The sequence below is a fragment of the Magnolia sinica genome, chromosome 18 (genome assembly GCF_029962835.1).
Source record: "Magnolia sinica isolate HGM2019 chromosome 18, MsV1, whole genome shotgun sequence".
In the NCBI taxonomy this organism is placed as follows: Eukaryota; Viridiplantae; Streptophyta; class Magnoliopsida; order Magnoliales; family Magnoliaceae; genus Magnolia; species Magnolia sinica.
In genome coordinates, this window is record NC_080590.1 from 4,445,418 (window position 1) to 4,588,950 (window position 143,533).

The 143,533-nt window shown below is 40.9% G+C and overlaps 7 protein-coding genes and 1 long non-coding RNA gene across 14 annotated transcripts; all 8 read left to right on the forward strand.

The window, feature by feature from the left end:
* The first annotated feature begins 3,712 nt into the window (after positions 1-3,712).
* LOC131233881 (beta-galactosidase 11-like) lies at positions 3,713-78,594 on the forward strand. Of its 6 annotated transcripts, none has more exons than XR_009165391.1 (6): positions 3,718-4,479; positions 4,749-4,854; positions 4,966-5,050; positions 5,590-5,708; positions 5,820-5,990; positions 6,299-6,431. XR_009165391.1 is itself a non-coding variant. In XM_058230714.1 (5 exons), exons 1-5 carry the CDS (start codon positions 4,373-4,375, stop codon positions 6,467-6,469), a joined length of 588 nt encoding a protein of 195 aa, XP_058086697.1. In that variant the 5' UTR covers positions 3,713-4,372; the 3' UTR covers positions 6,470-6,648. The 6 variants fall into 6 exon arrangements, 1 of the variants encoding a protein (XP_058086697.1); XR_009165393.1 differs by lacking the exons at positions 3,718-4,479; positions 4,749-4,854; positions 4,966-5,050; ... (1 more) ...; positions 5,820-5,990; positions 6,299-6,431 and adding exons at positions 75,205-75,862; positions 75,989-76,083; positions 76,349-76,633; ... (1 more) ...; positions 77,403-77,570; positions 77,880-78,594; XM_058230714.1 differs by lacking the exon at positions 5,820-5,990 and having other exon boundaries at positions 3,713-4,479; positions 6,299-6,648.
* On the forward strand, positions 19,628-22,556 carry LOC131233709 (uncharacterized). Its single transcript, XM_058230495.1, has 2 exons — positions 19,628-21,841; positions 22,384-22,556. The coding sequence occupies exon 1, from the start codon at positions 19,628-19,630 to the stop codon at positions 21,806-21,808; it is 2,181 nt and encodes a 726-aa protein (XP_058086478.1). The 3' UTR covers positions 21,809-21,841; positions 22,384-22,556.
* On the forward strand, positions 37,264-39,522 carry LOC131233710 (uncharacterized). Its single transcript, XM_058230496.1, has one exon. It carries the CDS (start codon positions 37,264-37,266, stop codon positions 39,520-39,522), a length of 2,259 nt encoding a protein of 752 aa, XP_058086479.1.
* Positions 78,595-83,467: 4,873 nt separating the features above from the next.
* On the forward strand, positions 83,468-85,778 carry LOC131233712 (uncharacterized). Its single transcript, XM_058230497.1, has 2 exons — positions 83,468-83,855; positions 84,039-85,778. Exons 1-2 carry the CDS (start codon positions 83,517-83,519, stop codon positions 85,776-85,778), a joined length of 2,079 nt encoding a protein of 692 aa, XP_058086480.1. The 5' UTR covers positions 83,468-83,516.
* A 15,537-nt stretch (positions 85,779-101,315) lies between these two features.
* Positions 101,316-103,577, forward strand: LOC131233713 (uncharacterized). The gene has a single exon (XM_058230498.1). It carries the CDS (start codon positions 101,316-101,318, stop codon positions 103,575-103,577), a length of 2,262 nt encoding a protein of 753 aa, XP_058086481.1.
* A 3,214-nt stretch (positions 103,578-106,791) lies between these two features.
* Positions 106,792-109,353, forward strand: LOC131233884 (uncharacterized). The gene is made up of 2 exons (XR_009165397.1): positions 106,792-106,913; positions 108,957-109,353. It is a non-coding gene; the product is annotated as an uncharacterized LOC131233884 (long non-coding RNA).
* A 6,498-nt stretch (positions 109,354-115,851) lies between these two features.
* LOC131233714 (uncharacterized) lies at positions 115,852-118,140 on the forward strand. Its single transcript, XM_058230500.1, has one exon. The coding sequence runs from the start codon at positions 115,852-115,854 to the stop codon at positions 118,138-118,140; it is 2,289 nt and encodes a 762-aa protein (XP_058086483.1).
* An 18,987-nt stretch (positions 118,141-137,127) lies between these two features.
* LOC131233882 (beta-galactosidase 11-like) lies at positions 137,128-138,630 on the forward strand. 2 transcript variants are annotated; one of them, XR_009165396.1, is made up of 2 exons: positions 137,128-137,606; positions 137,714-137,852. XR_009165396.1 is itself a non-coding variant. In XM_058230715.1 (2 exons), exons 1-2 carry the CDS (start codon positions 137,439-137,441, stop codon positions 138,518-138,520), a joined length of 504 nt encoding a protein of 167 aa, XP_058086698.1. In that variant the 5' UTR covers positions 137,207-137,438; the 3' UTR covers positions 138,521-138,630. The 2 variants fall into 2 exon arrangements, 1 of the variants encoding a protein (XP_058086698.1); XM_058230715.1 differs by lacking the exon at positions 137,714-137,852 and adding an exon at positions 138,185-138,630 and having other exon boundaries at positions 137,207-137,606.
* Positions 138,631-143,533: the final 4,903 nt, after the last annotated feature.

A 143,533-nucleotide genomic window follows, 5' to 3' on the forward strand; every position in this document is an offset into this window, starting at 1 on the left:
TATGTTTGGTTTTCTTCCTTTCCATATTTCGTATGGAGAAGTCTTGCTTTTCTTAGATGGAATTCGGTTTAAAACATGACATGCAACTAACAGTGCTTCTCCCCATAGGTTTAATGGCAACTGTGCTTGTATTAGCATTGAGTTGACCATTTCTACTAAAGTGCAAAGTGCGTCATCTAGCGCCACTACAGCCACACTGCCTCACTGCCCACGCCCACGCCCTCGCCCTTGCCCAGGCCCACGCCCGTGCTCGTGCCCGAGCGCCCGTGCGAGGGTGCGTGTGTTCCAGTGCTTTGCACTGGAACACGCAACCCGTGTTTCATCTCCTCCAAAAAGCTCCAAGTAAGAATACCCTTTTCAACATCTCATATAAACCACAAAACTATTCTTTGCATTTCCGATGTGGGACAAAGCACACACACCGCACTTTTTAATTCAAAAAATGCAAAAATTATTTTGGCGGGAAAATCCCGAAATTTTGAAAAAATTTGAATTTTCATTTTTATTATTTTTAAAACCACTGTTTTTCAACATGCCGTCTATGCCATTAGCTCGAATCTATGCTTTTGACCACATGCAACGCATCGAGCTGGGCCGGGTTTGGGTCGATATTTACATTTATGTGTGGATTGAGAGTACACTTGCCTTAATGGTTTTATTCCATAAGATTACACACATTGTCTTTTTTGCTCAAATTTTCAAACTAGAGACGCATCTCTTCAGGTGGTTGCACCAGTTGAGTTTAAACCTAGTGGATCTAACCCATTTGAAATGGTATTGTTTTAAGCACTTAATCATGATCTTTAAATAGACCTTATATCAATTCGGTTTTTCATTCGAAACAAATAAATTTCTCTCTATGTTCTTCCAAAACAGTATTTGGCTTCTTGTTTTTCTTGCAACTGAGTTTGTTGTCGAGTCAACTCACTTCATACTATGTTCTACATGCTACTTTGAGCTCATGTACGGTGAGTGCACCATTATGACTGGATTATATATAGTCATTGTATCATTGATTCCTGTTGCACTTGGGACATAGTCCAAGAAGGGTAAACTTAATTTCAAGTCGAGTGACTCAGTCACACCTTTGATGAAATCAATAAATTCTTCTTGCATTAATTAATTTTCTATTTTTGAATTTTTATCTATTGCTTTCGGCATCTATTTCCAACATTCATGAGGCAACTCATGTTCCCGCTAAAGGGAAAACACAAATATTAGCTTAATCCAAAACTTTTGTGATCTCCAACAAGTTTTCATGGTGTGGTCCACTCGAGCTTTGGAAGTGGGTTTTATGTCCTAAAATGAGCTAGTGAAACGGATGGATAAATAAGATGCAACACATTCATCACGGTGGGCCCATAGAGCTTTGGATTCTTGCAGCCTACAAACTGCGGTCCCAAAAACCTTCGCATGCATGCGAGCCACTGGCTTGATGAACATAGCCCATGACGAGGTTGAGTGTAGCGCCAGTCATTTTTGTTCTGGAAAGTACTTTTAAATGGTGAATTTTAACCATCTCTTCTGTTTTGCGCTTGCCCACCTGGTAGAAAGCTTTGAGTCCACTTACATTTGCTAAGTCCAGCGTGTGAATGGGCACTTGGCAGGGCTCTGTACATGACAAAGGGAAGGGCATGTTGACGTTGAGCACCATCTTCCTCAGGGAATAATTATTCTAAATCGATGGAACATTATGTGGATTCCTCATAGAGATGCCTCAAATCAACGAAGAAAATAAGAAAATAGAATAATTTTAGAAATTGATAATAAATTGGTTGATGATTAAAAGGAGCTTATAATACTCTTATACAATGACGTGAAACTTAGGACCGAAGTTTCGGAATTAAACTACAACAAAAGGTTTTATAACTCGTGACTCATTATAAATAGTAAACTTCCTATCACTACCAAAAAGGAGAAAATACTACGGACTAAAGAGTCTTTTACTACGAATATAAACCGTAGCTAAATTGCTTTGGCTTTCACCAGCAACTAGAAGCTACAATCTCGCCACACCGTGTTTAGATTTTGACAGTCCGTAAGGGGACCTATGGGGCCCATCGCAATGTACGTCTTTTATCTAAGCCGTCCATCCATTTTGACAGCTCATTTTAGGGTATTAGCATTAAAAAAAGGAGTTAGATAAAAGGCTCAAGTAGACCGAACGGTAGGAAACAGTGGAGATTAAGTGCCTACCGTTATTTGTGGTGTGGTCCACTTGATCCTTTGATTTGCCTCCTTTTTGGTATGATGCACTGAAAGTATCTTTTAAAATAAATGGATGGTGTGGATAAACCACATACATCATGGTAGGCCCCACGGAGCGCCCAACGGGACTGTCCGTCTCTAACTCCTTCCTGATATGTGTTACCAAATCCGCACCCGAAAAAGAGCTCCCGCGCCCAGATAAGAAAACTGTTGCTCCTCTTCTTTCCTGCACAAGGAAGCTAGAACGGAAGCCCTAGCCCACCTGCCTCGTGAGATCATCGACCCCACGAACCGTACCTCAAGCGTGTAGTGGATCTCTCCATAAAGCACAAATTTCTCCCTGAAGATCTACATGTCCTCGTTTTCATTATATATTTGTCGTCCATCTATTCGATCGATTTTTATTTCTTCAGATTTTGTGTATTACTGTAGGTTATAAAACGAGTTGCAAATGATTGAATCTGTAAATTGTACATCAATCATTTTTTTATTTTTGGTTATGTTATTCTTTGGCACCTTACGTGCTTGATCAAATGCCAAACGGCCCAAACTTGCTGTATTGTGGAGAACCCTACTGTATTCCCCTGAGCGGGGTTTTTCTGTACATGGCGTAAAGCCCTACTGTATTGCTGAGCTCACTCATCATTCATGACAACAATTTTGTAAAGCCCTTTTGATTGGTGATGCTTCTTTCTTTGCTTTTGATCCCATGTGATTTTCAAAAAAAAAAGTCTTTCTGGTTATCCTTGCCAACTGTCTCTGGATATGTCTATGAAACTATAAATTATATAGCGAAGTGGCAAAGAAACAAGTACATTGGTGTCTCTCTGGTTGGGAAGATATCGGTAATGATGGGATTTGGAAAAGTGGGATCCAAAGTTGCTAGACATGCCAAAGGCCTGGGATGCATGTTGTGGCAAATGATCCATATGCCCCAGCTAATAAAGCAAGGGCTATTGGTGCAAAGCTAGTGTCCTTTGACGAGGCCACAACTGCCATAAGTGGTTTGCAATTTCTTTGAAAGATCTTTGGTGGTTATTAAATTGTTATTGGGAAAGGTTAACAATTACTCAAATTTTATTAAATCCAATGATGTTGTGAATTACTTGAATGGAAATCTGCCTTTGTGAAAGTTGTAAAATTAGAAGCTAAGTATTATGTACTTTTAACCAAGTCTGGAAAACTTGACACGGGACTTTGTCGAGTAAGAAAATAATTACACACATGCAGGCATGCTTACAAATCCGCATGGTAAAATTATAAAAGGAGGATGGGTTAGCTGCCCACAGTTTGTGATCAACAAATTGGAAAGATTGGAATGGTAATTTCTGTGGCAATTCTAAATTCTTTTCTCATTTATTATTGAACTAAACTCCCTAATAACTATTATTGCTTTCTTTCTCATTTTAGTTATATATATATATATATATATATATATATATATATATATATATTTATTTATTTATTTATTTATTTTAGGCTTAAATTCAATTTGGTTCTGTTTTGTGCAGCATTTCAAAAAGTAGATGTTTTTTTTTTTTTTTGGTAAATGTTCGTCATTCTGTTTGCAAGGCATGTGTCACCTGATGAGTGGATAACTTGTTTTTTTTGGATAAGGACACATGGAGTCGTGGGATCATATGATGGACATTTGGGATCCCAAATAGCACACAGCCTAAGTGTGTGTTGCATTTGTGCTTGACATCGAATATTTTGAAATGGGATTATTTTTTGAAGACCCAAAAAAGGGATTTCCTTTTCCATCTTAGACTCTATGGCAACTGGTTACCATCCAGATGCCTCTTTTTTAAGGTTTTGGGAATTTACAAGTCAACAAGAACTTCCATATAAGCGGGATGAATAGCATTCTTTGGACTCTTAGCTTCTTGTACATGCGTGGGCTTAGCAAACCTTGATATAGAACGTGTAAAGTTAGAATGTTCACCTACAATCCATTGGATTTTGATCCGATTCATGTTGAGGGATCTGTTTTGCTTTCGGATTGATTCCAGTAATCATCATTAGAAACTATTGTAGTTTCAGGTATAATTCATGCAGTGGTCAGTCTACTATCTTCACCTTCTTTCATACAAGGTACAAACAATCAGAGGGTTTTATGGCCTAAAAATGTTTTTTATTTTTTTTGTCTATTTTCTGTGTGTTTATGTGTGTGAAGATCAACTCATGCAATGGAAGGAACTGTGGAGATACTTTTGTTGGCCCGAATCGGCCAAACAAGCCTGTGTTATGGACTGAGAACTGGACTGCTCAGTAAGTGTACTTCTAAGGATGAACTTAAAATAATTAATGGATTGGATTTATTCTAATAGGATAAACAAAAATGAATTAAAAACAACATTGTTATTGTCACAAGAATAAAGATTGTTAAGGATGTCTTAATGGATAATTGTCACCTACGAAATTCATAACGAGGTTGTTTTTAAATTCAGGAAGGTTCTCGCTTTTTTTTTTTCTTTTTCTTTTTTATATGGCCTGGCTTTGAAAGAGACTAATTGCATTGACTGCTTTGGTTACTGTAGGTACAGAGTATTTGGTGACCCACCATCTCAGAGATCAGCTGAAGATCTTGCATTCTCAGTTGCTCGCTTCTTCTCTAAGAATGGCATGCTCGTAAACTACTCCATGGTATGCCTTGGGGTCAAGTTCTGTAACAATTGCTTCACCATTCATTTAATTGATTGAAAGAGAGAAATCACTTCAGCCTGAAGAAGTTTATCGTTCTGCTTATATTGGCAGTATCATGGTGGAACGAACTTTGGCAGAATAGCTTCCTCGTTTATAACAACTCGCTGTTACAATGAAGCTCCTCTCGACGAATATGGTTAGAAAACTGGAAACCTTATATATTTTAAGTAATTTGGAGATTTGATAGGAAATGTTGACAGTCATTACTAACTCAAGATGTTTAGTTCGGAATTAGAATTAGGAGACCCTATAAAGGGTGGAACCAATTCATTAATCAGTTTTATTTTTTCTTTGATGATATTAATTAACCAATGTGACAATCACTACCATTTATAAGAATTTATAGTATGGAGATGTTGGGAAGATTAGAAGTAGAAAAATGTGAAAGCCAAGTTTAGAATCTTGCATATCTTTTGACATGGATTGAACATGTGGCATTAATTTTAAGGAACTCCTTGACCAGCGGCAAATACAAAGAAGGCATTACAAGCAATAATGTCCCTATCAGCAAGTACAGATGGCTATGAAATGACCTGTTTTTTCTTATCTTTTTGTGGAGATAATGCCTTGTTAGATTTCTTAAGTACAATTATTTTCCTTAAGAGATTGGTCTAAAATAGTTGGAAATTTTCCTCTCCTTATTGCATTTGCTTCAATTTATTTATTCTTATTCAGGTTTTCAGAAGGAACCCAAGTGTCGTCACCTCAGGGACTTGCACTCTGCTCTGAGACTTTGCGGGAAGGCTTTGCTTTGGGGGCTTCCCACTGTTTACACAATGGGGAAGGACATAGAGGTGAAAATACTGCAATTAATTTTATGTTTCTGAAGAATGTCATAAATATGTGTAAATATCCTAGCATGGTTATTGGAATTATGGTAGACAGTAAGAAGTTTTCCGTTGCAGGCCCATGTTTATGAGAAGCCAGGAACTAGTGTGTGAGCTGCCTTCCTCACCAACAATGATACTAGAGAAGCTGCAACTGCAACCTTCAGAGGTGTTGAATTTTATATACACCCTAATTCGATCAGTATTCTCACTGATTGCAAGACTGTGGTGGTCTTCAACACTCAAAGGGTAATTTGCAATCTCTACCACTTGTTTTCTCAAACACTGTTAAACAACATTACAGAAAAACTTGTCAGATTTAGGAAAACGCTGGAATTAGTGGGTATACAATAGCCCATTGCCTACTAATTGGCTGACATATTCTATTAATTTCATAAAATGCCCTCATTCATTTATGCTTGCCGAAATGTTTTTACTAGAGACCTCAAATGGGTCTTTTACCATGTCCAGCACTTGAATTATTAGCATACAAGCTATAACTATGGCATATTGTCTCAATTTAACAAATGGTAACCCTGTTGGTTGTATCCAAACAGGTTACTTCACAACACAATGCAAGGGGCTATCATCTAGTGAAGGAATCTCACAAGGATAAGGAGTGGAAAATGCATCCAGGGAAGATCCCAACAATCAGCGACACTTGTATTAGATCAACGGCCCTATTAGAACTCATGAACTTGACTAAGGATAGAACAGATTACCTCTAGTATATTTTAAGAGCTTTGCTTAACGTTAGATGTATTTTGGATATTGTATTTGTATCTGGACTGAATCTTGTCAGTACAATGGAAGCTTTGCTCTTTCCTTTCTCCATTTGGAAATTGTATCTGTATTTGCAAAACTATGTGTTTTGGATCAGAGCAGTTTCATGATTATTGCTTATTTACTTCTGAATTTGAGCTAATCGTATAGTGTCTGTTATCTAAGTAACCAATGTGTTTCTGGTTGTTTCTTTTGCTTTGTTTCCTAGCTATTTTGTAGCAGCAGGAGATCTCTTGGCTTTTGGATGTTTGCCTTCTTATGTGCTTCAACCTGCTTTTCAACATGACCTGGACAGACAGGAGAGGCCTAGCTAATCCGAGCTAACTGTGTCAGCTGTTGCAAGCCCAATGACACCAAACATTGGTTTTTCGTGTGTGTTTCCTTGTAGTACCCTTTGTCTATATGCTAATGCTACGTAACAGTTTGATATAGTAGGGTGCATCTGTAGCTTGTTTTGAAAATTTTAAATGGACAGGTAACTTTTTTGTTGGTATTGTGCTTATATGAATGTATTAAAATGAACGATTGTATTTAATTGAATGAATGAATGATAATGCACAGGTTTATGAATGGATTAAAATGAATGATTTAACCTCAGTTGTTGAGAACTAACATTAAAAGTAGGACTGTACACGAGCCAAGTCAGCTCGAAAAGCTCGCTCGGCTTGGCTCGATCTAGGCCGACTTGACTCGAGTCGAATGACGATTCGGGTGAGCCAAGCTTCATATGACCTAGCTCGTTTTGAAAACAAGCCAAGTTCGAACATGGTAGAGTTTGACACGACTCGACTTGAACCTGGCTCGGCTCGACTTGAATATATATTATATTATATTATATATTATTATATTTAAAAATTTAAAAAAAAAAAAAAAAAACTTAAACCATACTCTACCCGTCCGTCCCTTTTTTACCATTTCCCTTCCTTACCTAACTTGCCGCGCTCAAGCTCCTGTCTCTCTCTCTCTCTCTACCACTTGCCCGATCTTGAATTAGTGTCTGCCCGACTTGTCTCAGCAATATGGCCTACACTCACTCGAGCGCTCCTCTCTCTCTCTCTCTCTCTCTCTCTCTCTCTCACAGCACAAAAAACAATGTACCATCTATGGCTCTATCTAATATATATAAATATATAATTGAATATTTAATTTGGGGGTTGGATTGGGTTGTTGGGTTGAGTCTGATGCGGGTTGGGTGCTGGGTTGGGTTAGGTTGGGAGCGGACTTGACTCGACTCGGGGTACGCTCACCTCAACTCGATCCACTAGCTCGTCTTGAGATTGACTCGAAAGGTTTGGCAAACATGCCAAGCTCCAACGGTAAGCTCAAGGCCGAGCTCGAACTCGAGGAGAGCACGAACGAGCCAAGCCAAGCTTGACCCACCTCGACTCGAATCAGCTCGACGTACAGCCCTAGTTAAAAGTTGAATTTAGCCTAAGTTTTATAAGTAATAACAAGGGATTTCTTTGGCTTTTAAGATTTTTTATTAAAAAAATAGATACGGCTCTTGTCCGTAGCTATTTCTATCTTGTTATGGATCTACTCCCTATTGGCTAGGAATTCGTACACTAAGATTTTAGCTACGGAACAAGCCGTAGCTATTGATATGCTTCACGACGGATTTAGTTCATAGCTATTTCTTTGAAAGATAGCTACGGACTTGCTATGGATAAAACCGTAGCTATAGATAGTTGAGGATTAGCCCTAGCTTTTTCTCCTTTTTTGGTAGTGTAGACAGTTGTGATTCCTACTAGGCATCACGGTTTTCCACCAAAAAAAGTAAGTGTCCTATTTGGCTCAAGCACATGCTATTCTCCTAATTATTCTAAGCACTTTTCATATTGGACGCAACTTCTAAAGCCCAGCAGACGAAGAGTTATAATCAAACTAAAACTTAATATAAATAGTAAAAACGAAAATAAAGTCGAAATTCGACGTTTGATATGATGGAATCTTGCAAATTAGGCGTGTGCAACCTGGCATAGTGGATTTGGGTGGCTAAAGTAGCTCGTTGTACCGTAAAATAATATATGGCACCTTGGATAACTTTTTCCGGTTTGTGAGATACGCCTGTTTTAAGGTTCTAATGGTCCGGGTCACTTTTGCCTCCGGTCAGGCCTTTTCTAGTCCATCTTAGCCATGAAATTATACACGTTCCACTCTACCTCACTACAAGTGTAATCTTAGCAACATCTTTAAACATCGTCGGTCAACATCTTAAAACATTTGTGGAAATTTTCCAATTCCAATCGGGTGGGCCAAACTGTATCAATAAGGAGTGTTCCTTGCCCCGACACGTAGCAGATAAGGCAGTCGATCCAGACTGTCAATTTAGTAGGGTACATTGAACAGAGAGTTGGAGCCATCAGTTTGCGAGGGCAGGATATCATCCATAACATGGGCCATCAATACAGGACCCATGACATGGACGATCTGGACACACCGCCCATTGGACCAACACTAAAGCCTACTCTTTTAGACCCTGAAGTGCTGCATTGATCCATGCATTAGGTTTTCATTGCATGGCGCCAGGAGAGAAGCTGGCCCAACCAGACCGTTCAGCCGGATGTTCCAATCGATGGACGATCAGTGGGTGAAGGAAAGTCGCAGTTAGCATGAATGCGTGTGGAAAAAAAACTTGAAGTCACGATCAACCTAAATGCACGTGGAAAATTGTACCTGAAGTCACTGTCGACATGAATGCCTGTGGAAAAAACGCCCCTTTTGCACCTTTTGTACCGTTTTCCGTCTAGACCACGAATTTAAGTTAATCCTTTTGGACCATTTCCTCAAGCAGAAATACCTGCTTATTTCCAAATAGCTTGAAATTGTAATATGTAGGTATTTACAAAGCATTTATAATAAATTTGAAAAATCAAACCGTTAATAAGTTGCACTTGTGTTTTGTTTCTGGCCTTTGAATAAAAGTATCTTTCAAAAAAAAAAAAAAAAACAAAAAAGAGAGTGCTAGCAAGGTCTATTGGCTACCCGTGGCTGAGAAAGAGAATAAAGAAAGAGAGAAGTTAGGAATATCGGGAGATCGAGAGGAAGAGAGATGAGATGGAAAGATACAGTTTTTTCAACATGCCTATTTACTGAATCAGTAGAAACTAACTGGTGTAATTTTTTTAGTTGTAAATACTTAGTACCTAAAAAGAGTTCTGGGCGTAATTAGCTTATATGCTATTCCGTTTTGGTTTTTAAGTAGTAATCTGTCTACGGGTAAACAGATTGTGTGCTGGGCTAATATGTAATTGTTTACCATGAATAAAGTAAGTATTTATACCATAGGGCTTGAGCAGTGAATATTTCAAAATCTGCAAATCACATAAGAAAGACTTTATTCTTTTAGAGCCCTAAGAGAGCATTAGGGCCTGTTTGGGAGCATGGATTTGAAACCCACTAGATTTGAAATCCTCTTATTGTGTTTGGCACCATAGTGTGAGAATCAACTTTAATCCAAAAGTAGCTATCCATAGTATATTTGTAGGGATTTGAATATGTAATTTTTGACACAATGGTTGTAATAAGCCCGCTGAAATATATACTTTGCCAAAAAATGATGAAATTCCAAGTCTCAGATGGGCCACAAGCACAAGATCACATCCGAGTGACCAACCAACGATTTTTAACCGTTGATTTACATTGACAATTTTTGGACGGTGTTGAGCATCACATTAAAGTAATTATAGCGATGCAATTAATAATCTAATTATTTTAGGATATCATTTAGGGGTGCACATCGAACCGGTAGAACCGTGGAACCGGACCGGAACCAACCAAACGGTCGGGTTCTATAGTGTACCGGTTCCGGTTCCAAAAATTAAAGAATCGTTTAGTTTGGTTCGGTTCCGGTTTAGGGGTATGTAGAACCGAATCGAACCGTGGATCCGAACTGTGAATCCGAATCATGGAACCAAACTTGGAACCGAACTATGGAATCGAACTTGGAACCATGAGTTTAAAATATATTTTAGCTGTATATTTGACTCATGATTTATGGTTTACAATGCACCCTTTGATTGTTTTCATAAATATATTTTTTCATGCCATATATAATATCTAAACCATTCATCAAATGGATCACAACATGAATGGACATGGGCTAAATTATAAAATAGAACATGCAATTGGGCTGGATTATAAAAAGCCCAAAACCGTGGAACCGATTTGGAACCGAACTGGTTTTCACGGTCCGGTTCTGGTTCGGTTCTAGGGTGCTAATGGTCCGGTTCCGATTCTGAAAATCCTAGAACCGTAAGGAACAGTTCGGTTCCGGTTTCACCCCAGAACCGGACCGGACCGAATTGAACCATGTGCACCCCTAATATCATTAGTGGGCCATGCGTCCAATAGATTAATAGTCTAGTGATACACATGTTATACAAATTCTTATGGATCCATCCCCCGAACGAACTGGACATGATAATTTTTCATCATCTGGCTCGAGCAAGAATCAAATGAATAAAATGGATCCATATAAAATATATATGTCATCCATACATATATGACTCCATGTAAGAGAAGATTTGCCGGATTCCATTTTCCACATTAAATCACTTTGTTCTCTTTGTATTTGCTTGGTGTTATTGGATTGTTATCATAGATTCATCTCTGTGTGCTTCCGCAGTCCCCCACACCATTCAACAAAGCCTATGTGGAACCTACCATGATGATTATACGTAAGTTGCATTCCTCTTTTTTTCTCTTTTTTTTTTGACATTAATTGCATGTAGCCTAGGATGAAGGGATTCTCGCAATTGTAAGCTCTGTGGGCCAATTGCCATAAGTGTTATATGCAGTCTATTCATTTCACTAGCTCATTTTAGGGCTTGAGCTCAAACATGCTCATTTTAGGGCATGAGTAGAGGTGTACGCGAGTCGAGTTGGGCACAGCTCGTCTCAGCTCGGCTACTTATTGACACCAGCTCGAACTCGGCTCAGCTCGGTCATCGAGCTTGACTAGCTAGCTCTTCTCGGTTTAGTCAGCAGCTCGGGCCAGTTTGAGCCAAAATTGAGTTGAGTTCTCCTGTGCAGCATTTTCACAAACACATGGACTGCACCTTCAAAATCCCATTGTATGTAAAACAACAGCAATGATTTTACAGGTATTTCATCAAACACCTTCTAAGCAACATAAAAATAAAAATAAAAAGGTAATTGTTTCATATACATACCTTCCATGCCACTGGCCACACTTTGTTGAGTCATTTTAATAAACACATGGTGAGCAACATCAATATCAAAGTAACCGAGTCACCGAACTGGTTTGATCCGAGTTCGATTTGAGTTGGGTTCGATCCGAGTTGAGTCGAGCTCGGACAAGATTGAACTCGGTTCGAAATTTTTTCGAGCTAAAAAAATCAGCTCAACTCGGCTCAAACTTAGTTCCGAACTGAGTCAAATCGAGCTTTTTCGAATCGAGTCGAGCAAGCTAACTGAGTTAACTCGATTCATGTACAACCCTATGCATGAGCTCCAACACAAGGCATATGAGACTGCAACCATTGAAACCTTCCTAGCCTCACTATCATGTTTATATTCCATTTAACCCGTTCATTGTTGTATTATAATAAATTTTAAATTTTAAATATGTTTCAAAATTCAATTTTATTTTTATTTATTTATTTATTATTATTATTTTTTTGCTTATTTTGTTTGATTTGGAAAAATAATTGTCTTTTAATGATTCTCCTTATCTCATATTAAAAATGATCAAGGAAAAATTCAAGTGTATAAAGGGAGACTTTTGTATAAGGCTTGAGCCCATTTCAAAAGCATGTGAATTTAGTCCCATGAGAGGGCTATACCATTAGCTTCAACCTATACTTTCGACCATATGCACGCATGTCCAGCCAGGCTAGGCCTGGTCTATATGTATGTTTATGTGTGGATTGAGAGTACACTTGCTTTAATGTTTTTGTTCCGCAAGTTCATTCACATTGTCATTTTTGTACGAATTTTCAAATTAGAGACATGTCTCTTTAGATGGTCACATCAGTTGGGTTTATACTCAGCATATCTAACCCATTTGAAATGGTGTTTTAAGCACTTAATTGTAATATTTAAATAGACCTTATCTCATTCTGGTTTTTCATTCGAAATAAACACATGTTATGCTGCCTTATGTTAAGACATCAACTTCGTTGAAAATAAGAAAAGTATGGATGGATCGCTCCCCATTGATGATCTTCTCTTTCTATTTATTTTTCTATTTACGTGTAGCCACATTCTTCCTTTCCCTACATGGACTGCAGTTGCAAGGGATTCCTGCAGCTGTAAGCTCGGTGGGCCTATTGCCTGTATGTGTTATATTCACTTTGCTCATCCCCTTCGCCAGCTCATTTTAAGACATGAGGTAGATCTGTGATCATGTGGACTACAAATAGGAAACTATGAGTATAAACACATGTACGGATTTTGAATTGTTTCGATCTGATTTTTCAGGCATGAGCCGGCTCACTGACACCTCTATTTGCATGCATACGAGCAGCTAGCTGGGTTTGATGAACATAGCCCGTGAAGAGTTTGCTCTTATCCTCGGGATGTGAGGGATAATTAAAAGAGTGCCGCTAGTCATTTTCGTCTAGGGCAGTACTTAATGGCGGATTTCAACCGTCCTTCCTGTTTTGTGTGGCCCACCCAATCCGCATCCCTGGTCGGTCAATCCACCTAACGAGTTTCGTGTTTAAATTTTGTGGAAAATTTCCAACTCTAATCATGCGGGGCCCACTGTATTAGCAAGGAGTTTTCCTCGCTCTGAGACGTAGCGGATAAGGCAGTGGATCCAGTTTGTCAATTATGTAGGGCACATTGAATGGATGAATAGATGATTGGAGTCATCAGTCTGCAAGGAGAGGATCATCCATGGGCCATCAACATAGGATCCACGAGATGGACGATCTTGATACACCGTCTTGACTGTTAGACCATGCCGCGGTGCATTTAACCATGCATTAGGCTATCGTTGCATGGTGCCAGCAGAGAATCTGGCCCATCCAGACCGTTCATCTAGAAGTTCTAACGGATGAGATGATCAATCGGTGAAGGAAAGTCAAGTCAACATGAATGAGTGTGGAAAAAAAAAAGACCCTTACCAGACAAGATGGTAGTCTCCCGTGGAAGTTCCTCGCAACAAGACGTTAGTCTACATTGTGAGTTCCCTGCAACAAGACATTAGTCTACAGACAATCTGGACGGTTGTAAGCCATTCATTGTAGATGGATTACAGCCCAAATTTCCCACTCATGGAATGATCTTGACCGTTTGATTTGTAGGTTAGACCATTGATCTCTTTAGCCATCCAGTTAGGACGTGGAATGTTGTGGCAGGGGCTCTGTGGGGCCCTCCATGATGTATGTGTTTTATCTACACCGTCCATCCATTTTAACATCTAGTTTTAAGGCATGAAACCCAAAAAGAGACAGATCCAAGCTCAATCGGGCCACATCACAGGAAACAGTAGGGATTAAACACTTACCGTTGAAAACTGCTTGGGCCACAGAAGTTTTTGATCAAGATTGATATTTGTGTTTTCCCTTCATCCAGGTCTATGTGAACTTATGAACACGTTGGATGGAAAATAAATATCACGGTGGGCCCTAGTATAGTTTCATTGGTGGCCTCATAATCACCCCTGCTTCCTATGGTGTGGCCTCCTTGAGCCTTGGATTTGGCTTCTTTTTTACCTAATAGCTGAAAAACGATCTTTTAAAATGGATAGACGGCGTGGATAAAACACATGCATCACGGTTAGCCTCACAGAGCCCCTACCAGAACCGAAAGAGTCCTGACAGGGGTAGGGTGGAATTAGCGGCGTCGACACGGTTGACGCTAAGGGCCAGTTTGGGTATTCGCGGTAAGGTGTATAAGGGTGGATGGGATCCCTAATCTCTGATAAGACGAACGGAAGCGTGTTTGGATGCCGTCTGTCTCACCGCGATTTAAGGTCTGACTGGTGCGATGGAGTCGGTGGGATATCGAAATCCCTCGAGCCGCACCCCCTCTCCTTCCCAATACGTCATCGAGAGCCAGCGTGATGGGTTTCAGCCTATCTTCTCGCCTGCTGCAAAGGGGAGCGTATTGGATACTGAATGGTTCAGTAGCCAAAACGCTACTGAAGTGATGTGGCAAAACGCCATTGCTGGATGCCAAGCGGCTGTTTCCTGCCAAAAGACATTCCAAGAAGTTTTTGGCGCTGGGAATCAGGTGGGGCCTACCATGATGTTTGTGAGAAATCCTACCCGTCCATCTGTTTTTTGAGTTCAAGTCAGACTTGAAGCCAAAAATGAACAGTTTCTAAAGCTCAGGTGGGTCAAAAAAGTGATACATGAACTTTCACAGTTGACATATTCGTGGGCCACAGAAGTTTTGAGTCATGCTAATATTTTTTATTTCAGTTCAACCTAGTAGGAATGAAGTTATTAACGGTATGGATGGATTATAAACATTACTGTCAAACCCAGGTAAATTTTAACTGTAGGAATTTCTGGATACGGTTCATTTTTTGCATCATGTCCTTAAATGAACTAAAAAAACGGATGGAAGGGGAAGATTTCTCACAAACATCAGCCTGGGTTCCCAGCGCAGGAAGAAATCTGCGTCCAGAAAAAAAAAATGCAATAAGTAAACTCTGTAGGGTCCACCATAATTATATATTTTATTTGATCTGTCCATCCATTTTATAAGATAATTTTAGGGCCTTAGCTCAAAACCTAAGTATATAAAAAGTTAAAATCGACCACACCTAAGGAAACAGTGTGAATTGAATTTATACCGTTGAAAATTTTTTGGGGGCCACAAAGTTTTGGATCAAGATTATATTTGTTTTTAACCTTCATCCATGTTTTTTGATCCTTTGAATAGTTTGGATGAAAAATAAACATTACTGTGGGGCTGGAAAGGTTTCAACGGTGGAAATCATTATTCCCACAGTTTCCTGTGGTATGGTCCACTTGAGATTTTTACAAGCTTCAATTTTGGACTCAACGCTTAAAATTAGATGGAAAAACAGATGGAAGGTGTGGATAAATCACATAAATTCACAGTGGGCCCAACTGAATTTTCTAGGAATGACCATCCCATTTCATGGCCGAGTGGTGCACGGCGGAAAGGGTGAAAGATCCGTTAACGGATCTGACGGAGTAGCATTTATACCAAGGAACATGCCGTTTGCATCTAACCAATGGCGTTTTGCCACATCACTTCAGTAGCGTTTTGGCTACTGAAGCTTTCAGTATCCAATCCGCTCCCGCTGCAAAGACCTGCGTCGGTCTTCCTCGTAATTGCAGGAAATGGGTGGAAATGGCGGGATTGCGTGGGTTATTTAACCCCCGTAGCAGGATTCGTCGTAGATGGAGGAGGAACTTACCCTGGGCAATCAGCCATCCTTGCAATCGGAAGGTTGGTTTTCGGAGTCCCTGTCCCCATTATGTTTTTTGTGGTTAGCATGCTTGAGGGACAGATTGTCATCCAAGCCCCGACCATGAAGCCTGCTTCATTGAGCGACGGTTGGAGGTTTAAGTCCTTTGAGAAGCTCTCTCAGGACAGCCAAATTCATAGCATTTCAATGGAAGGGCCACGGATGGATTCATCAGTGTCTCTCCAGAGTAAAGAAGAAGAAGCAGATTCCTCAACAAAAAAACTTCTACCTGATCTTATTTGATATGAGTAGAAATCGATCCATGTCATGAGAGGTTTTTTAAAAAATGTTTTTATTTATTTATTTTTTTTAAAGCATCGATACCTCGTTTTATGTTAGGAGACTGTTTGGATGCTCCATGATTTGCAATGGACTGGATGTGGTTCCAGTTTCCCACCCAGCCCAAACGCAAGTGGGTTTAGTTCTGCTGAAACTGCACAAACAGTTGCAATTTCTGGGGACTTCCAATTGAGTAGTTAGACGTGCATTTTCTTCTGTTTTCCTTGCTTTGTTTACGATTTGTAATTCATCGTTTCTTAAAACTCACTTATATACATGATTGTGTCTAAGGGATGCCCTTTGGATAAAAAAAAAGAAAGAAAGTGGCAGTGATCTGTTTTCTTTTCAATCTTAATTTGTTATTGTCATTTGTTCGGTTATGTTAGGTTCTGTCTAATGGTTATTACATTATGTTTTACAATTTCGGTTGGCCTTCTCATGTATTTTTTATATTTACACCCCTTGTAAATGTGAAAATGGCTTTCTGATAAGTGATATTTCCTACTCTTCTTGGATGTCTGTTATTGCAGGAAATGGCAGAAGAATGTAGTTTAACTTGAAGATCAATTCACTGCTTCTAGGTCAGGGTGAAACACGACTAGCAGGTAGGTCGTTTGGTTACTGGATGATTTTTAGATGTGTTTTTTTTTTTTTTTCCTGTGATGCTTGGGGTTATTTGATGAGTTTTAGAAGTATAACTCTGTTTTGCAATGAAAACAGCTTGTGTAAGTTTGTTGGTTGGACCTTCTTTTGATGGTTGCTTGATGTATAAGAAGAAGTATGTTAGTCACAAAAGAAAATGTTCTCTCTCTCTCTCTCTCTCTCTCTCTCTCTCTCTCTCCCTCCCTTTACAAGTGGTCTATGGGAAAAATCTCCTCCAAAAAAAAAAAAACTACATAGGTATTTGTCAACCTTAAGGCTGTGTTTGGAAGAACTATTAAATTGAATTGCGATAACTAGTTCCAATGCTGAATTGTAAGTCTTAATGAGGCAGTTCATGTACATGCCCACGTGTGTGGTCTTGGAAAGTAGAGGTTTGAGATCCAATTCATCCATCAGATGGGCATTACTGGATGTCATGGCCCAAGAATCGGGTCTGGTCTAATAGCTGAGAAACGAACTTGGTTGAAGTTTTCTATCCTGTCTACCTGATTCTAACATCATGGTGCACCAGCTGAGTGGACTGGCTTTATTTTTGGGTTACCCATCTGATGGATAGCTTGGATATTGCGCCTGTTTGCTACACTGGATTTATTTTTGGGTGAGAACATCCATGTGTTGAGACCCACCTGATTGACAGCTTGGATATTGTACCTGTTTGCCACACTGAAATATGTGGTGGCATGTAGATGGTATGCTTAGAAATCACAGAAACTAAAAAAAAAAAAAAACTATTCTTTTCCACAGTTTCCTCAGATGTTGAGTTTTCCTTTCCAAATCTACTTCCTGGATTTATGCACTAATTGAACTAGTTATTGCAATTCAATTGGATAGTGCATCCAAACACAGCCTAACACTAGATGCATATCAGATAAACTCACCTTGATCAATCCAGTCTCGGTCCCACATAAAACAATGTTGTTCGCAGTGAGTAGACTTGTTATCCTGCTGCTTGCTGATAATCTTCCTACTTTCTGATGCTTTCCTCTCAACCATATCTGATTTCAGATAAAACCGTTTCGAAGACTTGATAATAAAACACACATACAAACACAACGAATATAACTGATTCTCTAAAAATGCAACTGATGAATCACCTGAGTTGCGGTTGAGACTTGGGCCCCGCCATGCCTTCTCCATTCCTGTATTCCTTCTCCATTACATGACTGGATGGTGTTCTTGCAAGAATCTCTGCTCCACTTTCTTTTCCTTGCTTTCGTTTTCATTTGGTTTTGGATGGTGTTCTTGCCTTTGCTTTGCATTTTTTTTGTTTTTTAGTTGCTTTTGGGGTATCCTTGCTGGGTTGCATTGCTTTACATTGTTATTATCGTCTTGGAGTAAAAAGGGCATTTGGTGCCTTTGTTATAGTTTTTTCAATTTTGGTATTGTTATAGTTTTTTCAATTTTGGTATGGTGAATTTGATGGTGGATGGGGGTTGTCTCCTTTTTTTTGGTTGAGTGCTCTTGTGGGTCAGGCCTAGGGCACAACTTGGACCTGATTGTGGCAATACGATTTTAACTTGGGTTATATATCGGTTTCATTCTTCAAGACCCTATTAGATTTGAGTCATAACATGACCCAAATATGCATACTTGATTGGCCTCAATATGCAATGTTATAACTAATTGGAACATGATGAATAAGTCATATATGGTTCTAGATCAACGAGCGAAAACTGTGTACGCTGGTGAAAATCACTAAGAAATAAATCCAGATCATCCAATCAAGATTACAGAAGTCTTAGAATCCTAATTTCAATCCAACTATTTAAGAATAATCGAAATTAAAAACAGAAAATTGTGCTGTTTGCATCACGTGCGATGTAAACTGCCACGACACTCTTTTGCAGAACCTATTAGACAAACACATCTCAGCCTTCGATTTTTATTTTATTTTATTTTTTTTGTCTACAAGCCCCGGTGGAACAAACACATCTCAGCCTTCGATTTTTTATGTCTACAAGCAGGGCTGTTGACATAGTTTTATGGTTGTAAGTTGTCATGGCTCTATATATGATGTAGCATACTTTGAATTGTAAAGATGGTGGGCCGGTTTTAATTAATGAAATACATGAAATCAGTTTTTTAGTTCTATTTCAAGGCTGGTGACTTCAATCCAATGGTGCTCTTCTTGTCTCGGAGAGTCCTTGATTGGAATCTTGCAAGGAAAGACTCCATCTTTGACACCACCTCCGCATTAGGGAGCGGGTATAGGAGTTGGTGCTGTTTTTATTTCTGTTATTGATATCATCTGATTAGGATTATACAAGCATCATCTGTTTTATGAAACCATGCCTTTAAAAAAAAAAAAAAAATTTTGGAAGTTTTGAATCTTGTTGCTTCCTTCAGGAAACTTTAGGAAGAACCAAACGGCCTCTTTTTTTGTCTTTTCTGGATTCAAATCATTTGGGACTTGGTATCTGAAAAGGGTCTGAAATTAGCTCCCTCCCTCGCAAACAGGCCTTGAAGATTGCATTTGGATACACAATTATTGAATTGCATTCTAATTGTCAGTCAAACGGTGAAACAGCTAGGTTCTACTTGCTTAGTCATCTATGTTGAAGGCCTGTTGAGGGCCTAGGCTCTAAATTGCAATTATGTTAACAGTAAACCAAGGAAATCAAATGATAGATTACTAGAGGAGGAGATGGAGACTACATGTGCAATCGACAGCAGACGTTTCGGCGAACCGTTACCATGGATCGGTGTATATATAACAGCAGCTTCTCTAGTTTGCTCACTTGCCATGGCGGCTGATATCATTAACGGGATCCGCCATCGAAAGCTCTGGTTTCCATGCAGATTCTTCTCGCTCAACGCCACTTCCTTGACCCTTCTAGCAATCGCGACGAAACTGCCTGTCGATCTTAGCACTCTAATGCCCCGGGCTCTAGATCAGCTCACCAAGCTCAGTGGGACCGTCCTGATTTGCACCGCAATGGCCAACTTCATGCCGTCTTTAGGAACCATGGAAGACTCCCAGGTGATCTTGAACGTTGTCCCATTGGGAATTCTAGTCATCACGATAATTGTCAACGTCTGCATTGAAATGGGTACCGGCGTCATTTATGCCTTTCGTCTGGCACACATCATAATCCTGCTTTTCATGCTAATCATGCTCCTGATTCTTTGTTCCTCTGCTTTAACGGTTTCAACCACGAGTCAGTTGCTAAAACAACAGTATGAGTTGAAACACCATCAAGCTTCAGATGGGCCAGATGTTAAAGTTGAGACATCCACCGTTACGAAATTGAAAAATGATGTGAGGAAATATTGGATGATGGCCCATAGCTCTAGTCCTCAGTATGTTATCAGTCGCTCCTTGATTGGCACCGCTTCGGGAGCTTTCTGTCTCTTGGGTGCTATCGTTCTGACGGAGGCATTCATCGCATCACTAGGTCCAAATTCACCAAGCTTTTGTCAAGATTTGAATCCTGACGAGTTTCGGACTCAATCCGTATCAGATTACGGGTGGTCGATTACGCTTGTCTCATTTTCTCAAGTAATTGCAGTTGGGGTAGGAACTGTAGCCCCTGCTTGTAGATGGTTTGCCACTGTCAATTCGATGGGCTTTCAGATAAAAACATGGAGTGATTTCAAAGGCGAGTTTAAGGTGGAGAGGTACTGGATTCAGAGATTGGTGGATTGGAAAGACAGCCCTTTACATTTCGGCATCAAGAGCAGGAGCTGTCGAAGGTTCGTCTATGGCTTTAGAAATCTAATACTGGATGTCTGTCTACGAATGCAAACTGCAATAGTCTTATTCAGCAAATCTGTTCGATTAGCTTTCATGTTGGTCATGACTGGGCTCAAAATTCTGCTGTCCTGCTTCCTCTCAATCCTACCACGAAGGCAGTTCAAGTCCTCTGGAAGCGTTTTGAATGAGGAAACAGGGTCTTCTTCAAATACAGATCGAGGCCTGAATGATTTCGTATTACATCTCGAGGGTGAGGAAAAATTGGTCCATTTGATCATGAAACAAGGCTGCATCGACACAGAGAAATGGATCCGTAAAGGTAGAAAGAACCAATTAAAACATCTTATGGATCTTTTAAGCAAATCAACAATTTCGGAAGGCTTCAAGGGAGTCTGCGATTTTGATAGCGACGTAGTTCGCCTGGTAGGTTTGGTGGAAAGTCCTAATTGCTGGGCTCTGCCTTTGGTAACCCTTGTGAGTATAGCCATTGCAATTCCTTGCACGGACCGAGAACTGATCGAGCCATTGCTACATGGGGTAAATGAAGGCCTCCGTTGCGTAAGATTCATAGAGAAGAAGCTGGATTTGAAAGGGCTGGTAAACATTAAGGAAGCAGCAGACATCGTCTGGCAAGGTGTTGATCTTAACTGTAAATGGTTCGATGTGGATCTTGCCACATTGATCCCTGAAGAGAAGGATCCCAAGAAAATAATCGAACGCCTTGCAGACATTGGAAAGGATTGTGTTTTGGACTTTGAGAAGACCATGGCGCCTTTGTGTGGAAACAAGAAGAACACTCTCAAGTGGACGGCCAAAGCATTGGCGGGCAATTCTCTGTATAGAATCTGTCAAACCATTCTGGATGACTATGACAACAAATTTAGGAGAGCGGAAGAGCTGTTCGAATGGTTGTGTGTAACGATTTCTGATATATTGGGAGCCTGTCTTACCAATTTACCGCATGCGATATCCATCGAATGCTCTTCCAGTGCCATCGAAGCAAAGGAAGATAGCATTAGGAAAGCAGCTTCTTTTCTTGGCGAAGCTGAAAACATATTGGAAACTCTCGGACACCAAGGGGTTGAAGATCTGGGCATTGATCAATGTGCCTATATCGACGACTGGCGTACCAGCAAACTGAAGAAGAACACATCACGCCTCCCTTCTGCTACTTCCAATGACGATATGTCTAGCGCTACTTCAGGTGAACTGCGTCTATCTATCGAGTAGGGATCAGAGGCTTTTGATTCGAGGAGATAAAAGGTATATCATTATTCATGGCTTCGATCACCAAATTACTGTAGTTAACCATAGGGTCGTTTTGGATGCCGTAAGTCTTATTAGCTGTAAATTGCTTACACGCCAGCTTAGTGGGTGTTACCCTTATCTTATAGCATGATATGTTATATATCCATTCACTTCATCTGTTTTTCTATACCAGTCCCAAAAATTAAGCCTATTCAAATCTCAGGTGGATCACACCTATACCTGGGAATCAAGTCGAGTCGGACAAGTTGGGGCTGAACTGATTCATTCCTGTTTTGAAATATACTGGCCCAAACTCAGTCTGACTTGGTACCAAGTCCAGCATGCCTGACAGTCCGGGTCTGACTTGGAATAATCTAGACTGAGTCTAACCAGGTCACAAGTATCAAGTCGGGTTAGGTGCAATGGGTATCCACGGCTAATCACAACTCACCTGGGTGTACTTGCTAGAATTAAATCCTCTCCATCAACTACATGACATCTCAGATCAACCTCACTGCGATAGCTATTGACGCTATCAAACTATCTTCAGTGTGTAGTAGACGCAGATGATGCGCATGCTGGTGTTCATGTGGAATAGGAGAAGCCAGATGATCTTGCGACTCTTTATTCCTGATTTCATTTGTATTTAATTTATACTGTTATGTTTTGTAAAAACTTGAGACATTGGTTTGTATAAGTTTTCGATTAGCCACTTAAATATTTTGCTATATATATTTGACTTCCCTCTTATACCTGATTGGTTTTTATTTCGCCAAACTGTTCACTCTGATAAAGAAAAAAAATACGTACGTGAAATTTGGGCTATCTTTAAAGGTTAACACTCGAGTTTTTGGAAAATAAGTAGTGTACTCGGGTTTCAGGAATCAGAGTGTTACAAATGTGTATGTGAAATTTGAACTTAAACAAATCCCCTCTAGATTTAGAGAAAGTTTGAGAACACAAAAACTTAAACTTTGTTCCCTTTAAAATTGTTAGGATAGCTATTTGAACTTATTTCGAATCCCCTTAGGGTTAGGAAAAATTGTGAACATAGAAATGTAAAATTTTAGGTTTAGTTATTTGAATTTAGAAACTAAATTTAGATACCATGAGAGAATAAACAAACCAATACGGTGTACACTATTTCAAACAAGAACATTCCTTAAATTAGGCTTCCAAGGAGCATTCTTGAGAATCTAGAATTTGAACTTTTCCCATAATTTTCCTTAGTTAAAATAACATTGTCACAAACACAAAGTGAGTGAAACAAATTTAGGCATCGTGAGAAATTCTTTACCCACCATATTGTACACAAGTACTCCCTAAACTTAAGGAATCATGCCAGAAATTGTAATTTGAATCCCCTAACATATCTCAGTAGTTAGGAACAATATTTCCCACAAATTCCAGTAATTAGAACTAATTAGAGGTGAAAATAGAAAATTCCATGATATTCCCAAATGTATAGAGTAATCGAGACCACAAACTGACGGGATCTTGTTTTAAGCAAAGTCCACATGGTCTGATCCAAATTCTAAACCCTGACAATTACAACGATCTCAATGTCCTAATCAAGTAGAAGATCAATATTCGTCAAGGATTAGGGAAGGATACTGATAAATTTACTGCCATGATTATCCCGAACATTGAAAACAGAAAAGGTTATCATATTCTAGATAGTCGGGGACTAAAAAATAAAAATAAAAATATTTATAAAGAAATTCTTCCTTAGGTATTAGTCGTTACTCGATATCTGAATAAACTTCTAATACTAATAACTACTATAGGAAAATGAAATGTAGATGGATATATATATATATATATATATATATATATATATATATATATATATATATCCTTAGTTTTTAGTAATTACTGAAAGGATTTCTAACCTTTAATGGAACCTATGCAACTTAGTCGACCTATATATATATATATATATATATATATATATTCTTAGTTTTTAGTAATTATTGAAAGGATTTCTAACCTCTAATGGAACCTATGCAACTTAGTCGACCTGTTGGATTAGAAATATAAGTGTGGTAATAAAATTTGGCAATAACTTCTTCAAATTCAGGATATGATGGCACACTTGGACTAACGCAAGATAGAGAATACCATTGGGATAGCCCTGCTATTTGTACCGTTAATAATTAGGTTGATAATTATTGAATCTCGAGGATGAGATTCTTCTTTAAGGGGGGTAGATTGTAACACCCCGTACATTTTCGTACTCGGGTGTTACCATAAATACCTAACTTTTGAGCCATGCACCTACACTTTGGTCGTCAGGAGTAATCTCCCTCCATAGATCGAGCCATATGACTAGCAAATTATAAAATCAATAGTCAAGTTTTCCACCTGGATAGTCTCCAGGACACCTAGGACTATGGATGATCCATTCTGAAGCCAGTCATTGAAATTCATAATCATTTGAGATATAATATTATAGAAGCAGTTGCTAAATTTTCTCTATTGGACTAGAAACTGTTGACTCGTGAAAATTTCAAAAGAAAGAAATCCCCCTCTTTCCTTCATTTTTCACCAGCGATAGACGAAGTCCGCTAGTTTGAATTTGGGCACACCATCAGGTCATGGATCGATGATCCAAACCATCAAATCCGGCTAAAACCATGTTTTTCCCACATGTTGGAAGGCACGCACGCACGTATTTGCAATCATTGACATAAAACCGGCGTGCGTGCGACATTTTCCAAAAACAAAAATTCCATTTCTTAGACGAGTTGACAATCCACGTGTGGTTGTCATGGGCAGTCACAACCCTCTATTTCGAGAGATCCCAACCCTCCATGCATTCTGCATTTTAGGGTGTCCGCAACTATAAAAGAGCGAAAGGAATCTTTTTGTTTTCGTGCTGGTACAATCCTATCCACTCCCGCCTTGAACAACATCTCAAACGCATCCTAGCCCTAGAAACTAGGGCATTCTTAAGCCTCTAGCTTGGAGATCTCACACGAGATCTCCATGTTGCGAGAAATCCACTGGTGGCAGAAAATATCGGGACCCCATCAATAAGCAAGGATGTGGTAGTGTTTGATGGGTCCCACAATGAGAAGTGGACTCACCCAAACCATCCAAAAGATGTGGATCGTCAGACGGGGCCCTAGGATGAAAATCGCCATGGTTGGCTGCTCCAACCGACCGAAAAACCCATTTTGTTGGGTGGATCCTGTTATACTGATTAAAGACATCACTTAGGTGGGCTAGAGTCCTAGAAATCCATCCATGCATTTAAACAAGGATACCATTGTAAAATCTATTTTATGTTTTCGCATCTGATAATCTTTGTCTCATTATTATGATAGTTATTGCGAAATATTCCTTATGGATTGTTCCTGATAAACTATGCTTAATTATCTTGATGCTTCCATAAATCTTGGGGGTTATACCTTACTGTGATAGCCATTGACGCTATCAAACCATATTCGGTATGCAGGAGATGCAAATGATACGCATGCTGGTGTTCATGTGGAATAGGAGAGCCAGATGATCTTGCGACTCTTTATTCCTCATTTCATTCGTATTTAATTTGTACTGTCATGTATTGTAAAAATTTAAAACATTAGTTTGTATAAGTTTTCGGGCAGCCACTTGAATATTTTGTTATATATATTTGGATTTTCTGCTTATATTTGATTTGTTTCTATTTTACCAAATTGTTCACTCTGATAAAGAAAAAAAAATGTGTACGTGAAATTTGGAGGTTAACACTCGGATTGTTGGAAATCGAGTAGTGTACTCGGGTTTCGGGAATCAGGGTGTTACATATTCTTAGTTTGAATACGGAATTACTCTCCTTGGGCCCTTCCATATTCTTGTACAAGCTGATTACTCAACTGTATAATGACAACTATCTCGTCTGGAAGAATAGCTGAGAAGTCGATGCTCTTCCTTGATATCCAGATCCAGATGTTGGACTATTGTTAGATTCAACGCTTTCGGGGCCGCTTGAATTGGCACATGCTTGACTGGAGGTGATGCGATTGGTGTAAAGAGATTGATTTCAACAATTCAAGCACTTCTTCTATTCCTGATTGACAATATTACGCCGGTTAATCAAATACAAGGATCCATCAGGCGTGCCAAAAACTGTTAATACTTGGTACAGCCGGTGCACAGTATAAATTTCTGATAGCCAAGTAGTTTTTTCTTTAGGGTCCCACTGGGCATACCAAAAACTATTGTGTGGTTCTATTTCCGGCTGCACTTATGTGAGCGTGTCATAATTGAAATTGCGGCTCAATTCAAACCGAACAATTATAACCCCAAAGCCAAGATAGACAGACATACAATGCATGACCGAGATCTGATGAGATCGGTCGCCTATTTAGCCGCTCAATGTGTAAATAGGATAGACGATATTCAGAGGGTGGGTTCGTCCTATGATGATGGGTTGCACCTTTGTCTAATGCATCCCCGCTATTATTTTCTAAGAAGTATTTTCAAATATCCAAATATACCACACGGATTTGTATAAATCACACGAAATCTATTCTGATTGGCTCTTAAGAGGAATGCCAATAATGGAGATGAATGGTACTAAAAATAAGCTTGCTCTTTATAGTAGTACGTGATAATATTTGAGTTACAATACTATTGAGAAAATAATAGTGAGCCTCGCATGCCCAAACAACTTGGATGAATTGCATCTTTCTTTGCGAAAGACCCACATCCAAAAAAGGATGAGGGGAGGCCAGATACCTACTTCTGAGTAGAGCAGCAACATTCTCCTTGAAAGTAGTAGCCATTATAGTAATCGTCAGCAATGCACCTCTTCTTGCATTCTTCATCACTCGAGCATGTACCGTGCCATTTGCATTCATCTACGAGTACCGTGTTCAAAAAACTACATTAGTTTTCAGGCTTACAACCATAAATGAAAATTTGTAGGTGGCCACAAAAATGAGGCGGGTCACTCAGATACACATACAATTAGAAAGATTGACCAGTAGTGTTATGTTGAATGTTTGCTTTGGCCATCTCATCTGGCACACCATACATAGGCAAACAAAGAGGAATCACATCATCTGTGACCTACATCTTTACATGGTATATATGCATGGGTTTTGCTCAGTTGTGACATGTGGGGTCAATGTTTTAGTGATCCAGACTATCATTGGTTGTGTCTCATCATGGATGGATCATGCCTTAAAATCTTTTCAATCAGAAGATCTTAACCTTCATTTGTTTGTGTTATGGGGAAATCCAACTCGATGAGTTAAGTCCACTACCTACCTCGGAGCTCAGAGGGGAGACCTCGAATGTGTACGACGGATAAGTGGGGCAGAGTCCACCCTCGGCCAAGGCCGAAGCCCGTCTCGACTCCTAGCCGCTATCCTTGTTTAATAACTCGACGAAAACGTTAATCTGCGCACTAGTCATGGTTCGAGGTTTGGAGTCAAGACCACCTTAGTTTGAGACCCAAGGCCGAGGCCAAGGCTAGATGTGGACATTCTGAATGCTGAACTAAGAAACAACCTTACGTGGATACGACCAGACATCTCGCCTGCAGATGCGCTCCTCTAAGACACGATGCGCTACACAATCCCTGGATTACAGACGAAATCTCCACGATCACAATATCCCACTGATTGAGTGAATCTTGCCGAGATTAACGGACGCAGATCACCCAATACACAGGTATAAATATAAGGGGACCCCATTGTTACAGGTACACAAGATCTCGCACCCTCTCTCCACATTCAACTTAGACCCAGATTCCCTGGCCTGACTTAGGCATCGGAGGGTCCCCCAGCTTAGCCAGGGTCTCCTTTGCTCACCTTTGTGCAGGACCAGGGTTCGTCGAAGGTTCATCGCATAGAGTGGAGGGTGGTCCAGATTTTGACATCAACGGTTTGTATCTAAGGAATGGTCTAAATTGCTGAAACTTGTTTCTCCGAACCAAAGATGGGTGCATATTTGATACTCCATTGGGCATGAAATTATCCTTATAAACAAATGGAAAAAAAAAACCCCAATAAAATAGGTGCCTACAAACCAGTGATTTAGCAGAGGAAGCAATTACCCATATAAACAATAATAATAATAATAATAAATAAATAAAAATAAAATAAAAAACAGTAAAAAAAAGTGACTACAAACCTTTTGGCTGTGATTTAGCGGAGGAAGCAAAGCAGAGAAGAAGAGCAACAATAAATACAAATTTAAAATATTTCATTGCTTTCATGCCTGGTATTGCAAGAGCACCTTCTTCAAGTGGAATTCATTGAAATAAGCCAATCTATTTATAAGAGTTCCTTTCTACACCTAAAATGTAATTTTATAAACAATAACTACACCAGCAATACCGCATTATAAACAATAACTACGCCAGCAATACAAAATCTTTATCCTTCTTTGGCAGTGGTATCATTCTATGAATTTCTTTTTTGTTAGCAAGTTGAACTCGAATCTATAATTTCCATTGGTACATAAATTTGGATTATTGATCCGTGGAGTCCCACTGTGGATGGATCGACCCAGATTATGTCACGCCCCAAACCTGGAGATCGGACTCACAAGAACCCCGATCATCGAATCCGGTGCCGACAGCCTTCGTAGTATCCCATTCTCGGCTCTCAGAGCTTATACGCTAAATTCCGATCCTGTGATCCTATAAGGAGGATTTTTTTTTTTTTTTTGTACATTTATCTCGTAATAAGCATAACCACAAGCATACCCAAACATAAAGGCAACATCATCATCACATATCCACTAATATAAACAGTTGAATACAATGCTGAAAGGGGAAATACATATGTCAAAATAAAATCAAAGCTCTAGAAGTCAGCTACATGCTACAAGTTTCACGCTGCTGCAACCTAACATCACCTGCACGCATCTATCATGCATAAGCTTATAGAAAGCTTAGAGGGTGGTGAAAGTGTGTGCACTAAGTGCCAAGTATGCGATACAATGCCATGAATCATACAATGGAGTAAACGGAAATACTAACAAGATACGATATCAGAGTAAGCGGAATTATACTGGTAAGTCCATGAGTCATACAATATCAAAGTACGCAATACAGATCAACTATACAAATGAGGAGTCAAAGAGAGCCAAATATCAGATGCCGAGGTGCAAATGTAATATGTAAATCCTGCTAATTCCGTCTAGGCCATATAAGTGCAGGACATAGTAACTCAAAATGCTAAGTATTGTGGATGCAATATAATATGCCGTGCGAATGAAATGACCATGCTAGAGTGTGAAGTCGGGATGATAGTACGTAGTATCGTAGGCTACGGGGTCCACCACAAAGGACTCCTATCCAAACCAGTCTCATACCTAAATTTGGATAGTCAGACTTAATGTGGTAAACTCCTGATCTCAGGTTAGTCGGGCGCCCACCCGAAATTCTGGCAATGTGAAGGTACACATAACAAATAGTTACGCATCACCAGCCCGAGTGGATAGTGAATGAATGAATGAATGAATATACAATTCCTGCTCACTAAGTTCACATATCAGTAAGGTTACTCTCTGTGGAATCATCGGAGTCTATTACACTTCAAACCAAATTGCCGTCCCATCGCGGGCAACAATGTGAGTGGAAGAAACCTTACTATCTGCCTGCCAATATCGGGCCCGACTCATCGATAGCGGACCCATTCCTCGAGCTGGTCAGACTCAGCCTAACATTGCCCCCTCCTCTCAGACAGGTAAGGCCATACCCCCTTCCAACCGACCACGACACAGTGGGAGACGCGACCTATCGGTATACGGCCCTCATGCACTGATGCATCCACTCGGTTTAGACGTTGGAGCAACCTCTGGAACCAAGAGGGTTTTGGAACTTTCACCTAAGGATATCTATAGCACCCCATGTAGAACAGATTTTCGGTGTCCCATCTGGCCATCCACGATATGCATGTGGAGGCTACAGCCCTGATGTCGCTAGGGCGTACGGTAATCATAATCACACAATGCGAGATGCATGAGTCACACAGTCCAATCATGCATCGATCTTACGCATACCGTGCGCTCATGTGGGGTAACTCAGCCCATCAGGGAGTCCCATGAACAACCTGCCCCATGACATATGCAACAGTCAACCACATCTCATATCAAACATGCAGATGATGCGTATGGGCATGTATCATGATGCTATGCTGTCACATACTCATAATCGGTATCAATAACCGGCATCAACAATCGGCCTCGACAATCATCCTCGAGAATGTGGACATTTAACCAACATTGCCCCCAAGGGGTGGCCCACAATGAGCCTAACATATAGTGGACCATGGCCTCACAAAGGGCTTGATATACAACACTATGGGCCTCACTCAAGAGCTTAATACACATCACGATGGACCTTTCACATGGGCCTAACGTACATCACAATGGGCTTCATCGCCCAGCCCTCAATTACATCACAATGGGCCTCACCACATAGGCCTCATATACATCACATTGGGCCTTAAATACGGGCTGAATACACATCACAATGGGTCTCGACAATTGGCCTCGGCAATCGAAATCAGCCTCAACAATCGAAATCGGCCTCAACACTCGGAATCGGCATCGACATTCGACCTCGACAATCGGAATAGGCCTATACAATCGGTTTCGACAAATCAGAATCGGCTTCGATACTCGGCCTCGACAATCGGATCGGCCTATACAATCGGCCTCGACAAATCAGAATTGACCTCGATACTCGGCCTCGACAATCAAAATCGATCGATAATAGGAATCGGCGAATCGGTCACGACAATCGAAGTTGATCGATAATCAGAATCGGTAAAATCGGTCATGTCAATTGGAATCGACAATCGGTCACAACAATCGGAATCGGTCGATAATCAGAATCGGTAAATCGGTCACGTAAATCGGAATCTGCAATCGGTCACGACAATCGGAATCGGTCGATAATAAGAATCGGTAAATCAGTCACGTCAATCGGAATCGGCAATCGGTCACGACAATCGATAATCAGAATCGGTAAATCGGTCACGTAAATCGGAATCGATCGATAATCAGAATCGGTAAATCGGTCACAACAATCGGAATCGGCAATCGGTCACGACAATCGAAATCAGTAAATTAGTCACGACAATCAGAATCGATCGATAATCAGAATTGGTAAATCAGTCACGTTAATCGGAGTCTACAATCGGTCACAACAATCGGAATCGGTCGATAATCAGAATCGGTAAATCGGTCACGTCAATCGGAATCGGCAATCGGTCACGACAATCGGAATCGATCGATAATCAGAATTGGTAAATCAGTCATGACAATTGGAATCGATCGATAATCAGAATCGGTAAATCGGTCACGTCAATCGGAGTCGGCAATCGATCACGACAATCGGAATCGGTAAATCGGTCACGTCAATCGAAATCGGCAATCGGTCACAACAATCAGAATCGATCGATAATCAGAATCGGTAAATCGGTCATAACAATAAGAATCGATCGATAATCAGAATTGGTAGATTGGTCACGTCAATCGGAGTCGGCAATCGGTCATGACAATCGGAATCGGTCGATAATCAGAATCGGTAAATCGGTCATGTCAATCGGAATCGGTCGATAATCAGAATCTGTAAATCAGTCACGTCAATCGGAATCGACAATCAGTCACGACTATTGGAATTGATCGATAATCAGAATCGATAAATCGGTCACGACAATCAGAATCGATCGATAATCAGAATTGGTAAATCGGTCACGACAATCAGTATCATTCTATGAATTTCTTTTTTGTTAGCAAGCTGAACTCGAATCTATAATTTCCATTCGTACATAAATTTGGATTATTGATCCGTGGAGTCCCACTGTGGATGGATCGACCCAGATTATCTCCATTATGGGACATTCCTAGCCCTCTCTCATTGGTCTTGCAAATCGAAGGTTAACAACGGTCCAAATTTGCTAAAAAGAGCTCCGATTAGCATCTTCCATTTCAAGTTATATTTTGGCTTGGTCCATCCACATTGAGGGCCATCAGATCAATGGTCTAGATCACTAAACCACGGCCACCTAAGTTTTAAATAAGCACCATCGAGACTATGGGGACCATAATTTTTTTATTTTATTTTAAAAAAAGCCCTACTACAACAGCATTCGGTGCCCATTTTTTAGGCAAATGATCATGCACATCATGTACGTGGAACCCTCTCCAGTACCTGTTTTACCACAGCACGTAAAATCTGTGGGTCCACCAGTTGTATATGTAAAATCTACTCTGTCCATCATCTGCTATCCTCGATTCTAGGCCCTGTTGATAAAAATAAGCCACATCCACAAGTTAGGTGGACCAGAATACAAAGGGAACAATGCAGATACGATGACAACCATAGGGTTATGTGTGTGGTCATCTTGATGTGTATCTTCCATCAGACCCGTTAATCAGATGTAAATTATCACGATGAAGTAAATAAACAAAAATCGGCCTGATTCAAACCTCAGGCAGGCCACATCGCATGAATTTATCAGTTTTAGGAGGTGTTTTTTTTTTTTTTCTCGTTGGTGTGTCCTACAATTGCGTCCTACCCGCCTGTCTCTGGCCGCGAATGGGCAGTTATGTGGGCTGGCCCACCGTGATGTATCTGTTTATCCAAGCTGTTCATCCCTTTTCTCATATCATTCTATGGCATGAACAAAAAAATGAGGTAGATCCAACACTCAAGTGGACCATACCAAATAATAAGCTCGGTTGCATTAAATGCAAGAGTCATCTGTGGTGTAGTCCATTTGAGCGTTGGATCTACCTCATTTTTGTGTTCATGCATTAAAATGCTATAAGAAAATAGGATAGAGGGCATGGATAAACTGATACATCACGGTGGGCCTGCGCACATAGCTGCCCTTTCGGGGTTAGAGACTAGTCGGGTTAGTAAGTGATCTGGACAAAACCTCTAACCAGGTACAGGTGTCTATCTGCGTTGGACGTGACACCAGTTTGCTAGATTACATGATACGTCAGAGGATACATCCATACTCTAGCCATTGGATCAGGTGATTTTGAAGGATCCAATCTGTTTACCGTGAATGATGGATGCTCGGAAAAATTGTGAAGTTAAAATATTTTAATCTTTTAATTATTCAAAAGTTATGTGACCGTTCGTATATATATATATATTTTTAAAGAGTTTCTATTTATTTAATTATTTTTGTCTATTTATCCTCTAAGGCGAGGCCCATCATATAAATAATCCGGATCATTGAAAGTTGACCCAGATTCAAAGCTGAAGTGATGCCATATCCATACCTGTTGATTTTTATATGAAACTCGTATGCACAGGCAATCACATCTACAATCAGCCATAGATGTTAGGCCGCCAATCTAACATTTACAAACACTATCCATCGGCTTTACCATGTCGTTTTTGTTGGGGGCTTTGCATAAAACCTTAGGATCTAGCCTCCTGAAACAAATCAGAATTATGGAATAATAATGAAATGAACTAAATCAAAACATAAACCACACCACACCAAAGATTTTTACGTGAAAAACCCTCAAAGAGGTAAAAACCACGGGACCTCTTCCAGATCAACAATCCACTATAAAGCAGAATGTTACTACCGATCACAAGCACACACCGCTTAGATCAAACCTTCTTCACTCACATAGGAGTGGATAAACAATAAGAGAACAAAAGAAAAATGGAGAGATGAAGCGATGAGATATGGTAGATCACCTCTACAAGTATAGCCTCCCTTCCACAAGCTTCCTCTCTCTCTAACCTTTGATAGCCCTAAGCCATCTTAGAAAACCTTTATGAAACCTTATAATACCCTGGAATACACACCAATCCTGCATACACCTCTTTATATAAGAATAGAAAGAGGTAGAATCCAAATAAGAAACAAAATCCGCAGAACTGTGTCTGCGTAACTCTTCGATGATATCGAAGGTCTCTCGATAACAACCTTCGATATCATCGACGGTCCTTCGATGATATTGAAACAGGACCAAAACTGTCCAGTGACCAGGGGTGAAAATTCTGATAATTATCGATGTCATCGAAGGTCTCTCGATGACAGCCTTCGATATCATCTAAAGTCCATCGATGATATCAAGACAGGACAAAAACTGTCCAGTGACCAGCAGTGAAAAATTCGACATGCATCAATGATGTCGAAACTGGTTCAATTTCATCGAAACCAGCAATGAGGAGAAAATCCTCATCAGTTCTATCATGCAAGCCTAAAAATGAAGTAGATCCAAGGCTTCAGTGGACCACACCATAGGAAGTAGTGTTGAGGGTCAAATATTGCATATTAGACCCCAGTTATTACCTAATTTTACGAACTTGATACCGTTTAATGCTCTATTTCAATCGTGTTTGTGCTGCAAGGTGAATTTAGGAGCTTGGACTGAAAAAAAAGTGCTAAATATATGAATCTGACGCTCTAGAATCACCAAAGCAAGGGACGGACCCTAAGGGACCGAGATTGATAGATTTACACGTAAGAGATCCGAGAAAATCAAGAAACTGAAGCTTAAGTGGCCTAAAAAAGGGTCCAAAATGTGAAATCACAGGGTTCCCGCCATCCGATTGGCTTGAAAATGTATATATGGCCTAAGGACTATAAATTAACCGTACACATAGAATTTAAACCATTGGATCCCTGTGAAAGAGGCCCAGTGGACAGATCAGCCAATAAACTGAATTTTTGGCCCACCTGATCTCTGGATATACTTCAATTTTGGACTCAACGCCTTAAATGATATGAAAGAATGGATGGACGGAGCGGATTTCATATATATATATATATATATATATATATATATATATATATATATATATATATATATATATATATATATATATATATATATATATATATATATATCATGATTAGGCCCACGAGAGAAGCCCATACGGTGGCTTTGGAAGGTAAATGGTGCCAGAGACATGGAGACGCGTCTCCTTCTCCTTCTCCAGCACGGACGACCAGCGGACGCACGTGGTCCGTCCGGTTTTGGCCAGTGGACCCCACTCATTGCTTGGATCACTGATCAGGACCGTAAATTCCGTCTCTATGGGAGGCAAGACCTTCTCCTAGGTGTCTTTTTTGTCTCTTGCAAACCTACACATATTCCAGCCGTTCAAACGTAAGATAGACGGTGATAAGAAGAGTCCATGGGCCACACCAAATTCGAGCCATAACGCGTCATAACTGAACAGTTTTTCAGGAGGATTACAATGGACGGTGTGGATTTTCCAACTGACCTCAATCATGGGTCCCACCAAACACATCATCGCTTCTCTGTTTACGCCAGAACAGAGCTCGCGACTGCCGTCCGTTGGGAGGATGTGTGGCCTACATTCATCATCCTGATGGATGATCCGAACCATCCCACCTACTCAGGAGGAGAAATCGACCAAACCCTGATCCTTTCCATCCATCCATGCACAAGAACAGGAGTGCACAGTCCAGATCTTTCTCCATACGTTGATCAACGCCGTGGCCCACAAAAAACTCAGATCCTCTTCAAATTTGGCATGATATCCTAAATCAACCTCACAGAGCTAATGGACGACTCTAATGAGACGTGAAGTCACTACAAGTGGGCCCCACAGACACCATCGACTCTAATACCCTACATGTGTCCGCTTTCTGCTGCGAAAGAAGGGACAGTCCTCCACCCCAGCCGACCTACATCAGGTATAAAAGGATGAGGGAGGGAGTAGGGAAGGAGGCTAATCAAGGAGGGGACGGGACTTGGAGCAGAGAGAGAGAGTAATATTTATTTTTATTTTGTTTATTTCTAAAGTTTCTTTTTGTGTTTAGCCTAATCATGTCTATTTTAGGCTAAACCTCTTAGCTAGGGCTAAGAGGTAAAGCTTGTAGTGTGATGAAGAGACTTTTATTTGTACCTTTTGTTTAGACTGAACTGATGTTGATTTTAGTTTAATTAAGGGAATGTTTTTAGTTTTTAATGGTCTGTTGTGACTAAAATTACAATGGGTCTGCGATCGCTTTAAGCATGTTCCTTTCTTTTTTATGTTTATGACGTCAGGAAGCCCTGTTGTTCACCATCGTCTCTTGGGCATGGTCGGATGACGGTACCCTTCCTAACCTTCATACATTGTTGATTGATTATTAATTGGTTTAATTATGTTGTTTGCTTTGTCTCCTGGGCATAATTTGGTGATGGAATCCATTCTAATTCATATACCTTTCATCTCTTGAAAACTATATCAAAGGAAGTTCAGTCTTGATTTCCATTGTTACACTCTTCAACTAGATGAAGATGGGATTCTAAGTCCAGTTGAGTTCTTAAAGCAGACATAAGATCTTCTTGATCTCTACAAGTGGATCCTCTGAATCCCTAGTTTCCTTCCCCTAAATTCTTTAAGTTTTAGATAATTATTTCATCATTATTTCTCAAATTACAGTCGATTTAGATTTCATCTTAGTCTAGTTCTAGTTCTACTTAGTTTCAGATTACGTACAGGTTTTAGTCCCTTGAGAATCGACCTCAGTCTCACCGAGTATATTACTATATCACAACCCTATACTTGGGGTGTGAATAAGTAGCATTGGTAGTGACACATACCATTGAAGCCTTCCTAAAGCCTACCATGATAGATAAGTGCCATCCAACCTGTCCATAAGGTCACATAGGCCTGAATGAAGGGAAAACAAATATCAGCTCATCCTAAAACTTCTAAAGCTCCCCAGAAGCTTTCAACGGTAAGAGTTTAATCTTCACTTAAGTTTTGGTTCTATCTAGTTTTTATTTATTTATTTATTTTTTAAGCTTATACAATGAAACCATAGGGGCAAAGTTGATAGACACGCGGGTATTATCCATGCATCACGGTGGCCCCTCATGAGTTTTGGATATGCTTGATTTTTAGACTCTTATCCTGTTGAAGTCTTGCAAAACAGATAGACGAGAGCAGATTTGTCCGGCCCTACAGTATCCGCACACAAGAACATCGGTGTCACAGGCAATCCGTTACTGTTGCTTTTGTAATCTTCTGTTTGTATGGTTACTGGGCTTTCTTTCTTAATATAAATATGAAGCCGGTTCCTTGTGAAGGCATTGTGGAATAAGCATATTCTATTATAAGATGCATGTGGGGCCCACTGCAGATATTGCATTCAATCTTTCACAAGGTCTTCCCACATTGAAAATTGGACGCCCAAAAAAAATACTTCAGTTGTTATCAATTATTTTTTATGGTGTGACCCACTTAATAATTAGAAGACGCGTGGTTTTTGGAACATCCCATCATCGTATTCAGCTCCCTTAATATGTCGATTAGATGAAATGCACACAACAACATGATGAACCCGATGTAGGTATAAGCAGGTGAATACGTGAATAGGCAAGTGAATAACTTTTCGAGGGCAGCTGACTCACTCGTAGAGGAGCCGGCCTCTGTTACTCAAGAATCAAGAAAACTCAAATGAGAGACTAGAATCAACAGATACCAGACGATGACAACAGTGAGAGGAGAAACGGAATGTCCGTATAACGAAACAAGATACAGTGAGCCGATGCCATGGATCGGCTTGTACGTCGCAGCAGCTTCTATAGCCTGCGTTCTTGCCATGAAAGGTGATATCATTTCCGGGTTCCACAATCGAAAACTCTGGATACCATGCAGATTCTTCTCTCTCAACGCCACTTCCTTGATCCTTATATCAATCGCGACAAAGTTGCCTGTTGATCTGAATACTCCAATGCCTCGGATTCAGGATCAGTTCACCAAACTAAGCGGCACCGTCCTGATTTGCACGACGATGGCCAATTTCATGCCGTCTTTAGGAACAATGGAAGATTCCCAGGTGATCTTGAACGTCGTCCCATTGGGAATTCTAGTCATTACGATAATTGTCAATGTCTGCATTGAGATGGTTACCCGTGTAATTTTTGCCTTTAGGCTGGAACACATCACAATCCTGTTTTTCATGATAATCATGCTCCTGATTTTTTGTTCCTCCGCTTTAGTGGTTTCAACCACAAAACAGTTGCTCAGACAACAATACGAGCTGAAATACCAGCAAGCATCGGATGACATGGCTGAGATATCAACGGTTATAATGTTGAGAAACGATGTAAGGAAATGTTGGATGATGGCTCATTGTTGTAGTCCTCAGCATGTTCTGAGTCGCTCTGCAATGTGCACCGCCTCTGGAGCTTTCTGTCTCTTGGGTGCACTTGTTTTAACCTTGGCCTTCACCAGATCATTTTGGATGTCTGAGTGTTCGAATGACGAATCTGATTATAAGTGGTCGACTTTCTTTGTTTCTCTTTGTCAATTATCTGCAGTATGGGTTGCAACTGTAGCCCCTGCTTGGAGATGGTTTAACGTCGTCAATTCGAAATGTCTTGAGATAAAATCATGGGATGAATTCAAAGGCGAGTTTAAGGTTGAGAGTTATTGGATCCAGAGATTGAAGGAATGGAAAGACCGCCCCTTAACTTTTGAAATTGGGAACAGACGATATCGAAAGATCGTCCATGGCTCAAGAAATCTAGTCCTCAATGTCTGTCTATGTCTGCAAATTGCTATAGTTTTAACAAGCAAATCTGTACGACTAGTATCTATACTGTCCGTCAACTTGCTCAAAAAGACGCTATTCTGCTTCCCCTGCATCATACTGCCAAGGTTGTTCAAGACATGCAAAAGTGTTTCAAATGACGAAATGAGGTCTTCTTCTGGTACAGAGATAGACCTGAGAGATTTCGTATTGCATCTCGAGGGTGAAGAAAAATTGGTCCAGTTGATTATGAAACAAGGCTATGTGGACACAGAGAAATGGATCTGCAGAGGTAGAAAGAACCGACTAATGCATCTTACGGATCTTTTAAAGAAATGTACAATTTCAGAAGGCTTCAAGGGAGTGGGCGAATTTGACAGCGATCGAGTTTCCTCAGTAGGTTCACAGGAACCTCCTCCTAACTGCTGGGCTCTGACTTTGGTAACCCTTACGAGCATAGCCATTGCAATTCCTTGCATTGGCCAAGATCTGATGGAATCGCTGATACTAGGGGTAAATGAAGGCCTTCGATATGTGAGACTTGTAGAGAAGAAGCTGGATTTGAATGGGCCAGTAAACATGATCGACGCAGCAGATACAGTCTGGCTAGGTATTGATCTTTACCATCGATGGCTAGATGTGGATCTTGCTGCATTGGCCGGTGAAGATAACGATGCCAAGAAGATAATCGAACACCTTGCAGAGATTGGAAAGAATTGCATTCTGGAGTTTGAAAAGAGCACAGCGACTGTGGGCATAAACACGAAAAGCACTCTGAAGTGGACAGCCAAGGCATTGGCAGGCAATTCTCTGTATAGAATCTGTCAAACTATTCTCGAGGACTACGAAAACAAATTTGAAAGGGTGGAAGAACTGTTAAAATGGTTGTGCATAACAATTTCTGATATATTAGGTGCTTGTCTTACCAACTTACCGCGCGTGATATCCATGGAATGCTTTTCCAGTGCGATCGAAGCAAAGGAAGACAGCATCAGGAAAGCAGCTTCTCTTCTTGGTGAAGCTGAAAACATACTGGATACTCTCGGACACCAAGCGATTCAAGATCTGGGCATTTATCAATTTGCCTACATCGATGACTGGCGTGCGAGCAAGCTGAAGAATAAGAAACCATTGCGCTTCCCTTCCGCTACTTCCAATGATGATATGTCTAGAGCTACTTTAGGTGAAGTACGTTTATCTATTGAGTGCTAGGGATCAGATGCTTTTAATTCAAGGATATAAAGGTAAGTCATTATTTATGGTTTCAATCTAGTTGATCACCAAATCTAGATATGACCCGGCCCATAGATCATATCTAGATCCTTAAATTAATCTCCTTGTATTGGGTTAGAATAAATGCTAAATACAGGAATGTGTGATTATATCGAGTCTCAATTCAAAGCAATATGGTGTTTGGATGCAAAAGCTAATTGCATTGCAAAAATAACTTTAAGCAAAATGGTTTAAAATATTAGCCATGATTCACGGTATTCACAACGACAAAGTAGCATTCAAATTGCAAATAACTTCGTTTAAGTCCACCTTAAGAGTAACAATCAACAGTTGCATATCATCATTTCTCTGTCTCATCTATATCATTATGGCCCAAAATTTAAAAATGTCATAATATTCTTGTGGAAAAATGATGAAACGATGGTTGTCAGGATATTCTCAAAAACACTTGGCCCTGACCGGTATCTTGTTATTGTACTGTGATATTATTCTTTTTTAGCATAACTATGTTTAGAAGTAAATATGTTATTAACGATATAAGTATAATTATTAGCTTTTTTTCTCAACCTCTCCATGAGATTCGCGTATAGATGTATTAGCTGTGGGTTTCACTGAATCTGGATAGATTTTGGATCTGAGCATTCATACGCTACTGTTCATATCGACCAAGCAACTAAAATCATATAAACATTATGTTCTAGATCCCTCCATGAGGTTTGAATATGGATGTCTTAGTTATGGGTTTCACTGGATCTAGATAGACTTCAAATCTGAGCTAGCCTTCACATGCTATTGCCTGTATCAATTGAGCATATAATATTCTATGTTTACGAAATACATATGCTTTATGACTTACCAGGTATCTAAATCACATTACATTAGAAACCTGAGTAAATTTTAATTTTATATCTATAATCACATATATCCATCGTTTAACTCATGCAACCATTAGACGGTCCGACCCTGACACCTAGTGGGCTGCCTGAGGGGGAAATTTTTTTATTCAACATTCACATGAAGACAAATAATCCAGTGGCTGAGCATGAGGAAACCTTTCCATGCACGTAGTTACAAATCACCCAATCCAATTTTAATGGTCCCGATCCGATTTACTAGACCATTGAGAGATCAGGTCAAGATTGGGTCTCACCTTTTGAACATGGTTAAAACTTCGGGCTCAGTCAATTTGAGTTGGGTCCATGTGATGGATCCAGTTAAAGTTGAGTATGGTTAAAATCAGGTCTAGGTAGGAACCAGTTAGTTTTAACAGGAAATTAATATTTAACAGTTTTAATAGTAAATTAATATTTAGTAAAAGAAATAAAGTTTCCTAAGCCACACATATGTAAGAGAGCCCATTTACACGCCATACATATATAAAAGTGGCACCATAATTTAAGAACTCGAAAACTCAATCTAACTCGCTTACAGACCAGGTGTGTGTTAAGTGGCGCTTTAGTTTCTGAACCTGGAAACTCGACTCAACTTGATGTTCATTTAGGTCGGGTCAACTCGAAGGCTCGATCCAACTCAACTCGAAGACACGATATATGAATTAAACTTTCACGATTAGCAAAGGTGTATTTAAATTAATTAAATTTCAAGTATTCAAACATATATAAGAAACAGAGCAGCAAAGTCATGCTTTCCTTGCTGGTTGGGATGTTTGTTTCTTTTTGTGGAGGTCGTCTTCACACACACACAATGATTCACTCAGACCAAGTTCTTGAAATCCTGAAACCTTGATCATGGGTCCTTGTACTCATTGTGGTGAAAAACCAATGGTGTGGTGCCTGAGTGCATGGGTGTGTGTGGGGGTGTGAGTTCATGTAAATTAAAATTAAAATTATTTGAAAAAAAAAAAAAAACCCTGATGGGCTCCTGACAGGTACTTGAACCTATCGCATCTAAGTCTGGGTCTTGAAGAACAAGCAGACCGAAAGGACCTGGGCCTGCCTTCTGAGACATGCTTTCTGCAGTCGGGATCACCTAATTAGCAAGAAGCGTGCCTTTAGCATTTGTAGGTATATCCTATATTGCGGTCAAAGGAACTATAGCTATGACACAAATAAGCTGTTCCCACTATACACATGACACGTACTTTAAATCTGAACCGCCAATTAAAAAAAAATTAAAAAATTCCACTTAATTGGAGAAATCTTTTACTAATGGCCATTTTTTGTTGAATTTGCACCTTTTCCAAGTTTCCAATTTTACAGTCCAATAGCTGTCCACTAATTGACTAGTTAAATCATATTTTCGGTGCATGTTTCGGGCAATAATCCAATCAAAGCGTGTCCCTGTATTTGACGGTTTGGATTTGCGGTACGGGCCTCTATTAAAATGTTACAACTCACCTGTATCCAAGCTACAGCGCATTTAGCAGCATGGCACCATCGAACGAGAAAGGAAATTAGAAAAGAAAAAAAAAACACACGCTCCAGGAGAATAAGGTGGCATGCGTGCATCCGAAGAATCAAATTTGTGGGCCCACTGCGAATGGTTGATGATAATCCCAAAACTACAATGAAGATACAGATGATCAAACTGTCCGATTGATTGCCATCATATGGACGGTGAAAATGAATATAACATGCCTAACTAAATGAACTGCGAAGATGAATATGAAGGGCCCGTATTTAATGTACGAATGTCCACTGATAGGGATTGAGAATGTCCTATCCATCCTACGTTGGATGTACACTAGATGCAATAGGGGGTGCCAAGTTTTGTTAGGCCTCATTGGGAAATTTGTTGCTTTTGTACTCTTCTGCTTGTATGCTTACTGGACTTTCTAAATGTAAATATGAATCAGGTTCCTGTAGAAGCCATTGTGAAATAAGCATACTCCACATAAGCTGTGTGGGGCCCACCACTGAGTGGGTATGGCATCCTTCCATAAGGGTCACCCTACCTTGAAAGTTAGATACCCAAAAAAGAAAGGCCAATTCAATAATTGTGTGAGCCATCACGGAATGTTGTTAATTCTTTTCTATGACGCGGCTCACCTAATAAATAGAGAGGCATGACTGTTAGAGCATCTCATCACCATATTAATCTCCCATGATGTCTGGTTTTAATGCAGGGAGGGACGTGATAAGGTCGATCATCTTCTCATTAGGGGATAATTACTCCAAATCCACGCAGTTCTCTGGACTCCTCACAAAGATTCCTAAAAACGTGACGTACTATAAATAGTAAACTTACTATTTATAGACTCCCATGATTCCTACTAGACTTCATGATGTTTAACGAAAAATAATAAGTATCTAATTTGGTCTAACCACGTTATTCTTCTAGTTTTTCTAAGCCCTATTCATGTTGGGCATGACTCTTACAACTAAAAGGATTAAAAGTTATGACCAAATTAAAGCTTACTATTTATAGTAAAAACAAAAATAAAATGAACCTTTCACTGTCGATCTGATGGAATCTCGCAAATCCGACGTGGGCAACCCGGCTTTGCTTGGTTGGCTGGCTAAAGTAGCTTCTCCTACCCAAAATCATATATGATTCATTGAAAAACTCATTCTGGGTTGCAAGATATGACTGTTTGAAGGTTCTGACGGTTTGGATCATTTTCACTTCCGATCGGGCCTTCTCTGGTCCATCATTGCCATGAAAGTGCCTGTGACCCGCTCCATATCCAGTTTCAATGGAATACCCACAACATAATGAGCCCCACCTACGCATAAGCATGTAAATATATAAATAGCCAAGTGAATAACTTTTCAGAAGGCAGGTGCGTGAATCAATCATACAGGAGCCAGCCTTGATATAAGAATATTACCTCTTACTAAGAAAGACATGAAAAATAAAATGAGAGACTAGTATACAGCGTGGATCAAAGATAGTAGAAATTAGAGGAGAGATGGAAGCATGACACTACGCCAAACACGTGAATTTGACGCGGTTGTTTCGTGGCATGGTCCGTCACAAAAATTTATGGGATATGTGACGGATTTGTGACAGTTTCAGTCCGTCGCAAATAAATGACGGGTCTTCGGAACTATAAATCCGTTGCTTAACTACGAAAAAACCCATGAATTATTTGTCATTATAAAATTTGGCAATAGATATGGTCCGTCGTTGCTCTTAGGAGAAGCGACGACTTCAAATCTGTCGTTGCTTTTTGAATCTGTTGCACTCGATAGCCATTCAAAAAAAATAAATATTCATAAGATTATTTAATAAGAACCCCATTCACCAAAGATTAGCCTGAATAAGAAGCTGAACTAAATATTATTTTGGGTGTGTTTGGATGCTTAGTTGACCCGAATAGAAAGCTTAGTTGACCCGAATAGAAAACTAAACTAAATACATTGTAAATAGCCTAAATTAAAGTGTGGCAGCATTGCCATCTTACCATGAAGACTCTTCCAATGAAAACCTACTCAGAAGCAACAATTGTTTTACAACAACTTGCTCAAAAAAGCACATTCTCATTAGTGAAATGCAAATGTTTTTCAAAATCTAAATTGCATTGATATTGTTTAAGTTCATTTCTTAAGTTTTTTTTTTTTTTTTTTAAAAATCACAAATTATCTGAACTTCTCAAATTTCCATTTCAAACTGTCAGTTTTTTTTTTTTAATCTCATTTTTTTTTTCAAAATTTTTATTTTTTCGAACTTCTCCATTTTCTTTTTACGATGTTTTTTTTCGAACTGGTCAATTCTAATGGAACTTTTTGTTCAAAATACAAAATCTCAATTTCTTTTTCACAGTATAATACTTTCTTTTTTTTTTAAAGTTGTCAAATTTTTCATAATTTTTTTCATCTTTTCAATTTTGTTTTTTAAAATATCATTTTTTAAATCAATTTTTTTTCAAAATTATCAACTTTAATCAAACTTCTTTTTTTTTTTTTTTTTCAAAATCTATATTTTTATTAAATCACATTTTTTTTTTCGAAATCTCAAAATTTCTCAAACATTGTTAAATTTTTTTTTTTTTTTTTTTTTTTTTTTTTTTGGAATCTTCTCAATTTATTTTTTTTTTCAAAATCAATATATATTTTTTTTAAATTCTCAATTTTGATTTTCAAAATGTCAATTATTTAACAAAATCTCAATTTTTTTTGGAACTTCACTTCCTAAAATCTCGATTTGTAATAAAATACCTAGGATGTAGAGTGGCATATTTCATGTGATATTGCAAAGCATTTAAATATCAGTTTTAAAGAAAAAAATTATTAATAATTTCCACTCAATTGATATGAAAACAGAAAAAAAAAAATAATAAATCGATGCAATCAATCAATTGATACAAATATAATCTTAGATACAAATAAATACAATTAAACTATTGAAATTCTATTAAAAACACTTATTAGACTACAATAAAGAACAATTTTCCACCAAATTCTACAAAAACAATACAAGGTGGGAAAAGTGAATTTATGACGGCTCATGGACCATCGAAAAGTAAATAAAATCCGTCTCTAAATGTTTTGTTTTATGGGTGGTATGATGTGAAGTTGCAAAATCTTAATTTGCGACGGACCAATCCGTCGTAAATATCATTCTGCCATAATTTTCAAAAAGCCACGCAATGAAGTCTGTTGTTAAACCAAGCCTTTGTTTGCGACCGATGATATCCGTTGCAAATTTACAGTTTTGAAGTAGTATGAACATGCATGGCTGACGAAAATAGAAACAACAATGGATCAGCTACTACATCACGTCAGCTTCTATAGCATGCTTTCTTGCCATCATAGGCAATGTGGTTTCTAGGTTATGAATCGAAAGGTCTGGTTCCCTCGCGAATTCTTCTCACTTAATGCCACTTGACCCTTGTATTAATTGCAACTTTGTTGCCCATCAATCTGAACACTCCATGTACGTCATGTTCCAGATCAGCACACCAAAATCATCAGCACCATCCTGATTTGCATGATGATGGCCAATTTCATGCCATCTTAGGAATCATAGTCTTCTAGGTGATCTTGAACATTGTCCCTTTGGGAATTTTGGTCATCACAATAATGGTCAATATATGTATTGAGATGGTTAAAGGTGCAATATTCTTTTTTCTGCAAGAATACATCATAGTCTTCTACTATAGTGGTTTTAACTACAAATCAATTATTTGGACAAGTATAGACACCCCACCCCAGGCTGATAAGCTGATTGAGTTTGAATTAATGGATGATCAACCAGACCCTAATTCTAAACCCTAACGCTAGAAGCCTAAACCTTAGAAATCCAATCCTAAGCCATAAAGTCAACCTAGTCAGCCCATTCAACCCAATAAACCCAGTCAATCTAGTCTGCCTAACCCTAAACTCTAAGAACCTAAAAATCCTAGAGCCTTAAGTCGGCAGGACGAGTTAACTCACCCGATCAGCTTATCCAATCCTACAACCTAGTCAACTCACCTAATCAAGTCTAAAACCAAGCTCGAGCCAAAGCCCAGAACCAAGCCTAATCGGAGAAATATATAGGCAAAACTTCAAAACAACAATCCTTATGACAAAAGCTACACACATTTGGAGGAGGCAGTCCTAGTGGAGACCAGCAGTACCCTCGTTGTCGGCCACGTGACACTCCCCTCTTTGGGGCAGCGTCCCTCATGCTTGTGGAACTCTCCTTTTTCATACATTAAGTGTACAGTTGAAGTGTATTTACTCCGATGTCATCTGAGGGTTAAGGATCTTCGGATTCTTAATTATAAACGTTTATATAAAGTTTAACTGACTATAGGATCGTAATAATTGGTTAGTGGCGATTTTGGTCAAATATTACACCTTCTTACCCCAAAACGAAAGCCCTCGAACGACGTAACCAGTGGAAAAAGGAGAGTTGATCTCCTGTTCCTCGAGAAATCTGCCATCCAGTGTCTACAGCAGGCCCTCGCCACAAAAAACGACGGGACCCGCTTATCATATACCCTATTATACTCAATTACAGATTCAATTACACATAACACCAACTCTGCCTCTTAAGTTTTCCACACCTACTCTATTAAGGAGTAAATTTCATCTAATGACAAGAAAAATGCATGATGGCCACTTTTGTCTATATAATAGGATCGTTAGTTACTCATTGGATTTATTTGAGACATTTCCCGTTAAGTGATTTATATGAACCATTAATGTTTCTTTGATGGAGTTTCTCATTAATTATATGGTTCCTGAAATATGCAACCATAAAATTGATTTAAGCGCAATAACCGCACCAAGCATTATTTTTGCCCAAGGTTTTGCCACTTCGGGTTTTTCAACTGAAATGCATCAATCCGCAATAAGTAGCCAATTTGTCTGCGATTCACTACCCCATCTCACCACACCATCCAGCGCATAGTTAGCCTCTCTTGACACAAAGGAAATCATTATATTAACCCAATGCATGAACAAATTAACCTGACTCCACCAATACCACATCCTCCACCTGGATGGGAACCCTTCATTTAGGATATTAACTACAAATGTAGAATCACTCTCCACTTCCATTTTCGTGAACACAGGGTTGACGCATACCTCTAGGCCCTCCACCAGAACTTCAATTTTTGAATGACTATTGGATCCCAAACCATAACCTGAGGAAAACATTAAAAGAAAATTTATGTGTCGATCCTTGCATGTAGCATGCAGCAGCACTGGCCTACCGATAAGGGAAAAGAAAGAAAGGAAATAGAAACACTCAAGGAGAACAAGGTGGCATGTGTGCATACTATCGTTCGGAAGAATCAAATTTGTGGGCCCATTGCAGATGGTGGTGAATAATCCATAAACTTCAATGAAGATATAGATGATCATAACTGTCCCATTGGTACATACATGAACGGTGTAAATGAATAACATGCTTGGCCAAATGGACTGTGAAGATGAATATCAAGGGTCCGTGTTTAATGTACAAATGTCCACTGATTGGGGTTAAGAATGTACAGTGTAGATATTTAAACAAAATAAAAATAAAAATAGAGGAATTGGAGAAAGTCTTCAGTCACCTCGTCAAGAAACATGTTGCGTTTGTGCTCCTGTTTGTATGGATACTTGACTTCCTTAACATAAATATAAAGCCGGTTCGTAGGCATTTTGTAATAAGCATATAGCACAGTAAGATGCGTGTGGGGCCACTGCACTCCACCTTGTAAGTTGGATTCCCCTAAAAACAGGCCAATCTAACAATCGTGTGAGCCAGCAGTTGACTCAGAAGTATTTGGGTGTTATCAATTATTTTCTATAGTATGGCCCACCTATTGTTTGAAGTACTCTGATTTCTGGAGCGTTCTATCATCATGGCAAGCTTCCATAAGATTGGATGGAATATATACACCATGATGAGACCATGCAGGCATAAGCATGTGAATAGGTGAATAGGTGAACAGGCAAGTCAATAACTTTTCAAAGATAGTTGAATCACTTCCAGAGGAGCCGGCGTTAATATATATATATATATATATATATATATATATATATATATATATATTAACGGCTACCAGGAAAACAAGAAAAATCAAATGAGAGACTAGCATCAACAGATACCAGAAGATGGTAGCACTGAGAGAAGAAACGGGTTATGGATGTACGTTCAATGAAACAAAATACAGTGAGCCCGGATCGGCTTGTACGTCACAGCAGCTTCTATAGCTTGCTTTCTTGCCATGATAGGTGATGTTGTTTCCAGGTTCCGAAATCGAAACTCTGGATACCATGCAGATTCTTCTCGCTCAATGCCACTTCCTTGATCCTTATATCAATTGCAACAAAGTTGCCCGTGGATCTGAACACTCTAATGCCTCAGCATCAGGATCAGCTCACAAAACTCAGCGGTACCGTCCTGATTTGCACAACGATGGCCAATTTCATGCCATCTTTAGGAACAATGGAAGACTCCCAGGTGATTTTGAACGTTGTCCCTTTGGGAATTCTAGTTGTTGATGCAAATGTCCGGTTCCTCCTCTTGGACCTTCGTGTACCTGCACAAAAAGGGGACAAAGGAGACCCTGGCTTGAGCAGGGGACCCTCCGATGCCAAAGTCAGGCCTGGATTCTGGGTCTAAGAGTATTGAGGAGTTTTTTAGAGAGAATTTCTTTCGTACCTTTCAGGGTGATCGGGGTCCCTCTTTTATAGCTGCTGGGGCATTTAATCGCACGAGGATTCTCTTCCTGATATTGTGCGCGGGATCTTCTCCTAGTATCCCGGAGATTGGGTCGTGCCCATCTGGAGCCTTCATCCGATCCCGTGAGCTTCGGGGTTGGAGATCTTATCCCAAGATATCCGGGATGAGGCTTGATCTTGCGATGACCGATCTGGTAAGGTGGTCCGCCCGACGCATGCCCGGAGTGCGGATGAGTCGTCCGAACCGACACAACCTTTGTCATCGGAACCGACTCAACCTTTGTCTCGGTTTTGCGAATCATGCCTCGGGTTTGGCACATTCTTAGGCGGCCGAGGCATTAAGTCCGAATCTACGGACTTATATCTTTTGTTCCCAATAGTAAGCCCCCCTACTCCGTGTGTTTCATATGACACTTAGGAGTAGTGAGTTTTGAGTCGGTTCACAACCTAGTCCGAGACAGTAGGTGGTCATTTAATGCGTTCCATGTCGCCTTTGACGGGAGGCGGTTCGGTTCCTGACATCGCATGCGCCGTCAGCCGTCAAATCGCTTATCCCGCCAATGAGGGTTGGACACGTAGCAAGGGCATTATTGTCGTCAGTCGACGAGCGCCACGTGTCGAGTGGGGGAATCGATGCAGGCGTCGAATCATTTCCTCATTAATTACTCCCGCCGTATGACAATCTTATAAATTGGTGGGGGTCCCGCATTTTGAACTTCTATTGCCATTCATACTTTCCATTCCCTTTAGAGCATTCTCAGTCTTTCATCTTCTTCCTTTCCTCTCTCTTAACCGTCAGCGCTTCCTTCCGCCATTTCCGTTTTCCTTTCTTCCTCCGGTGAGTTTCTCCTTCCTCTTTATTAGATAATAATGGCGGATAGGGGTTCTCGAAGTCCCCAGGGGGGAGCTTCCGGAGACGAAGGCGAAGCGCAACGTTTTTGGAATGTTGCGGAATCGCCTTCCTTACTGACGGAGATAGCAGTGGATGCCAACGCTGCTTTTCTATCTGAGAGAGTCACTGAAGTTCCGGCGGAGCGCCCTGCTTCTGTCGTTCCTTCTCGTGGTGGGTCGTCTTTATTAACCCGCCCGGGAAGGCCTAACTTCCCGAGGGGCATGGAGGAAGATGAGGAGGAAGAAGATGAAATGTTGATTGCCGAGGGAACCTCCGATCCAGTTCCTGTCGATGAACCGGCGCATGCCGAGTCTGAAGGAGAAGGATCGGGGGAAGATTTAAGTGGTCCGGTTCCCTCAGTTTTAACTGAGGCGGACTTAGACAGAATCCGAATCGGGTATCATATCCCCGAGTCGGTCATCACCTATCTCCCCCGTCCAAATGACTTGCCGGATCACCCTCCTGCTGGGGCGGTCGCCATTTACCAAGTGTCAATGCAATGTGGCTTGCGTCTGCCCCTTCAGGCCATTGTCCGGGGAGTACTGTCTCGCATTCGGATTGCCCCGGGGCAGATAGTCCCGAATGGGTGGAGGAACTTATTCGGGTGTGCGGTGTTGTGGGCCGAGATGGAACAGCCACCGCTTACAGTCGACGAATTTCTCCACCTGTATCAAGTGCGGGTGAATCCGAACTACCCTGGCTTCTACGTCTTCGCTGCCTGGCGAGGCGGAGGCGGTTCCCTGATCACTGACCCTCCCACTTCCAACAAACATTGGAGAGAGCGTTGGTTTTGGGCATGTGGTCGCTGGGAGATGGATGAGTCCGGGCCCTGCGAGGCCCGTGTTCCTCGGACGTTCCAGAAGGCAGGTGACTTGGGTTTTCTCTCTCTCGCCCCTTTTCATTTTTTGTAATATTCTGAGTCTGAAGGACTTGTGTCTAGCAGATATCCCGAAGAAGCGGCCGAAGCTCGGCTCCAGTGCCTCGGCTCGGATCAAAGAGTTGAGGACGTTGGACCCGGCAGCTAGATCTTGGAAGGAGCTTTTACAGCCGGAGCGCCTTCATCTTGCAGGTCTAGATTCGGAAGTCACAGGTAACTGAAAATGTATCTTCTGAATTTTCTGAATTTCCCCTGACTTACTTCGTTTTTTTTTTTTATAGATCTGCCCGAAGCCCGTCCTAACCTCAGGATTGTTCCCGAGCCGGCTCCCTCAGAAATGACTGGAGCTCGTCCTCCCCTTAGGGCGGTCACGAAGTTGAAGGCTCCTCCGCGGTCAGCTCTTCTGTCGGAGCCTCGGCCGCCTAAGAGGCAAAGGGCGGTGCGGAAGGAGAAAGAGCCGGCGAGTTCTTCTGCCCCTCCCGTCGTCGTAATTCCCGACCCAGAAGAAAGGGCTGAAGAAACGGCGGTTGCTGCCTCGGAACCTCAGGCGGCACCCGACTCGGCAAACGTTGAGACGGACGTTCCGAGACGTGAGGAAGAGACCAGGGCCGCGTCTTCCAGAGGGGAAGGTGAGACGAGGACCGCGTCTTCCAGAGGGGAGGAGACGAACCAGGAAGGGCCGTCTGTCCTGCAGCAAGTGATATCGGGGATGGTTCCCTGGGCCCTAGCCCACGGGGGCGAAAGAGAGTTCGTGAGGCTCTACAACGCCCCGTCATCGCAAATCGTCAGCCATGCAGCAAGGGTGCTTCTTGAACTCGCTCCCTACTTGATTAAGGCCGGCAAGGAGCTATCCTCGACTCATCGGCTGCAGACTCTTCTGTCGGAAGCCGAAGGGCGACGCGAGGAGGCCGAAATTCAGGTCGGCGTCCTGACAGGCGAGGCGTCCCTTGCCCGGAAGGCTGCCGAAGATGCGAAAGCAGAGGCGGCTTCCTCCAGAAGAGCCTTGGAGGATGCGCAAGCAGAGGTTGCTCGGGTACTGGCTCTTCTCTCCGAAGCTGAAGAAGAGAACCGGCGAGTTCTCGCAGTTCATGCTTCGTGCGCAGATGAATTAGCTCGGGCTAAGCTTGAAGCGGCAGAGCATATTCGGCAGGCCGACGAGAAGACTCGGGAGGCTGAGAAGGCCAGGGACCAAGCCGTCCAAGCTTTCCTTGAGTCGGCGGAGTTCGAGGACGAGAGGGACCGCTTGTTCCAAAGCGGATATCTGGAATGCGTCAAGGATATAAAGAAATCTTTTCCTGACCTTGACCTTTCAGAAATCGAGGGTGGAGCAGCCTCGGAATCCGAGAACCCGGACGCCGCTGCTGAAGACACTGCTGCTGGGGACGAGGCCGGTGCATGAGGACAGTTACCAGGGCCCTTTGATTTTTTTATTTTTTATTTTTTTCTTTCTATTCACTTTGATGTATTCATACATTGTATTTGTATGTGTTTTGATGAATGAAGAAAAAAAAATGCTTAGCTTTATTCATTTGACTTGGCTTTAATCTTTCTTAGTTCAGAGTCTTTAAACATTGAGTACCGAGCTAAGGATAGTAGACCTTGAGGTGTTCAGCGTTCCAAGGGTGAGGCAATGGTTGTCCGTTTAGGTCCTCTAGCCGATACGTTCCTGGTCGGATGGTGCCCGAGACGATATAGGGTCCTTCCCAATTGGGTCCCAGCGTACCCGACCCAAACTCCTTGGAGTTGGGAAAAACTTTCCGGAGAACCATATCTCCCATTCGAAACCTTCTAATATTAACTCGGGTATTGTAGAACCGAGCCACTTGTCGTTGCCGCGCCTCCGTGCGCAGCCGTGCCATTTCCCTTTGTTCGTCCAAAAGGTCGAGTCCGAGTGCAAGGAGTTCTTCATTCTCTTCTGCATTGAATGAGGTGATTCGAGCCGAAGGTAATCCGACTTCGACGGGGGTGACGGCTTCCGAGCCATAAGCCAGTGAAAACGGAGTCTCTCCTGTGGCCGTTCGAGCTGTAGTTCGGTAAGCCCAAAGAATTTTCGGGAGCTCTTCGGCCCATGCTCCTTTGGCTCGGCCAAGCTTGGTCCGAAGATGTTGCTTGATAATCTTGTTAACCGCCTCAACTTGTCCGTTGGTTTGAGGGTGATGAGGTGAAGAATAAACGTTTCTGATTTCGAGGTTGTCGCACATCTCGCGAAAGCTCCTATTATCAAATTGCCTTCCATTGTCCGTGACAATGGTACGGGGTACTCCGAATCGGCAGATAATATTTTTCCACACAAACTCGGTGATCTTCTGCTCGGTTATTTTAGCTAATGGCTCCGCCTCGGCCTACTTCGTGAAATAGTCCACTGCTACCACAGCAAACTTGGTCTGACCTTTTCCCATAGGGAGCGGGCCTATGATGTCGACACCCCACTGTGCGAAGGGCCAGGGACCAGTCATCGGCGTCAGTGCCTCGGGGGCTTGCCTAGGAATTGCCGCGAATCGTTGACATTTGTCACATTTTTGGACGAGCTGGCGAGCATCGTGTTGGATAGTGGGCCAGTAATATCCCTGTCGTAGGACCTTATGGGCGAGAGATCGCCCTCCAGAGTGGTTTCCGCAGATTCCTTCGTGGATTTCCCGTAATACATAGTTTGCCTCGCAGGGTTCGAGGCACCGCAGCAACGGGGCGTAGTAACCTTTCTTATAGAGGGTTCCGTTGAGTATGGTGTAACGGGAGGCCCGGATCTTAATTCGTCGAGCCTCGGCGCGATCCTCAGGCAACTTTCCTTCGTCAAGGTATTGGCGGATTGGATCGATCCAGGATGGTTCCGAGTTGATTGTATTGACGGCCTCGCTAATTAGTTCATCTATACTCGGCTTATCGACGTATTCGACAGGGACGGACCTAGGTATTTCATCTTCATCGGCTGAGGCGAGCTTTGCTAACAAATCGGCTTTGCTATTTTCCGTACGAGGGATCCGAGTGACACGACAGAGTTGAAATCCGTTGATAAGTTCTTTCGCTTTCTGCATGTATGCCCTTAACTGGTCTTTCCGTGTCTGGTATACACCGGTAACTTGATTAACAACCAACTGAGAGTCGCTGAAAACACTGAGGTGCGTGACCTCCAAGCTAGTGGCGAGACGGAGGCCGAGTAACAACGCTTCATATTTCGCCGTATTGTTCGACGCTTGGAATCCGAGTCGTAAGGCATACTGTATATAGGTATGATCGGGGGTTTCCAGTACAACCCCAGCTCCACTTGCCTTCGAGTTGGAAGAACCGTCGACAAATAGTTTCCAGGGAATAGGGCAGGTAAGGGTCGGGGGAGCGGTTGTTGTTGAAACTGCAACATCCTTTGGCATATCGTTGACCGGGAGCTCGAATGGTGGAGTTCCTTCGGCGATAAAATCAGCTACTGCTTGCCCTTTGATTGCTGTCTTCGGTCTATATTGAATGTCAAATTCACTCAATTCGATGGCCCATTTCGTGAGTCGGCCGGAAGCTTCTGGTTTCTGCAATACCTGGCGAAGCGGAAGATCGGTCATTACGATAATGGTATGGGCATGGAAGTACGGCCTGAGTCGGCGAGAGGAAGTGATTAAAGCCAAGGCCATTTTTTCCAGGCTTGGGTATCTTGTTTCTGCCGGCAATAATGCTTTGCTGACGTAGTAAACCGGCAGTTGCTTTCCTTCGGATTCTCGTATCAAGGCCGAGCTAACCGCTGCCTCGGACACCGCTAGGTAAAGGAGTAAAGACTCCCCCGATTCGGGCTTTGATAAGAGAGGTGCAGAACCGAGACATGATTTTAATTGTTGGAATGCCGCTTCACACTCTTCCGTCCAGTCCATTGTTTGTCTTCCTTTCAACTGTCTGAAGAAAGGGAGACATTTATCGGTGGCTCTGGACAGGAACCGATTAAGTGCTGCGACTCGTCCAGTCAACCTTTGTATGTCCTTTATGGTTTTAGGGGATTCCATATCAATCAAAGCCTTTATCTTCTCGGGGTTTGCCTCTATTCCTCGACTAACCAAGAAACCGAGGAACTTTCCGGAGCGCATCCCAAATGCGCATTTATTCGGATTCAGCTTCATCCGAAACTTTCGTAGGGTGAGAAACATTTCTTCCAAATCATTCACATGATCTGCCGCGTGTATACTTTTGACGAGCATGTCGTCAATATATACTTCCATGGTTCGGCCTATAAGCCGAGCAAAGATTTTATTAACTAATCTTTGATAGGTTGCGTCGGCATTCTTGAAACCAAATGGCATCACTCGGTAACAATAAAGGCCTTTGTCGGTGACAAAGGTAGTTTTTGATTTATCGGTTTGATGCATTACAATTTGATTATACCCTGAATAAGCATCCATGAAGCTAAGGAGCTCATGTCCGGCGGTACTATCTACTAGCTGGTCTATCCTTGGAAGCGGAAAGCTATCCTTTGGGCAGGCTTTATTTAAGTCGGTATAGTCAAACCCGCCACTTCCCGTTGGATTTCTTTACGAGCACGACATTCGCGACCCACTCTGGATAGTATACTTCTTCTATGAAATTAGCCTGGAGGAGTTTGTCGACTTCTTCCTCAATGATAGCGTATCGTTCAGGGCCGAGCGGTCGCCGCTTCTGTCGAATCGGTCGATACGACGGATCGATGTTGAGTCGGTGAGTTACCACAGAGGGGTCGATCCCGGGCATATCTTCATGACTCCAGGCAAAGACGTCGGCGTACCTACGGAGCAGGGCTGTCAGCTTTTCTTTCAAAGGGGACTGCAGAGACGAGCCAATTCGTACCGTCTTGGATCCGTCTGTCTCGACCAAGGGGACCGAGACAAGATCCTCGACCGGCTGTCCTCGTTCATAATTCTCGCTCCGAGGGTCCAATGATTCGATCGTTAATATGTTGGTCGGACTTTTGTCGGCGGCTCCTTTTACGGCTATCATGTAACATCGCCTCGCATCCTGCTGGTCTCCTTTGACAATTCCGACTCCCGACTCGGTCGGGAATTTCATTGAAAGATGGTATGTGGATACCACGGCCTGGAGGAGACTCAATGAAGGTCGGCCGAGTATTGCGTTGTATACTGAGGGTTGATCGACGACCAAGAAGTCAACCATCATCGTCGTCTGACATGGGGCACTACCAGCAGTGAGTGGTAACGAGACAATCCCTTCAGGCAGTACCTGTCCTCCGGAAAAACCGATCAACGGGGTCCGAACTGGGCGTAGTGTGGACCGTTCGATCCCCATTTTATCGAACGCCTGGGTAAATAACACGTCTGCAGATGACCCCGTATCGACGAGTATCCGAAACACCTTTCGGTTAGCGATAGCCAGGGTGACAATCAATACGTCATCGTGGGGGTGATAGATGCCTCGGGCATCTTCCTCTGTGAAAGAGATGCAATATTTTTCTCTTTTCTTCTCCTTTGGTGGCCGATCTATGATCATGAGCTCGGACTGAGGCTGAGTAAGTTTTCTTGCATGATTCCTTCGTGCATTGTTTGAGTCGCCCCCACCTTGTGGACCGCCGATAATCGTCCGGATTTCTTCCATAGGTTGGCTCTCGGTCGGGCGCGCCTCGGCTGCCCCAGCTTTAACCATATGTTCTCTGAGTCGGCCGTCTTTTATGAGTCGTTCGATCTCTTCTTTTAGGTGACGGCAATCACTTGTGTTATGTCCGTGATCACGGTGATAATGGCAGTATTTATCTTTGTCCCGCCGATTAGGATTACTCCTGAGCTTACTGGGCCAGTTAACAAAGCCTTCGTTTTTTATTTCCATCAATACTTCTTCCCGAGTCTTGTTTAAGGGAGTATATGTGGAAAATTTTCGATCCGGCCGTTTGCCTGACCTTCGCTCATCACGCGCCTGATCATCCTTGCGCTTCCTTCCTCCGGCAGAGTCGGCTTCCTTTTTGGCTGACTCTTTTGTCAAAGTTTTAGTTTCACGCAGGATTCGCGCTTCCTCGGCATTCGCATACTTATTCGACCGTGCCATAAATTCTGCCAGAGTGTCGGGCGGAGTTTTGTCTAGAGAGGCCAGGAATGGCTTATCTCTAACTCCTTGCATGAGCGCATTGAGAGCCGTTTCCTCTGAATGTTTTCGAACCTGAAGGGATTCGAAATTAAAACGCTTGATATAATCTTTCAGTAGCTCTCCCTGCTTTTGAACTACGTTGTTCAGATGTGCAGGGGGCTTCAATTTCTTCTTTCCGCCGATGAAGTTGGTGAGGAAGGCGTCGCTCAGCTCAGCAAATGAACTGACGGACTTTGGTTTCAACTGTTTGAACCACAGTCGAGCTACATCGGTCAATGTAAGAGAAAAGGCCCGACACATTACTGCATTCGAGGCATCGTGGAGCTCCATATAGGTTCTTAAGCATTCGATGTGCTCCGTTGGGTCGGTCTTGCCGGTGAAAGGAGTGATTTGAGGTAATCGAAACCTCTCGGGCAACCGGGCCTTCAGTACCGAGTCCACAAAGGGGGACGCCTTCGCTTCGGACCCGGTTGGATATACATTCCGGCCGTGCTTTATGTCCGCCATCTCTTTCGCCATTTCTTCCCGCACTTCTCTTTTAAATTTTTGAATATCGGCTTTCCAAGGTTCACTGCTCTCTGTCGTGCCTTCCATGGATGGGCGTTTGCGCCTTCTTGGCTCTATCTCGTGCCGAAGATCAGTCGGGGGGAGGGAAGCGTTGGCTGACTGCGCTGGAGATGGTTCTGATCCGCCTTGGGGTTGGCTCGGCCAGAAAGACTGCGGCGCTGAAGGTCGAGGATCAACCGCCGCCGTCGGTACGTGCGCTGTCTCCCCTTGAGGATGCGGGAGTGGCTGCATTTGCTGCTGATACATTCGTTCCAGCATCTGCTTCATCATATTCATATCGGAGCGGATTTCTTGAACCTCCTTGTCCAACCGCCCATCGTCGCGACCCCGCTGATTGTTGCTTGTTCCGGTCGCCCCTCGTCGGCGGTTGTTAGGTGGGTTCTGGGCTGCGAGAACCGCGATTGGACCCGCTAGCCCTGTAATCGCATTCTCATTCAAATCTTCTTCTGGGACCGTCCTTCTAGTCATCACCATTGAAATCAGTATTGAGATACGAGATGGCTTTTTGTACGTTCCCACAGACGGCGCCAAGCTGTTGATGCAAATGTCCGGTTCCTCCTCTTGAACCTTCGTGTACCTGCACAAAAAGGGGACAAAGGAGACCCTGGCTTGAGTAGGGGACCCTCCGATGCCAAAGTCAGGCCTGGATTCTGGGTCTAAGAGTATTGAGGAGTTTTTTAGAGAGAATTTCTTTCGTACCTTTCAGGGTGATCGGGGTCCCTCTTTTATAGCTGCTGGGGCATTTAATCGCACGAGGATTCTCTTCCTGATATTGTGCGCGGGATCTTCTCCTAGTATTCCGGAGATTGGGTCGTGCCCATCTGGAGCCTTCATCCGATCCCGTGAGCTTCGGGGTTGGAGATCTTATCCCAAGATATCCGGGATGAGGCTTGATCTTGCGATGGCCGATCTGGTAAGGTGGTCCGCCCGACGCATGCCCGGAGTGCGGATGAGTCGTCCGAACCGACACAACCTTTGTCGTCGGAACCGAGTCAACCTTTGTCTCGGTTTTGCGAATCATGCCTCGGGTTTGGCACATTCTTAGGCGGCCGAGGCATTAAGTCCGAATCTACGGACTTATATCTTTTGTTCCCAACACTAGTCATCATGACAATCGTCAATATCTGCATTGAGATGGTTACCGGCGTAATTTTCGCCTATCTGCCAGAACACATCATAATCCTGTTTTTCATGCTAATCATGCTCCTGATTTTCTGTTCCTCTGCTTTAGCAGTTTCAAACACAAAGCAGCTGCTCAGACAACAATACGAGCTGAAATACCAGCAAGCATCAGATGATGAGCCGGATGATAGGACCGAGACATCAACAGTTATAAAGTTGAGAAACGATGTGAGGAAATGTTGGATGATGGCCCATTGTTGTAGCCCTCAGCATGTTCTGAGTCGCTCTACAATGTGCACCGCCTCCGGAGCTTTCTGTCTCTTGGGTGTTCTTGTTTTAAGCGTGGCCTTCACCAGATCAATTCAGATGCACTTTTCTTACCGTTACATTCCCTCTGGAAAATCTGATTATAAGTGGTCGACTGTGTTTGTATTTCTTTGTCAATTTTCTGCAGTATGGGTTGGAACAGTAGCTCCTGCTTGGAGATGGTTCAACGTCGTCAATTCGAGGTGCCTTGAGATAAAATCATGGAGTGAATTCAAAGGCGAGTTTAAGGTTGAGAAGTATTGGATACAGAGATTGAGGGAATGGAAAGACCGCCCCTTACCTTCTGACATTGGGAACAGGCGATATCGAAAGATCCTCCGTGGCTCAAGAAATCTAGTCCTCATTGTCGGTCTCTGTCTTCAAATTGCTATAGTTTTAACAAGCAAATCTATACGACTAGTATCTATACTGGCCGTCAGCTTGCTCAAAAAGACGGTATTCCGCTTCCCCTGCATCATTCTACCGAGGTTGTTCAAGACATACAGAAGTGTTTCAAATAACGAAATGAGGTCTTCTTCTGGTACAGAGATAGACCTGAGAGATTTCGTATTGCATCTGGAGGGTGAAGAAAAATTGGTGCAGTTGATTATAAAACAAGGCTACGTGGACACAGAGAAATGGATCTGCAAAGGTAGAAAGAACCGACTAATACATCTTACGGATCTTTTAAAGAAATGTACAATTTCGGAAGGCTTCAAGGGAGTGGGCGAATTTGACAGCGATCGAGTTTCCTCAGTAGGTTCAAAGGAACCTCCTAACTGCTGGGCTCTGACTTTGGTAACCCTTACGAGCATAGCCATTGCAATTCCTTGCATTGGCCAAGATCTGATCGAATCGCTGATACTTGGGGTAAATGAAGGCCTTTCATATGTGAGACTTGTAGAGAAGAAGCTGGATTTGAAAGGGCCAGTAAACATGATCGACCGACGCAGCAGATACAGTCTGGCTAGGTATTGATCTTTACCATCGATGGCTAGATGTTGATCTTGCTGCATTGGCTGGTGAAGATAAGGATGCCAAGAAGATAATCGAACACCTTGCAGAGATTGGAAAGAATTGCATTCTTGAATTTGAAAAGAGCACAGCCACTGTGGGCATAAACACGAAAAGCACTCTGAAGTGGACAGCCAAGGCATTGGCGGGCAATTCTCTGTAAAGAATCTGTCAAACCATTCTGGAAGACTATGAAGACAAATTCGAGACGGTGGAAGAACGGTTAGAATGGTTGTGCGTAGCAATTTCTGATATATTAGGCGCTTGTCTTACCAACTTACCGCGTGTGATATCCATGGAATGCTTTTCCAGTGGGATCGAGGCAAAGGAAGACAGCATCGGGAAAGCAGCTTCTCTTCTTGGTGAAGCTGAAAACATACTGGATACTCTCGGACTGTTGGACGTAGGCCTGTGGGCCCACTGGTGAGCAATCACTGGTGGATACGTCCCATGCTTTTAGGTCTCTTCCGGAGTCTTCTTTTCAGTTAGATTTCAAATTCAACTTTGAATTTGGACATCTACATGGACACCAAGCGATTCAAGATCTGGGCATTTATCAATGTCCTACATCGATGGCTGGCGTGCTATCCGATGTCGATATGTCTAGCGCTATTTCAGGTGAAGTGCGTTTATCTATTGAGTAGGGATCAGATGCTTTTAATTCAAGGAAATAAATGTATGTCATTATTTATGGTTTCAATTAGTTGATCACCAATTCTACATATGACTCCATAGATCATATCTAGATCCTTAAATTAATTTCCTTGTATTGAGTTAGAATTAATAGTAAATACAATAATGTGTGATTATATCGAGTGTCAATTCAAACCAATATGATGTTTGGATGCAACAGCTAATTGCATTGCAAAATTAAGTTTAAGCAAAATGGCAAAAAGTCTTAGCAATGATTCACGGTATTCACAACCACGAAGTAGCATTCAAATTGCAAATAACTTTGTTTTAGTTCAAATTACAAGAAACCATCAACAGTTCCAATAATCCTATGTCCGCCATGTGAGGTGAATGAACTGTGTAGAATTTATATGGAGATGTGTATTATCATTTCTCTGTATCTTTCATATTATTGTCGTCCAATTTTTAATAACATCACAATATTCTTGCCAAAAAGGACGAAACGATAGTTATCTGGATATTTTCAAAACATGGCCCTGACCAATATTTCGTTATTTTAATGTGATATTATACCTTTCTAAGGTAAAAACGTTTAGAAGTAAAAATAATACGTCTTACAACTATTTATTTACATTTTCAAATTATTTATTAATTTATAATTGAAGTTTTAATATTTTACTTTCAGCAAAGTTTCCTAAAAGAAAACATCAAAAATCTGAAAATCTAAAAATCTTCTGAGAAACACTCATAATTGCCATGACCGAGATTTGTCACTAATTTGGAGTTGTATATGGGCTGAACTCTAGCAGGTGAAATTGATTTTTTTTTTTTTTTTGAATAGGACCGGTTGAATAGTTAAAATACGAGTTGAACTGATGTAGAGCAAGTTGCGGACAGTTTCATGGCCAAAATAGATCAGAAGAGGTCCAATCGCAAACGGAAGTGATCCAGACCATCAGGACCTTAAATCGAGCATAGCTCCCAATCCGGAATGAATTATTGGGCGTATCACATATGATTTTAGGTTAGGACGGGCTACTTTAGTCACCCAACCCTACTATGCTGGGTTGCGCACGCTGAATTTGCAAAATATCATCAAATCGACAATTAAATTCTTGTTTTATTGTTTATAGTAAGTTTTAGTTTAAGTATAACACTTCATCCGTTGGATTTTAGGAGTTGCGCCCAACATGAAAAGCGCTTAGTAATTAGGAGAACATGGCTCGGCCAAATAGGACACTATTTTTTGCCGAAAACCATACACACTAGTAGACATCATGACCGTTTATAGTAAGTCGCGATTTACAGGAGTTTTAGTTGTAGTTTGATTATGAAACTTCTCCCGTAGCTCACTATCCTCATTTAAATGGTTGTGAACTTGTTTATTTCATTCATCAATTAAATTATGAATTTTTTAGAATTTATTTTCTATTTCTCTTCCTTTTTCATCCTAAATTCGAGAAGTCAGTCCAGATAACCTCCTTGGATTTGGAGTAGTTATCCTTGATGAACACTGTGATCGACCTCATCACGTTCACCCCCGCGTCATGGACCCAAGGCCGGCTCGTTGACAGCCTTAGTTACTATGTTCCATGTGCGTCCATTAGGTGCCAAGCACCGAGTCTAACCCCAGTGAAGCACGTGCGCGTCATGTGCGCTCACACCATGGCGCTTTTTGATTAACTGCATGTCGTTGCCGGGACAAGGTGTCACCTAGACGCCAACGCGTCCATTGCATATTATGGCCATAAGCACCTCCGCACGTGAGATGAGCTGATCACCGCACGTTAAGGAACTCAGTACGTTGCTGCTAGTCACGTGGAGTCATTTGCTGCGGAGGAGGAATAGGTGCGGCCCTTACCGTGTGGCCAACCTTGTTATATGTATTTTATACCCACACAGACCATCCGTTGTTCCATATCATTTTAAGTCATGAGCTCAAACGGATGAACAGATGGATATAAAATATATACATTAAGGTGGGCCCCACGGTAAGGGGGGCACCGTCCTGGGTGGGCCTGGGGTCGCACCTTAACCGCTTCCGATTTCCTGCGCAGAACGCAGATTTGGTGCTATCCCGCCCCTGTTCCGAGATCCACAAAGACTGGGGCTCTCAGGGGCCAACATGATGATGGGTTTTATCCACACCGTCCATCCATTTTTTCCTATCATTTTAGAGCATAAGCACAAAAAGTTGAAGCAGATTCAAGGCTCAAGTGGAACACACCACAGGAAAAAACAGTGCTAATGACTCTCACCCTTGAAACCTTTTTGGGGCCCACCGTGATGTTTATTTTCTATTCAATCTATTCACAGGATCAGATAGATCTGGATGAAGTGAAAACACAAGTATCAACTTGATCTAAAACTTCTGTGCCCCCACGAAGTTTCCAATGGTAAGAGTTTATTCCTCCTAATGTGGTTGATTCGAGCTTGGATTTGTCTCATTTTTTGTCTGATACCATAAAATGACATTAAAAAAATGGATGAAGGGTATGGATGGAACCCATACATCACAGTGGCCCCTAACAGCCCCAGCCTGTGCGGAGAACGGGACAGGCGGGGTATCACCCAATCCGCATCAGAAAAAGATTCTGTCTGCTAAACTTCCACAATTACGCGCGGGGAGTTCAACACGTTGATCGCACATTCGCACCATCCGTACTGGCCCCAGTTCAAAAATAGGACGACGCTAACTATCCTGATGTGTGTATCTAAAATGGACGGTAAAGATTGGAGAGGTGTGTCGATGTAGAGCAGGTATGTGAGATCCAGTCAGTGTACCATCCATCTCTCTGTACACTCATCAGCTGGGCCAAACATTGTCACTGAATACGCCACAATATCAGTGATTTTCTTCCCAACCCTCCCATCTTCAGCTTTCGGATACGACGTGTGGATTGAGCTTATTTACGTGTCAGGGAATGTTCACAGATGACCCGGCCTAATTTTGGGTGTGATATTGTAGACGTGCGAGGGCAGGCAGGTACATGTGTCACGATTCACCTTCCCAAACCTTTTCACATGCATGCCTGGTTCTATCTGATTCATGAGCACCCCCTCATGATCTGTCCATCTTATGAGTGCTTCAAGTTACAAAACTCGGCTCGATGCAAAAATACTTTGATCAATTACAAGGCATCTTCATGGGATTTTGACAAAAAATCTGTGAAAAAAATTTATGAAGCCAAATTCGAAGACGAATTCTTTTTATAGAGTGAAGATTGATGCATTTGTTATATTAAAAAGTTGGTACACCAAAAATCATTATATGATATTAAAATTTTTATTTTATATGCAGTAGTAATCTTTGTATGAGAGAAGGTATTTTAAAGTTGTTTGTTTATGTACAAGTTTTGTATTTGTGAGATGAGTGATTCCTTTCTTGTCGGTGAGTCTCCCAATTATTTTTTGTTGGGTGAGCGATTTCATGCCCCTTGGATGAATGAGTCCTCAGGCTATTTTTTGTTAGGTCAATGATTTTCTAATTCCTTGAGTAAGTGAATCTTCAAAGTATTCATTTTCTTATTTTCATTCCCCTTATGTACTCTTCATCTAAATTATAGCAATAAAGTTTTTTATTTCTTATGTGTATTCTATTTCTTAGAATTCTGCTTCAAGTGGTCATTTTCACACAACGACTCACCTCAACCGAGTCACTGTGAGTTGTGTCGAGTCTACTAAGTAATTAAGTAGGGTAAGAAATCTTTCCCAGTTAGGGACGTCAAGTCCGTATACCATAAACAAATTCACTAAATGCTTGCTTGAAATCCTGAAACCTTTGTCGGCCAGACTGATGGGTTCCTGACAGGTACTTGGGCCTGACAAGACCTAAACCCAATTAGCCTAATACGAATGCAATAGGATCCAATCTAAACCCAACTTGTTAACAGGCATTATTTGGACTTTTGGGCATCCACTACGCCTGACTTCTGAGACATGCTTTCTGCAGTCGGAGTCACTTTTTTTCTTTTTTTCTTTTGTTAGCTTTGTTACTACACCCACTGTCAGATCACACTTCATTGTTAGCCACCTCCACTAGGCAATCGATGCCAAGACCTCAGTGTTGAAACGAGGTATCTTTCACTCAGTCTACCACCTAAGCTATGGATCTAGGTGTGCAGTCTGAATCGCCTGATAAGCAGCAAGCAAGCGTACCTTTAATATTTGTAAGTATGATATATATTGTGGCCAGAGGAACTATAGCTAGGACACAAATAAGCTGTTCCCACTATATACATGACACGTAATGCAAATCTGAACCACTCGATAGTTTGAACTATGTTCATAAAAATAAATTCAAAAATCCAATTAATTGGAGGAATCTTTTACTAATGGGCATCTTTTTTGTTGAATTTGCACCTTTTCTAAGTTTTCAAATTTAAAGTCCAATAGCTGTCCACCAATTGACCAGTTAAGATCATATTTTTGGTGCATGTTTTTGGGCAACAATCCAACCAAAGCCTGTCCCAGTATTTGACAGTTCGGATTTGAGGCACAGCCTCTTTAACAGTGTTACAATTCACCTGTATCTAAGCTGGAGCGCGTTTAGCAGTGGGAAAGGAATTTTATTTTATTTTATTTTATTTATTTATTTATTTTAAAGGCTTCAGGAGAATAAGGTGGTATGCGTGAATCAGAAGAATCAAAATTGTGGGCCCATTGCTAATCGTGGATAATAATAATTCCAAAACTGCAATGAAGATATAGATGATCAAACTATAGGATTGATTGCCATCATATGGACGGTGAAAATGAATATAACATGCCTGACTATATGAATTGTGAAGATGAATATGAAGGGCTCGATTTAATGTACAAATGTCCACTGATGGGAGTTAGGAATGTCCAATTCATCCGACATTGGATGTACACTGTAGATATAATAGAGGGTGGCAAGTCTTGATAGGCCTCGTTGGGAAACATGCTGCTTCTGCACTCTTAAGTATAAATATGAAGCAGGTTCCCCTATAAGGCATTGTGAAATAAGCATATTCATGATAAGCTGCGTGTGGGCCTGTTATATTTTGTTTTAAAATAGTATTAAAATTTGAATTTTCAAATTTTCGGTAATTTCTTTCCATTTTTGAAAAGTTGTAGTACTTTTGATTTGTGGGTTTTATCCCACATCGGATTTGACATAGTAAAATATCTTGTATATAAGATAGTCTTTTTGCCTAGGGCTTGAGCCCCTTTCAGGGGGCATGTGAATTTGGTCCTGTGGGGGGCTATGCCAATAGCTCTAATCTATGCCATTAACCACACACGCGCGCGAGTGCGCCGAGCCGAGCCGTGCCGTGAGCGTGCGCATGCGCGACGCGAAGCGCCGGGCCGGGCCGGGCTGGGCGCGGGTGCGGGTGCGGGTGCGGTGTGTGTATACTCGCGTGGGTGTGTGTATGGGTACTCGCAGGACTGTATGTGTGGGAGTGTACTCGCATTTGCGCCTTTTCGTTTTAAACCAGAGAGATGCGTCACTTCCGGTTGGTCGTCTCTGTTGGGTTTAAACCCAACGGACCTAACCTTTTGAAAAGGGTGCTTATGCACCACTTCGGAGTCTATATAAAGACAATTGATTCCAGTTTCAAAGATACGAAAAATTCTTCTCTTATAAAACGCTCTCTGATATTCGGTTTTAAGCATTTTCTACTGAGTTCATTTAAGTATTTTCTAGTTCAGGTTAAGACTACAAGTGGTTCGAGCCCATGTATAGTGAATGCACCGTTGGGACCAGGTCATAGTTATTGTATCCTGGAGGTCGATTGCTCTGGAAACCTGTTGCACTTGGGACGCTGTCCAAGGGGAGCAAATTCGATTTCAAGCCGAGTGACTCAGTCACGCCTCGACTCAATTCAATAAGTTCTTCTTTCTCAAAATTTATTTTCCTTTTTTGGTTCTCGATTTTTAATAGTCTATTTAATTCAACCAAATATTCCAACAATCTTAAAATCGAATTGTTGAATTACATAGACTATGGCTACAATAACAGTAAATGCTTCTACTAAGTTAGCCAAAATCGAACTGTTCGCTGGACAATCATTTAAACGGTGGAAACAAAAACTGATGTTCGCTCTGACCACCCTGAAAGTTTCATACATATTATCTGAATCATTTACTATAGATCCAGCAAATCAAACTGAAGTAACAGATGAAAATAATTGTAAAAATTATATTCTAAATTCTTTATCCAACGAACTATATGACGTGTATGCTTCTTACGTGTCTGCTAAAGACATATGGACTGTTTTGGAAAAGAAATACATATTAGAAGATGCAGGCACTAAGAAACATGCAATTGCTAATTTTCTTCATTATGAAATGACAGATGATATACCTGTTACAAATCAGATTCATGATTTTCAAAGTCTAGTTCACGAACTATCGAGAGAAGAAATTAAGTTGGATGAAGTGTTTCTGTCAGGAGCACTAATAGAAAAGTTACCGCCCTCCTGGAAAGAATATAAGAATAGAATGAAACATAAAAAGAACGGTGTTTCTTTGGAAACCACTATCGTACACATACGAATAGAGGATGCCAATAGAATCAGGGACCAAAAAGAAAATAAAAATGAGATAGATTCAAATGCGAATCTTGTGGAATCAAGTCGGGCAAATAATAAGAAAAAGGGCAACTGTCATAACTGTTGCAAACCTGGACATTATGCAAATGAATGCATGCTCAAAAAGAAGAATGCAAACAATCAATTCAAGAAAAAGGGAAACTGCTACAACTGTGGAAAGCCTGGGCATCATGTCAAAACCTGCAGGCTTAAGAAAAACAAAGATAAGCCGCAAGCTAATCTTACAGAAACAGGCAATGAGTCTGACATGATAGTAGCTATGGTGTCAGAAGTCTTCCTTGTAAACAACTTGGAGTGGGTACTAGACACTGGTGCAACTAGACACGTGTGCAAGGATTGTAGCATGTTTACCTCCTATCAAGTATCAGGAGATGATGAACAGGTGTTCATGGGTAATGCTAGAACGTCTCCAGTTGTAGGGAAAGGAAAAGTACTTCTAAAACTCACTTCTGGAAAGACTCTGATGTTGAATGATGTCCTACATGTGCCCGACATTAGAAGAAACTTGGTCTCTGGTTCACTCCTCAATAAGGCTGGTGTTAAGTTAGTATTTGATTTAGATAAGCTTGTAATGACTAAGAATGGAACCTTTATTGGTAAGGGGTACTGTAGCGATGGTTTATTCATTATAAATGTATCCAATGATAATAATAAGAAGATATTCAGTTCTGTTTATATCGTTGAACCTTTTTATCTATGGCATAGTAGATTAGGTCATGTGAATATAGCATCTTTGAAGAAAATGAAAAGATTATGTTTATTACCTAATATATCTAATGAAGAATTTGACAAATGTGAAACATATGTCGAATCAAAATTCATTAGAAAACCCTTTAAACAAATAGAAAGATCATCTGTTCTATTAGAGTTAATACACAGTGACTTAGGTGATTTTAGAAATCACATGTCTAGAGGTGGAAAAAGATATTACATAACTTTTGTAGATGATTACTCTAAGTTCACTAGAGTCTATCTATTAAGAAACAAAGATGAAGCTTTACATGCTTTTTCTAAATACAAACTTGAAGTTGAAAATCAGTTAAATATAAAAATTAAAAGACTTAGAACAGATAGAGGTGGTGAATATGAATCTTCTCAATTTAGAGAATTATGTGAAAAGAATGGAATAGTTCATGAAACTACAGCTCCTTATACACCAGAACAGAATGGAATAGCAGAACGTAAGAATAGAACTCTAAAAGAGATGATGAATGCTATGTTAAATAGTTCAGGCTTACCCTCAAATATGTGGGGAGAAGTAATTCTATCTGCTTGTTATATTCTAAATAGGATTCCTTCTAAATCTTCTGAACAAACACCATATGAACTTTGGAAGAATCATGTTCCTAGTTACAAATATATTAAAGTGTGAGGGTGTCTTGCTAAAGTAGGATTACCTGAAACTAAGAAAAGAAAGTTAGATCCTAAAACGACCGACTGTGTTTTTATAGGTTACGCACAAAACAGTGCGGACTATAGGTTTTTAGTTTTAAAAACTAAGGATAATATTCTACATCCTAATACAATTATAGAAGCTAGGGATGCAGAATTCTTTGAGAACGTATTCCCTATGAAATCTAAATCTATAGGAATAGAGGAAGTCAATGAATCAGATATTGCGTCTACTAGTAAAAATGCTTACGAGAAAGCAGTAGAAGAAATACAACCAAGAAAAAGTACTAGGGTTAGAAGAGAAACTTACCTAGGAGATGGTTTTTTCACTTTCTTAGTAGAAGATGATCCTATAACCTATATAGAAGCAATTAACTCTCCAGATGCAACCTTTTGGAAGGAAGCAATAAATGATGAGTTAGAATCTATTATATCTAATAACACTTGGAAAATTGTAGACCTACCACCTGAAAATAAACCAATAGGTTGTAAATGGGTTTTTAGAAAGAAACTAAAACCAGATGGGACTATTGATAAGTTTAAGGCTAGGTTGGTAGCGAAAGGCTTTAAATAAAAAGAAGGAATAAATTACTTTGATACATACTCTCCTGTAACTAGAATTACAACAATCAGGGTCTTAATAGCGATAGCCTCCATATATAAACTAGTGGTACACCAAATGGACGTTAAGACAGCTTTCCTAAATGGAGACTTAGAAGAAGAAATATATATGGAACAACCTGAGGGTTATAAGATATCAGGAAAAGAAAATAAAGTATGTAGACTAATTAAATCATTATATGGTTTAAAACAGGCTCCTAAATAATGGCATGAAAAATTTGATGGTGTTTTAAAATCAAATGGTTATCATATAAATGATGTAGATAGATGTGTATATAGTAAAATTTCTGGAAATGAATATGTTATTATATGCCTTTATGTTGATGACATGCTTATTTTTGGAACCAATATTAAATTAGTTAATACAACTAAGAAATTCTTGTCATCTAAGTTTGACATGAAAGACTTAGGAGAGGCTAGTGTAATATTGGGTATTGAAGTAATAAGGAAAAATGATGTTATTATATTATCTCAATCTCATTACATTGAGAAGATATTGAGAAAGTTTAACCATTTTGACTGTTTACCTGTCAGTACTCCTTATGATTATAGTGTGACTCTCATGAAGAATACTGAAAATAGTGTGTCTCAATTGGAGTATTCCAAAATAATTGGTAGCCTTATATATCTAACAAACTGCACTAGACCAGACATAGGTTTTGCAGTAGGAAGGCTAAGTAGATATACACATAACCCTGGAAAAGAGCATTGGAATGCGTTGTCTAGGATTTTGAGATACCTAAAAGGCAATATAGCCTATGGTTTACATTATTATGGTTTTCCTGCTGTATTAGAAGGATACAGTGATGCTAACTGGATTAGTGATTCAGATGAGACAAAATCCACGAGTGGATATGTCTTCACTTTAGGTGGAGCAGTCTCTTGGGAGTCTACCAAGCAGACATGTATCGCTCGGTCTACTATGGAATCCGAGTTTATTACCTTAGAAAAGCCTGAATCAGAAGTCGAGTGGCTTAGAAATCTCTTAGCTGATATACCATTGTGGCCAAAGCCTGTATCGGCCGTATCTATTCATTGTGACTGTCAAGCAGCTATAGCGAAAGCAAAGAGTAAAATATATAATGGAAATAGTAGGCATATTAGACTCAGATACAACATAGTGAAACATATGTTGCGTGATGGAGTCATATCTATTGACTTTGTGAGGTCAGAAAAGAATCTAGCAGATCCTCTGACTAAAGGACTATCTAAAATGTTAGTCAATGATACATCGAAGGGAATGGGGCTGAGCCTAATATATGAGCTGCCAGTGTCGGCAACCCAACCTATACAAGTGAAGATCCCATGAGATAGGTTCAATGGGTAAACAACAAGACACGAGGTAGACGATTGCACTGAGTTGTATGAGCCCCTTCTATGGTGTACAGTGCGAGCAGCAACGTAGAAGGATGAGTTGTTAGAACTCTTAATGAATCCATAGCCATATATTTGGTGGTGTATATAGTTGCTGCATACACTTGATGGAATTCACCTATATGGGTGTGGAGGTGGAGGCCGCTTCCTATGAGAATCTAGGCGAATTTTCTAGGACACTCATGAAATCCAGGTAATGGTTTATGGCCGAAACGCACCGAACCGCAGAATCACTTGCAGAGGAAGAGTTGTGTGAGTGGCATGTACTTGTGATCTATATTAAAAAAATTCAGGTTCAAGACTATGGTGTCACCTGATTCCTGTAGACCTGTCTTGCTTACTCTAATGTCGGTTCAAGTCTGTGGTGACACCGGTACCATTGCATAACTATTATGCTTTAATCCAAAAGGGTTTTATTTTAAAACATGTGGGGGATTGTTATATTTTGTTTTAAAATAGTATTAAAATTTGAATTTTCAAATTTTTGGTAATTTTTCTCCATTTTTGAAAAGTTGTAGTACTTTTGATTTGTGGGTTTTATCCCACATCGGATTTGACATAGTAAAATATCTTGTATATAAGATAGTCTTTTTGCCTAGGGCTTAAGCCCCTTTCAGGGGGCATGTGAATTTGGTCCTGTCGGGGGGCTATGCCAATAGCTCTAATCTATGCCATTAACCACACGCACGCGCGCATGCCAAGCCAAGCCGAGCCGTGCCGTACGCGTGCGCGACGCGACGCGCCGGGCCGGGCCGGGCCGGGCTGGGCTGGGCGTGGGTGCGGGTGCGGGTGCGGGTGCGGGTGTGGGTGCTGGTGTGGTGTGTGTGTACTCGCATGGGTGTGTGTATGGGTACTCGCAGGACTGTATGTGCGGGAGTGTACTCGCACTTGCGCCTTTTCGTTTTAAACCAGAGAGATGCGTCCCTTCCAGTTGGTCGCCTCTGTTGGGTTTAAACCCAACGGACCTAACCTTTTGAAAAGGGTGCTTATGCACCACTTCGGAGTCTATATAAAGACAACCGATTCCAGTTTCAAAGATACGAAAAATTCTTCTCTTATAAAACGCTCTCTGATATTCGGTTTTAAGCATTTTCTACTGAGTTCATCGCTGAGTCAACTCAGCACTTTCGGATTAAACTGCAAGTGGTTCGAGCCCGTGTACAGTGAGTGCACCGCTGGGACCGGGTCATAGTCGTTGTATCCTGGAGGTCGATTGCTCTGGAAACCTGTTGCACTTGGGACGCTGTCCAAGGGGAGCAAATTCGATTTCAAGCCGAGTGACTTAGTCACGCCTCAACTCAATTCAATAAGTTCTTCTTTCTCAAAATTTATTTTCCTTTTTTGGTTCTCAATTTTTAATAGTCTATTTAATTCAACCAAATATTCCAACAGGGCCCACTGCTGATCACCCTACCTTGAAAGTTAGATGCCCAAAAAAATAGGCCAATTCAATAAATATTGTGTGAGCCATCACATGCGGGAGGTTTATGGATATGGTTATCAATTCTTAAATGTCGCTCATCTAATAAATGGAATGGCCTGATTTTCAGAACATACCACGCAGGGATGGACGTGATGAGGTTGATCACCGTCTTCTTCAAGGATAAGTACTGCAAATTCACGAAGCTTCTCTGAACTCCTCACAATGATTCCTCAAATCCATTAGGAAAGATAGGAAAATATAAATAATTCTAATAAATTCAAAAATAGCTTAATTATGATAAAAACAAATTTACGATATTTAAATAGTGATACTAAACCTAGGAAGAAGTTTCAGAATCAAACTCGATGGGAGGCCGTTTATGCCGTTAGCCCGAATCCATGCTTTCAACCACATGCAACATGTCGAGCCGGGGCCGGGTTTGGGTTGATATCTATGTTTATGTGTAGATTGAGAGTACACTTGCCTTAATGGTTTTATTCTGTAAGTTTACTCACATTGTCATTTTTGCTCAAATTTTCAAACTAGAGACCCATCTCTTTGGGTGGTCGTACTAGTTGAGTTTAAACCTAGTGGATCTAACCCATTTGAAATGGTGTTTTAAGCACTTTATCGTTATCCTTAAATAGACCTTATCTCAATTCAGTTTTTCATTCAAAACAAATAGAATTCTCTAATCTGTTCTTCCAAAACAGTATTTGGCATCCTGTTTTTCTTGCAACTAAGTTTGTTGTTGAGTCAACTTACTTTGTACTACGTTCTATATGCTAGTTTGAGCTCATGTACGATAAATGTACTGTTATAACCGGATTATAGTCATTGCATCATTGATTCCTGTTGCACTTGGGGCATGGTTCAAGAAGGGTAAATTTAATTTTAAGTCGTGTGACTCAATCACACCTTCGATGAAATCAATAAATTCTTCTTACATAAATTTAATTAATTTTCTATTTTTGAATTTTTATCTATTGCTTTCAGCATCCATTTCCAACATTCATAAGACAACTCATGCTCTCGCTAAAGGGAAAACACAACTATTAGCTTAATCCAAAACTTTTGTGATCTCCGATAAGTTTTCATGGTGTGGTCCGCTTGAGCTTTGGAAGTGGGTTTTATGTCCTAAAATGAGCTAGTGAAACGGATGGACAGATAAGATGCAACACATGCATCACGGTGGGGCCCATAGAGCTTTGGATTCTTGCAACCTACAAGCTGCGGTCCTAGAAACCTTTGCATGCATGCGAGCCACTGGCTTTAATGAACATAGCCCGTGACGAGGTTGCGTGTAGCACCGGTCATTTTTGTTATGGAAAGTACTTTTAAATGGTGGATTTTAACCATCTCATCTGTTTTGAGCTAGCCCGCCTGATAGAAAGCTTTGAGTCTACTTACATTTGCTAACTCCAGTGTGTGAATGAGCACTTGTCAGGGCTTTGTACATGACACGGGGAAGGGCATGTTGAGGTCAAGAACCGTCATCCTCGGGGGAAAATTATTCTAAATCCATGAAATTTCTTTGGACTCCTCATGGAGATGCCTTGAATCCATGAGGAAAATAAGAAAATAGAATAATTTATATTTATATATATATATATATATATATATATTTCTTTGGACTCCTCATGGTGATGCCTTGAATCCATGAGGAAAATAAGAAAATAGAATAATTTTTAGATATATATATATATATAATAAATTAATTGATGATTAAAAGGATCTTATAAATACTTAAACAATGACGTGAAACCTAGGAAGAAGTGTGGGAATTAAAGTACACCTAAAAGTCTTAGAAATCGTGACTTATTATAAATAGTAAATTTAATATCACTAAAAAAAATATATATATATATTTGCTAAGGGTTTAAAGAGTTTCTGTATTTTACTACGGATATAAACCGTAGCTCTGTTACGACGGCTTTAATCTAAAACTAAAAGTTAGAGATTGGCCGTCCGTAAGGGGACCTATGGGACCCATTGCAATGTACGCGTTTTATCTAAGCCGTCCATCCATTTTAGGGCATGAGCATTAAAAAAGGAGGTAGATAGAAGGCTCAAGTAGACTACACGGTAGGAAACAGCCGAGATTAAGTGCCTACCGTTATTTGTGGTGTGGTCCACTTGTTCCTTTGATTTGCCTCCTTTTTGGGATCATGCACTGAAAGTATCTTTTAAAATATATGGATGGTGTAGATAAACCATACACATCATGGTAGGCCCCACGGAGCGCCCAACAGGACTGACCGTCTCTAATTCCCTGATATGTATTATCAAATACGCACCCGAAAAAGAGCTCCCGCGCCCGGAAAAGGAAACCGTTGCTCTTCTTTTCTTTCCTGCACAAGGAAGCAAGAACGGAAGCCCTAGCCCACCTGCCTCGTGAGATCATCGACCCCACGAACCGTACATCAAGCGTGCAATGGATCTCTCCATAAAGCACAAATTTCTCCCCGAAGATCTACATGTCCTCCTCTTTTTCTGTGTGTGTGTGTGTGTGTATATATATATATATATATATATATATATATATATATATATATATATATTTGTCGTCCATCTATTCGATCGATTTTTTTTCTTCAGATTTTGTGTATTACTGTAGGTTATAAAACGAGTTGCAAATGATTGAATCTGTAAAGTTTACATCAATCATTTTTTAATTTGGTTATGTTATTCTTTGGCACCTTACGTGCTTGATCAAATGCCAAACGGCCCAAACATGCTGTATTGTGGAGAACCCTACTGTATTCCCCTGAGCTGGGTTTTTCTGTACATTGCGTAAAAGAAAAGTTCTATTGCTATAACTTTTCTAATAGAAACTTCACAATGTACTGTATATGTATATCATATTTCATGTGTACAGTTATGATGCTTCAACTGACTGTTTAAATCTGGGAAACCTGCCACATGCGAATCACATCTTTGCTGGTCATTGTCCATTTTGTATGAACTCACTCATCATTCATGACAACAATTTTGTAAAGCCCTTTTGATTGGTGATGCTTCTTTCTTTGCTTTTGATCCCATGTGATTTTCCAAAAATGTCTTTCTGATTATCCTTGCTAACTGTCTCTGGATATGTCTATGAAACTATAAATTCTATAGGGAAGTGGCAAAGAAACAAGTACATTGGTGTCTCTCTGGTTGGGAAGACATTGGTAGTGATGGGATTTGGAAAAGTGGGATCCAAAGTTTCTAGACATGTGAAAGGCCTGGGATGCATGTTGTGGCAAATGATCCATATGCCCCAGCTAATAAAGCAAGGGCTATTGGTGCAAAGCTAGTGTCCTTTGACAAGGCCATAACTGCGATAAGTGGTTTGCAATTTCTTTGAAAGATCTTTGGTGGTTATTAAATTGTTATTGGGAAAGGTTACAATTGCTCAAATTTTATTAAATCCAATGATGTTGTGAATTACTTGAATGGAAATCTGCCTTTGTGAAAATTGTAAAATTAGAAGCTAAGTATATGTACTTTTAACCCAGTCTGGAAAACTTGACACGGGACTTTGTCGGGTAAGAAAACAATTACACATGCAGGCATGCTTACAAATCCGCATGGTAAAATTATAAAAGGAGGATGGGTTAGCTGCCCACAGTTTGTGATAAAAAAATTGGAAAGATTGGAATGGTAATTTCTGTGGCAATTCTAAATTCTTTTCTCATTTATTATTGAACTAAACTCCCTAACTATTATTGAACTAAACTCCCTAACTATTATTGCTCTCTCTCTCTCTCTCTCTCTCTCTCTCTCTCTCTCTCTCTCTCTCTCTCTCTCTCTCTCTCTCTCTCTCTCTCTCTCTCTCTCTCTCTCTCTCTCTCTCTCTCTCTCTCTCTCTCTCTCTTTAAAGGCTTAAATTCAAATTGGTTCTGTTTTGTGCAGCATTTCAAAAAGTAGATGTTTTTTTTTTTTTGGTAAATGTTCAGCATTCTGTTGTGTCACCTGATGAGTGGATAACTTGTTTTTTTTTGGATAAGGACACATGGAGTCGTGGGATCATATGATGGACATTTGGGATCCCAAATAGCACACAGCCTAAGTGTGTGTTGCATTTGTGCTTGACATTGAATATTTTGAAATGGGATATTTTTTCAAAGACCCAAAAAAGGGATTTCCTTTTCCATCTTAGACTCTATGGCAACTGGTTACCATCCAGATGCCTCTTTTTAAGGTTTTGGGAATTTACTAGTCAACAAGAACTTCCATATAGGTGGGATGAATAGCATTCTTTGGACTCTTAGCTTGTTGTACATGCGTGGGCTTAGCAAACCTTGATATAGAACATGTGTAAAGTTAGAATGTTCACCTACAATCCATTGGATTTTGATCCGATTCATGTTGAGGGATCTGTTATGCTTTTGGATCGATTCCAGTAATCATCATTAGAAACTATTGTAATTTCAGGTATAAACAATCATACAGTGGTCAGTCTACTATCTTCATCTTCTTTCATACAAGGTACAAACAATCAGAGGGTTTTATGGCCTAAAAATGTTTTTTTCTATTTTCTTTGTGTTAATGTGTGTAAAGATCAACTCATGCAATGGAATGAACTTTGGAGATACTTTTGTTGGCCCAAATTGACCAAACAAGCCTGTGTTATGGACTGAGAACTGGACTGCTCAGTAAGTGTACTTCTAAGGATGAACTTAAAATAATTAATGGATTGGATTTATTCTAATAGGATAAACAAAAATGAATTAAAAACAACATTGTTATTGTGACAAGAATAAAGATTGTTAAGCATGTCTTAATGGATAATTGTCACCTACAAAATTCATAATGAGGTTGTTTTTAAATTCAGGAAGGTTCTCGCTTTTTTTCTTTTTCTTTTTGATATGGCCTGGCTTTGAAAGAGACTAATTGCATTGACTGCTTTGGTTACTGTAGGTAGAGAGTATTTGGTGACCCACCATCTCAGAGATCAGCTGAAGATCTTGCATTCTCAGTTGCTCGCTTCTTCTCTAAACTACCACATGGTATGCCTTGGGGTCAAGTTCTGTAGCAATCGCTTCACCATTCATTTAATTGATTGAAAGAGAGAAATCACTTCCGCCTGAAGAAGTTTATCGTTCTGCTTATATTGGCAGTATCATGGTGGAACGAACTTTGGCAGAATAGCTTCCTCGTTTGTAACAACTCGCTGTTACGATGAAGCTCCTCTCGACGAATATGGTTAGAAAACTGGAAACCTTATGTATTTTAAGTAATTTGGAGATTTGATAGGAAATGTTGACAGTCATTACTAACTCAAGATGTTTAGTTGGGAATTAGAATTAGGAGACCCTCTAAAGGGTGGAACCAATTCATTAATCTGTTTTATTTTTTCTTTGAATATTAATTAACCAATGTGACAATCACTACCATTTATAAGAATTTATAGTATGGAGATGTTGGGAAGATTAGAAGTAGAAAAATGTGAAAGCCAAGTTTAGAATTTTGCATATCTTTTGACATGGATTGAACATGTGACATTAATTTTTAAGGAACTCCTTGACCAGCGGCAAATACAAAGTAGGCATTACAAGCAATAATGTCCCTATCAGCAAGTAGCAGATGGCTATGAAATTACCTGTTTTTTCTTATCTTTTTGTGGAGATAATGCCTTGTTAGATTTCTTAAGTACAATTATTTTCCTTAAGAGATTGTTCTAAAATAGTTGGAAATGTTCCTCTCCTTATTGCATTCGCTTCAATTTATTTATTCTTATTCAGATTTTCAGAAGGAACGCAAGTGGCGTCACCTCAGGGACTTGCACTCTGCTCTGAGACTTCAAGGGAAGGCTTTGCTTTGGGGGCTTCCCACTGTTTACACAATGGGGAAGGACATAGAGGTGAAAATACTGTGATTAATTTTATCTTTCTGAAGAATGTCATAAATATATGTAAATATCCTCGCATGGTTATTGGAATTATAGTAGACAGTATGAAGTTTTCCGTTGCAGGCCCATGTTTATGAGAAGCCAGGAACTAGTGTGTGAGCTGCCTTCCTCACCAACAATGATACTAGAGTAGCTGCAACTGCAACCTTCAAAGGTGTTGAATTTTATCTACCCCCTCATTCGATCAGTATTCTCACTGATTGCAAGACTGTGGTCTTCAACACTCAAAGGGTAATTTGCAATCTCTACCACTTGTTTTCTCAAACACTGTTAAACAACATTACAGAAAAATTTGTCAGATTTAGGATAACGCTGGAATTAGTGGGTATACAATAGCTCATTGCCTACTAATTGGCTGACACATTGTATTAATTTCATAAAATGCCCTCAATTCATTTATGCTTGGCAAAATGTTTTTACTAGAGACCTCAAATGGGTCTTTTACCATGTCCAACACTTAAATTATTAGCATACAAGTTATAACTATAGCATATTGTCTCAATTTAGCAAATGGTAACCCTGTTGGTTGTATTCAAACAGGTAACTTCACAACACAATGCAAGGGGCTATCATCTAGTGAAGGAATCTCACAAGGACAAGGAGTGGAAAATGCATCAAGAGAAGATCCCAACAATCAGTGACACTTATATTAGATCAATGGCCCTATTAGAACTCATGAACTTAGTAGGATAGAACAGATTACCTCTGGTATATTTTAAGAGCTTTGCTTAACGTTAGATGTATTTTGGATATCGTATTTGTATCTGGACCGAATCTTGTTAGTACAATGGAAGCTTTGCTCTTTCCTTTCTCCATTTGGAAATTGTATCTGTATTTGCAAAACTATGTGTCTTGGATCAGAGCAGTTTCATGATTATCGCTTATATACTCCTGAATTTGAGCTAATCGGACAGTGTCTGTTATCCAAGTAACCAATGGGTTTCTGGTTGTTTCTTTTGCTTTGTTTCCTAGCTATTTTGTAGCAGCAGATCTCTTTGGCTTTTGGATGTTTGCCTTCGTATGTGCTTCAACCTGCTTTTCAACATGAGCTGGACAGACAGGAGAGGCCTAGCTAATCCGAGCTAACTGTGTCAGCTGTTGCAAGCCCAATGACACCAAACATTGGTTTTTCGAGTGTGTTTCCTTGTAGTACCCTTTGTCTATATGCTAATGCTACGTAACAATTTGATATAGTAGGGTGCATCTGTAGCTTGTTTTGAAAATTTTAAATGGACAGATAACTTTTTTGTTGGTATTGTGCTTTTATGAATATATTAAAATGAATGATTGTATTTGATTGAATGAATGAATGATAATGCATAGGTTTATTAATGGATTAAAATGAATGATTTAGCCTCAGTTGTTGAGAACTAACGTTAAAAGTTGAATTTAGCCTAAGTTTTATCTCTAATAACAAGGGATTTCTCTTGCTGTAAGGTTTTTGTTTTAAAAGGAAGTAGCTACGACTCTAGTCCGTAGCCATTTGTACAATCAGTTGCGGACCTAGTGCTAGTGGCTACGAATTCGTAGCCATAGAAGCTTCTAGCTAGTGACATAGAAGCTACGGATCAAGCTGTTGCCATTGCTATATTTCACTACGGATTTACTCCAAAGCTATTTCTTTGAGAGCAATGGCTACGAATTTGCTATGTATAAAATAACCATCTCGCTGCGGGTTAAATCCGTAGTTGTTTCTCCTTTTTTGGTAATGCAAACAGTCGTGATTCCTACTAGACGTCACGGTTTTCCATCAAAAAAAGTGTCCTATTTGGCTCGCACATGTTATTCTTCTAATTATTCTAAACACTTTTCGCAACTCCTAAAGCCCAGCAGATGAAGAGTTATAATCAAACTAAAACTTAATATAAGTAGTAAAAATGAAAATAAAATTGATATTTGACCGTCGACATGATGGAATATCACAAATTAGGTGTGCGCAACCCGTCATAGCGGATTTGGGTGGCTAAAGTAGCTCATCCTACCCTAAAATTATATATGGCACATCGGATAACTTATCCCGGTTTGTGAGATATGCCCGTTTTAAGGTTCTAATGGTCCAAGTCACTTCTACCTCCGATCATCAATCATCAGGCCTTTTCTAGTCCATCTTAGCCATGAAATTGTACACATCCCGCTCTACATCAGTACACGTGGAATCTTAGCAACATTTTAAAACATTGTCGGTCGACATCTTAAAACATTTGTGGAAAGTTTCCAATTCTAATCGGGTGGGCCAAACTGTATCAATAAGGAGTGTTCCTTGCCCCGACACGTAGCAGATAAGGCAGTCGATCCAGACTGTCAATTTAAATAGGGTACATTGAACAGAGAGTTGGAGCCATCAGTTTGCCAGGGGAGGATATCATCCATAACATGGGCCATCAACACAGGACCCACGACCTGGACGATTTGGACACACCGCCCATTGCACCAACACTAAAGCCTACTCTTTTAGACCATGCATTGGGCTTTCATTGCACAGCGCCAGGAGAGAAGCTGGCCCATCCAGACCGTTCATCCAGATGTTCCAATGATGGACGATCAGTGGGTGAAGGAAAGTCGCCGTTAGCATGAATGCGTGACATAAAAACAAAAAAAAACAAAAACTGAAGTCACGATTAACATAAATGCACGTGGAAAAATGTGCCGGAAGTCACTGTCAACATGAATGCCTGTGGAAAAAATTTCCCTTTGGACCGTTTTCCTTCTGGACCACAGATTTAAGTTAATCCCTTTGAACCGTTTTTCCAACAGAAGTACCCGCATATTTCCAAAGAAAAATCAAACAGGTTGTAAGTTACACTCGTGTTTTGTTTCTGGCTTTTGAATAAAAGTTCATCTTTCAACAAAAAAAAAACAGAGAGAGAGAGAGAGAAAGAGAGAGAGTGCTAGCGAAGTCTATTGGCAACCCGTGGTTGAGAAAGAGATTAAAGAAAGAAGTTAGGGACATGGGGAGACAGAGGAAGAAAGGAGAGAGTGAAAAAAGAGAGATGAGAAAGAAAGATACAGTTTTTTCAACATGCCTATGCACTGAGTCAGTAGAAACTAACTGGTGTATTTTTTTTAGTTGTAAATACTTTGTACCTAAATAGAGGTCCAGGTGTAATTAGTTTATATGCTATTTTGTTTTGGTTTTTAAGTAGTAATCTGTCTACGGGTAAACAGATTGTGTGCTTGGCTAATATGTAATTGTTTACCATGAATAAAGTAGGTATTTATACCATAAAGCTTGAGCAGTGAATATTTCAAAATTTACAAATCACATAAGAAAGACTTTATTCTTTTGGAGCCCTAAGAGAGCATTAGGGCCTGTTTGGGAGCATGGATATGAAACCCCCTAGATTTGAAACCCACTAGATTTGAAATCCTCTTATCGTGTTTGGCACCCTAGTTTGAAAATCAACTTTAATCCAAAAGTAGCTATTCATAGTATATTTGCAGGGATTTGAATATATAATTTTTGACACAATGGTTGTAATAACCCCGCTGAAATATATACTTTGCCAAAAATGATGAAATTCCAAGTCCCAAATGGGCCACAAGCACAAGATCACATCCAAGTGACTAACCAACGATTTTTAACCGTTGATTTACATTGACAATTTTTGGACGATACTGATCATTGTATTGAAGTAATTATAGCGATGCAATTAATAATCTAATTGCTTTAGGATATCATTAGTGGGCCATGTGTCCAATAGATTAATAACTATTGATACACATGTTATACGAATTCTTATGGATCCATCCCTCAAGGAACTGGACATGGTAATCTTTTTATCATCCGGCTCGAGCAAGAATCATATGAATAAAATGGATCCATATAAAATATATATGTCATCTATACATTTATGACTCCATGTAAGAAAAGATTTACCGGATTCCATTTTTCACATTAAATCACTATGTTTTCTTTGTGTTCGCTTGGTATTATTGGATTGTTATCCTAGATTCATCTCCGTGTGCTTCCGCAGTCCCCGACACCATTTAACAAAGCCTATGTGGAACCTACCATGATGATTATACATCAGCTGCATTCCTCTTTTTTTCTCACTTTTTTTTTTTTTTTTTGACATTAATTGCATGTAGCCTAGGATGAAGGGATTCCTGCAGTTGTAAGCTCTGTGGGCCAATTGCCATAAGTGTTATATGCACTCTATTCATTTCGCCAGCTCATTTTAGGGCATGATTAGAGTTGGAAATTTTCCACGAATTTTAAATGCAAAACTAGTTAGGTGGATCGACCGACCATGGGTGGGCCCCACTGTATTATTGAGGAGCTTTCCTCGCCCTGAGACGTAGCAGATAAGGCAGTGGATCCACTGTCAATTTAGTAGGTCACATTGGAAGGATGATTGGAGCCATCAGTACGCGAGGAGAGGATCATCCTTTAACATGGGCCATCAACATAGGACCCACAAGATGGACGAACTGGATATCCACCTTGACTGTTAGGGGTCATTTGGCAACGTGGATTTGAGGGGGTTTCAAATCCCTTTATTGTTTAGGGGCATAAAGTAACTGAGGGTTTAAAATCCAGGGGTTTCCCATCCCCTTTTTGAGGGGGTTTGCAATCCAAGGTGATAGCTTGGATTACACCTAAAATCATTTTAATAGTTGCATGAATAACATGTGTGTCACTATACACTATCATTTTATTGGGCACATGGCATACTAAATGATGATCAGCACCGTCCAAACATTGTCCATGTAAATCAACACCGTCAAAATATTATCCAGCACCGTCCAAACATTGTCCATGTAAATCAACAATTGAAAATCGTTGGTTAGTCACTCAAACATGATTTTGTGCTTGTGGCCCATCCTAGACTTGGAATTTCATCATTTTCGAGCAAAGCATATATTTTAGCAGGTTTATCACAACTGTTGTATCAAAAATTACATATCTCACTAATTAGAGATATTAAAGTTGATTTAGTAATTAAATTCAAATCCTTATAAATATACCATGTATAGATACTTTTTGGATTGAAGTTGATTCACACTCAGGTGCCAAACACACAGGGAGGATTGCAAATCCAGGGGTTTCTAATCCTGGGTTCCGAATCTAGGGGGTTACAAATCCACGCTCCCAAACGGGCCCTTGGACCACGCCGCAGTGCATTGAACCATGCATTAGGCTTTCCTTGCATGGTGCCAGCAGAGAATCTGACCCATCCCGATCGTTCATCTAGAAGTTCTAACGGATGAGATGATCAGTGGGGTGAAGGAAAGTCAAGTCAACATGAATGCGTGTGGAAATAAAAAAAATTTTTAAAAAAAAAACAAAAAACAAAAAGACCCCTTAGTCAACGAGTCGTTAGGCTACGGTGTAAAGTTCCCCGCAACAACCGTTAGTCTACACTGTGAGTTCCCTGCACGGCTACAACAAGACGTTAGCCGACAGCCAATCTGGACGGTTGTAAGCCATTCATTGTAGATAGATTACAGCCCAAGTTTCCCACTCAGCGAATGATGCTGACCGTCTGGTTTGGAGGTTAGACCACTGATCTCTTTAGCCATCCAGCTAGGACGTGGATTGTCGTGGCAGGAGCTCTGTGGGGCCCGCCGTGATGTATGTATTTTATCCACGCCGTCCATCCATTTTAACATATAGTTTTAATGCATGATGTATGTATTTTATCCATGCCGTCCATCCATTTTAACATATAGTTTTAATGCATGAAACCCGAAAAGATGTAGATCAAAGCTCAATTGGGCCACACCACAGGAAACAGTACGAAGTAAACGCTTACCGTTGAAAACTGCTTGGGACCACAGAAGTTTTTGATCAAGATGATATTTGTGTTTTCCCTTCATCCAGGTCTATGTGACCTTATGAACACGTTGGATGGAAAATAAATATCACGGTGGGCCCTAGTATAGTTTCATTGGTGGCCTCATAATCACCACTGCTTCCTGTGGTGTGGCCTCCTTGAGCCTTGGATCTGGCTCCCTTTTTTATCTAATGGCTTAAAAATGATCTTTTAAAATGGATAGACGGCGTGGATAAAACACACGCATCACGGTTAGCTCCACAGAGCCCCTGCCAGGACCGAAAGAGTCCTGATTGGGGTAGGGTGGAATTGGTGGCGTCCACATGGTTGACGCTAAAGACTACAAAGTGTTTTTAACAGTAAACCAAGGAAATCAAATGATAGATTACTAGACAAGAAGATGGTGGTGATGCAATGTGGAACCGACAGCAGCCATTTCGGCGATCCGATGCCATGGATCGGTGTATATATAACAGCAGCTTCTCTAGTTTGCTCACTTGCCATGGCGGCCGATATCATTAACGGGATCCGCCATCGAAAGCTCTGGTTTCCATGCAGATTCTTCTCGCTCAACGCCACTTCCTTGACCCTTCTAGCAATCGCGACGAAACTGCCTGTCGATCTTAGCACTCCAATGCCCCTGCCTCAAGATCAGCTCACCAAGCTCAGTGGGACCGTCCTGATTTGCACCGCAATGGCCAACTTCATGCCGTCTTTAGGAACCATGGAAGACTCCCAGGTGATCTTGAACGTCGTTCCTTTGATAATTCTAGTAATCACCATAATTATCAATGTCTGCATTCAGATGAGTACCAAAGTAATTTCTGCCTTCGTAACCGAACACATCATAATCCTGTTTTTCATGCTAATCATGCTCCTGATTCTTTGTTCCTCTGCTTTAACGGTTTCGACCACAAGTCAGTTGCTAAAACAACAGTACGAGTTGAAACACCATCAAGCTTCAGATGGGCCAGATGTTAAAGTTGAGACATCCACCGTTACGAAATTGAAAAATGATGTGAGGAAATATTGGATGATGGCCCATAGCTCTAGTCCTCAGTATGTTATCAGTCGCTCCTTGATTGGCACCGCTTCGGGAGCTTTCTGTCTCTTGGGTGCTATCGTTCTGACGGAGGCATTCATCGCATCACTATGTCTAATTCCTTCAATATACTTGTGTGAAGTTCTCGATTGTCCTTCAACTGCTCAATCCCCATACGAGTGGTCGACTAAGCTTGTCTCATTTTCTCAAGTAATTGCAGTAGGGGTAGGAACCATAGCCCCTGCTTGTAGATGTTTTGCCGGCGTCAATTCGAGGCGCTTTCAGATAAAAACATGGAGTGAATTCAAAGGCGAGTTTAAGGTGGAGAGGTACTGGATTCAGAAATTGGTGGAATGGAAAGACAGCCCTTTACATTTCGACATCAAGAGCAGGAGCTGTCTAAGGTTCGTCTATGGCTTTAGAAATCTAATACTGGATGTCTGTCTACAAATGCAAACTGCAATAGTCTTATTCAGCAAATCTGTTCGATTAGCTTTCATGTTGGTCATGACTGGGCTCAAAATTGTGCTGTCCTGCTTCCTCTCAATCCTACCACGAAGGCAGTTCAAGTCCTCTGGAAGCGTTTCGAATGAGGAAACAGGGTCTTCTTCAAGTACAGAGAGAGGCCTGAATGATTTCGTATTACACCTCGAGGGTGAGGAAAAATTGGTCCATTTGATCATGAAACAAGGCTGCATCGACACAGAGAAATGGATTCGTAAAGGTAGAAAGAACCAATTAAAACATCTTATGGATCTTTTAAGCAAATCAACAATTTCGGAAGGCTTCAAGGGAGTTTGCGATTTTGACAGCGACGTAGTTCGCCCGGTAGGTTTGGAGGAAAGTCCTCCCAACTGCTGGGCTCTGCCTTTGGTAACCCTGGTGAGTATAGCCATTGCAATTCCTTGCACGGACCGAGAACTGATCAAACCATTGCTACGTGGGGTACATGAAGGCCTCCGTTGCGTAAGATTCATAGAGAAGAAGCTGGATTTGAAATGGCTGGTAAACATTAAGGAAGCAGCAGATATCGTCTGGCTAGGTGTTGATCTTAAACAAAAATGGTTCGATGTGGATATTGCCATATTGATCCCTGGAGAGAAGGATCCCAAGAAAATAATCGAACGCCTTGCAGACATTGGAAAGGAATGTGTTTTGGACTTTGAGAAGACCATGGCGCCTGTGTGGGGAAACAAGAAGAAGACTCTTAAGTGGACGGCCAAAGCATTGGCTGGCAATTCTCTCTATAGAATCTGTCAAACCATTCTGGATGACTATGAAAACAAATTTAGGAGAGCGGAAGAGCTGTTCGAATGGTTGTGTGTAACGATTTCTGATATATTGGGAGCCTGTCTTACCAATTTACCGCATGCGATATCCATCGAATGCTCTTCCGGTGCCATCGAAGCAAAGGAAGATAGCATTAGGAAAGCAGCTTCTTTTCTTGGCGAAGCTGAAAACATATTAGAAACTCTCGGACAACAAGGGGTTCAAGATCTGGGCATTGATCAATGTGCCTATATCGACGACTGGCGTACCAGCAAACTGAAGAAGAACACGTCGCGCCTCCCTGCTGCTATTTCCAATGACGATATGTCTAACGCTACTTTAGGTGAATGACGCAGGGATGAACGTGATGAGGATAACTACCCCGAATCCACGGAGCTTCTCTGGACTCCTCACAGAGACTTCTCGAATCCACGAGGAAAAGAAAGCAGAAAATAGAAATAAATTCTAATAAATTCGAAATTGATTAATTGATGAATAAAAACGAGTTCACAACCCTTTAAATAGGGCTACCAAGCAATGGGAAAGAAATTAGAAGCAAACTACAACTCAAACTCTTAGAATCCGCGACTTACTATAAATAGTAAACTTACTATTTATAGACGGTCGTGATGTCTACTAGTGCGCAAGGTTTTCGGCCAAAAATAGTAAGTGTCCTATTTGGCTTCACCAAACCGTTCTCCTAATTATTCTAAGCTCTTTTCACGTTGGGCACAACTCCTAAAGCCCGACGGATGAAGAGTTATAATCAAACTAAAACTTACTATTTATAGTAAAAACGAAATTAAAACAGGGAAACGACCATCAATCCAGGGGTTTTTCGCAATTCCGGCCGCGCAACCCGGCGTAGCGGGTTGGTTGGCTTCAAGCTTGCTCTACCCCAAAATCATATATTTTACGCCGATAACTCATTCCGGATTGCAAGATACGCCCGATTTAAGGTTCGATGGTCTCGATCACTTCTGTCTCCGACCGGGCCTTTTTCGATCCATCTTGGCCATGTAATTGTCTGCGACCCGCTCTACATCAGTCCTCTCCACTTCAAAAGAACTCGCCCTCGAGTTCTCGCCATGCTCGGTTCATGATACTCGGTCCAGTCCGCGACATTGAAAGTCTGTGAGATTGCCATATCATCTGGAAGATCAACAATATAAGCGTTATCATTAATCTTTCGGATGATTGGGACGGGTCCAATCTTCTTATTTTTCAACTTGTTGTACGTCCCGGTCGGAAATCTCTCTTTGCGCAGATGGACCATAACGCGGTCGCCCACCTCGAACACTTTTTGTCGCCGATGCTTGTCCGCTTGTTCCTTGTACTTATCGTTCGAGGCATGTAGCTTGGTCTGCACTTCTGCATGGATGCCCATGATCCTGTCTGCCATATGTTCTGCTGCAATGCTCGTGCACAGGTGCTTGGGCGAGGGACCAAGTCAAGTGTGTGGCGAGGCACTCGTCCGTATATAATCTGGAATGGTATCTCCCTATGAAGCGGTTCACCATGTTGTTGAATGCAAACTCGCTGAGACAAGGCCAAATCCCATCGGTTCAGTTTGTCTCTGAAATACATCAAGGAGGTTTCCCAACGTGCGATTCACAACTTGAAACTGCCCATCATGGTAAGCACTACTCAATTGAAGTCGTGTATCGAATCGATTCCATAAAGTCCGCCAAAAGTGGCTAATGAACTTCGTGTCACGATCGGAAGTAATGGTCTTGGGGACCCCGTGTAGCCGAACGACCTCCCTGAAAAATAAATTCGCCACGTGTGTTGCATCGAGCGTCTTCTTGCATGGGATAAAGTGTGCCATCTTTGAGAAACGATCTACCACCACGAACACCGAATCCATGCCGCGTTGTGTTCGTGGGAGACCAAGCACGAAGTCCATTGATAAATCCTCCCAAGGACCATCAAGTATAAGTAACGGGGTGTAGAGGCCAATATTCTGAGATTGCCCCTTGAAGGTCTGACAAACATGACAACATTATACAACTTTTTCCACATCACGTATCAATTACGGCCAGTAATACCGCTCTTCCACAAGAGCTTGTGTCTTGTCTTGCCCAAGGTGTCCACCGAGGCCACCTTTATGTAGCTCCTGAATAATCTGCTCTCTCAGTGAACTTTCTGGGGTGCATAATTGATTCCCTTTGAAGAGGAAACTGTCCTGTATATGAAGATCATTGGGGTGACCTTCTTGACACTTCATCCAAGAATCTTTCAGGTCCTTATCCTCGGCGTACAGCTCCTAAAGACAGTCGAAGTTGACTACCTCGTTGCTCATCATAATAAGTAGTGATGCACGACTGCTAAGTGCATCAGCCACCTTGTTCTCCTGCCCTAACTTGTACTTCAGAACGAACGTAATTTTTTGTAAAAATGTAACCCATCTAGCATGCACACGATTCACGTTAGTCCGACTATTAATAAACTTTAATGCTTGATGGTCGATGTACAAAACAAACTCTCTTTGAATCGAGATAATGCCGCCAATGTCGCAGCGCTGAACAACTGCATACAACTCAAGCTCAAAAGTTGACCACTTCTTTCAGGCTTCATTGAGTTTCTCACTGTGAAAGGCTACCGGTCCGCATTCCTGTGATAATAATCATCCAATTCTGACGTATGAAGTGTCACACTCAACCTCAAACAACTTGTCAAAATTAGGAAGCACCAAGACCGTTGTTGTGGACAAACGATGCTTGATCTCATGAAAGCTCTTGTCAGCTTTATCAGTCCATTGGAACGGTCCTTTTTTCATGCAATCTATTATAAGCGCGACTATGGTGCTAAAATCTCGTACAAATCGACGATATAAAGTAGTCAACCCGTGGAAACTCCTCACCTCATGAATGTTTGTCGAGATCAGCCATTTCCTAATGGCTCGCACCTTTTCATCGTCCACATGGATGTCTGTGGACGTTACAACAAATCCTAAAAATAACAGGTTGTCCGTTAAAAAGCTACACTTCTTCAAGTTAAGGTATAACTTATTAATTTGTAGGACCTGCAGCACCTGCCTGAGATATTTCCTATGCTCCGTCTCATCCTAGCTATATATCAGTATGTCATCAAAATATAATACCATAAATCGGCCAGTGAACGGTTTTAGAACTTGATTCATCAAACGCATAAAAGTACTTGGTGCGTTCGATAGGCCGAAGGGCATGACCAGCCACTCATACAACCCTTCCTTAGTCTTGAATGCCGTTTTCCACTCATCACCGGGTCGAATACGAATCTGATGGTACCCGCTCCTTAGATCTAGTTTAGAGAACACCTTGGCCCCTTCTAACATATCGAGCATGTCGTCCAACCGTGGTATTGGGAACCGATATTTGATGGTAATTTTGTTGATTGCCTGGTTGTCGACACACATGCACCTTTGGCGTTAATAATGCTAGTACGGCACATGGGCTCATGCTCTCTCTCAAGAGACCCTTACGGATTAATTCCTCCACTTGTCCCTTAAGTATCTCACACTCCTTTGGACTCATCCGATAATGAGGGCGATTGGGCAGGCTAGCCCCAGGGACGAGGTCTATGTGATGTTGGATGTCCCTCATGGGGGGCAATCCATCAGGTAAATCCTCAGGCCAGACTTCTTTGAATTCGTTTAGCAACAGTCTTAAACTTGGAGGGATGTTTAAGGGTTCCTCTTCCTCGCCCTTTACTATTACGGCGTATACCTCGCCAGTTTCCTTGGATTCCTCCATGAAATCCCGAATGGTCAAGAGGGAACTCCCCTCCACTTTAGAGGCTTCAGGGTGGTTCTCTGGTGCCATAGGGGCAAGGATTATTTTTCGACTATCCTTGACGAATACGTAGACATTATCTCGTCCCCGATGGGTCGCATCACGGTCCGACTGCCAGGGTCGACCGAGTAACATATGACAAGCTTCCATATCGACCACGTCACAAAGTATTTGATCTTTATAATTTTTGCCAATTGAAAACGAGATAGTGCATTGTTCAGTTACCTTGGTCTCATTCACCTTTTTTATCCAGCCAATAGAGTATGGAGAAGGATGCTTCATCGTTGGTAGCCGCAACTTGTCCACCATTACTCTCGAGACGATATTTTCGCTACTACCACTGTCTATGATCACATCACAGACCTTTCCGTTGACGGTGCACCGAGTACGAAATATATTGTGTCGCTGTGGATGTAATTCCTTTCGTGGGGCATACAGTAATCGCCTCACAACTAGAAATTCGCCACGATCCTCGCCCGTCACTTCATCGCCACCTGCTATTTCTTCAGTGGTTTGTTCATGTTCATCAAAGCGATGGTCTTCTTCTGCGGCCTCATCTTCAGTGCCCCCTTCATTTATAGTCAAGTGCGCTGCGGGACGTTGAGGACAAGTGTTTGATAAGTGGCCTGGTTGGCCACAGCGGTAACAATTGTTCGACCTTGGCCGAGTATAAGGATTTGGAATCCTACTCGGACCTGCTGTTGTGGGTGCTGCACGTTGAGGTCTAGAAGAGCCGCTCCCCGTATCACGGTTCGCGGTTGTAGGAAGTTGAGGTACTGGATCTTTTCCTCGTGGCAGCACTGGATCTTGTGTGGGACCCGTAATGGGGGGTCGATTTGAAGGATATGGACGAGCAGGAGCTCTTGCAAGTTGTGTTTCTGCCCTACCCGCCAATTGAACTGCTTCATCCACGGTCCCGACTGGGTACATCTGAACTCGGTCCTGAATTATCGGTCGCAACCCACCTATAAATCGTGCCACCTTCTGTGACTCAGATTCTGACAGATCGTTTCGTGTAGCCAACCGTTGAAATTCTTCAGTGTAATCTGTGAGTTCGATTTCCTTTTCTGCAATTTTGATATTTGTAACATCCTGGCTCATAATCACCGGGGAGAAATCGAGATCGAAGAAGACGCCTCATCCGTGGCCATGATGAGATGGGCGTCTTGTTCTGACGGGCTCATGAGAGTTGTAATTGTTCCCACCATACAGAAGCACCATATTTTAATTTAATTGCTACAAATTTTACCTTTTTATGATCTGGCACATCCATATAATCAAAATATCTCTCTATTTCGGCTAGCTAATCGAGAAAATCTTCTATGCGTAATAAACCATTAAAACTAGAAAGTTCAGCCTTACCTCGATAATTTCTTTCAACGTGATCTAGATGTTCGCCTCCATGGATTGGTCGTCAGGCAAAATCCTCATTAAGGTCCTCGTCGCTAGAGCTTGAATCATCTGGTGTAGCCCTATAGTTTGTCATTGGTAGTGCTCTACGAAAATCGGGGTTGTGTCGTACAGCAACCATGGGTGGTGGAGCCACCATGGGTGGTGGAGCACCGCCTAGGGCTCGGGGCGGAAGTAGCGCATCCGCAAGACGGTCGAGAGTTGCCTGCAGCCCTTGCATGGTCAACTGACTCTCCCGGTGGAAAGCTTCCATTCTTTCCGAAAGATAACGAATCCCTGGATCACCGTCCACAGGATTTTGATTCATACCTTCGTTGTTTGCCATCGGCCCAAGGAAAATCCTCGCTTTGATACCAATTGACGCAGGGATGAACGTGATGAGGATAACTACTCCGAATCCACGGAGCTTCTCTGGACTCCTCACAGAGACTTCTCGAATCCACGAGGAAAGAAAGCAGAAAATAGAAATAAATTCTAATAAATTCGAAATTGATTAATTGATGAATAAAAACGAGTTCACAACCCTTTAAATAGGGGTACCAAGCAATGGGAAAGAAATTAGAATCAAACTACAACTCAAACTCTTAGAATCCGCGACTTACTATAAATAGTAAACTTACTATTTATAGACGGTCGTGATGTCTACTAGTGCGCAAGGTTTTCGGCCAAAAATAGTAAGTGTCCTATTTGGCTTCACCAAACCGTTCTCCTAATTATTCTAAGCTCTTTTCACGTTGGGCACAACTCCTAAAGCCCGACGGATGAAGAGTTATAATCAAACTAAAACTTACTATTTATAGTAAAAACGAAATTAAAACAGGGAAACGACCATCGATCAAGGGGTTTTTCGCAATTCCGGGCTGCGCAACCCGGCGTAGCTGGGTTGGTTGGCTAAAGTAGCTCGTTCTACCCCAAAATCATATATTTTACGTCAGATAACTCATTCCGACTGGCGTACCAGCAAACTGAAGAAGAACACGCCACGCCTCCCTTCTGCTATTTCCAATGACGATATGTCTAACGCTACTTTAGGTGAACTGCGTCTATCTATCGAGTAGGGATCAAAAGCTTTTGATTCGAGGAGATAAAAGGTATATCATTATTCATGGCTTCGATCTAATTGATCACCAAATTACTGGAGTTTACCATAGGTCGTTTGGATGTCGTAAGTTTTATTAGCTGTAAATTGCTTACACGCCAGCTTAGTGGGTGTTACCATCATCCATTCACTTCATCTGTTTTTCCATACCAGTCCCAAAAATTAAGCACATTCAAATCTCAGGTGGATCACGCCTATATCTGGGAATCAAGTCGAGTCGGACAAGTTGGGGCTGACATGTTCAATCCTGTTTTGAAATATACTGATCCAAACTCAATCTGACTTGGTACCAAGTCCAACATGCCTGACCTGATTTGAGTCTGGGTCTCACTTTGAATAATTAAGACTGAATTCGACCAGGTTACAAGTATCAAGTGGGGTTTGGTGCAATGGGTATATATCCACGGCTAATCACAACTCACTTAGGTGTACTTGCTAGAATCACATCCTCTCCATCAACTACATGACTTCTAAGATCTAGGGGGTTATACCTCACTACGATAGCCATTGACGCTATCAAACTATATTCAGTATGCAGGAGATGCAGATGATGCGCATACTAGTGTTCATGTGGAATAGGAGCTAGATGGTCTTGCGACTTTTTGTTCATGATTTCATTCGTATTTAATTTGTATTGTCATATATCGTAAAAGCTTAAGACATTGGTTTGTATAAGTTTTCAGGCAGCCACTTGAATATTTTGTTATATATATTTGTGTAGAGAATTCCAATAAATCAGTTCTTGATTTACGGAATCCTCCTTGATTATAGGAGACATAATTTAGATTATACGGTTTCCATTTGTTTGTTATACGGTTTCCATTTGTAGTTATCTTTCCTATTTTATCTCTGTATTCAAACTCTTCTCTGCTTTGTATACGTCTATATAAATGGAAAACTCAACCCCATAAAAGTATGGTGGTTTTACAAACATTGTTATGGTATCAAAGCCTTCTTTGGATTAACCTCCTTGATCCCCTCATGGCCGATTCTTCTTTCTCCTTCAACACCATGATCCACATGGTTACTATTAAACTCTCCTCCACAAATTATCTTCTCTGGCGAAATCAACTTCTCCCCCTTCTTCAATGTCAGAACCTCCTCAGCCATGTCGATGGTTTAGTTGCAGCGCCTCCAACCACCATCGCCTCTGATTCTTCCTCTTCTCAATCGAATCCCAAATATGTGGAATGGCAACTTCAAGATCAACGTCTTCTCAGTCTCCTCTTCTCCTCGTTGACTGAAGAAGCCATGGTCGAAGTCCTTGGTCTCACCACCGCTCATGATGTTTGGCTTGCTTTGGAAAATTCCTTCAACCATATTTCTAAAACTCGTGAGCTTCGCATCAAAGATGATTTGCAACTCATCAAACGTGGCACCCGAAGTGTCACTGAATATTCTCGTTCATTTAAGGCTTTATGCGACCAACTCACTGCAATGGGCCGCTCGGTTGATGATACGGACAAAGTTCACTGGTATCTCAGAGGATTGGGGGCTGACTTTGCTAATTTTTCTACTGCCCAGATTTCTCTCACTCCATTACCAGCCTTCAAAGATTTGGTTCCCAAAGCTGAAAGCTTTGAGATTTTCCAGAAGTCACTCGGGTCCTCCTCCCCTATTTCCTCTGCTGCTTTTACTGCCACCAATGGGTCTCTTCCTACATCTCATGGTGGTAGTTTCTCCAAGTCTCGTCGTTCTCGCGGCGGCCACAATGGAGGCCATGGCCATGGACGTGGTAAACGGGGTTCTTATACCCCTCAGTGTCAAATCTGTAAGACTGAAGGTCACACTGCTGATCGCTGCAGGAACCGTTATGATCGTGCTGAACCGACGACATAGCTTGCTGAAGCTTTCACCACAGCATGTTCCCTCTCAAATGGCTCGGAATCTGATTGGTTCACTGATACAGGCGCTTCCGCTCACATGACCCCTGACCCTTCTCAGTTGGACAAGGTTGAGCCATATCATGGTAAGGACTGTGTAATAGTAGGCAATGGTGCTTCTCTTCTTATTACACACACTGACACGCTCTCTCCCTCTTCCAATTTTCAACTTTTGGATGTTCTTGTTGTTCATCGTCTTACCAAAAACTTGTTATCCATCAGCAAACTGACCTCTGACTTTCCTCTCTCTGTCACTTTTTTTCATGATCATTTTGTTGTACAGAATCGAGTAACAGGAACGGCAGTGGCAAAAGGTAAACGAGAAGGTGGTCTGTATGTGCTGGAGCGTGGCAACTCTGCATTTGTTTCTGTCCTTAGAAATAAGAATTTACATGCTTCCTTTGAATTATGGCATACTCGCCTTGGTCATGTAAATCACTCTATTTTATCTCTTTTGAATAAAAATTGACAATTATTTCTTACTTCTCTGTTGCCTAATCCATCTCTTTGCTCTACTTGTCAACTCGCTAAGAGCCATCGCTTGCCTTATTCCCCGAATACTACTCGATCTAATGTTATTTTAGGTCTCATCCATTGCGATATTTGGGGTCCCGCTCCCGTCAAATCTAATTTGGGATTTAGCTATTATGTGTTATTTATCGATGATTACTCTCGATTTACTTGGCTCTATCCAATGAAATTAAAATCCGATTTCTTTGATATTTTTCTCCAATTTCAAAAATTGGTTGAAAACCAATACTCCACCAAAATCAAGCTTTTTCAAAGCGATGGTGGCGCCGAATTTACAAGCAATCATTTTCAATCTCATCTTCGACAATTTGGCATCCACCACCAAATGCTTGCCCATATACTCCTTCCCAAAATGGTAGAGCTGAGCGCAAACATCGTCATGTGACAGAAACTGGCCTTGCTCTCCTGTTTCACTCCCACGTTCCTCCTCGGCATTGGGTTGACGCTTTCAGCACAACAACCTACATTATCAACCGGCTGCCTATGCCTGTTCTTGGTGGTCTTTCACCTTTTGAAGTTTTATTTGGTAAGCCTCCTAATTATGAGAATTTCCATCCCTTTGGCTGTAGAGTTTACCCATGCTTACGTGATTATGTACCTCACAAATTTTCTCCCCGTAGCTTACCGTGTATTTTTCTTGGTTATAGTTCCTCACATAAAGGCTTCCGTTGTTTTGATACTATAACTTCTCGCACATATATTACACGGCATGCTCGTTTTGATGAGAATTTTTTTCCATTTTCACATACTTCCAGTGCTGCTACTCTTGCTGATATTGATTTTTCACATTTTTTTGAACCCTGCGCCCTTGAACCATCTCCTAGCACATATTCTCCTACTACTACGCAGGTCCCTCCTTCTCCTTGTCATTTTTGTGCAGATGACTCTGCTATTGAGTCCTTGCAGGTTCCTTCTTCTGTTATGGAGTCCACATCCCCATCTGCTGCAATCTTGCCTGCACCTGCAACTTCTACGGACTTGGCTCCTCCTGCAGCTCCCATGGACTCGATACATGCCATTACTTCATCAGCTCCTTCTACTTCTCATCCCATGACTACACGATCAAAACTCGGAATTTTCAAGCCCCGGCATCCTGCGCATCTCAGCCTTGTGCAGTCTTCTCCATTGATCCGTGCACTGCTTGCCACCTCTGAGCCCAAGGGATTTAAATCAGCTGCCAAAAATCCAGCTTGGCTTGCTGCCATGGATGAAGAGATGAAGGCGCTTCAAACTAATGATACTTGGGATCTTGTTCTCCGGCCCTCCAACACCAATATTGTCGGTTCCAAATGGGTTTTTCGGACTAAATTTCTTTCTGATGGATCCATTGAGCGCTTCAAAGCTCGCCTCGTTGCAAAGGGCTACACTCAACTTCCCGGTCTTGATTACACGGATACCTTCAGCCCTGTGGTCAAAGCCTCCACAGTTCGTGTTGTTCTCTCTCTCGCTGTGTCTCAGAAGTGGCCCATACGTCAACTTGACGTCAAAAATGCCTTTCTTAATGGCGTTCTTCATGAAACTGTCTATATGGAGCAGCCCCCGGGCTATGTTGATCCTTGCCATCCCCTTCATGTTTGCAAATTAAAGAAGGCCCTCTACGGCTTGAAACAAGCACCCCGTGCTTGGTTTCAACAGTTTAGTTCATTTCTTCTAAAACTTGATTTTTTTTGCAGCCGCGCGGACACTTCTTTATTTGTCTTTAATGGGCAAGATGATCTTATTTATCTCCTCCTTTACGTTGATGACATCGTACTCACTGGGAATAACTCTGCTCTCATCAACCGATTTATCTCCCAGCTGCACTCTGAATTTGCTGTCAAGGACTTAGGCCCGCTGAATTATTTTCTTGGCCTAGAGGCATCTTCCACACCAGACGGTCTTTTTCTCAGCCAAGTTAAATATGCTACTGATGTCATGGCCCGTGCTCAATTGTTGGATAGCAAACCGGTTACTACTCCCATGATTGTCTCTCAACGACTCTCCTCTAAAGGTACTCCATTTGGGGATCCGACTCTCTATCGCTCCTTAGTGGGAGCCTTGCAGTATTTAACGATCACGCGTCCTGATCTTGCCCATTCAGTCAACTCTGTAAGTCAGTTCCTTTATGCGCCTACTGATGTTCACTTTTAGGCAGTCAAGCAAATCCTTCGCCATGTCAACGGAACACTTAATTTTGGTCTCCAGTTCACTTCCTCCTCTTCCATGGGCTTAGTTGCATACTCGAACACTGATTGGGCTGGCTGCCCGGACACTAGACGCTCCACCTCTGGCTACTCAGTTTTTCTTGGCAAAAATCTTGTCTCTTGGAGTGCCAAGAAACAGCCGACAGTTTCTCATTCAAGCTGCGAATCCAAGTACCGAGCTCTTGCCCTTGCTGCTGCTGAAGTCTTATGGCTCACTCATCTCCTACAAGATCTTCGAGTTCCTTTAACTCACCAGCCTCTCCTTCTTTGTGACAACAAGAGTGCAATTTTTTTGAGTTTCAATCCCGTGTCCCACAAGCGTGCCAAGCACATCGACCTTGATTACCATTTTCTCCGTGAGCTCATTGTTGCTGGCACTCTACGTCTCCAGCATGTTCTGTCTCACTTACAACTGGCTGACGTCTTCACCAAGAGTGTCTCACGGGATCTTTATGTCTTCTTTCGATCCAAGCTACGAGTTTGTGTTAATCCCACTCTTAGCTTGCGGGGGGTTGTAGAGAATTCCAGTAAATCAGTTCTTGATTTACGGAATACTCCTTGATTATAGGAGACATAATTTAGATTATACGGTTTCCATTTGTTTGTTATACGGTTTCCATTTGTAGTTATCTTTCCTATTTTATCTCTGTATTCAAACTCTACTCTGCTTTGTATACGTATATATAAATGGAAAACTCAACCCCATAAAAGTATGGTGGTTTTACAAACATTGTTAATTTGGACTTCTTTTTTATACTTGATTTGTTTCTATTCAACAAAACTGTTCACTCTAATAAAGAAAAAAAAATGTGTACGTGAAATTTGAACTATCTTTAAAGGTTAACACTCGAGTTTTTGAAAAATGAGTAGTGTACTCGGGTTTCAGGAATTGTGGTGTTACAGATGATATCAGAGAGGAGTTTAGCCCAACTGTCTTTGGAAAACAAACTTATACAAACCTTTAATGTATCAAGTTAGAATGTTGGAATTAGAAATTTGAACTTAAGCGAATCCCCTCTAGACTTAGAGAAAGTTTGAGAACATAAAAACCGCCTAAACTTAAGTTCCCTTTAAAATTGTTAGGATAGCCATTTGAACTTATTTAGAATCCCCTTAGGGTTAGGGAAAATTGTGAACATAGAGACCTAATATTTTAGGTTCCCTTAGAATTTTAAGTTTAGTCATTTGAATTTAGAAACTAAATTTAGGTACCATGGGAGAATAAACAAACCAAAACGGTGTACATTATTTCAAACAAGAACATTCCTTAAATGAGGCTTCCAAGGAGCATTGTTGAGAATCTAAAATTTGAACTTTTCCCATAATTTTCCTTAGTTGAAAGAACATTGTCACAAACACTCAGTGAGTGAAACAAATTTAGGCATCATAAGAAATTCTTTACTCACCATATTGTACATAAGTACTCCCTAAACATAAGGAATTATGCCGGAAATTGTAATTTGAATCCCCTAACATATCTTAGTAGTTAGGAACAATATTTTCCACAAATTCCAGTAATTAGAACTAATTAGAAGTGAAAAGAGAAAATTTCATGATATTCTCAAGTGTCTAGAGTAATCGAGACCACGAACTGACGAGATCTTGTTTTAAGCAAAGTGTACACGGTCTGATCCAAATTCTAAACCCTAATGATTACAACGATCTCGATGTCTTGATCAAGCAGAAGATCAATATTCATCAAGATTAGGGAATGATACTGATAAATTTACTACCCTGATTATCCCGAACATTTAAAACAGAAAAGGTTATTCTACTCTAGATAGTTAGGGACTAAAAAAATAAAATAATAATAATAATAAAGAAATTCTTCTTTAGGTATCAGTTGTTACTCGATATCTAAATAAACTTCTAATACTAATAAATACTACAGGAAAATGAAATGTTGATATATGTGTGTGTGTGTGTGTGTGTATGTGTGTGTGTCTATATATATATATATATATATATATATATATATATATATATATATATATATATATATATATATATATATATATAAAGAAATTACAACTCTTTAAATAAGGAACCTATGCAACTTAGTCGATCAGTTGGATTAGAAATATAAGAGTGGTGATAAAATTTGGCAATAACTTGTTTAAATTCAGGATATGATGGCACACTTGGACTAATGCAAGATAGAAAACACTATTAAGATAACTCCGCTATTTGTACCGTTAATAATTAGGTTGATAATTATCGAATCTTGAGGACGAGATTCTTTTTTAAGGGGGGTAGATTGTAACACCCCGTACATTTTCGTACTTAGGTGTTACCACAAATACCTAACTTTTGAGCCATTCACCTACCCTCTGGTCATCAGGAGTAATCTCTCTCCATAGATCGAGCCATCTGACCGGCTAATTATAAAATCAATAGTAAAGATTTCCACCTAGATAGTCTCCAGGACACCTAGGACTGAATGATCCATTCCGAAGCAATTCAGGCATTGAAATTCATAATCACTTAAGATATAATATTATAGAAGCAGTTGCTAAATTTTCTCTATTGGACTAGAAACCTTTATAACTACTGACGATCAAATTTGAAATAATCTGACCCTAAATTACTGAGTATAGACAGTTAAACTATAAATTTCAAGATGTGCGACTTAATTGAATAAGTGAATCCGCCTCGTCCTCCGACTAACATCCCATACGGTCTGTTAAAAAATAGATAGACAGAGTGGATGTCGAGACACATCACTGAGGACCCTTGGGATCCTTTAGATATGTGATAATTCGAGTTGAAAAACATCCTGAAACCCACAAAGATCAGGGAAATAGGGCCCACTTTAGTGATAGACCTACCTGTAAATCAGGTTGGGGTCTTAATTTTGAGTTAGTGAAATGAATGGACAGAGCAGATTTGTTAATTATATCACGGTGGACCCCACATCAGTGTGAGTGTGGACTAGGGGCAGTGCACCCATGGTGCACTGGACAGTCAACATAGTTAAACGTGTAACAACCCTTTTTTTTGGTAACTAACTCCACCGTCCGCTTGCATGTGGCCCACCTGAGTTTTGGATCAACGTCATTTTTTGCCTTACATCTTCTCTTGGCAAGGCTAAGATGATGGACGGAGTAGATTTATATTATCTTTAGTGGGACCCACCATATCTTAAAAAATTAATAATAAAATAAAAATAAAAATTATATCTTCCGCACGCCGACTAAACCACTTTCTCCATTCTTCTTTCCTTTTCGTACGATAATGGGCTCCGAACCCTCCCACTAAATGAAACCATCCCATAATCCCCTCTCTTCCATTCCATTACACACCCCTTTATAAATAAAAAAATTTAAAAGAGAGAGAGAGAGAGAGAGAGAGAGAGAGAGAGAGAGAGAGAGAGAAAGAGAGAAACGAAGGAATCAATCAAATCAAAATAGAGAGGGGGAGAGAGAGATTAAGCGGGGGTGGATCATCAGACTTTTAAGGTAGGTGATCTTATCCTGGAGTTTATCATTTTCAGTTATTTAAATACGATGTAACTTCTTATTCCCTAGAAAATCATACTGAAACAAGGACAAGAGCATTTTTGTTCAAGTAATTTTCTAAAGCTTGTCGGAAGGCCACTCTTGGGATATATGGAACGTCGTAGCTTTCTAGGTAATTTGCCCAACCTTCGAGGTCAATACGGTCAAAATCCCCCTAATTATTCTAAGCACTTTTCATATTGGACGCAACTCGTAAAGGCCAACGGATGAAGAGTTATAATTAAACTAAAATGAAATCAAAATTCTACCATCGATATGATGGAATCTTGCAAATTATGCGTGCGCAACCTCGCATAGTCGATTTTGGTGGCTAAAGTAGCTTGTCCTATCCCAAAATCATATATAGCACGTTGGATAACTTATTTCGGTTCACGAGATACACATGTTTTAAGGTTCTAACGGTCGGGCAAGGCTCACTTCTACCTTCAATCAGGCCTTTTCTAGTCCATCTTAGCCATGAAATCGTACACGTCCCGCTCTACATCAGTACATGTGTAATCTTAGCAATATCTTTGAACATTGTCGGTTAACATCTTAAAACATTTGTGGAAAATTTCCTATTCTAATCCGGTGGGCCAAACTGTATCAATAAGGAGTGTTCTTTGCCCGACACGTAGCAGATAAGGCAGTCGATCCAGACTGGCGATTTAGTAGGGTACATTAAACAGAGAGTTGGAGCCATCAGTTTGCGAGGGGAGGATATCATCCATAACGCGGGCCATTAACACAGGACCCATGACATGGACGATGACACACCGCCCACCAACACTAAAGCCTACTGTTTTAGACCATGCAGTGCTGCTTTGAACCATGCATCGGGCTTTCATTGCATGGCTAGAAGAGAAGCTGGCCCATCCAGACCGTTCATCCAGATGTTCCAATCGATGGACGATCAGTGGGTGCAGGAAAGTCGCAGTAGGCATGCAAAAAAAAAAAAACAAAAAAAAACCCTAAAGTCACGGTCAACCTAAATGCGCGTTGAAAAATGCACACGAAGTCACTGTCAACATGAATGCCTGTGAAAAAAACGTCCCTTCATTAGAGACTGGCTTGTCTGTTGAAAATTGGACGCCCAAAAAATAGGTGGTTTTTTAGATCGGAAGAAATTCACGCAACAACGGCGTCGTGTGATTTCATCCCCTATGGATACTCAACCCTTGACCGGGTGCTGAAACTCCCAAGAGTCTACCACTGGAGCAAGAGTAAGGATGATCCGAATAAATTAACAGGAAGTGACTTTTCAAAGGCAGCTGGCTCACTATATGAATGTTGAGTAAGGATCCTCTGATTGCGTCAAGCATGACTTTCCTGCTTTCCTGTATCATCATTCGTCCATGACCGTCAACAATGCAGTATTAAAGGTAGTCTATTATAATACGGTTCAATTAGATTCCAACAACCACGATTTTCCTGCTTTGACGCAAACATAGGATCCGGACTCATGAAATAAGAAAAATCAAATGAGAGACTAGAATCAACAGAGACCAGACGATGAGAATAGTGGGAGGAGAAACGCTATGTTCGTTCAACGAAACAAGATACAGTGAACCGATGCCATGGATCGGCTTGTACGTCACAGCAGCTTCTATAGCTTGCTTTCTCGCCATGACAGGTGATGTCGTTTCCGGGTTCCGCAATCGAAAACTCTGGATACCATGCAGATTCTTCTCGCTCAATGCCACTTCCTTGATCCTTATATCAATCGCGACGAAGTTGCCCGTGGATCTGAACACTCTAATGCCTCAGCTTCCGGATCAGCTCACAAAACTCAGTGGCACCGTCTTGATTTGCACGACGATGGCCAATTTCATGCCATCTTTAGGAACAATGGAAGACTCCCAGGTGATCTTGAATGTCGTCCCATTGGGAATTCTGGTCATCACGATAATCGTCAATGTCTGCATTGAGATGGTTACCGGCGTAATTTTCACCTTTCTGCTGGAACACATCATAATCCTGTTTTTCATGCTAATCATGCTCCTGATTTTCTGTTCCTCTGCTTTAGCAGTTTCAAACACAAAGCAGTTGCTCAGACAACAATACGAGCTGAAATACCAGCAAGCATCAGATGATGAGCCGGATGATAGGACCGAGACATCAACAGTTATAAAGTTGAGAAACGATGTGAGGAAATGTTGGATGATGGCCCATTGTTGTAGCCCTCAGCATGTTCTGAGTCGCTCTACAATGTGCACCGCCTCCGGAGCTTTCTGTCTCTTGGGTGCTCTTGTTTTAAGCGTGGCCTTCACCAGATCAATTCAGATGCACTTTTGTTACATTCCCTCTGGAAAATCTGATTATAAGTGGTCGACTGTGTTTGTATTTCTTTGTCAATTTTCTGCAGTATGGGTTGGAACAGTAGCTCCTGCTTGGAGATGGTTCAACGTCGTCAATTCGAGGTGCCTTGAGATAAAATCATGGAGTGAATTCAAAGGCGAGTTTAAGGTTGAGAAGTATTGGATACAGAGATTGAGGGAATGGAAAGACCGCCCCTTACCTTTTGACATTGGGAACAGGCGATATCGAAAGATCCTCCACGGCTCAAGAAATCTAGTCCTCAATGTCGGTCTATGTCTTCAAATTGCTATAGTTTTAACAAGCAAATCTATACGACTAGTATCTATACTGGCCGTCAGCTTGCTCAAAAAGACGCTATTCTGCTTCCCCTGCATCATTCTACCGAGGTTGTTCAAGACATACAGAAGTGTTTCAAATGACGAAATGAGGTCTTCTTCTGGTACAGAGATAGACCTGAGAGATTTCGTATTGCATCTCGAGGGTGAAGAAAAATTGGTCCAGTTGATTATGAAACAAGGCTATGTGGACACAGAGAAATGGATCTGCAGAGGTAGAAAGAAACGACTAATACATCTTACGGATCTTTTAAAGAAATGTACAATTTCAGAAGGCTTCAAGGGAGTGGGCGAATTTGACAGCGATCGAGTTTCCTCAGTAGGTTCAAAGGAACCTCCTCCTAACTGCTGGGCTCTGACTTTGGTAACCCTTACGAGCATAGCGATTGCAATTCCTTGCATTGGCCAAAATCTGATCGAATCGCTGATACTTGGGGTAAATGAAGGCCTTCGATATGTGAGACTTGTAGAGAAGAAGCTGGATTTGAAAGGGCCAGAAAACATGATCGACGCAGCAGATACAGTCTGGCTAGGTATTGATCTTTACCATCGATGGCTAGATGTGGATCTTGCTGTATTGGCCCGTGAAGATAAGGATGCCAAGAAGATAATCGAACACCTTGCAGAGATTGGAAAGAATTGCATTCTAGAGTTTGAAAAGAGCGCGGAGACTGTGGGCGAAATCACAAAAAGCACTTTGAAGTGGCCAGCCAAGGCATTGGCGGGCAATTCTCTATATAGAATCTGTAAAAGCATTCTGGATGACTATGAAAACAAATTTGGGACGGTGGAAGAACTGTTAGAATGGTTGTCCATAACAATTTCTGATATATTAGGCGCTTGTCTTACCAATTTACCGCGTGCGATATCCATGGAATGCTTTTCCAGTGGGATCGAAGCAAAGGAAGACAGCATCAGGAAAGCAGCTTCTCTTCTTGGTGAAGCTGAAAACATACTGGATACTCTCGGGCACCAAGCGATTCAAGATCTGGGCATTGATCAATTTGCCTACATCGATGACTGGCGTGCGAGCAAGCTGAAGAAGAAGAACCCATCGGGCGTCCCTTCGGCTACTTCCAATGTCGATATGTCTAGCGCTACTTCAGGTGAAATACCATGAGAAGAACATCAATCTGGAAATCTCTTGAGAAATACCATGCCAAGAAATTGTTGCCGAGATTTGCCACTGATCTAGGGCTGTCTATGGGCTGAGCGAGAGCTCGGCATCGAGTCGAGTCAGACCGAGTTAGGGCTGACTCGACTCAATCCGGTTTTGAAATAGACCTGACCAAAACCCAACCTGACTCAGTACTAAGTCCAGCATGGCTGGCCCGAATCACCCACTCTAAGTCCGGGTCTGGCCTGGACTAATCCGGACCAAGTCTGACCCAATCACAAGTAGCGAGTAGGGTCAAGTCGGCACTGAATTGGATCGGGTGCAGTAGGTATCCGTGAGTTGAAATCACAACTCAAAACTTAAGTGTGTGTGTGTGTGTACACAAGTTTAGTTTCGGATCGAGTTGAGTCATTATTAAGTTGGATTTCAGGTCGAGTTAAGTTGAGTTATTGAGTGATCCGGACTCAAGTCAGTTTGTACTGGGATTGAACGAATTCTACTCGTTCAAATCAACTCATCCATTTAGTTTAAATCGAGTTGAGTATAAATGAGTCCAGTCGAATATGCAAGTCGAGTTGTCCCGTGCCAGCTCAAGGCTGAGCCCTGAGAGGGTTAAATCAAAATTTTGAATAGGCATGGTCCAAATAGTTCAAAATCCAAGTCAAAGCCTACTCCAATTCCGGTCCTTCGACAGCGCTACACGTGGCAGACTTGGGATTATCGGAACTGTTGATTGTTACGATCACTTTGTCCATATGGAAGATGGGTGCCGGCACCCACACCAACTCCAGTGAAGCCCGTTCGCATCAGTTGTGGCTACGCCTGCTTTCTAATTAGCTGCACGCAGTTGCTGGAGAAGATTGCCCGTTTCAGATATGATGGGCGCAAGATGCCTAAGCACCTCCGCACGTGAGATGATCTGGTCACCACACGTTAAGGAACTCCCCGCGTTCCTTCTAGGCACGTGGAGTGGGTTATACGCCAGCTATGCAGTTGCATAAAATGATTTAGGGCCTATTTGTTAACTCTTAAAATTAACACTTAACACGGAATTGTTTGTTAACACTAAAATGGGAAAGCGCTAAGGGCGTGTTTGGGCGGGCCCATCCCAGGGGATTAGATTATATTAGGGTGGATGGTAGGCAATGATGGCTGCCGCAGTGGATTGCTTGGGATTGCTATATCCAGGGAATCTACTACCGAGTATGTTTGACCCGCCTGGTCAATCCGGGGATTACACCTGACCAATCCCTTCCAATCCGTCCACTCGGACATGTCCCAGGCAAAAAAGATGGGATTAAGAGGGATTGGGTGGATTTCAAGGTAATGATAGTGATATCAGTGGATTGCTGGCAATCCCATGGGATTGCTCCAATCCAGGCAGAAGTTCAACGTGCCTGTTTGGCATGCCTGGCCAATTTCAGGATTGCTCCTTCCAATCCCTTCCAATACAATCTAATCCCATCCAGTCTACCCGGCCAAACTAGGGCTGCTAGCTCAAAAAGCTCACTCGACTCGGCTCGACTCAGCTCGAATTGACTCAGCTTGAAAGGCCAACTCAAGGCAAGTCGAGCTTGTTTACTAAAGCTCGAGTTGAGTTCAAGCCAAGTTCGACCATGGTGTATTTCAACTCGACTCAACTCGAACTCGACTTGGCTCGAAGCAAGAGCTCGAGCTCGGCTCGGCTCAAGTAATATATTTTAATAATATATATTATATTAATATTAAATAAATATATATATATATATATATATATATATATATATATATATATATATATATATATAATATTTAAGTTTTAAAAAAGAAGGTAAATGAGACGATCGGCCCATCAGGTTGTCAGGCGTAGCAGTTTCTCAGGTCCTACCTTCTGCAAGTCATCCTAGACCACATTGTGAACGAAGGTATTTGCACGTCAAACCACTCGGATAAGCGCATTTGGCTGGGGTCCGCTTCGGGTGAACTGACTGCTGCTTTGGCTTGGAAAAGCATCCATAAGTGCTCTGCCTCGCTTCAATGGTCCACATGGGTGTGGCACCCTAAGATCCCTCCAAAGCTTTCTATTCTCACATAGAAAATTATTTTCAGGGCCGTTCTGACAAATGACAGAATTCAAAGGAAGGGTGTGAACCTCGCTTCCATATGCACTTGGTGTGCCCCTCTTGCCGACCCTGCGACTGAATCCATAGATCATATCTTCTTGGCGGGTGCACCCCTTCTCGGGTCTGGGAGCACTTTGCCAACCTCTTCAATGTCCGTGGCCAACCAGCTATGTCGACGATTGGGCGAGCCAGTCCTTGGTGGGCCACACCAGTTTCTTCAAAATCGGTGTTTCTCTTTAGCGGCCTGCTCCCCGTTTTCATCTTCTGGGAACTGTGGAAGGCCAGGAATGCCACCCAGTTTGACGGCACCAATACCACCACCCCCATGGTCATCAAGAATATCCTCCGCTGGATTGAAGTGATTGCTCCCTCAAGTTGCCGCCCTCTCCCTATCGCTCCATGTTGTCTACCCTCAATACTTTGGGTATCAACCCTCCTCCTTCCACGTCCAAATGCCAAGTAGTTTACTAGATCAAGCCTGACTAGGATTGGATCAAAATAAACGTGGATGGCTCCGCGTTAGGAAACCCGAGCCCCTTAGGTGGTGGGGGAATCGGTAGAAATTCTTCGGGTGATTTCCTTTTCGCTTTCTCGTCGGCCTACGGATTTGGATCCAACACGAGAGCAGAAATTCGGGCCATGGTAGATGGCCTTGAGGAATGCATTCTAAGGTTGCAATGTCTAGCGATTCCAAGTCGGTGGTTGCTGCTATCCATAATCCTGCGTCCTTTTCCTGGCCCATTTGGTATTGGATGACACGGATTCGTGCCATCATGAATATCATCGAAGTCTGTATCTCCCATACCCTTAGAGAGGCCAACTCGGTGGCGGACTCGTTGGCCGGCTCGAGGAGCGAATTCCAACTGGACAAACGCTTCCATTCCGTGCAGCAACTTCTTTCGCATGTTCGCGGTCTTATTTTCTTGGATAGAGTAGGACTGGGAAATCTAAGGATCGCCTAATTCCTCATCGCTCTTTGTGAATTTTCCGTCTTATGATAGGCGGGCCCTTCTCATTTTGTCGTTGGACCTACCCGAAATTCCCTTCTGTATCTTTCCTGCTCCATATCAATAAAATTTCTTTGTTTTTTTTGAAAAAAAAAAAAGAAAAGAAAAAAAAAGATGCAATTCAAGTGTTTAAGAAGATTATCGAGTTTTTATTACATCAAGGGCCGACATTATGATTCATTCTTGTTTGTGTACTACGTAAATGGCGGTTGATCTACTTGCTCTCCGCTGTAAGTAAAATAATCCTTCCCCATTAAATTGTAGCATTTTGATTATCCGTGCCTTTTATTTTGTTACTTCTAGGGATATAAAATAGAAAACTCCCTACTGAGATGTGGGGTTTATCTGCCTTTGCTGTTTAAATCAAATCAGGAGTTCGGAGTTTGGAAAATTTTTACCGAGTTCTTTCTTGAGTCAGGGGTCAATACTCTTTTATCCGCTGCTTGTAGGCATATAACAATTTCTTGTTCCTTTTTTTTTTCGTTGAAAAAGTAAACTTCCATTTACCTCCCTAGACATGAATTTGAAGCATTGCTAGTCTAAGAGTTCTATAAACCTTTAAGGTTACGCATGAGCTCTAAGCCATGGGGTCAAAGCGAACTGATCACCTGCATGCAACAGCACCAGTAGTTGTGGTACCATACGATCTTTCCCACCAACATCTCACTTGTCATTGGTGTGCTGCCATGAAGATCACCCTTCTTGAAAGTCAGACTGATCCACTCACTAGGTGGGCCACATCTGTTTGTTAATCCAGACCATTGTTTGTCCATTGTTTCCAATGGTGCGACCCACCTGATGAGTAGAAATGCCTGATTTTCGTGCCAGGTGATCCTTGTGGTGGGCACTATGACACAGGGATGAACGTGATGAGGTCAATCACCGTCTTCCTCGAGAGGATAACTACTCCGAATCCACGGAGCTTCTCTGGACTCACAGAGACTTCATGAATCCACGAGGAAAGAAAGCAGAAAATAGAAATAAATTCTAATAAATTTGAAATTGATTTAATGAATGAAATAAAGGAGTTCACAACCTTTTAAATAGGGATACTAAGCAATGGGAGAGAAATCAGAAGTAAACTACAACTAAAACTTCTAGAATTTGCAACTTACTATAAATAGTAAACTTACTATTTATAGACGGTCGTGATGTTTACTAGTGCGCAAGGTTTTCGGCCAAAAATAGTAAGTGTCCTATTTGGCTTCACCAAACCATTCTCTTAATTATTCTAAGCTCTTTTCACATTGGGCGCAACTCCTAAAGCCCGACGGATGAAGAGTTATAATTAAAATAAAATTTACTATTCATAGTAAAAACAAAATTAAAACAGGGAAACGACCATCGATCCAGGGGTATTTCGCAAATCCGGCTTGCGCAACCCAGCATAGTAGGGTTGGTTGGCTAAAGTAGCTCGTTCTACCCCAAAATCATATATTTTACGCCCGATAATTCATTCCGGATTGTGAGATACGCCCGATCTAAGGTCCAACGCTCTAGGTCACTTCTGTCGTCGACCGGGCCTTTTCTAATCCATCTTGGCCATGAAACTGTCCGCGACCCACTCTACATCACACTGATGTCCTGCATGAGTGGCATGTTGTTGGGAAAGAAAAAGGTACACTCTACCACAAGTTGTGATATCTTGTAGGCGAACAATTCTCAAGGTTAAACTGTTATGGAATGAGACTATCTTGACCAGGTGAATGGAAGTGATTAAAGTAGAGGATGACACAGGTAAGGACGTGATGAGGTTGATCACCGTCTTCCTCAGCGATAACTACTACGAATCCACGGAGCTCTTTGGACTCCTCATGGAGTTTCCTCGATCCATGAGGGATAAAATAGAAATAATTTCTAATAAATTGATTGATGATAAAAATGAAATTACAATCCTTTAAATAATGAGTTCAAACCTAGGATGGAGTTTTAGACTCAAACTCCAACTCAAAACTCCCTAAAAACGTGACTTACTATAAATAGTAAACTTACTATTTATAGACGGTCATGATTCCTGATAGACTTCATGGTTTTCGGCCAAAAATAATAAGTGTCCAATTTGGCCTAACCACATTACTCTCCTAATTTTTCTAAGCCTTTTTCATGTTGGGCACAACTCCTACAACTCAAAGGATTAATAATTATGATCAGATTAAAACTTACTATTTATAGTAAAATAGTAAGTTTACTTGCTAGAGTTAGAATCACTGATATCATTATTCTTTTTTCCTTGTTAACTTCTTGCTGATCTGATTGTGGTGTTTGTTATGCAGGGATCTCATGGCAGCACTGGCGACATACGTCAGGAGTCTATTTTCATCTCTGGCTGCAAAGATGTGGAAGAAGGAAGAGAAAAAGGCAGCAAGATGGTCCAAATGCAAAGAAACCAGTTCTCTCTTAATTACCCATAACAAGCGGATCCACACAGCTGAGAATGCTGCATGCCAATGCGTTTAAGTGCTAATTCCTCTGTGGCTCTGCTATATTCCAGCAGGAACTCTCAGAGGGATTTGTCACAGCCCTTGTACTCTCATTCTGGCTTTCATTGTTGTAGATTTTGCATAACACATGTAAATTAATTTAAAATGTGGTTCCTTTCTGTTGTAATATCTTCAGATCTTTAAAAGGCATGCCCTTGCCTATATAATTTATTTTATGAGATTCAGGGGTTGTTTGGCATCTTAGGTTTGGATTTTTAACTAAAGAATCCAAAACCATGTTTTTCAATTCCTGCCATCGGCAGCCTGGATTCCTGTGGAATTCAGAAACTGTGTTTGATATCTTGGATTTCGAAAAGGTCCACTTGAGAGAACAGTTATGATAGTCGAAGAGGGTTGAAAATCTTCCAATTTTTCATATAAAAGTGGCCTTGTTGAGGATTTAAATACTACAGGCCCAAGTAGCCTTCACATTCCCTTCAGGAATGGGTTTAACGTGTAAGCTCGTACCATGTTCATCATCTGTGCCTTTTCAAACCATTTTCAAATTATGAAAAATAGAAGCAGATTGCGTGCTGAGTAACTCTATACACAGTACTTTGCTGAGTAAGCTCTGAGAGGACCACTGTGGATGTATTTGTCTTTATCCATGCCGTCCATCCTTTCTACCAGCTCATTTTAGGTTTGAGCCCAAACTTGATATCCATGCCGTCCATCCTTTCTACCAGCTCATTTTAGGGTTTGAGCCCAAAATTGAAGCATATCAAAAGCTCTAAGTGGACTACACCACAGGAAACAGTGGGGATAATGATGTGAGCTATTGAAACCTTCACAGGGCCCATAGTGACGTTTATTCATCATCCAACCTGTTACAGAAATATCAGCTTGATCCAAGACTTCTGCTGCCCCAAAAAGGCTGTTACAGAAATATCAGCTTGATCCAAGACTAATGTCGCCCCATAAAGGTTTTCAATTATAGGCGTTCAATTCACATGGTTTCTCGTGGTGTTGTCCACTTGAGCTTTGGATATGCGTGAATTTAGAGCTCATGCTCTAATATGCTGGTAGAAAGGATGATGACCTGATGAGCCACCTACATCAGATGTTTATAAGGTGTCACAGACATGAATGAAAGGAAAACAGAAATATCAACTTGATCCAATACTTCTGTAGCCCCCAATAAGGTTTTCAGTGCTAGGCGTTCAATTCACATTATTTCCTGTGGTGTTGTCTACTTGAGCTTTGGATTTTGAGCTCATGCCAAAGGATGAATGACATGGATAAGACACATACATCACGGTGGGCCTACAGAGTTACTCAGTACGCAATCCACTTCCTTGAAAAATGCATCACAAAACATGATTATATTCTTCTACATTTCTTATAAAATAAATCCACGAGAAAACAACCACAAAGTGAAAAATGCCAAGCCACACCCACCAAATCCAGCAGGAGAGAGAGAGAGAGAGAGAGAGAGAGAGAGAGAGAGAACTGCTGCTTCTGAAGCTCCAGTGTCCTTGACCCAGCAGCGTTCTCAGCTTCTAATGCAGCATATCCCATCCCAGAAGATTTCCGGAGCAGATCCGGCCAGGCCGTGACCATGGCCCCCCTTTATGTACATGTTGTATATCCACACCGTGCATCCGTTTTATCAGCTCATTTCAGGGCATAAAAAAAAATGAAGCAGATCCAAATCTAAGGTGTACCACACTACAGGAAATAATTGTGATTGAACGCACACCCTTACAAACTTCCTAGGGCCACCATAAGGTTTATTTGCCATCCAAACTGTTGATAAGGTTACACAGACAGGAATAAAGGGAAATGACAAATATCATCTTGATCTAAAACTCTCGTGGCCCATAAGAAGTTTTAATGATCAATGTCTCCGGCCAATCAACCTCCTGATTGTCTCCAACTCCATGTGTTATCTCTTAATCGGAGCTGTTATGCCACTCCCAAGTGTTACTAGTTTTGGTTTTGAATTAAAATAATTTAAAATGGAGAGATAAAAGGAGTTGGTTCTTTTTTGTCTCTTACATCACCTTTGGTCTTTTATTTTTTTCTTTTCCAGAACTTTAGTCCTGCATCAAATTGTCTCTAACTTTGAGAAGCCTTTATAAAGAGTTCATTTTTTAAATTGTCTACATACGTGTTACTTGTTTAACTGATATCTCATCAGTTAAAATTCGTATTTTAGAGAAAAAAATTCAGATTAAAACAATTGGCTATTAATTTTTATTTTCCTTACTTTCTTGAGGTAAACGAGATTATCAAGTCTCTGTTCAAGGAGAAGCCAGAGATCAACAAACTAACGATCTATTAATTGCTTCATATGGTGGTGGCGAATTTGTCTTTTAGACAGTAAGTAACATGCCACGGTTCTCCTGCTTCTATTATTACTGTTATCTATAATTCACCCCTTTTCAATTACCATGTTGATTAGTTATTATTGGATTCGAAGTTATTAGTTTATTATGAATTTCCATACAATTTATTAAATTCCCAAGTAACAGTTCCCACTGTTGTGCTCAGTTCCCACAGCTGTAAGCTCCACGGGGCTTATTGCCTGCTTTGTTCATCCCCTTCGCCAGCTCATTTTAGGACATGAGGTAGATCCGTACTCATGTGAACCACAAATAGGAAATTATTGAGTATAAACACATGTACGGATTTTGAATTGTTTCGGTCTGATTTTGCAGGCCCGAGCCCGGCTCACCGACACCTCTATTCGCATGCTTACGAGCAGTTGGGTTTGATGAACATTGCCCGTGAAGAGTTTGTTCTTATCCTCGGGATATGAGGGATAATTAAAAGAGTGCCGCTAGTCATTTTCGTCTATGGCAGTACTTTAATGGCGGATTTCAACCGTCCTTCCTGTTTTGTGGTGGCACACCCAATCCGCGTCTCTGGTCAGTCAATCCACCTAACTAGTTCCACGTTTAAAATTCGTGGAAAATTTCCAACTCTAATCATGCGGGCCCCACTGTATTATTGAGGAGCTTTCCTCGCCCTGAGACGTAGCAGATAAGGCAGTGGATCCAGACTGTCAATTTAGTAGGTCACATTGAAAGGATGATTGGAGGCATCAGTATGCGAGGAGAGGATCATCCTTTAACATGGCCCATCAACATAGGACTCGGGTGAGTTATGAGTCGACTTGGTTCATCTTTTTAAAAGAGTCTGTAACGGATTAGAAAACATTGTTTCCAGTAGGTGACCAAAAAGTCAGAAAATAGTATTATTTGGGATGGATTGTATTGAGTTTTGAGTGGACTCGTTCTAAGTTATAAAACCTGTCAAAATCCTGCTTTCACATCAATCATTAACTTGGGAGGCACGCACACCCTCTGAAAGAGATGGGCGTCTCGCGATGTTCCTCTCCTTGAGGAGCCGTGAGGAATCTGATAGCGTAAGTGACCCACTTTTTCTTATTTTTTTATTTTTTATTTTTCAATATTTTATTAGAGGTCCTGGCTTTCTACTGCACGAGAGAGAGAGAGAGATGTGATCGTTTTGCCACGGTCGCGATTTACGATAGTCACAATGTCTCGCCTTATGGGGCCCACATGAAGAGATGGATAGATAATCGGAATCGTCAAGCCAGTGGATTCCATTTTGAATGACACATGAGCCAGTAATCACGCTGCAATAATTATCCTGATCGTTGATTTATTTCGTTAAATGTGAACCATTGAAAATTTTCTTTTCACCTGTCCATATTCAGCTAGTTAATGATGACAATCATCCATTCTGCGTAAGTTTCTTACTGTGTCCCACCTGGGTAGAATATAATATATGGACAGTTTCCAGAACATATGTGCAAGTGGGTCCCTAAAGGAGCGACCCATATTTGAGACCCTTCAGTCGCGATTAAGGTAAACCGAACTAAATGGAGATTAGGGAGGAGTTTTGTCATGTCGGGACCCGTGATGTCTCAAAAGCAACGGAGGGCGTTCGAGCTTATGTCCGTTTCGGACCGTGCCACGACCGTCGCTCTCTCCTCCTCTCCCCACTGGGCACGTGTCATGCCACTTGTAGTTGAATGCTTCCGTTTTATCGAATTATACATTGATTTACTTACAAACAGCACCCTATGTGCAGGGCACGGATTAGGGTCAGTAGCCAAATCGCTCCTGAAGTGACGTCACCAAGATCTGTGGACCCCACCATGATGCGTGTGTTGTATACATACCGTCCAACCGTTTGTAGAGATCTTTTTATGGCATGAGCAAAAGAATGAGATAGATCTAAAGTTAAAGTGGACCCACACAGAAAACCGTGGGATCAGTCACACCCACCGTTGAAACATTTATAGGGCCCACTATGATGTATTTTTTAGATCCAAACTATTCATAAGTTAACATAGAGATATATGAAATGAAAACAAAAATATAAGCTTGATCGGAAACTTTAGTGGCCCCTAAGAAGTTTTGAACGGTGGATGTCACTGTCCCCACTGTTTTCTGTGGTGGGTCCACTTGAACTTTATATCTATCTCATTCTTTTTCTCAAGCCATAAAACGATCTCTACAAATGGTTGGACGGTATGGATACAACACATGCATCATGGTGGGGTCCACAGAGCTTGGTGACGTCACGTCAGTAGCAATTTGGCTACTGACCTTGTCAGTATATAATCCGCGCCCCTATCTGCATAATACCCCATCTCTTTACTCGGGAGATTGTACGGTTGATATATTTACATCTGCGCTAGATCGATGCGATGTATTTGAAGAAATGCTATGGTTGCCGTTATCCGATGATATGTGATTTTTAAACAAAAGCGCCATCCATATTGTGGGCCACCAGATCAACGGTCCCGATTGATGCATCGCTCGCTCTACCACCATCGCTATGAGTCAATAGATGGACGGTCCCAAATGGTGAAATACCAGGATACGGCATTACCATATCACTTTTCCTGTTATACTCGTACGCGGGTAACAGCCGTAAGCTTCCTCTGGTACCAGGAAGATGGTGACGCCCGCGGATGTATAAAGACCATCCAACCCGTCCATCAGATGCGTCATCTCATATTAGTTCCAGGTGCCAAAACTCCGTCTAATCCACCACTCATATTGGCCTCAACAAAGGGAACAATATGAGAGGGGACGGCCACCCTTTATTTACAAAGGGGCCCACATGAATATTAAAACATAATTATTTTATGCCTTAATCTTCATCCATAGCAGATGAAAGTTCTGAATGGCCTGGATTGTATATACACGGCGCATTGGGTGCTCCACTAAATTACGGATGAACTTTGTCACGCAATTTTTTTTTTCCCTACGGTGTGGACCACATAACTAACGCATTATCCTGATTTTAGTCGAGCATGAGTTAAATTTTGCCTGTGGCGTGGGCCACATAACTAACGCATTATCCTGATTTTAGTCAAAAATGAGTTAAATGATGTGAATCATATGACGGACGGGTTGGATTTTATTCATGAATCACGTCGGCTGCATCTTACCGGTATCATTGGAGCGCGGAAAATAGATGGTCGGAGACCGTCGATTATATCGCCATGCCTTCAATGAGGCATCTGGCATGGTGAGGTTTTGTGTCAGTTGGTATTATTATGTTAGATGGACAACGCTTACGAGAAAATTTAGACAATTCGCTTAGCTTGTTAGTCTGTACAAGTGGTACATGCGGTTATGTTTTATTGATCAAAACCATTCATCGTATGGCCCTGATGGACGATCTGGACACACCGCTTTGACGGTTAGACCATGCCGCGGTGCATTGAACCATGCATTAGGCTTTCGGTGCATTGAACCATGCAACAATGGTGCCAGCGGAGAATCTGGCCCATCCAGACCGTTCATCTAGAAGTTCTAACGGATCAGATGATCAGTGGATGAAGGAAGTCAAGTCAACATGAATGCGTGTGGAATAAAAAAACCCTTAGTCGACGAGACGTTAGTCTACAGGGTAAGTTCCCCACAACACGACGTTAGTCTACAGTGTGAGATCCCTACAACAAGACGTAAGCCGACAGCCAATCTGGACGGTTGTAAGCCATTCATTGTAGATGGATTACAGCCCAAATTTCCAACTCATCGAATGATCTTGACCGTTTGATTTGTAGTTTAGACCACTGATCTCTTTAGCCATCCAGTTAGGACGTGGATTGTCGTGGCAGGGGCTCTGTGGGGTCCGCCGTGATGTATTTGTTTTACCACGTCGTCCAACCATTTTAACATATAGTTTTAAGGCAATAGCCCTAAAAAGAGTCAGATCCAAGCTCAAGTAGGCCGCGCAACAGGAAACAGTAGTGATTAAACGCTTACCGTTGAAAACAACTTGGGGGGCCACAGCAGTTTCTGATCAAGATTATATTTGTGTTTTCCCATCATCCAGGTCCATGTGACCTTATGAACAGGTTGGATGGAAAATAAATATCACTGTGGGTCCTAGTATAGTTTCAATGGTGGTGTCCTTATCATCACTGCTTCCTGTGGTGTGGCCTACTTGAACCTTAGATCTGGCTCCTTTTTTATCTCATAGCTTTAAAATAATCTTTTAAAATGGATGGACGGCTTTGGATAAAACACATGCATCACAGTTAGCCCTACATAGCCCCTGCTACCAGCACTGATCCCGTCTAGATAGGGTTAGGATGCAATCCGTGTCTACACAGTTGATACTAAAGACTACAAAGTGGTATAAAAGTAAACCAAGGAAATCAAATGATAGATTACCAGACAAGACGATAGAGGCGATGGAGAACTACGAATGTGCAATCAACGACAAACATTTCGGCGATCCGATGCCATGGATCGGTGTATATGTAACAGTAGCTTCTCTAGTTTGCTCACTTGCCATGGCGGGCGATATCATTAACGGGCTCCGCCTTCAAAAGCTCTGGTTTCCATGCAGATTCTTCTCGCTCAACGCCACTTCCTTGACCCTTCTAGCAATCGCAACGAAACTGCCTGTAGATCTTACCACTCCAATGCCCGGGGCTCAAGATCAGTTCACCAAGCTCAGTGGGACCGTCCTTATTTGCACCGCAATGGCCAACTTCATGCCGTCTTTAGGAACCATGGAACACTCACAGGTGATTTTGAACGTCGTTCCTTTGGTAATTCTAGTCATCACCATATTCATAAATGTCTGCATTCAGTTGAGAACCGAAGTAATTTTTACCTTCTCAACCTTACACATGATAATCCTGTTTTTCATGCTAATCATGCTCCTGATTCTTTGTTCCTCTGCTTTAACGGTTTCAACCACGAGTCAGTTGCTAAAACAACAGTACGAGTTGAAACACCAGCAAGCTTCAGATGGGCCAGATGTTAAAGTTGAGACATCCACCGTTACGAAATTGAAAAATGATGTGAGGAAATATTGGGTGATGGCCCATAGCTGTAGTCCTCAGTATGTTCTCAGTCGCTCCTTGATTGGCACCATTTCGGGAGCTTTCTGTTTCGTGGGCGCTAGTCTTCTGATGGTGTCATTCATCACATTTCTACATTATCCTTTAACATACTCGTGTCATCGTCTCGTATATCGTTCAACAAGCCCTCCTCCATCTCCATCAGATTACAAGTGGTCGACTAAGCTTGTCTCATTTTCTCAAGTAATTGCTGTAGCGGTAGGAACTGTAGCACCTGCTTGTAGATGGTTTGCCGCCGTCAATTCGAGGGCCTTTCAGATAAAAACATGGAGTGACTTCAAAGGCGAGTTTAAGGTGGAGAGCTACTGGATTCAGATATTGGTGGAATGGAAAGACAGCCCTTTATATTTCGACATCAAGAGCAGGAGCTGTTTAAGGTTCGTCTATGGCTTTAGAAATCTAATACTGGATGTCTGTCTTCAAATGCAAACTGCAATAGTCTTATTCAGCAAATCTGTTCGATTAGCTTTCATGTTGGTCATGACTGGGCTCAAAATTCTGCTGTCCTGCTTCCTCTCAATCCTACCACGAAGGCAGTTCAAGTCCTCTGGAAGCGTTTCGAATGAGGAAACATGGTCTTCTTCAAATACAGAGAGAGGCCTGAATGATTTCGTATTACATCTCGAGGGTGAGGAAAAATTGGTCCATTTGATCATGAAACAAGGCTGCATCGACACAGAGAAATGGATCCGTAAAGGTAGAAAGAACCAATTAAAACATCTTATGGATCTTTTAAGCAAATCAACAATTTCGGAAGGCTTCAAGGGAGTTTGCGATTTTGACAGCGACGTAGTTCGCCCGGTAGGTTCGGAGGAAAGTCCTCCCAACTGCTGGGCTCTGCCTTTGGTAACCCTGGTGAGTATAGCCATTGCAATTCCTTGCACGGACCGAGAACTGATCAAACCATTGCTACATGGGGTAAATGAAGGCCTCCGTTGCGTAAGATTCATAGAGAAGAAGCTGGATTTGAAAGGGCTGGTAAACATTAAGGAAGCAGCAGATATCGTCTGGCAAGGTGTTGATCTTAACCTTAAATGGCTCGATGTGGATCTTGCCACAATTGTCCCTGAAGAGAAGGATCCCAAGAAAATAATCGAACGCCTTGCAGACATTGGAAAGGATTGTGTTTTGGACTTTGAGAAGACCATGGCGCCTATGTACGGAAACAAGAAGAACACTCTTAAGTGGACGGCCAAAGCATTGGCGGGCAATTCTCTATATAGAATCTGTCAAACCATTCTGGATGACTATGAAAACAAATTTGAGACAGCGGAAGAATTATTAAAATGGTTGTCCGTAACGATTTCTGATATATTGGGAGCCTGTCTTACCAATTTACCGCATGCGATATCCATCGAATGCTCTTCCAGTGCCATCGAAGCAAAGGAAGATAGCATTAGGAAAGCAGCTTCTTTTCTTGGGGAAGCTGAAAACATATTGGAAACTCTCGGACACCATGGGGTTCAAGATCTGGGCATTGATCAATGTGCCTATATCGACGACTGGCGTGCCAGCAAACTGAAGAAGAACACATCACGCCTTCCTTCTGCTACTTCTAATGACGATATGTCTAGCGCTACTCCAGGTGAACTGCGTCTATCTATCGAGTAGGGATCAGAGGCTTTTGATTCGAGGAGATAAAATGTATATCATTATTCATGGCTTCGATCTAGTTGATCACCAAATTACTGTAGTTAACCATTGGGTCGTTTGGATGCCGTAAGTTTTATTAGCTGTAAATTGCTTACACGCCAGCTTAGTGGGTGTTACCATTATCCTAGAGCATGATATGCTATATATCCATTCACTTCATCTGTTTTTCCATACCAGTCCCAAAAATTAAGCATATTCAAATCTCCGGTGGATCACACTTATTCCAGTCGGACAAGTTGGGGCTGACCCGATTCAATCCTGTTTTGAAATATATTCAATCTGACTTGGCACCGAGTCCAGCATGCCTCACCTGATTTGAGTCCGGGTCTGGCTTGGAATAATCCAAACTAAGTCCGACCAGGTCACAAGTATCAAGTCGAGCCGGGTGCAATTGGGTATCCACGGCTAATCACAACTCACCTAGGTGTACTTGCTAGAATTACATCCTCTCCATCAACTACATGGCGTCTTAGATTTGAAACACCATATCTTAGTTTTTATATATATATATATATATATATATATATATATATATATATATATATATATATATGGGAAATGGTACTATACGGTTGAGCGCATGCAAGCTTAATATAAGGTTGAAACGTGTCTTGCATTCCAACCATTCGATGGCTAATTTGAAAACTACACCATGGAGATGCTATCGCTTTAGGAAAAGTCAAACTGATAAAACTGGCACTGCGTAATTGTCATGCAGATTGGGATGCAAGCAGATTGCATACTGTGAACAAGTGGTCATCATCGAGTTTTGTGGGCCCACCATGATATATATGTTATATCAACAGCGTCTATTCTTTTAGAGAGATCATTTTAAGTCATGAGCCCAATAAAAAAAGCATATCCAAGCTAAAATGAACTATATCATAGATAATGATGCCCACCGTTGAAACCTTCATAAGGCCCACCATGATATTTATTTGTTGTCCAACCTATTCATGATGTCACACAGACCAGGATGAAAGGTCAAAGCAAGTATAAGCTTGATCCAAAAATTTAGGGGCCAAGAAGTTCTCCATGATGTTTATATTATGGTCCACTCGAGCTTTGCCTCATTTTTGGGCTAATGCACCAAAATAATCTCTCCAAATGGGTGAACAGTGTGCATATAACACTAACATCATGGTAGGGCCCATAGAACTTGGTGACTGCAACACAACGGATGAGATTTCCTTCTAGCTTGAAGTTTTTTGCGTTGGGAGCCTAGGTGGGGTTCAGCATGATGTTATGATAAATCCATCCCGTTCATCCGTTTTATGATATCATTTTAGGATATAAGACCAAAAATGAACCGGATTCAATACTCAAATGGGCCACACTAGAGAAAACAACGTGGATTAAACAACTACCCCTAAACATTCCTATGGTCACAAAAAATTTGTATCAAGCCAAGTTTTTAGTGTTTTTAGTTCATCCAATGGTTACCTTGCAAACAGTTTGGATATCATACAAACATCAAAATGGAACCAATAAAGGTCTTAACGGTAAGCGTTTCTTTCCAGCGCATTGTTGTCAAAGCCCTCAGCAGGAAATCTGCTTCGGCTGGTCGATAGCGGATTACATGCAACCCCACCCAAGTCAGTGTAGCTTTACCATGGGCCCACCTTGATGTATGTATTTTATATCCACACCGTCCATCTATTTTTATATATCATTTTAGGATATGAATCCGAAACTGAAGCACATCCAATTCTCAAGTGGACCATATCATATGAAATTGTAGTGATTGACAAATAATGGGGCACATAAGTTTTGATCAAGCTGATTTTTTTTTTCACTTCATCTAAGTTTATATGACCTTACCAACAGGTTTGATGAGAAATAAGCATTATGTAAACATTATTGTAGGCCTAAGAAGTTTTTAATGGTAAAACATTTAATCACCACTCTTTCCGATAGTATGGTCCACCCGAGCTTTAGATCTTCTTCATTTTTGGGTTCATGTCCTAAAATGATATTCCAAAACAAATGGACGGTGTCAATATAGAATACAAAAATCAAATTGAGCCTCACTTATAACGACCATACTGTCTTGGGTGAGGTAATCCACTTCCGTCTGTGTCGCAAGCGGAATGGTTGGTGTGCAACAAGCCATCGGCCTTGGTAGTATATTACCCTTAACAAGTTCCGTGGGCCATACCATGATGTAAGTGTTAAATCCATACCGTCCATTCATTTGGCGAGATCATTTGAGGGCACTAGCCATAAAATAAAATAGATTCAAATTTAAAGTTGGCCACAACATAGAAAGCAGTGGGGATTGAATGCTTATCATTGAGAACTTTTTGGGGCCCGCAAAAGTTTTGAATCAGGCTGATATTTGTTTTGACCCTTTGTATAGATCTATGTGACATTATGAATAGGTTGGAAGGAAAATTAACATCATGATGGGCCCTAGAAATGTTTCAATGGTGGCATCATTGTCCCCACTACCTTCTCTGGTGTGGTTCATTTAAGCAGTGGATCTACCTAAGGTTTTGGGCAAATGTTCTAAAATGAACTTTCCAAATGGATAGACAGTATAGATACAACAAATACATCTTTGGTGGGGCTCACAGAACTTGGACACGTTATCATCCATTTTGCCTTTTTCTAAAGCGCTCTAACGGTTGAAATACAGTACACATCTCGACCTTATATTATGCTTGCATGTGCTCGACCGTATAGTACCATTTCCCATATATATATATATATATATATATATATATATATATATATATATATATATATATATATATATATATATGTCTATGTATGTGTGTGTGTGTGAGAGAGAGAGAGTCAAGTTTCCGAACGAATCAAGTCAATACCGAGTTGGATTTTGGGTTGAGTCAAGTCGAGTTATTGGGTAACTCAAACTCGACTCAGTTTGAGTTTGGATCGGATGAAGTCTACTCGGTTTGAATTTACTCACCAACTCGATTTGGATCGAGTCGGGTCTGAATGAGTAGGACAAGTCGAGTTTGTCGAGTTGAGTCGTCCTGTGCCCAGCTCTAATCACACCACAAGAAACAATGATGATCGAACATTCATCATTAAAAACTTTCTAAGGTCCACCATAAGAAGATTTGTAATGTTTATTTTCCATCCAACCTGTTAATTCAATAAGAACTAGATGCATGGAAAATACAAATATTAAGTTGATCCAAAACTTTTGTGGTCTATAAAAAGCTTAATGGCAGAAGGTTGACGGAAGCCCCGTTGTTGATCAAAATCCTGGTAATGGGGCACCCTTCGAGGTGAGATGATATGTATAATGACTTGAGATGTTGCATTATGTCATGGGTGGTCCTTTCATATGTAGCCCCTGACTCTACTGTGATGGTATTGACATGAGGTGCTTTGTCCACTCTAGGTTCATTTCTAGCATATTTCTCAAATGGAAAAGAAGCATACTGTATTATTACTAAGGGGTAATTTATTTTACATCGCCCTCTATTTTATTTGGCTGGGCTAGTCTGTCTTGGAAATTGGAAGGCAACGTGAAATCCATGTTGCAATGAAATATGATTGGTGGCAATGTCCCAAATACAATTTCATCATTTGAACATTGCCCCCTTAGTATTTCAGAGTTTACTTCTGTTCCGATATCTTCTATTTAATCAGCGTCTTCATCGACCCATAGATCATATCTAGATCCTTAAATTAATCTCCCTGTATTGGGTTAGAATAAATACTAAATACAATAATGTGTGATTGTATCCAATCTCAATTCAAACCAATATGATGTTTGGATGCAAAAGCTAATTGCATTGTAAAATTAAGTTTAAGCAAAATGGCAAAAAGTATTAGCAATGATTAAGGGTATTCACAGTGACAAAGTAGCATTCAAGTTACAAATAACTTTGTTCTAGTCCAATTTACGAGTAACTATCAATAGTTCTGATAATCCTATGTCCACTATGTTAGGTGAATAGGGGTGTACACGAACCGAGCTAGCTCGGTTAGCTCGCTGGACTCGACTCGAAAAAGTTCAATTCGACTTGGTTTGAAGCTGAGTTCGAGCCGAGTCGAGCTGATTTTTTGAGCTTGAAAATGAGTTCAAGCTAGCCCCAACTCGACTCAACTCGACTCGGATCGAACCTAGCTTGAATCGAACCAGTTCGGTGACTCGGTTACTTTGATATTGATGTTGCTCACCAAGTGTTTGATGAAATGACTCAAAGAAATGTGGTTGGTGGCAAGGAAGGTATGTATATGAAACCAACACCTTTTTTTTTTTCTTGACTTTTATGTTGCTTAGATGAAACCAACACCCTCTTTTTCTTGACTTTTATGTTGCTTAGATGAAACCAACACCCTCTTTTTCTTGACTTTTATGTTGCTTAGAATGTGTTTGACAAGATACCTGAAAAACCATTGCAGCCGTCTCAAATACAGCGAGATTTTGAAGGTGCAGTATAGGTGTTTGTGAAAATGTTGCAATGGTGAACTCAGCTCGAGCTTGGCTCAAACTCGGCTCGAACTAGCCTGAGTGGCTGACCAAACTGAGCCGAGCTGGCCAGTCAAGCAGGAGGACCAAGCCAAGCCGATTTCGAGCTGAGGGTAGCTTGTGGCCGAGCTGAGCTGAGCTCAACTCGGTTGGACTCGATGTACACCCCCAGAGGTGAATGAACTGTGTAGAACTTATATGTAGCTGCGTATTATCATTTCTCTGTATCTTCCATGTTATTATCAATCCAATTTTTTAAAATATCACGATATTCTCGAAGAAAAATGATGAAACGATAGCTATGACCAGGATATTTTAAAAATTGGCCCTATCAATATCTCATTATTTTACTGCGATATTATGCCTTTTTAAAGTTAAAAACGTTTAGAAGTAAAAATAATACATCTTACAACTATGTATATATTTACATTTTCAAATTATTTATTAATTTATAATTAAAGTTTTAATAATCTATTTTCTGCAAAGTTTCTTAATAAATTTAGGAAAAAAAAAAAGGATCAAAATCTGAAAATCTCCTGGGAAATACTCATACTGAGAAATTGCCATGACCGAGATTTATCACTAATTTAGGGCTGTAAATGGGCTGAGCTCTGGCGGCGAAAACAAATTTTTTAGTAGGCTCGGTTGAACAGTACAAAATACGAGTTGAACCCAAGTGCCGGCCCATTGACAGCCTTAGTTACTATGTTCCATATGGGTTACTATGCTCCATGTGGGTCCATCAGGTGCCATCACGCACCCAGCCTAACCCAATGAAGCACGTGCGCGTTATCTGCATTTGCGCGTCATGTTACACATGGCACTTTTTAATTAGCTGCATGTCGTTGCCGGACAAGGTGGCACCGGACGCGGATTTCCTGCAAAAGACTTTGGTAGGAACTTCCTGCACAAGGATTCTGTGTGAGGCCGGTTGTGATGTTTGTCAGAAATCCAACCTGTTCGTCCATTTTTCGAGATATTTGAGGACATGCAATTAAAAACGATCCTAACTGTTTATAAGGTCATTTTCATGGAGAGGAAGTGAAAACACCAAAAACTTAAACCGATACAAAATTTTTATAGCCATATAAATGTTTCAATGGTGGTCACTATTTCCACTTGTGTGGCCCATTTAAGTTTTGGATATACCTTAGTTTTGAATTTCTCATCATCATCTCAGTGGGCCCTACCCAGAAACCTCGCGCAGGAACTTCCTGTAAAAAGCTTTCGTAGGAAATTCGCGTTCCGTGGCACCTAGACGCCAAGTCACCAACCCATCTTCAGCTTTCGTATACGACGTGTGGATTGAGCTGATTTACGAGCCAGGGAATGTTCACAGATGACCCGGCCTAATTTTGGGCGTGATATTGTACACGTGCGAGGGCAGGGTGGTACATGTGTTACGATTCACCTTCCCAAACCTTTTCACATGCATGCCTGGATCTATCTGATTCATGAGGACCCCCTCATGATCTATCCATCTTATGAGTGGTTCAAGTTACAAAACTAGCCTCGATGCAAAAATGCTTTGATCAATTACAAGGCATCATCTGGGAATTTCGATAAAAAAATATGTGAAAAAATTTTATGAAGCCAAATTCGAAGACGAATTCTCTTTATGGAGTGAAGATTGATGCATCCTCTGTTATATTAAAAAGTTAGTACACCAAAAATCATTATATTTTATTAAATTTTTTATTTTATATACATAGTAATCTTTTTGTGAGAAAAGGTATTTTAAAGTTTTTTTTTACATGCAAGTTTTGTATTTGTGAGATGAGTGATTCCTTTCTTGTTGGTGAGTCTACGAATTATTTTTTGTTGGGGGAGCAATTTCTTGGCCCTTAGATGAATGAGTCCTCAAGCTATTTTTTGTCGGGGGCCGTTGATTTTCTAATTCCTTGGGAATGTGAATCTTCAAAGTATTTTATTTTCTTATTTTCATTCCGCTTATGTACTCTTAATCTAAATTATAGCAATAAAGTTTTTTTTTTTTTTTTCCTCATTTGTATTGTATTTCTTAGAATTCTGCATCAAGTGGTCATTTTCACACAACAGCTCACCTCAACCGAGTCGTTGTGAGTTGGTCGAGTCTACTAAGTAATTAAGTAGGCAAAGAAATCTTTCCCAGTTAGGGACAAGTCCGTACCATAAACAAATTCACTGAATGCTAGCTCGAAATCCTGAAACCTTCGTCGGTCAGACTGATGGGTTCCTGACGGGTACTTGGAACTTGAACACATCTGGGTGTTGAAGAACCAGACAAACTCTAAAGGACTTGGTCCTGACAAGACATGAACCCAATTAGCCTAATGCGAATGATATATATATATATATATATATATATAGGATCCAATCTAAACCCAACTTGTTAAAGGCATTATTTGGACTTTTGTGCGTCCACTTCGCCTGACTTATGAGACATGCTTTCTGCAGTTGGAATCACCTGATGAGCAGCAAGCAATAAGTATGATATATATTGCGGGAAGGAACTACAGCAACGACACAAATAGGCTGTTCCCACTATATACATGGCACGTAATGCAAATCTGAACCACTCAATAGTTTGAACTATGTTCATAAAAATAAATTAAAGAATCCAATTAATTGGAGAAATCTTTTACTAATGGGCTTCTTTTTGTTGAATTTGAACCTTTTCTAAGTTTTCAAATTTACAGTCCAATAGCTGTCCACCAATTGACCAGTTAAGATCATATTTTTGGTGCATGTTTTTGGGCAACAATCCAACCAAAGCGTGTCCCAGTATTTGACGGTTCGGATTTGAGGCACAGCATCTTGAATAGTGTTACAACTCACCTGTATCTAAGCTACAGCACATTTAGCAGCGAGAAAGGGAGAAAAAAAAACGCTCCAGGAGAATAAGGTGGCATGCGTGCATCCGAAGAATCAAAATTTTGGGCCCATTGCAAATGGTGGATAATAATAATCCCAAAACTGCAATGAAGATATAGATGATCAAACTGTGCAATTGATTGCCATCATATGGACGGTGAAAATGAATATAACATGCCTGACTAAATGAACTGTGAAGATGAATATGAAGGGCTCGTATTTAATGTACAAATGTCCACTGATAGGAGTTAGGAATGTCCAATCCATCCGACATTGGATGTACACTGTATATGCAATAGAGGGTGGCAAGTCTTAATAGCCCTCGTTGGGAAACACGTTGCTTCTGCACTCTTCTGTCTGTATGCTTACTAGACTTTCTAAGTATAAATATGAAGCAGGTTCCGTTGAAGGCAGTGTGAAATAAGCATATTCATGACAAGCTGCGTGTGGGGCCCACTGCTGATCACCCTACCTTGAAAGTTAGATGCCCAAAAAAATAGGCCAATTCAATAATTGTGTGAGCCATCACGAACGTGAGGTTTATGGATATGGTTATCAATTCTTAAATGTGGCTCATCTAATAAATGGAGTGGCCTGATTTTCAGAGCATCGGAAGCAGGGATGGACGTGATGAGGTTGATCACCGTCTTCTTCAGGTATAAGTACTCCAAATTCACGGAGCTTCTCTGAACTCCTCACACAGATTCCTTAAATCCATAAGGAAAAATAGGAAAATATAAATAATTCTAATAAATTCAAAAATAGCTTAATTATGATAAAAACAAATTTACAATATTTAAATAGTGATATTAAACCTAGGAAGAAGTTTCAGAATCAAACTCCATGGGAGGCCGTTGTTCACACCCCAAGTGCAGGGTTGTGATGTAGTAATAAACTCGGTAAGACCGAGGTCGAATCCACAGGGACTGAAACCTGTACGTTATCTGAAAATAACCAGATCTAGAACTAGGCTAAGATGAAATCTAAACCAATTGTGATTTGAGGAATAATGGTGAAATATTAATCTAAACTTAAAGAATTCAGAGGAAGGGAACTAGGGATTCAGAGGATCCACTTGTAGAGATCAGGGAGATCTTATGCCTGCTTCATGGATATTATACTGAACTTACTTGATATAGTTTTCAAGAGATGAAAGGTATAAGAATTAGGTATGATTCCATCACAAATCCATGCCTAAGAGACAAGGTAAACAACAGAACTTAGACCAATCCATAACCAACTAAAAGATGTATGAGTGTTAGGAAAGATTCCATCATCCAACCATGTCTATGAGACGATGGGGAACAACAGGGTTTCCGAACATCAAAATAAAAGGAAAGGAATTATTCAAGCCATCACAGATCTACTGTAATTTAAATCACAACAAACCATTAATGACTAAAAGAATTTCTTAAATCAAAACAGAGTCAATCAGTTCAGTTTAAATCAAACCTGTAGAAGCTCCTATCATGCCACAAGCTTCACCTCTTAGCCCTAGCTAAGAGATTTAGCCTAACATAATCATAGGAAAAAGAAGAAAAATAAAAAAAAATACATAAAAAATCCAAACACTTCTCTCTCCGCCTCTCTTTCTCTATCTGACGTCCCCTGTTCAAGCATACCCCCTTCTCCACGTTTTGAAACTCTTTTTATAGCTGCTGAAGTGGTAGAAATCGGATTTGGAAAGCTATCGCACGCGCAGTGAAAGCCTTTTCGTAGCCAAGTTTGGGGCTTCATAACTCTCGCGTTCCTTGCGTTATTTCTGTAAAATCAGCGTCTCTTGAAAGTATTTTGGCTAGCCTACACGATGGACGGTTCAGATCTGCCATATGATCAAAGATGGTGGGCCACAGCTGCCTGGAAAGTCAGATTTCGCGGACGTGCGTAGCCTTTCGCACGTCCGACGCTGATGTGATCGGTGGTTCCCACAGAGGTGTTTTCGAAAAAATCCACCCCGTCCATTAGATTGCCCTCGAAATTTCGATAAGAAACGGATGGTTTTTCATGTCATTGACTCAGAATCAGAGAAGAAATCGTTCAAACATCAATTTGAACATTGCAGGGCAGTCCACTTATGGCCTCTGTATCGCGCACGTGTGCTTGCATGGGTCCAAAAGTTCAGCATAGGTTTGAAGAATTCATGGCCCTCTACAAGATGGACGGCTTGGATCATCCGTACGTACGCTCTGTGGGGCCCACTAACATCCCAAAATCAAGCGTCGTCCGTCCGTTTCAACAGCGTCAAACGGCAGTTGCCGTATTGGGAAGAAGACGCGGGTCAGCGCTGCTGACCCGCTTTAGTTGGTTCGGTGCGGCTCGGGTAAGTGTACACATGCAGTGTACACACCTCACATACGAGCCCCGCTGTGATGTGATTCGAAAATCTGATCCATCCATTTACTTTCTCATCTTATTTAAACCGTCGAGACCAAAGTTGAGACAGTTCCAGATATCAAGTGGGCCCAGAATCAACGGTTTATGATCTGTCAGTTGGGGTACTTCCATAGTGATCCGAGGGCTGAAATTTGATATGTACGGTTAATTTATGGCCCTCAGGCCATGTATGAAGTTTTGAGCCAATCAAATAGCGAGAACTATGTGATCTTGCATTTTTCACCAATTTCGGGCCTCTTTAACGTGAATGGCTTGATTTCCACAGATTCCTGGCATGTAAATTTTTCAATCTTGGTTCTCTGGAGTGTGTCCCTTGCTCTGGTAACTTCAGAGTGTCAAATCCACACTTCTAGTACCCTTTTTCAGTCCATGCTGGTAAATACACTCTGCATCACAAACATGATTAAATCAGGCCATTAAATGGTATCATGCTTATAAATCCATGCAATAACTGGGTCTGATATGCAATATTTGACCCTCAACAACCGTTTATGCCATTAGCCCAAATCGATCTTTGCTTTTGACCACATGCAACGTGTCCAGCCGGGCCGAGTTTGGGTCGATATCTATGTTTATTTGTGGATTGAGAGTACACTTGCCTTAATGGTTTTATTCCGTAAGTTTACACGTATTGTCTTTTTTGCTTGAATTTTCAAACTAGAGACGCATGTCTTCGGGTGGTCGCACCAATTGAGTTTAAAATTAGCGGATCTAACCCATTTGAAATGGTGTTTTAAGCAGTACTCAATCGTGATCTTTAAATAGACCTTCTCAATTCGGTTTTTCATTCGAAACAAATAGATTTCTCTATCTGCTCTTCCAAAACAGTATTTGGCATCTTGTTTTTCTTGCAACTAAGTTTGTTGTCAAGTCTACTCACTTCATACTACGTTCTACATGCTAGTTTGAGCTCATGTACGATGAGTGCACCATTGTGAACGGATTATAGTCATTGTATCATTGATTCTGTTGCACTTGGGACATGGTACGAGAAGGGTAAATTTAATTTCAAGTCGAGTGACTTGATCACACCTTCGAAGAAATCAATAAATTCTTCTTACATCATTTTAATTAATTTTCTATTTTTGAATTTTTATGATCTATTGCTTTCAGCATCTATTTCCAACATTCATAAGGCAACTCATGTTCTTGCTAAAGGGAAAACACAAATATTAGCTTAATCCAAAACTTCTATAATCTCCAATAAGTTTTCATGGTGTGGTCCACTTGAGCTTTGGAAGTGGGTTTTATGTCCTAAAATGAGCTAGTGAAACGGATGGACAGATAAGATGCAACACATGCATCACGGTGGGGCCCATAGAGCTTTGGATTCTTGCAACCTACAAGCTGCGGTCCCAGAAACCTTTGCATGCATGTGAGCCACTGGCTTTGATGAACATAGCCCATGACGAGGTTGAATGTAGCGCCCGTCATTTTTGTTCTAGAAAGTACTTTTAAATGGTGGATTTTAACCATCTCTCCTGTTTTGAGCTATTCGACCTGATAGAAAGCTTTTGAGTCCACTTACATTTGCTAAGTCCAGTGTGTGAATGGGCACTTGTCAGGGATCTGTACATGACACAGGGAAGGGCATGTTGAGGTCGAGCTGTCTTCCTTGGGGGATAATTATTCTAAATCCATGGAACTTCTCTGGACTCTGAAGAGTTGAACACGATAAGTAAATGTAATTTTATTTATTACAAATACTTGTATACAACAAGGGTACACTTTACAATACTCACAAACTATCAGTACTCTTGAATGACAACTCTCACACACAAGGAAAAACTCTTTTAAACTCTTAATACTTAGACACCTTGCTTTCACTCTTAATTTTAGAATTTTTCAGAAATGTCTGGAAGTTTTCGGAAGACTCCGGAATATTCAAGAGAGGTGGTGATGACATTTAAGACTCCCCTCAGCACCAACTCTCACAATTCTGCCTTGGTCATCATGCCAAGTTGTTTTCTAAATTCGATGAACTTAGCATTGCTAAGTTCTTTCGTGAGTATGTCTGCAACTTGATCGTCGGTCTTCACATGACTCATCTCGATTTCTCCTTGAAGTACCTTCTCTCTCACAAAGTGAATGTACCTCCACATGGTTGGTCCTGGCATGAAACACTGAATTCTCGGCCAAGCAGATTGCTGATTGATTGTCGCAGCGCAATATCATTGGATAATCATTTGGTTGATGAAGATCCCTCGTTAACTATATAAGTCATATGTTTTCTTGTGCTGTCATTGCCATTGCTCTGTATTCAGCCTCCGTGGTTGATAAAGATTCTGTAGGTTGTCTCTTGCTACACCAAGAGATTGCTCCTGAGCCAAGGTTGAATACGTATCCAGTAGTTGATCGTCGTATGTCATGATCACCACCATAGTCAGCATCGTAGTACCCAACTATCTTGCATGCTCCACCTTTCTTGTACAATAAACCAAGGTCTATCGTACCCTTCACATACTTCAGTATTCGACGTACTGCTTCAAGATGCAGCTTCTTTGATGTTTGCATAAACCGGCTAACCACACCAACTGCGTAAGCTATATCTGGTCGCAATAATGTAAGGTAGATTAGACTACCAACTATTTGTCGGTACATAGTTGCATCTTCCAAGTCTTTTCCTTCTTACGAACATAGCTTGGCGTTAGCCTTCATAGGTGTGGCAATTGGCTTGCATTCAAGCATCCCATATTTCTTTAATAGGTCTTTGGCATACTTCTACTGACAGAGGAATATGCCTTCGTTGCTTCGATCAATCTCCAGTCCAAGAAAATGTTTTAGTTTTCCAAGTTCCTTCATTTGGAATCGCACGGACAAGTTCTCTCTTGTCCTTTCAATATTACCGTCATCATCTCCAGTGATGATCAAGTCATCCACGTACATTAGCACTATTACTAGTTTACCTTCCTGAAATTTTACAAAGAGACTGGAGTCCACAGGTTCCACCGAGAACCCACTTTGCACTAGAAATTCTCCTATTTTGTCGTACCATGCCCTCGGTGCTTGTTTAAGCCTATGCAAGGCCTTTTTTAGTTTGCAGACATAATCTTGATGCCTTTTACTTTGAAAACCGTTTGGCTACTCCATGTAGATATCTCGATCAATTTCTCCATGTAGAAAGGCATTTTTTACATCCATCTGCCATAGTTTCCAAGATTTGCTTGCTGCAAGTGCTATTAGTACTCGCACCATTGTAATTTTTGTTAATGGGCTAAAAGTCTCATCATAGTCCAATCCATATTCTTGTGAGAATCCTTTAGCCACTAGTTGAGCTTTGTACCTTTCTATTGATCCATTAGGGCGAGTCTTGACTTTGTACACCCATTTGCATGATATCGGCTTCACATCCTTAGGTTTTGGAACTAGTTCCCAAGTCTGATTTTGGTTTGATGCTTTAATCTCTTTTTCCATCGTCTTCTGTCATTTTATGTCTTGGAATACTTCTTCAAATGTCGTTGGCTCTTTCATGGTCTCTTCTTCTGCTAAGGCAGTATCCGTGTATCTTGGGTTAGTTTTTCTCTATCTAGTCGTCCTCCTAAGTGGTGGGTTGTCTACCGTAACCTCCTGTTGACTCGGGCAAAGCTCTTCTGGACTACTTTGATGTACTCCAGTTTGCCATGGACTCATCAATTTATCTAGTGTTCCAGACAAATTAGGCACTTGCTCATCATCTCATGCTGTAAGCGTCAACTCCTTAGTTGAACTAGGAGATTCTTCTCCTTCCCTTGTCTCCCCTATCTTCTCATGCAGTTCATCTTCTAAGTCTTGAGAGTTTGGCAACTCCTCCTTCAGTGGCAACTATCATGATGAGGCTTCATCAAAGACAACATTTCTAGATATGTAGCACCGACCAGTTGCAGGGTTGCAACATTTCCACCCTTTCTTTTCACTGCTATAGCCAAAAAAGATGCAACGAATCGCCTTCTTATCGAACTTGCTACGCAAGTGATCAGGCCCAAACACATAGTATACACATCCGAAGACTCAAAAGTGACTCACCTTGGGCTTTATGTTTCATAGCTTCTCGAAGGGTAAGACAAAGCCTAGTTTTGCCTGTGGTAGCCTATTGATCACAAAAGCTGTCGTTTGCATACACTCTGCCCATAATTGGCTGGGCACATTCTTAGCATGTAGCATGCTTCGACATATCTTTGCAAGGTGACGATTTTTTCTTTCAACAACGTCGTTTTGTTGTGGAGTGCCCGAACAAGTCAATTGTCGTCGAATTCTACACTCATTTAGATAATTTGAGAACTCTTTCGATGTATACTCTCCACCATTATATGTTAGCAAGCATCGAATCCTTCTATCGAACTCTCGACCTTCTCCCGAAATTCTTTAAATTTTAATAAAGTTTTTTACTTCTCTTTCATGAAGTAAACCCAAACGTACCTTGAGAAGTCATCAATGAAGGTCACCATGTAACGCATACCACTAACCGATACTTGTTTTACCCATTCGAACACATCTGAGTGGATAAGCTCTAAGGGTTCTTTAGCTCTAAACTTTGATTTTTCATATGACAATTGGTGTGCTTTGCCATATTAATACCCTGCACAAATTATATCTTCTCGAACGTCCAGCTGGGGAAGATCTTTGAGCATAGCCTTCTTCATTATTATCTTTAGCTTATGATAACTTACGTGCCCTAAACGTGCATGCCAGAGATTTGCAGTCTCAATTTTCGGAGTCTTATCTACATAAGCTAATTTAGCTGGCATTACGTAGATTGACTCCAAGCGTTGTCCTTCCATGATAGGTGTACCTAACGGTTTAAGGTTTTGGTACACCTTAATATTCTCTGGTCCAAATACCACATAATTACCAGAAGATGTCAGTTGTGATACTGATAACAGGTTTTTCTTCATCTCTGGCACATGATAAACATCTTGCAACTTTACTTGATTAGAGCTAAATCGAGGTGTGATAGTAGTCATGCCTACGTGAGTTATCGGCAACCTTGAATTATTAGTTGTTACCACCACCCGATCTCCTTTATAGGCAGATAAACTTGACAGTTTCTTCTTATCACCTGTCATGTGATTTGAGCACCCTAAATCAACGACTGTAGTTGATAGCTCCTTGATTGGAAACTGCGGCAAGGGCTATTTCACCCGTCTCGGTTACTATTGAGGAAGCAGTTACTTCATCAGTGACTGTGTTAAACTGCTTGAGTAATTCATCAAAATCTATCTCCTTCTCTGAACAATCTCCTTGGGTGGTAGACATTAACTCATTCTCTAAATATTGAAGTTGAGCATCATTTATTTTTGAAAACAATGATGTAAAGATGTCTCATGCCATCTTGGGTGTGTCGTCATTCTTGATTCGCCCGAGCAACTCATCCTCAATGGTTGACTTGAGCACGTACATTACCTTCTCGACCTTAATCTTCCACTTTTGGAGTACTTCAGCATTTTTCTTAGGAGGTGGGGTAATCTCATTCCCATTAACAACCTCTCATAAGTCATGCCCTTCAAGATAGGACATAATGCGACTCCTCCAACTTTGATAGTTGTGGTTGTTAAGCCTCGTAACTCCGATCGTTGTGTTCACAAGATTCGCCATCGTGACTTGTTGTGATAATCACTCCCTTTACTAAGCAAGCCAACAAACTTTATAGTCTCCAAACTGTGCACGATCACCTTAGAAAACGGATCCCGACCAAATCTCACTCTGATACCAAATTGAAGAGTTGAACATGACAAGTAAATGTAATTTTATTTATTACAAATACTTGTATACAACAAGGGTACACTTTACAATACTCATAAATTATCACTCTTGAATAACAACTCTCACACACAAGAAAAAACTCTTTTGAACTTTTAATACTTGGACACCTTGCTTTCACTCTTGAACTCACTCTTTATTGTTCATGTATGTACATAATAAGACACTTCCTATATTTATAGAGGATTATGGAAGATTCTGGAATCAGCACAACTCTAAAGAGTTCTAGAAACTTCCAAATAGCCTATAAGGTTCTATTATATTCCGGAACATTTTAAGAGAATCCGGAATGTTCTAGCATAGTCCGGAACATTTCAGAAGAGTCAAGAAAACTCCATCAAACTCTAGAAGTTTCCAAAAAATTCTAGAATTTTTCAGAAATGTCTGAAAGTTTTCGAAAGACTCCGGAATATTCAAGAGAGGTAGTGATGACATTTAACATACTCTTCATAGAAATGCCTCAAATCCATGAGGAAAATAAGAAAATATAATAATTTTTAGAGATTTATAATAAATTGATTGATGATTAAAAGGAGCTTATAACATTCTTAAACAATGATGTGAAACCTAGGAAGAAGTTTCGGAATTAAACCACACCTAAAAGTCTTCGAAATCGTGACTTATTATAAATAGTTGACTTATTATCACTAGCAAAAAATGACAAAATGTTGCGGATTTAAAGAGTCTTTTGTCTTTTGCTAAACTGTAAATAAATTACTACAGCTTTACTCTGGAGCTAAAAGATACAATCTCACCACAGCGTTACATGGTGAGATTGGATCTTTAGGGCATGAGCATAAAAAAAAGAGGTAGATGGAAGGCTCAAGTAGGCTACACGGTAGGAAACAGTTAAGTGCCTACCATTATTTGTGGTGTGGTCCACTTGGTCCTTTGATTTGCCTCCTTTTTGGGATCATGCCTGAAAGTATCTTTTAAAATAAATGGATGGTGCGGATAAACCACAGACATCATGGGAGGCCCTGCGGAGCGCCCAACAGGACTGTCCGTCTCTAATTCCTTCCTGGTATGTATTACCAAACACGCACCAGAAAAAGAGCTCCCGCGCCCAGATAAGAAAACGGTTGCTCTTCTTTTCTTTCCTGCACAAGGAATCAAGAACGGAAGCTCTAGCCCACCTGCCTCGTGAGATCATCGACCCCACGAACCGTACATCAAGCGTACAATGGATCTCTCCATAAAGCACAAATTTCTCCCCGAAGATCTACATGTCCTCCTCTTTTTCTATATATATTTGTCGTCCATCTATTCGATCGATTTTTTTTCTTCAGATTTTGTGTATTACTGTAGGTTATAAAACGAGTTGCAAATGATTGAATCTGTAAAGTTTACATCAATCATTTTTATAATTTGGTTATGTTATATTTGGCACCTTACGTGCTTGATCAAATGCCAAACGGCCCAAACTTGCTGTATTGTGGAGAACCCTACTGTATTCCCCTGAGCTGGGTTTTTCTGTACATTGCGTAAAAGAAAAGTTCTATTGCTATTACTTTTCTAATAGAAACTTCACAGTGTACTATATATGTATATCAGATTTCATGTGTACAGTTATGATGCTTCAACTGACTGTTTAAATCTGGGAAAACTGCCACATGCGAATCACATCTTTGCTGGTCATTGTCCATTTTGTATGAACTCACTCATCATTCATGACAACAATTTTGTAAAGCCCTTTTGATTGGTGATGCTTCTTTCTTTGCTTTTGATCCCATGTGATTTTCAAATAAAATGTCTTTCTGGTTATCCTTGCTAACTGTCTCTGGATATGTCTATGAAACTATAAATTATATAGCGAAGTGGCAAAGAAACAAGTACATTGGTGTCTCTCTGGTTGGGAAGACATTGGTAGTGATGGGATTTGGAAAAGTGGGATCCAAAGTTGCTAGACATGCCAAAGGCCTGGGATGCATGTTGTGGCAAATGATCCATATGCCCCAGCTAATAAAGCAAGGGCTATTGATACAAAGCTAGTGTCCTTTGACGAGGCCACAACTGCCATAAGTGGTTTGCAATTTCTTTGAAAGATCTTTGGTTGTTTTTAAATTGTTATTGGGAAAGGTTAACAATTACTCAAATTTTATTGAATCCAATGATGTTGTGAATTACTTGAATGGAAATCTGCCTTTGTGAAAATTGTAAAATTAGAAGCTAAGTATATGTACTTTTAACCAAGTCTGGAAAACTTGACACGGGACTTTGTCGAGTAAGAAAACAATTACACACATGCAGGCATGCTTACAAATCCGCATGGTAAAATTATAAAAGGAGGATGGGTTAGCTGCCCACAGTTTGTGATCAACAAATTGGAAAGATTGGAATGGTAATTTCTGTGGCAATTCTAAATTCTTTTCTCATTCATTATTGAACTAAATTCCCTAACTATTATTGCTTTCTTTCTCATTTTAGTGTTTTTTTTTTTAAAAAAAAAAAAAAAACTTGTATAGGCTTAAATTCAATTTGGTTCTGTTTTGTGCAGCGTTTCAAAAAGTAGATGTTTTTTTTTTTTTTTGGTAAATGTTCGTCAATGTTCGGCATTCTGTTGTGTCACCTGATGAGTGGATAACTTTTTTTTTTTTTGGATAAGGACACATGGAGTCTGGGATCAGATGATGGACATTTGGGATCCCAAATAGCACACAGCCTAAGTGTGTGTTGCATTTGTTCTTGACATTGAATATTTTGAAATGGGATATTTTTCGAAGACCCAAAAAAAGGATTTCCTTTTCCATCTTAGACTCTAGGGCAACTGGTTACCATCCAGATGCCTCTTTTTAAGGTTTTGGGAATTTACATGTCAACAAGAACTTCCATATAAGTGGGATGAATAGCATTCTTTGGACTCTTAGCTTGTTGTACATGCGTGGGCTTAGCAAACCTTGATATAGAACATGTGTAAAGTTAGAATGTTCACCTAGAATCCATTGGATTTTGATCCGATTCATGTTGAGGGATCTGTTTTGCTTTCGGATTGATTCCAGTAATCATCATTAGAAACTATTGTAATTTCAGGTATAAACAATCATGCAATGGTCAGTCTACTATCTTCACCTTCTTTCATACAAGGTACAAACAATCAGAGGGTTTTATGGCCTAAAAATGTTTTTTTTTTTTTTTTTCTATTTTCTTTGTGGTCAAGTTCTGTAACAATCGCTTCACCATTCATTTAATTGATTGACAGGGAGAAATCACTTCCGCCTGAAGAAGTTTATCGTTCTACTTATATTGGCAGTATCAAGGTGGAACGAACTTTGGCAGAATAGCTTCCTCATTTGTAACAACTCACTGTTACGATGAAGCTCCTCTCGACGAATATGGCTAGAAAACTGGAAACCTTATATATTTTTAAGTAATTTGGAGATTTGATAGGAAATGTTGACAGTCATTACTAACTCAAGATGTTTAGTTGGGAATTAGAATTAGGGGACCCTCTACAGGGTGGAACCAATTCATTAATCAGTTTTATTTTTTCTTTGATGATATTAATTAACCAATGTGACAATCACTACCATTTATAAGAATTTATAGTATGGAGATGTTGGGAAGAAGTAGAAAAATGTGAAAGCCAAGTTTAGAATCTTGCATATCTTTTGACATGGATTGAACATGTGGCATTAATTTTTAAGGAACTCCTTGAGCAGCGGCAAATACAAAGAAGGCATTACGAGCAATAATGTCCCTATCAGCAAGTAGCAGATGGCTATGAAATCCCCTGTTTTTTCTTATCTTTTTGTGGAGATAATGCCTTGTTAGATTTCTTAAGTACAATTATTTTCCTTAAGAGATTGGTCTAAAATAGTTGGAAATGTTCCTCTCCTTATTGCATTCGCTTCAATTTATTTATTCTTATTCAGGTTTTCAGAAGGAACCCAAGTGGCGTCACCTCAGGGACTTGCACTCTGCTCTGAGACTTTGCGGGAAGGCTTTGCTCTGGGTGCTTCCCACTGTTTACACAATGGGGAAGGACATAGAGGTGAAAATACTGCGATTAATTTTATCTTTCTGAAGAATGTCATAAATATGTGTAAATATCCTAGCATGGTTATTGGAATTATAGTAGACAGAAGTTTTCTGTTGCAGGCCCATGTTTATGAGAAACCAGGAACTAGTGTGTGAGCTGCCTTCCTCACCAACAATGATACTAGAGTAGCTGCAACTGCAACCTTCAAAGGTGTTGAATTTTATCTACCCCCTCATTCGATCAGTATTCTCACTGATTGCAAGACTGTGGTCTTCAACAGGGTAATTTGCAATCTCTACCACTTGCTTTCTCAAACACTGTTAAACAACATTACAGAAAATTTTGTCAGATTTAGGAAAAACGCTGGAATTAGTGGGTATGCAATAGCTCATTGCCTACTAATTGGCTGACACATTCTATTAATTTCATAAAATGCCCTCATTCATTTATGCTTGCCGAAATGTTTTTACTAGAGACCTCAAATTGGTCTTTTACCATGTCCAACACTTAAATTATTAGCATACAAGCTATAACTATGGCATATTGTCTCAATTTAACAAATGGTAACCCTGTTGGTTGTATCCAAACAGGTAACTTCACAACACAATGCAAGGGGCTATCATCTAGTGAAGGAATCTCACAAGGATAAGGAGTGGAAAATGCATCAAGAGAAGATCCCAACAATCAGCGACACTTACATTAGATCAATGGCCCTATTAGAACTCATGAACTTGACTAAGGATAGAACAGATTACCTCTGGTATATTTTAAGAGCTTTGCTTAACGTTAGATGTATTTTGAATATCATATTTGTATCTGGACTGAATCTTGTCAGTACAATGGAAGCTTTGCTCTTTCTTTTCTCCATTTGGAAATTGTATCTGTATTTGCAAAACTATGTGTCTTGGATCAGAGCAGTTTCATGATTATCGCTTATTTACTCCTGAATTTGAGCTAATCGTACAGTTTCTGTTATCTAAGTAACCAATGGGTTTCTGGTTGTTTCTTTTGCTTTGTTTCCTAGCTATTTTGTAGCAGCAGGGGATCTCTTTGGCTTTTGGATGCCTTCTTATGTGCTTCAACCTGCTTTTCAACATGAGCTGTACAGACAGGAGAGGCCTAGCTAATCCGAGCTAACTGTGTCAGCCGTTGTAAGTCCAATGATACCAAACATTGGTTTTTCGAGTGTGTTTCCTTGTAGTACCCGTTGTCTATATGCTAATGCTACGTAACAGTTTGATATAGTAGGGTGCATCTGTAGCTTGTTTTGAAAATTTTAAATGGACAAATAACTTTTTTGTTGGTATTGTGCTTTTATGAATGTATTAAAATGAACAATTGTATTTGATTGAATGAATGAATGATAATACACAGGTTTATGAATGGATTAAATTGAATGATTTAGCCTCAGTTGTTGAGAACTGACGTTAAAAGTTGAATTTAGCCTAAGTTTTATCTCAAATAACAAGGGATTTCTTTGGCTGTTAAGATTTTTATTTTAAAATGATGTAGCTACGAATCTGGTCCATAGCTATATCTTCCTTAGTTATAGTCCTTGATATATTTCACTACAGATTTACTCCAAAGCTATTTCTTCGACAGCAATGGCTACGGATTGCTATGTATAAAACCGTAGCTATAATCATATAGCTACGGATTAAACCGTAGCTGTTACTCCATTGCATTTTCTCCTTTCTTGGTAGTGTTGACCGTCGTGATTCTATTAGACATCACGTTTTCCATAAAAAGAGTGTCCTATTTGGCTCAACCACATGTTATTATTCTCCTAATTATTCTAAGCACTTTTCATATCGTACACAACTCCTAAAGCTCAATGGATGAAGAGTTATAATCAAACTAAAACTTAATATAAATAATAAAAACGAAAATAAAATTGAAATTCGACTGTTGATATGATGGAATCTTGCAAATTAGACGTGCGCAACCCTTCATAGCAGATTTGAGTAGCTAAAGTAGCTCATCCTACCCTAAAATCATATATGGCAAGTCAGATAACTTATTCCGATTTGCAAGATACGCATGTTTTAAGGTTCTAACAGTCCAACTCACTTCTGCCTCTGATCAGGCCTTTTCTAGTCCATCTTAGCCATGAAATTGTACACGACCCGGTCTAATCAGTACATGCATAATCTTAGCAACATCTTTGAACATTGTCGGTCAACATCTTAAAACATTTGTGGAAAATTTCCAATTCTAATTGGGTGGGCCAAACTGTATCAATAAGGAGTGTTCTTTGCCCCGACACGTAGCAGATAAGGCAGTCGATCCAGACTGTCAATTTAGTAGGGTACATTAAACAGAGAGTTGGAGCCATCAGTTTACGAGGGGATGATATCATCCATAACACGGGCCATCAACACAGGACCCATGACATGGACGATGACACACTGCCCATTGGACCAACACTAAAGCCTACTCTTTTAGACCATGCAGTGCTGCATTGAACCATGCATTGGGCTTTCATTGCATGGCCAGGAGAGAAGCTGGCCCATCCAGACCGTTCATCCAGATGTTCCAATCGATGGACGATCAGTGGGTGAAGGAAAGTCGCGGTTGGCATGCAAAGAAAAAAAAAAAAAACCCTGAAGTCACGGTCAACCTAAATGCGCGTGGAAAAATGTACCCGAAGTCACTGTCAACATGAATGCCTGTGAAAAAAACGTCCCTTAATTAGAGACTGGCTTCTTTGCTTTCTTTCGTTTCTTTCTTTTTCGTCCCTTAATTAGAGACTGGCTTCTCTGTTGAAAATTAGACGCCCAAAAAATAGGTGGTTTTTGTAGATCGGATGAAATTCACACAACAACGGCGTCGTGTGATTTCATCACCTATGGTACTCGAACCCTTGATGAATGTTGAAACTCCCAGGAGTCTAAATTAACAGGTAGCAAGTGAATGACTTTTCAAAGGCAGCTGGCTCACTATATGAATGTTGAGTAAGGATCCTCTGTTTGCGTCAAGCATGACTTTCCTGCTTTCCTGTATCATCATTCGTCCATGGCAGTCAGCAATGCAGTATTAAACGTAGTGTATTATAATACGGTTCAATTAGATTCCAACAACCACGATTTTCCTGCTTTGACACAAACAGAGGATCCGGACTCATGAAATAAGAAAAATCAAATGAGAGACTAGAATCAACAGAGACCAGACGATGAGAATAGTGGGAGGAGAAACGCTATGTTCGTTCAACGAAACAAGATACAGTGAACCGATGCCATGGATCGGCTTGTACGTCACAGCAGCTTCTATAGCTTGCTTTCTCGCCATGACAGGTGATGTCGTTTCCAGGTTCCGCAATCGAAAACTCTGGATACCGTGCAGATTCTTCTCACTCAATGCCACTTCCTTGATCCTTATATCAATCGCGACGAAGTTGCCCATGGATCTGAACACTCTAATGCCTCAGCTTCCGGATCAGCTCACAAAACTCAGTGGCACCGTCTTGATTTGCACGACGATGGCCAATTTCATGCCATCTTTAGGAACAATGGAAGACTCCCAGGTGATCTTGAACGTTGTCCCTTTGGGAATTCTAGTCATCACGATAATCGTCAATATCTGCATTGAGATGGTTACGGGCGTAATTTTCGCCTTTCTGCCAGAACACATCATAATCCTGTTTTTCATGCTAATCATGCTCCTGATTTTCTGTTCCTCTGCTTTAGCGGTTTCAACCACAAAGCAGTTGCTCAGACAACAATACGAGCTGAAATACCAGCAAGCATCAGATGATGAGCCAGATGATAGGACAGAGACATCAACAGTTGTAAAGTTGAGAAACAATGTGAGGAAATGTTGGAAGATGGCCCATTGTTGTAGCCCTCAGCATGTTCTGAGTCGGTCTACAATGTGCACCGCCTCCGGAGCTTTCTGTCTCTTGGGTGCTCTTGTTTGAAGCGTGGCCTTCACCAGATCAATTCAGATGCACTTTTGTTACCATTACATTCCCTCTGGAAAATCTGATTATAAGTGGTCGACGGTGTTTGTAGTTCTTTGTCAATTTCTGCAGTATGGGTTGGAACAGTAGCTTCTGCTTGGCGATGGTTCACCATCGTCAATTCGAGGTGCCTCGAGATAAAATCATGGAGTGAATTCAAAGGCGAGTTCAAGGTTGAGAAGTATTGGATACAGAGATTGAGGGAATGGAAAGACCGCCCCTTACCTTTTGACGTTGGGAACAGGTGATATCGAAAGATCCTCCATGGCTCAAGAAATCTAGTCCTCAATGTCGGTCTATGTCTTCAAATTGCTATAGTTTTAACAAGCAAATCTATACGACTAGTATCTATACTGGCCGTCAGCTTGCTCAAAAAGACGCAATTCTGCTTCCTGTGCATCATTCTACCAAGGTTGTTCAAGACATACAGAAGTGTTTCAAATGACGAAATGAGGTCTTCTTCTGGTACAGAGATAGACCTGAGAGATTTCGGATTGCATCTCGAGGGTGAAGAAAAATTGGTCCAGTTGATTATGAAACAAGGCTATGTGGACACACAGAATTGGATCTGCAGAGGCAGAAAGAAACGACTAATACATCTTACGGATCTTTTAAAGAAATGTACAATTTCAGAAGGCTTCAAGGGAGTGGGTGAATTTGACAGCGATCGAGTTTCCTCAGTAGGTTCAAAGGAACCTCCTCCTAACTGCTGGGCTCTGACTTTGGTAACCCTTCAGGAGCATAGCGATTGCAATTCCTTGCATTGGCCAAAATCTGATCGAATCGCTGATACGTGGGGTAAATGAAGGCCTTAGATATGTGAGACTTGTAGAGAAGAAGCTGGATTTGAAAGGGCCAGTAAACATGATCGACGCAGCAGATACAGTCTGGCTAGGTATTGATCTTTACCATCGATGGCTAGATGTGGATCTTGCTGTATTGGCCCGTGAAGATAAGGATGCCAAGAAGATAATCGAACACCTTGCAGAGATTGGAAAGAATTGCATTCTAGAGTTTGAAAAGAGCACGGAGACTGGGCGAAATCACAAAAAGCACTTTGAAGTGGCCAGCCAAGGCATTGGCGGGCAATTCTCTATATAGAATCTGTAAAACCATTCTGGATGACTATGAAAACAAATTTGGGACGGTGGAAGAACTGTTAGAATGGTTGTCCATAACAATTTCTGATATATTAGGCGCTTGTCTTACCAATTTACCGCATGCGATATCCATGGAATGCTTTTCCAGTGGGATCGAAGCAAAGGAAGACAGCATCAGGAAAGCAGCTTCTCTTCTTGGTGAAGCTGAAAACATACTGGATACTCTCGGACACCAAGCGATTCAAGATCTGGGCATTGATCAATTTGCCTACATCGATGACTGGCGTGCGAGCAAGCTGAAGAAGAAGAACCCATCGGGCGTCCCTTCGGCTACTTCCGATGTCGATATGTCTAGCGCTACTTCAGGTGAAGTGCGTTTATCTATCGAGTAGGGGATTATATCTAAATCCTTAAATTAATCTACTTGTGTTGGGTTAGAATAAATATTAAGTACAATAAATAATGTGTGATCATATCAAGTGTCAATTCAAACCAATATGGTGTTTGGATGCACCGGCACCAAATTGCATTGCAAAATTAAGTTTAAGCAAAATAGAAAAAATTAGCGATGATACACCATATTCGCAATGCGGAAGTAGCATTTGAATTGCAAATAACTTCGTTTGAGTCCAAGTTAAGAATAACAATCAACAGTTCCAATAATCTAATGTCTGCCATGTTTGATGAATGAGCTGTGTATAACTTATATGGAGTAGCTGTATCATCATTTCTCCGTCGCTTCTGTATCATTTATTATTACAAATATTGCTCAAATTTTAAAAATATCACAATATTCTTGTCGAAAAATGATGAAACGATGGTTATCAGGATATTTTCAAAACTTGGCTCTGACCAATATTTCATTATTTTTCTGTGATATT

Bases quoted from the DNA above. Each gene is read 5' to 3' on its own strand.
- LOC131233881 (XM_058230714.1), top strand. From the start codon at position 4,373: ATGTGTGTGAAGATCAACTCATGCAATGGAAGGAACTGTGGAGATACT. The intron at 4,855-4,965 runs GTATGCCTTGGG...TTATATTGGCAG, and splicing joins TGCTCGTAAACTACTCCATG to TATCATGGTGGAACGAACTT. The intron at 5,051-5,589 runs GTTAGAAAACTG...ATTCTTATTCAG, and splicing joins AGCTCCTCTCGACGAATATG to GTTTTCAGAAGGAACCCAAG.
- LOC131233710 (XM_058230496.1), top strand. From the start codon at position 37,264: ATGACAACAGTGAGAGGAGAAACGGAATGTCCGTATAACGAAACAAGA.
- LOC131233714 (XM_058230500.1), top strand. From the start codon at position 115,852: ATGGAGAACTACGAATGTGCAATCAACGACAAACATTTCGGCGATCCG.
- LOC131233713 (XM_058230498.1), top strand. From the start codon at position 101,316: ATGAGAATAGTGGGAGGAGAAACGCTATGTTCGTTCAACGAAACAAGA.
- LOC131233709 (XM_058230495.1), top strand. From the start codon at position 19,628: ATGGCGGCTGATATCATTAACGGGATCCGCCATCGAAAGCTCTGGTTT.
- LOC131233882 (XM_058230715.1), top strand. From the start codon at position 137,439: ATGTTCCTCTCCTTATTGCATTCGCTTCAATTTATTTATTCTTATTCA. The intron at 137,607-138,184 runs GTGAAAATACTG...GTATCCAAACAG, and splicing joins CAATGGGGAAGGACATAGAG to GTAACTTCACAACACAATGC.
- LOC131233712 (XM_058230497.1), top strand. From the start codon at position 83,517: ATGGTGGTGATGCAATGTGGAACCGACAGCAGCCATTTCGGCGATCCG. The intron at 83,856-84,038 runs GTGATCTTGAAC...ACCACAAGTCAG, and splicing joins GAACCATGGAAGACTCCCAG to TTGCTAAAACAACAGTACGA.